Below are 144,179 nucleotides of genomic sequence, written 5' to 3' on the forward strand. Positions count from 1 at the left end.
CTATCGTAGCCTTCTTTAGACTTCGTTTTGCAAAGTCAGCTCTTTCTTCCTCTAGCCTCCTGCGTGTTTCACTCGCACGCAGTTGCATGCCCCCTCTCTAGCTCTGGGCGATACGGTTGAAAATAAAGCAGGCAGCTGCACGCCCTAAGCTCGGGGACAGGTGCACACCCTCATAAGCACGGCTGGGCAGAGCTGGCGGGACTGAGGCCTGGCCTTGCGCCCCTGGCCAATTCACAGCTCCCTCCTGGCCCCCGCCTCCTTGGCTCTGAGGTCCCACCAAATCGCCCATCCGCCTTCACAAGAGTCGTTCCCAGAGGAGGAGACAAGGCTGCAGAGAGCTTTGGAGGTGTCCCCTGCCGGGAGGATCAGCCTGTCGTTTGTCTCCCTTCATCCTCAGTGTCCAAAGCTCAAAATAGCCCTGCTCTTGCAAGACTCCTGTGCGGGGTCATGCCTGCTGGTGTAGATGATACGCTTCCACTAATAGCGCTCGAAGACATTCCTTGGCGGGTAGGTTGCCTTCTATATCTCAGCACAACGTGCTGCCACGTAGGAGCTGGACAACTGTGTTGTGTCCTAAGACGGCAGATGCTATTCTTACCCCAGAGAGACTTGCTCCGACACATCTCCTTTCTCAGCTGAAATGTTAAAAATCAGAAGCAGGCCCGAGTGTGCTCTCCCTGGTCAGGGTCTAAATCAAGAGTGGCCCCTCTGAAGTCCGTGCAATGGCCCTGTGCCAAGCCAGTGCCTGGGTGCTCTCCGTGCCCTCCTGGGACGTGCTGTCCCATGGGGAGGCCAGCATCTGCCCAGGTACTTCCAGCAGTCAGGTGGGGCTCAGTTTGGGGTGGTTGAGGGCATCACTTCTCTTGAGCACCAACAAATGAAAAGGGCAGGGTGGGCTGAAGCTCTGAATGTGCACGATTTTGCAGCTGCCTCCCCCTGTGTCCCTGTCTGGGTGAGGATGAAGACAGAGGCAAGACTTGCTCCAAGGCTGAGCAGCATTGCAGAAAACCGTGTCCCTTTGCTCAGTCTGTGCTTTGACAGCACCCACCGAGGGAAGGTAGCAGGGCTGTACACCAGAGATCCCTCAAGGGCTACTGGAGTAGCAGGGCTGCAAGAGAAAACCCTCTGGCTGGGCTGTTGGCTGCCCCATGATGGTTATGGAGAGCCAGCTCTGCCTGCAGCCTGATGCCACCAGCCCTTTGGAGAAGTCAGTGAAGCCGACGTGGCTGCCTGCTGCAGTCACCACAGGCAATCAGGCAGCAGAAACCCAGGCCCAGAGACATCAGTCGGGACGGTGCCTGGGCCTGCTGCCTTGCCATTTGGGCTGTTGCTATGGGGGCACAGGCCCCCTCGGCTCTCTTCTCGGCTTGGGGCTCCAGCAGGCTCCTGTCGGTCCCAGGGAGCTCAGCCAGGCAGCCGCCGGCCGGGCCCACTGCTCCACGCACCCCCTGCCAGCGGGGGGCAGCATGGAGCCACCAAGGTGGGCCTGGCTCGGGGCGGCTGCTCTGCTGGAGGCCCGCAGCGAGGTCTCCCTGAAAAGTGAGTGCTTTTAAAGCTGCTGAACCTTCCTGACCCACGTGTGGTCACTGAATCACATCAAAGAAGTTCAAACCGACCCAGGTGCGTCAGCCAGTCTCCTGTTTTCACCACTGGGAGAGAACTAAGACAGGGGAAATGCGCTGAAGAGGTGTTATGGTCATCAGCACTTAAACATAAGACCCTGAGCTGACAGAAGCATCCACTGGTGTTGTTTTTTTTTAGGAAGGGGGGCATCCAAGCACTTTGGCAGTGCGTAATGGGATCAGGCTTAGAAGTAGCTGAGGAAAATTGGAGAAAATGTCTTTAATTTTCAGAAGGAAATTTGATTAAGAGAAACAACGTGCTTTCGGAGGATGAAGTCAGAGTAATGCATGTGGTTTGCCACCTGAGGCAGGAAGAAAAGGAATTGTGGGAGAAAGTTTATACACACTCAGCAATGTCAAACAGTTGCAAAAATGATGTACCTAGTTACTGCAAATATTAGTATGAGTACTCTTTGTATGGTGCAGCATATTGCTTTCCTCAGCAATGGGTTATCTTAGCGATAATCTCCAGTTCTTTGAATAGTGCACATTTTGTAGACCTCTTCTGAAATAAGAAAAGATTTTCTGTAGAGTAAGGAGGAGAGGACTCAGAATGACAAGTATAAAAATGTGATTTAGAAAAGATATGGATAGAGCTTCATTTTTTAAGCCATGAGATGAGAAAAGAAAAGACTGGGTGTGGGAGTATGAAAACAATTTTTTCAAATGAAAAAGATTTTCATTATGAGACATAGAGCGTTATGTCACCAGGATTATAACTGTTTAATCTTAAGTAAATTGGGTAAATTTTGAGGAAATATTTGAATGAGAAAAAGTGTATGGTAGAACATACAGAGTATCTATATTGCATGATCTTCTTTAGCCTATGCTTTTAAGGATTTGTTTTAGACAAGCATCTATCAAGGACTGTCTAGATATAGAGAGTATCACATGCACTTTTATAGAAAAATAGCAAGTATATCAATAGCTTTCTTGAAACTGAACCTGTGATGATCATCATGTCTATTTTGATGTTTATGTTTCATAGTCAGCTACTGATCCTGCTTGGAAAAGGTGCTATAATTTCTGAGAAGGTGTGTATATCCCACTTTGCCTTATAATACCCAGCAAAATGGTGTAGATGTGTTAATATCTAAAATATGACGTTTATCTGTTAAAAGCTTCTTTTTCCATTTGGAAAGAGTTAGCATTTTAGGATTCTGTTTATTTGGTTTCCTGAACAAGGTTAGTTTGGGGAATACTTTCTAAGGTATACAAAACCATTGATTTTTCAAAATTGATAAATAAATTATTTGCCTTTAATGTAAGAAACACGTAAACACCCTTTAAAAATAAGAACTTTTGTTATTTTTATGCACCTATTCTGAGACTGTTTTTTTCAGAATACTTCAAGTTGTAAAGTTTACCTCTCTAATGGTTCAATATGAACTATAGCAATGTGCTAGCCTGAACAAGATGCATTACATATAACTAGAACATAAACAAAAAAAAATCACATTCCCAGGTTTTCTTTCATGCTGAACTAACAGAATTATTCAGTTGAGGAGGCTGTAAATCATGATAAATTACCAGGATCCAAATATCATACCAAGGGAGGGAAAACAGAGGTTCCTTTCTCTTGGATATTTAACTGCAAAATGATAGCCTTTTGCATTGAGACGTTGTGGAGTTGGGCTGCCTGTCTGCTGACAAGTGCTAACTGATCATGGGGAAAACGCTGCTCCAAAATGTCCATAAAGGACCATCTCAGAGAGGAAATTCAAAATAGATACAGTGCATGTGTTCCAACAGAACTTCTGTCCCACTGCAAAGACTCTCAGATCTATGAACTCCTGGACTAGAGAGACATCTGTACCTCCTGAGCTAACTATTCCAGTTATAGAACTTTTTGAAAGTATTCTATATTAAAAGAAGAAGAGTTTGAGGAAATAAATAAAGGTGATTTCTCCATGAATTCGTCAAGTATCTGCCATACATCCAGGAAAAGGGCCTACAAAGAGGTCCTTTCTTTCTCCGTTTTATAAATGCAATAATTCTTTTGAATACAGAGTGTCCACATAGATAGGACTGTGGAGAGCATACATACATCGGGGCACTGAGGGGCAAAATCCAGGCTTAGCAAATATATGAGGGAGACACCAGTGCAGTCAAGAGTTGCCTCTGCTCTGAGACCTTGCAACCCTGCAAGATACGAGCCACCTGGAGGCACTTGTCAGGGAGCAGCAGGCACTTTGAGGGACCTGAGGGACTGATTTGGAAGGAAGGCAACACACACCAGTGTTTCTCAGTGAAACAGTGATGGAGTGAAGTTGGCACTGCACCTTGAGCTGCAGCGGATTTGGGATACGTTTTCTCAGTCCTGATTGAGATGCAAAACAACATCCCCTCCTCCTTTAGACTCAGTGTTCACTTCTCTTTTGGGATAAACTCAGATCTTTCCAAGTATTTTGTGACAAGGCACATGGAGAGAAGGGTCTGTCCCTGGTAGACTTAAGTGGGGTGAGTAGGCAATCTCCTCAGGACAGGGGATGCAAGCACTGTTAGAATCCCCAGCTGCTAATCTCCCCCATGGGCCACCAGCAGCCTGAAACCCTGGCTGCTGGCTATCTGGTGACATAATGCCATTGTTGTCTTCTGCTGGAGCTGTTCTACTTTACACAACTGATTTGCCCTTCAGGAGGAGCAGGGACTTGTACACTTGCCTCAGCATCTCAGATGGATGCAGAGGGCAATTAAGGAAACATTTAGGCTGACCACCAAGGAAATCTGTCTGCTAACGTTGCATAGGAGTGTTTTGGAAAAAAATTCCTCTTGAAAATGCTGCAAGAAAAACATCCTGCTACAGTAAAAATATGTACTGTAAACTATAGCATAGTCTACCTTAGCACCTGGGAGATGACCTCTGCTGTTTAATTGCTATTCATCAAATATATGACTTCATATGAAAATTTGGATGAAGTGTAAAGAAGATACGTATTTGTAACACTCTGTCAAAGATATTAATAGAGTGAATAATAACAAAGTGAAAATACATGAATGTTTGCATTCTATGAGTTAGCCTCCGTAGAGGATCACAGTAACATGCTATATATTCAGAGAACACTTTATGGGTTCAAAAAGTGTTTGAACAAATTAATCAGTTAAAAATCTGCCGTGAGCTGTTAAAACACCCAGCATTGTGTCCTGCTCAGGGCTTCAATAGATAAAAATTACTGGGAGTCAGGAGAGTTTTAGAGAAGTGCCCCTCTATGTTGCTGCTCCTTCGTGGACATCACTTCCAAAGACAGAATGTTGGGCTACATGGACATTTGATCTCACACATGGACATTTGATCTCACAAGTAGAGCTTATTTTAGGTTATGCTTACAGATACCTGCAGGGGTTAATAGCATGCTTCTTCCTTACTTTCTTTTCCTTCCCCTTTCTTCCTCCTCTTCCAGCTACTTGCTGTTTCGAGTACATTTTTCTGCCCAGTGGTCTCCCAGCTTGCCCACCACACTCACCTGCTCTGTAACAGGAGCCCCTCAGCTGCTTTGATGGATGATAGAAAGGGCATCCTGAATGTCATCTCCTTGGCCAGAATCTACTGCCCAGATCTCTTCCGTTGATGTTAGCTGTGGAGACAGGAGGAGTTGAGTAATGGTGCACCTGTGGTGCACATTTGAAAGCTGCCCATCCTCTAATCCCAGATGGTGGGGTTTATTTGCCTCTCATGTTTAGTTAACTCATTCTGAGATCTTCCAAGAATATCATTCTGTCAAAGCTACTTAGAAACAAATTTGTCATCAAAGTTCCACCTAAGACAGATGGATTAACTTTCCTTGACAGGTAGTGAAGGTAAATTACAGCTGCATTAAGATATGCAGAAACTAGTTTCTGAACAGAGCAGAAGGGATAGGGGATAGCAAGGCCGTTATAGCCCCTTCATGGCCAGCCTGTGACATCAGCTTGTCTTCGCAAGTGCTCAGAAATACACCCAGAAATTTTTGCTTACATTTGCCATGATAGAGAATGGCTGGCCCACACTGCTTTTCAGCCTACAGGTTTTAAGTCTCATTAGTTATGATCCTCAGTAGTTCTTCCTGGGAAATTATTTATTACTTCCGGCAATTGTCTCAGCCCATTCCTTCTGCCACATTTATCGGAAAAGTTAATTTAATGCCACGTTTCCTAACCAGATGGCACATGAAAAATATGGACTGAGCACATTCTGCTCACAACAACGAAAACATGCACCTTAGCAGATCTACACTGAATTGACAACCTTTTAATATAGAAAATGTTCTCTTACCATCTCCAAGGTTCAGTGTCCAGCCACATCCTAGCAGAAGTGTAGTGATGAACAGTTTTGCTACAGAGCAGTGTTCTGACATTTCTGCTTGTCCTGTGCTAACATTCCTGGGTGATCTCATTTTACACAGAGGACAGCAGAAATGCTGCTACAGCAGAAGCTGGACATTCTCTGTTAGACCGTCCATCACAGGCTGCAAAGCAAGCTGATCTGTCTAGGCAGGCCCTACCATAATGACAGCATGGCCAACAACAGCACTTGCAAGCTGAAAATCCTGCAAAGAGCGAATAGGTGGGCAAAGAGGCGGCCTAAAACCCTCAAGCACTGTTAAATGCGTCCAGTTATTCATTGGTAATCGCTGCAGAACAGACACTTTGTTCCCGTAACTCAGATTGCGCAGTGCTCCCTGTGGCTTCTGTAGAATACAAATAATCTGATCTGCCTCACCACCTGGGTGTCTCACTCTGTCTGATAAGTGAGAGTTAATTGCTCGTCTCACCATAAGCTACAATGTAGAAAATATGGGAAAAATCAGCTAAAAGTTAGCTTCTCAGCTAAAATTCTTGGGATGAAAAAAGCAATCTTCAATATGCTGCTGGAGGTATGATTTAGCAGAAAAGGCTTTTAAAGCTGACCAAAGATCTCATAGCCTACTAGAGAACTATAAATTGCCTAAGGAAAAAAGCGTACTTTCACAAATGTATCCCAGCAAAGCACCTTTTCAACTGTATCTTCTCAACCTACTACGTCTGTTAGTAATGTGTACTGCGTGTGTTTGTAGACAACTGGTGACACACCAAGGGGACTTAACTTAAAAGTGGGTCAGTGTGCCTGCCTGCACAGTGGCCAAGCTTCAAGGCAGTGCTGCACACAGTGCATCCACCCAGAACATGTCCTTACCTATTGGTAAAGGACCAAGATCTCAGAGACAAGGATGCTGAGCACGCACATTGATCCTGTGCTGGGGAGACTGAAGAACACACACATCTCACTTCGTAGTAAAACGGTCTGACCATGGGGCTGCTCAGAAGAAGGTAGCTAATGATGGGACTAGATTTGTTTTGGAGACAAGGTAACTAGGGCTTCTGTGCTCTATTCTGAACAAATTGCTCTTTGAGATGGGCGTCACCCTTCCCACTTTGCAGTCATTCTCAGAAACAGTAGGAGCATGATGCCAAAAAGCTAACCCCAAATTTCAGAATACCATACATCCTGTGAGGCAGACAATCTACTTTTTAGTTGGTGCTGGGGCATTCAAAATCTACTTTGACAACACACCTTCTCAGTCTGTGTGTGGACTCCAGAATCCTTGGGTTTCCTCGCAGCTCAGATGCTGCAGAAGAGGGAACTGCATTTCTTACAAAAATTAGTTACAAGTGCTCAATCTCCACATGTTAATAGAATAAGAATGTATTGTCAGCTGACCAACTGCCCCATTCCTTGTTTCATGATGCAAAGCTCTTAATGACACAATCAATTTCCTGGAACAGTTCTTGAAATCTCCTTGGCAAGGTGGCACAGGGGCTGCAAGATACTGAGGGCGATGACAGCCCTTAAGATGCAGGAGCATCTGGGCAATCACCTGTGAGATACAGGAGGACAGCTGGGTGGTTTCTTGCCTGTGGCACAGTTACTTTGATTCTTTGCATCTCTTCAACCTTCCTTCCACAATCTGGTCCTAATGATGAGATATAGTGGAAGCTGCCAAGGGAGCTTGTGGACTCTTCCTCCTTGGAAGTGCAGATACTTGGCTGAGAAAAACACTCACCCAGCTGTGTGGGACTGGGACAGGCTGGGTGTAGCACTGCAAAAGGCCATTGCTCTGTAGCTACACAGACCTTGCATGTCTTTACCTTCATAAAGGCAGTACTTGGCCAAGCTAGAGCCATGCCTGGACAGTCTTCCACGGTGCAGAAGGAAGCCATCTGCACTTCCAGAAGGGGCTTGTGGCTGCTGGCAGTTGTGTTTCTCTTGTGATAGGGGTGGCCTCTCATGTGGAATATCATAGGGAAAACACTGATCCACAAGAGCAGACCTTCTACCTGAGCAGTACCTGAGCAGTTCTCAGCTCTCTCCAGCCTCCTAAGGCTGACTAATGTGGAGGGGAGATGACAAAGGCATCTCTTTCTAAATGGGCTTAATGGGCCTTTCATAGGAGGCTCACAGATCTCTTGTGGGTGAGAAGACACATGAATTTCATGTCGTGTACCAGAGACAGTACAGTTGGGCTTACCTGGTCACAGCTGCAGGCTGCTACCCTAGGCAGTCTTTGGCTCCCCTGCTTCTTCTGCATCAAGCTTGTATAGAACAAGAGGAAAACTTGTCAAGCCTCCTGCTGTGTAACTGCTGATGACACGGCATTGAGGAAACAGGGTGAGATCAGTGCCATCTTGAGATCTCCTGCTAATTGCTGATATGAATGGATTCTCTTCACTTTTGCAGGGGATGAAAGCTGGTGTCATCTTGTTGGTTGGTAACACCGTTTGCGCCAATCTTCTCGGAAAGTCACGTGAAAGGGTAGGCGAGCTCAGTGCAAAGGAGGAAACTAATATTTTGGAAAGCACTCTCCATTTGATGGGGAAATTCCATGGATCAGGACATTCGGTTTTGATATCCACCAACCTGACTTGAATGCACCACCTCAAAAGGTCTGTGAAATCCATGGTGTGGCTGCTCTAGCGTAGCTACATGGTTAAAGGAATCTAACGAGAGTGACGAAGGTACCCAATCCTGTTGTGAAAGCATGAACTGTGTGAGGGTGACCTCAATGCTGTGCTCCTTCACAGACTTAGAGGGGAACTCACCAACTCAGTTACCTTTCTGTACTGGAATTCACTGCTTCCAAGGTTGAATTTTACACCACATGTACTGACCCCCAAGAAGATGCTTTCTTGAACTTTGCTGGTTAATTCCCACATGGCCCAATTGGGTTCACTTTAGTAATTTGTCTCTGGGCAGAAAGGAAGACCAATAGGCCTAAAATGGAGGTGAGAAGCTTGCAATCATGCTTCTTTTTCTGTTATTGCAACTGGCCAGGAGGTCCTGGTCAGTTTGCTTCAGGGTGGAAGGAGTGGAGGACCTAAGCATGAGGCCTGAAGGTGGTTTTATGACAATGACAGGGAGATGCTGGTCCTGGAATTTCCTTGTATCCAGACAGGTTACAATGCTGGTGATCCTACTCTAAGAAGCAGAGCGGTGAGTGAGGATTGCATTGGGTCACAAATGCAAGACCCTTTGACAGTGCTCCACCTTCACACTTTACCTGTGCTTGTGAGTGCCCCTCTTTCTCCCCAGCTCATGCTCACTGAACACAAGGGAAGGGAAATCACATTGCAGAGTCTTACAGAAGGTGGGATGGGATCTGTTTTCAACATGCCTGGATGTCATCACTCCAGCACTTTGCCCACACTGTATGTCTGCACAGGACCATCTGTATCCAGGGATTTATCTCATTCTGCTCTTCTGACTGTGCTGTGGTTTGCTTCCAGGCCCAGTGGACTCCAGGCTCTGTAGGGATGGAAGCAGAAGTGGCAGAAAGTCAATGTCTGTCAGGATCCATTTCCCACTTTGTTTTGCATCAGAACATTGCTGCCTCTTTCAGCAGATCCCTCTTCCTAAGGGCAGGTGTCGTCTCAGCTCCCCCTGCCTAGACAGAGGAAATTGGCCAGTTTTCTATGGCCTAACTCACTGAGAACTGTGGAGTTAGGTCTGTATGGAGTCTGTATCCAATAATTCAAATTACAGAGTACTCCTTTGTAAGAAGCTGGAAGGCTCAATAGGCCATGTCATAGAAATTTATCACTTGGGTGAGATTGATAAGCTCTATGAATTAAAACAAATCCAAAGAAGATGGTGTGTTTCCCACACCTTTTTACAAAATACATATCTGAGTGTCCATATGACCAGGATTTTTAGATCTGTGAAAGAAAAGTATTCAAGCTAGTTTGCCTGCAAATATGAATTAGTACAATCTTTATCTGCCAGAAAGAACATCTGGAAGAAAGGGTAAAACTTTAGGTCTTGTTTTCCCCTGAAAGTTCCCCTGAACTTCCCACGTTGGCCTCCTAGTCTTTTTCTGTCTATTTTCTCACAGTTTCCTTCTCAGTTTCTAATCCCTCCAAATCTAGTCCAAAAGGTAAGGGTTTTTCCCTTTGAAAACTGCTGATAGCTAACGCTCCATTTTTGTGAACAGCATGCAAGCAGATGTCAGTGCTGCATTATACAATTTTCCCTCCATACCATTGTTTAAAACCACCTGTTAAAAGCTTCAGGGGAGAAGCTATGGCATTATACTTTATTTAGTTGGTAGGAAAGGGAAAGCAGGCATTTGTTAAACAGCAGAGACCCAAACAAGGGTTATGCAGTGCTGATGCAGCCAGACAATTCTGGTGGTCACAAGCATTACAGATGCAGTCTTGATAGTGAAATCTACATGCTTTATCTGGCCTTCAAAGTAGCCAGCAGGTTTGTGAAGTAAGACTTCCCTTTACAAATACACATGAAAGACTGTCACTTTTTCCTGTATCTGTTAATTTTGTTCTATATTATAATTTCTACTGATTTGTCTGCTATAGCCATTAGCCTTACCACACTGCAGTTCCTTTGACTTTGCCATAAAACCTTCTAATACCATGGGATTACATTATCTGGAAGTCCTGTGATATCCAAATGGATTTTTAAGTAGGAGCTTCCACATCATGTTTGGAAGCTTAGCAACATAATCTTTGATTTCTTCTAGATTTTTGGACATCTGTATTTGAGGACTGAGAGGGAAAAAAGTCTTTGCAATGAGACTACTAACCTGCTGACAAGGATGTGAAATGAGCTTCAGCATGGGAAGATGACTTAAGCCCAGAAGTGACACAGGAATAGCTGCAAATGTAGGAATTTTCCAAGAGAGAAGGAAAACATGATCAGAATCATGGAGATATGGTGGGATAGTACGCATTACTAGAACATGGTCACGTGAGGGTACAGACTGTTTAGGAAGAATAGGCAAAGAATATGAGGAGGATTTATGCTTTACATTAAAGTGCTCCATGATTGTGCATGTGAAACTATAGACATCCCGTCAGAGACCAGAGGAAAATGAGAGATATTGTGATGAGGTCTGTTATAGACTACCAGACCAAGACAAAGTAGTGAAGGAGGATTTCTACAACTAGTAGAAAGGCAGAAGTCTCCTCTGCCTTAGGGAGGATTTCAGCCATGTGGACATCTCCTGGGAGGGCAATGGCACTGCGTAAGCAATGCCAGTTCTTAGACTGTGCTAATGACAATACCCTAATGTAAATACTGGGCAGGCAATGCTGAGTGCTGGAAACAGGGATGAACAAGTGATAAATGCAATCCCAGATGGCAGCTCAGGCTGCAGCATCCACATGATGACTGAGTGAAGGATCTAGTGGAAAGCTAGGGAGGTAAGCAACAGAATTAGCACTCTCGACTTCGTAAGGCTGGAATTCACTGTATTCAGGGAACCGTTACAACACATTTGGCAGCAGCTGTGAAAGAGAAGACTGCTCAGGAGAGATGGTTAGGGTTTGAAGGAAAATTATTGAGACCTCAGGAACAAACTTCCTTGTTCTGCAGGAAGACTAGGAACTTCATCTTTGGCTAAGCAGCAAACTTCTTGATGAACTAAAAAGCAAAAGTATCTAAGAGGTGGAAGCAAGGGCTGGCAACAAAACAGGAGTATGAAACATTTCTTGAGCACTTAGGGACATTAAGCACAACAGTTCTGCATGGGTGATGCAGAAGGGAGTTCAGAGAAAATGTGTCTACTGCTGAACATGGGAGACCATTTAGTGAGAGATGATACAGAAAGCACTTAAGTATGCAGGAACTTTTCTGCATCAGTCTTCCTGGGCAAATCTTGTCCCCAGGCATATGCATCTTCAACAGATTTTGAGAAGGAAAGGGATAACCAACAGTGGGGAAGTCCTAACCTACTACTTAGTGAAGCTGGAATTACTAAGAAAAGCTGGATGTATTCATATCCAAGAGGCTGGGTGCCACTCATCAAAAGATGCTGGAAGAGTTCACCCATGTAATTGTAAGGCCTGTGTTTATCATTGGTGAAACATAATGACACACAGGGAAGGTCCTATATAAATGGAAAAAAGCTAGTGTTATGTTCAGCTTTAAAAAAGGCAGGAAGAAAGATCAGTGAAACTGTAAGCTGCTCGGTTTTACTTTAGTTGTTTGAAAGATCACAGAATATGTCTTGGTATTTATTGCAAAGGATATAAAGGACAAGAAGATAACCAAAGAAACCAACATATATTTACTAGGGAAAGTAATCATGCTTGACCAACCTGATTGGCTTCTATGATGAAGTGACTGTTGCCTGTTACCAGTTCTTTTCTCATAGTTAGCATGACCTGAATTCTCTGAATAGCATAAGCACGGAGAAGTATTAACAGAGAACTTCAGTACTGGAAATTACAAGAACAGGTAGGAATTCAGCTTCAAAATTTCCAACTCTCTTGAGTTCAATCTGTTTGGTATGAGTATACTGTTCAACCAAAAAGGAAGACAAGGCCATAGTCAGTACATGTTCCGAATAACTGAATGCCTCATCTTTCTCCAAGGATCTGTGAGGGGCAGCTGAATATACAGGGAAATTTGGCAGGCATCTATTCCTATATGAAGAATTATTTTGTGAAAGTTGTGTGATCAGATCAGATATTAAGTGCCCTCCACATTACTGTGTTGCACTAGACAAGAATGCAAAATTACCGCGCTAATCCTCTGGTAATGGGCAGTTTTCTTCCTAATCCATGTGAAAAGATTAACTTTATGAGATATTCAGCTGATCCTGTAACTTGTGTAGTGAGCTCAGGGTTTGGATTCCAGTCTGGTGCCCAAAATGTGGGTGATGCATTGCCAGAGCACTCTTGGAAGGGGGTCCTACAATACAGGGCATTGTCTGATGCTGTATATTACACTGGACCCCAAACATTATTTTTCTAACCTCTTCCCTGTGTTATTCACTGAGATATTGTAATAATTGAAATGCAAATGATCAGAAGAAGAATGTGTTTAGAGCTGGAGGATCTGAAGGAGTTTAAGTGATTACAGCCCTTCCTAAAACAAGATCGGTTAGTCTCTTGGACTGCCATCAAATCTCCTTTTCCCATACCATCAGCATTACACAAGACTGCTTGCTATCTCTAATGCTCTGGTACAAGCAGTACTGTGTTGTCGGATTTTTCTGGGACTGTGAATGTGTAAATATGCATATTTTGATGGCACAGCAGTGCTAGACAGGATTTGTCAGAATGCATACTATCCGGAACTATATGGTGAGATGATATGTGTGATTGTGTTAAGAGCATGGGTGGGTAAGGCGTGTTGTTTTGGGGAGTTGTAGGTAGAGGGGGCTATGGGAGCCTCTGGAACTTCAGATTTGACACAGGGAACTGGTTATTTATGCAGATGATGACAGGAGCAAGTATATGTCAAATGCAAGTAAAAAGTGCAAGAGAGTGAGCAGTAAGAAAGCAGAATTTCTTGAAGAATCACTATTTAAATGAAATATGTACAAAACTGTATATTATCTATGCATGCACAAGTGTGCGTTTTAGTTTTATACCTCAAAAGTCAGCTCAGGAATCTATTCACACTCCATTTCAAAGTAGAGTCTCCAATTACTTGGGTTCAGGCTTCCAATTCACTGTATTTCAAACCCTCTCAGCTATTGAGAGTCCCATACAGAAACAGCTGTATAAAAAATTTTGACTTTCTGCTTATTAGGAAATATCACTGAAAAGTGTTTCTTAATAACAACCTTTTGTTGTTTTTTGACATACTTTTCCTGTTCCTTTCAATGCATGTGTTCCTAAAGCACCATAGACGTTATCATCCCCATTGCATGACTGAAAATTCATGGTATAAACATATCAAGGAAACTACCATGGGTCAAGGAGCAAATCACTGAGAAAGCCAGCAATAGGAACCATAAGTCCCTGCATCCAAGTTCTCTAAGTGCCTTGAGTAGTCTAGATTCTCCCCTTAACACTCTTGACAAATTATTTATAGATGTATTCACACAGTCAGTAAGATATAAAAATGTTCTAATTATATCATTCAAATCAAATGACAATTATGCCCTTAGTTTGCCAGACAATGCTTTGCCAAAGAAGGTTTGCCAGAAATGTTTTGACCGAAGAAAGGGGGAGCATCTGCAGCATCTGCAGACGACACACTATAAAATCTCCCAGGGACAAGTCTGGCCTGTCTCCACGGAAGGCTTCAAGGTAAGTGCATGCATTTTGTGAGCTTGAAGAAAGAGGACAACATCCTTGCTATATCCCATTCTGTTTCTCCTGCCTCTGGCAACCATTTGCAAGAAGGAGTGCCCATGTGAACAAAACTTTTCAATATAATTTCAATGCATGTCTCTGTCTTTAATCTGTAATTTGTCTCCGGAATTCCATGAAGCACTAAAAAATAACTGCCATTCATGTTTTACAGATTTGGCCAGTTTCCAGGATACAAACCTTTCTCCAAAGGTAACACCCTGAATAATGCAATCCTAGACTACATTCTAATACAGGGCTTTTATATAGCTGCATGAGTTCTCTTAATAAATTCTCTTATATTTCTGCCAACTTTTGCTTAGGCTAGACTGTTGAAAATAGGGAAGATCTAAAAAGTGAAGTAATTTTTCATTTTTAGCACACAAAGTAATGGTTTTAACAAGAAAGTACTCTCTTGAAGAGTTGTCACTCATAATTAAGAACCAGAACAGAGAGTGATTTTCTCTGGGTATAGATTCTTTTCTGTGAAGACCTCAAATCTTGTTAGAACTCATCCAGGAGATCTACAAAACTTTAGTCAATACTCAGAAGATGTTCAGTTTACTGTTAGAAGGCCTATCTTTTAGAAGGCTAGGTCTCGCTTTTGAGTGGGACTAGGGTACTTTTAGGTTCAAATCAAAGTGGCTTTCAGTGGTTGCTTTTAAGAGATTTTCTGGGAGACTAGCAAGCAATTTATTACCTAAAAAGCAAGGAGTTTTCTCACTGATACCATTTATATTCTTCTCAGAACCCTTTTTTTTCCCCACCAGACACCTCTGCTGACGTGATTTCAATAAAGTGCAGACATGGCCTCTGCAGACTCTGAGATGGCTGTTTTCGGGGAGGCAGCTCCTTACCTCCGAAAGTCAGAAAAGGAGAGAATTGAGGCCCAGAACAAGCCTTTTGATGCCAAGACATCTGTCTTTGTGGCCCATCCTAAAGAATCCTTTGTGAAAGGGACAATCCAGAGCAGGGAATCCGGGAAGGTCACTGTCAAGACTGAAGGTGGAGAGGTGGGTGAAAAACAAGGCTGAAGGACACCGTTTGATTCCCACTCTGAGCTTTTAGCTGACATAGAATCACAGAATTGTAGAATGGTTTGGGTTGGAAGTGACCTCAAAGATCATCTGGTTCCAACCCCCCTACCATGGCAGTGACACCTCCCACTAGACCACGTTGCTCAAGGCTCCATCCATCCTGGTCTTGAACACTGCCAGGGATGGAGCATCCACAACTTCCTCAGGCAACCTCTTCCAGTGTCTCACCACCCTCAGGGTGAAGGACTTCTTCCTTGTATCTAGTCTAAACCTGCCCTCTCCCAGCTTCCAACCATTACCCCTTGTCCTATCACTGCAGACCCTTGTAAATACATGGATCTTTTGTTTCCTTGGTAGACCCTCACCGTGAAGGACGATCAGGTCTTTTCCATGAACCCTCCCAAGTACGATAAAATCGAGGACATGGCCATGATGACCCACCTCCATGAACCCGCTGTGCTGTACAACCTCAAAGAGCGTTACGCAGCCTGGATGATCTACGTAAGTACCAGCAGCAGCCTTCCTTTGGGCAGCCAGCAGGAACTGCTCTGCCAGGCTGAGCAGAAGCCAACGTGCTGTCTCCCTTCCCTGCAGACCTACTCGGGTCTCTTCTGCGTCACTGTCAACCCCTACAAGTGGCTGCCGGTGTACAACCCGGAGGTGGTGTTGGCCTACCGAGGCAAGAAGCGCCAGGAGGCCCCTCCACACATCTTCTCCATCTCTGACAACGCCTATCAGTTCATGCTGACTGGTGAGTGCTTGATTTCCTTTGAACTGCTCTTGCAATTAGCTATCTGTAGAGGGAAATGTAAAGTATTCTCTGGAAATATGGCGCAACACTTAAAATATTGTGTGTGTGAAATTAATGGAAGACTAATGCACTTAACTGTAATGACCTGTGCGAGCTAAATGTCTGTGTTCCCATTAGAATCAATAAAGATGTGGACCTAATGAAAATAATGTAGAAGGAGAAAATTTGCTGGAAAGAGAACACCTATTTTCTGATGTAGACTTTACTGACTGTAATGGGATCTTACATCTATGCATAGATTTATGTAACTTTGTCACTAAACTAGTCTCAGCCTGAAAGTACAATAATATCACACGTACGCTATAAGTGATGTGTATACAGTCAATTCAAACTTGCAATCATCAGTGTTAATAAGTAAAACAGAGTATTTCTGCGTTGAACGGGTACATAAGCTTCACTTGCTTATTATGCAAATAGCATTCATGATGGAAAAGATGAGTGAGTGGTCTAAAGTACATACAGCCTTTAATTATCTATGTAACCCCTACACTGATCTCTGCAACATTAAATCAATTGCATGTAATAGTGAAAAATAAACCTCAGAAAACAATGTCAAGGAAAAAATGAATCTTTTAGCATTTAAATTGAATGGCTTTAAAAAAATTCTTTTCGCTTTCTCCTCTTCCCTCCACCTCTTATTTTCTCTTCCCTATGTGCACATTGAAAAAAAAGATGCACAGGATTTTAGATCTTCTTTTCCTGTTCTTTTGCTACTAACTGGAAAATAAATCCAGTGTAGAAAAATGAAAAATTAACCTTGTCTATGTGATCTCAGGAATACATAATTTCTCTATATATAGGGGTTCAAAAAAAAAAAAAAAAGAAATGAAAAATAGTAAAAGAGGTCGGTTAGATGTTTCTGATTTTTATGATGCCTCCAAATTTCCATAACATTACTCAGAAAAATTCTAGCTTCAGAAGAATTTACTTGCTGTGAAAGCCCAGCCTCAATATTTTTGTTACCTGTACTTACCTAATAAAATAGAAATAAGTAGCCTGATGAGAAGATAATATCTTGAAAGGCATAAGACTACAAAACTACCTGGAAGTGATCCGGTTGATAATACCTAAAGTACTGCTGGAAGCATCAAAAGTACCCACTAGAATTCCCAGGGCTTTTCACTGTCATCTGTCCCTGCATCTTCTGGAAGATTCAATTCATACTTTACTCATAGTTTTTGAGTTCCGTGTACTCAACTTTGAAAAAATGTACTTTGTTCATGAATGCTAGGAAAAGCTATCTCCATCTTTTCACAGATCGTGAGAACCAGTCAATCCTGATCACGTATGTACACCCCCTGCTCGCATCCCTGCGGGGCTGCCTGGTGCCAGGGGACCTCCTGCCTGACCACAGCTCTCTGCTTCTCTTGTTGGTTTGACAGCGGAGAATCCGGTGCAGGGAAGACTGTGAACACAAAGCGTGTCATCCAGTACTTTGCAACAATTGCAGCGAGCGGGGAGAAGAAGAAGGAGGAGCAGCAGTCAGGCAAAATGCAGGTGAGTCATGAAGAACATGGTAAACGCTTCCCATGTAATTCCCATGTAACTGAACACTGTAACTGAATAATTATCATCCTGCAGGGAACGCTTGAGGATCAAATCATCAGCGCCAACCCACTGCTGGAGGCCTTCGGCAACGCCAAGACTGTGAGGAATGACAACTCCTCACGTTTTGTAAGTTGTTGCTTCAGACAAAATCTGTCCCTCTCAAGACAAATGATGCCCTAGCAGTATTGCACGTAAAGAAGATGTTGGGAGAACCCATCCAGGCTGAAGTGGTTCTTCTTCTCCTTAACAGGGCAAATTCATCAGAATCCACTTTGGGGCCACAGGCAAACTGGCTTCTGCTGACATTGAAACTTGTAAGGCGCTCTCCTGGCCTGGTCCCATTCCTCCCTATATTGCCGCCACCATGTGCCTTTCTGAGCTTAACTCTTTCTACCTTCCTTGCCAGACTCTCCTGGCCTGATCATATTCCTTGTAACCCTCCCCAGTTCTTGTGCTAACTCTGTCCCACTGTCCTTGTCAGATCTGCTGGAGAAGTCCAGAGTCACTTTCCAGCTCAAGGCAGAAAGAAGCTACCACATATTTTATCAGATCACCTCCAACAAGAAGCCAGAGCTAATCGGTAGGAAGACCACTAACATTTTTGAAGGAAGATCACTGAACAATATCTTGTTGTGTCATCTGGAAAGCTAAAGTAAGCCTGTTTTCCCCCTTTTATTGCTTTCAGACATGCTCCTCATCACCACCAACCCTTATGATTTCCACTTTGTGAGTCAAGGTGAAATCACTGTTCCCAGCATTGATGACAAGGAGGAGCTGATGGCTACAGATGTAAGTCACTTAACAAACAGGCCATCTGGTAGATCGGAGCCCCACTACATATACATTTACTTTACTGTTTCTGTTGCCAGAGTGCCATTGACATCCTGGGCTTCACCGCTGATGAGAAGACAGCCATCTACAAGCTGACAGGGGCTGTCATGCACTATGGAAACCTGAAGTTCAAGCAGAAACAACGAGAGGAGCAGGCAGAGCCAGATGGCACAGAAGGTATCAGCAGATTCAGCAAACTTTCCAAAAGAGATTGTCACCAAAAAGGCTTAGGCACATTTCAGGCTTTAAATATGCAAAAGTGTAAACTAAAAAGATATTTATTCAATGGCTACGTGACAGTTGAGACATGTATCTCATCTAATGATACCTGCAATTTTATTTGTGACTACTTAATAAATAAGAGATCTCATGTACACTGTCAGGAAGCCTGGAGGCATGGGTGAATTCCTGTAACATTACTGGTCATCCTTTAGTTGGAATGCATCTCGCAAGCTCTGCTGCATTGTGGAGTAGTGAAGTCATTCAGCCCTAACAAGATGGGAGACTGTGCTCTTATTCACCCTCATCTGTTGAGGGGAACTCTGATGTGAGATGTGCTTGATTAGTCTCTGTGACAGCAGGAAGTACAATCCAGCCCTCTGAGTGATGAATCCACTAACAAGAAAGAAAGTGAGAAGTCGCATAGTCATGCCTGAAAAGAGGAAAGCAATGAGTTCTCTTGAAGAACATTTAGAGAAACTGAAGCTCAGAACGTGCTGTGGACTCTGAATCCTGAAGACAACAAACAAATTATCTTTGTAGCTTTGCATCAGATATTTTTCTGCAACTCTGTAACAGTGAACATTGCTGTTACTTTTTAGACAGTCCCTCAGGGGTCAAATTTTAGGAATTGTCCAATATTTATTTCTCTCTCACACTTTTCTGGTATTTAGTGGCTGACAAGGCTGCCTATCTGATGGGACTGAACTCAGCTGATATGCTTAAAGCCCTGTGCTATCCCCGAGTCAAGGTTGGGAATGAATTTGTGACCAAAGGTCAAACTGTGTCACAGGTAAAATTTGGAGGCTGAAAATACATGGCTTGAAAGAGTATGTGAGCATTCTTCTTGGACCCTAGGTGGTAACTCTGGTCCTTTCTTCTCTGCTTTAGGTGAACAATGCAGTTGGTGCCCTGGCAAAGGCTGTCTATGAGAAGATGTTCTTGTGGATGGTTGTTCGCATCAACCAACAGCTGGATACCAAGCAACCGAGACAGTACTTCATTGGTGTGCTGGACATTGCTGGCTTTGAGATCTTTGATGTAAGGAACACGGTTTTCCTAGCATTTTCATACAAGGACAACTGAGAATAAACACAAATTTGAGACACATTTTTAATAGAAATTAGTATCTTCCTACACTTATTTGCAAGGCTTTTGGAATAACTTTTTTTTTTTTTTTTAATCCTGAAAAAAAACAAACAAAAAACCTAATCTCCTAATTACATTGTGTTTGAAACCTTCTCACTTTTCTAAATTCAAAGCCTATCCTAGAGAGACACCACAGGAAAACTACACAGGAAGAGGCCTTGTATTTAAAGTATCACCATGGTGAATTACGATTGCCCAAGAAAACACCTTCTTACTATTGCTGAATCTTGAAAACATTGCACGTCTTTTTATGTCTGGCAGTTCAACAGCTTTGAGCAGCTGTGCATCAACTTCACCAATGAGAAACTGCAACAGTTCTTCAACCACCACATGTTCGTGCTGGAGCAGGAGGAGTACAAGAAGGAAGGAATTGAATGGACGTTCATTGACTTTGGGATGGACCTGGCTGCCTGCATTGAGCTCATTGAGAAGGTATCCTTCCTGTTCAAGTCTATCATGTGTTGGATCTTCCATACTTGCCAAGAGACATACTTAAGAAACGTGAGAATATTCTGGCTTTTTCAAGTATATATACTGTGAAAATGGCAACAGGGTGGAAGTGTTTTTGGAGATCATACTCAGATATCAGGACTTTCCGTGAGACTATTCATTTTCAGATTAAAAAGTGAAGTTGCATAAAAGATGTCATGTTCTGTAAGTACCCATCAGTAAAGAAGTTTCATGGCGATGATAGTGTTTCACAATATCGTATTTGTAATTTTTTCATTAGGAAAGCATTTGCATGACCTCAAATGAAACAGCAACACTGAAAAATATTGAGCCTTAGTTAATTTTCTCTGACTTATTTTTATGAAATTCATGGGAACAGCTTTCTCTTCTGACTCCAGCAACTTTCCAACCAAGGGACATCTCTTTTCTAATTTGTTTCTCCCTCTGGTCTGTTGTAATATCTCCCAGCCCATGGGCATCTTCTCCATCCTGGAAGAGGAGTGCATGTTCCCCAAGGCAACTGACACCTCTTTCAAGAACAAGCTCTATGACCAGCACCTGGGCAAGTCCAGCAACTTCCAGAAGCCCAAGCCTGCCAAAGGCAAGGCTGAGGCCCACTTCTCCCTGGTGCACTATGCTGGCACGGTGGACTACAACATCTCTGGCTGGCTTGAGAAGAACAAAGACCCTCTGAATGAAACTGTCATTGGGTTGTACCAGAAGTCATCCGTGAAGACACTGGCCTTACTCTTTGCCAACTATGGTGGAGCAGATGCAGGTCAGCTCTCTGAAAATTGTATTTTTAATGTAGGACAATGTTGACACAGAATGAAAGCAGTAAACACTGGACATTTAAAGTTGTTTTGTGTTCTGTAGTCGCCAATTTACAACATCCTTGTTTTAATTTTTTTTTTTTTTTTTTTTTCCATTTGCAGAGGGTGGTGGTGGCAAAAAGGGTGGCAAGAAGAAGGGTTCTTCTTTCCAGACTGTCTCAGCTCTGTTCCGGGTACAGTAATGCCTTTTTTATCTCTTTGTAATATGAAGAAAGGGGGTGAGCTAATATTAGATTTGAAAGGACTGTTTTGGATTGCTGTAACAGTGTTAAAATCCTTTGGAAATTCCACATCAAGTTTTCCAGGGTCAATTTCAGTATGCTAATATGTCGTGTTCAAAAACAAGCATTCAGTCTTCAAAGATCATGAAAATCTAACACTTTTTCTTGTTTGTTTTGTTTAGAGAGGATATTATTCAGATCTTCATATTTTTATGTCTTTGGGTCAGACTAGTTTTTCTGCGAGGTTGATATGTTGGGGAACTGAAACTCGCTTTTTAAACTTAAGTAGATTTACTTTAGAAGACAGAATATATAAAATATAAAAGTTATTTGTGTGAAAGTGTGAAATTGTATATTAAGTTTCCAGTGGATCAGTAGCAACATAGTAGTATTTTAGTCTTTAAAAATGGTGTTCAATATCTTCAAATATAATAAATATTTGTTTCTGTGGTTTTAAATTGTCTCATTTTACTAACTGGTCCCTCTAGGAGAATTTAAACAAGCTGATGACGAATCTACGGAGCACTCACCCCCATTTTGTCCGTTGCATTATCCCCAATGAAACAAAAACACCTGGTAAGACGCTCAAGCTGAAAGGGAACTTCCTCTGGTACAACCATTGCCCTCTGCACTGGAAACTGTGGCATTCATTTGTGCTCTGAATTGTTAGGTGCCATGGAGCATGAACTGGTACTTCACCAGCTGCGGTGTAATGGTGTGCTGGAAGGCATCAGAATCTGCAGGAAAGGTTTCCCCAGCAGAGTCCTCTATGCTGACTTCAAACAGAGGTAAGAGCACTGCACTTCTCAGTGTCATTAAAAGCAATGGTATTGCATTCATATAGATTCATTCAGGCTGGACTGTTATATATATATAGCTATATATGAACTGGTGGTGTTGAGTTGCTGCTGTCTGTTGGTTGGGAAAAAAGAGCCTTATCTTCCTCTTGCTCTTTTCACAGATACAAGGTGCTTAATGCCAGTGCCATCCCAGAGGGACAGTTCATTGATAGCAAGAAGGCTTCTGAGAAGCTTCTCGGGTCAATCGATGTGGACCACACCCAGTACAAATTTGGTCACACCAAGGTACAAGCCCTCCTTGACTCACTCACTGCATGTCTCTGCTTTGCTCTACCTGACAGTGATGTGCGGCAACATTCCCTTTCTCAAGGTGTTCTTCAAAGCTGGGCTGCTGGGACTGCTGGAGGAGATGAGGGATGAGAAGCTGGCGCAGCTCATCACTCGCACACAGGCCAGATGCAGGGGCTTCCTGATGAGAGTGGAGTACCAGAGAATGGTGGAGAGGAGGTAGACATTTCTTCAAATAAGGTTCACTGTATCTGGCTTATGTGTCATTATGGTCTAAATATTTAAAATTACTATGACTTACCTTTCAGAGAGTCCATTTTCTGCATCCAGTACAATATTCGTGCATTCATGAACGTCAAGCACTGGCCCTGGATGAAGCTGTTCTTCAAAATCAAGCCCTTGCTGAAGAGTGCAGAATCTGAGAAGGAGATGGCCAACATGAAACAAGAGTTTGAGAAAACCAAGGAAGAGCTTGCAAAGTCTGAGGCAAAGAGGAAGGAGCTGGAGGAGAAAATGGTGGTCCTGCTGCAGGAGAAAAATGACCTGCAGCTCCAAGTGCAGGCTGTGAGTTTATTACCATTCATTTATGACTCAGAAAATGAGTCTATACCTTCAGGTTATTTAGGAAGCAGAAAGTCAGATTACAGAAGACCAGAAGTCTGATATCAGATATGAATTATCCATAATATGCATGTGAAGTTGAGGAAACAAGTGTGTGTCAGTGGGGTGGTGAGCACTCTGACAGCCAGTGCAAAGAAGCGGGGAGCTCCAAGTGTAAGTCAGTGCTCTTGCCTTCAGAGGAAGAAGGCAGATATAGCTAGTTAACATGAAATTCTCAGGGCAGATTTTGTCTGAAACCCCAATTCCCTCTGAAACAGGTAAATCCTGCAGGGGATATCTCCATCTCATGTAGAATAACAAATTAATTTTGGAGTGCAAATGCAAGCCAGAGTTGCAAGCGGTACTTGTGAACTAAGGTGCAGGCAAAGTCATCCACTCTTTGCTTAGTAACTAGTGGTTAATCATTCACTCAGTAATTGGGAAATACAGCTTCAAATTTCTCCTTAGACTAAGAATATACAGACACAGAGTTCTTGTTTCTAAGACAAAGTTACACCATCTGAGGGGGGTTTTCTTCTTCCCTCAGTTGTTAATTACACAAAAGAGTTCTCTATGTTTTAGACTTAACTGGTATTAATCATGGTCATAAATGAAATTTATAATGAAGAAGAAGGTTTAATTTTTTTTTAACATTGCAGTTTTTTGCATCTCTAATCTGAATTTTCTATGGTAGATCCACTATAAACAACATTTTGTGGTGGTAAAATTATTAATATTTAAGGTTGAGAGGTCTGGCTAAATAACATGACAATATGAGAGACTGGCTGTTGGTGGAGCTTATAGGAGTGGCACACCTGTTATTATCTTAGCTCAGAAGTTGGGAGCTGTAAACATTTATGGACTGTTAGCTTTTAGTTGAAAGGAATATTCTTTTAGAAAAGATAGCTTCATAGCCAGACCTCTCAACCTTATATATTAATAATTTTACCACCATGATCCTTCGAACCTTGTAGACACACAGCACTTCACAAAATAAGGTATTGCTTAAAAATATATAAAAAGTATTTAATACTCAAATGTCACCTTACAAAGTAATCTTAATCTACTCATTAAATTACTTAAACTGAAATTGGAACACTGTAATTAATTACCCAGTTATTTGAACATTCCCATAGAAAATGGGAACCCTGTGTTACCTGTTTTCCCTAGTATATGCAGAAAAATAAATATCACATTGGATGTTCTTATGAGATATTTTCCTTTCATATTCACATGGGAAAAAACAAATTCATTATACCGAAAGCCCACCAAAGAGTAAGAAAATGTGATGATCAGCTGAAACAAACATATGCCACTCCAGACAGTGTGGAAGGAAGACATGCAGGTAGCTGATTTACAATTGTAAGACCCCACTTCCACAAGTAGCAGTCTTACTATATTTACAGAGAGTAAGCTTTTTTTTTCTGTTAAATTATTGCTAAGAATACAAAAGCCTTTACTCCCAATGTAATAATAGATTCAGAAGGATTCAGTTACAAGAGGAAAGTTATTGAATACTGTGTTTTTGAAGGGAAATGTCTCCAAGTCTTTTCTCCTCTAGGTAAATGAGAAATTCTTACACCTACCACATCTGTAAGACATTTCTAGCAGAGAGAAAAAAGATTAGGAATCAATACTGTTTCCAATCGAGAAGTTCTATAATGTATCACAGAAAAAAAAAAAAAAAAAGGCAAGATAAAAGTTACTTGAGGAGAGGCCAACTTCAGGCCACATTTTAACACATGCTTTCAGAAAACAAACTAAGAAAATCTGTGTTCCTGCACCAGGAAGCAGATAGCTTGGCTGATGCTGAGGAAAGATGTGACCAGCTCATCAAAACCAAAATCCAGCTGGAAGCTAAAGTTAAAGAGGTGACTGAAAGGGCTGAGGACGAGGAGGAAATTAATGCTGAGCTGACAGCCAAGAAGAGGAAGCTGGAGGATGAATGTTCAGAGCTGAAGAAAGATATTGACGACCTTGAGTTAACACTGGCCAAGGTTGAGAAGGAAAAACATGCCACTGAAAACAAGGTATAAGGCAGATGATGTCACTCTCTCTCAAGGAAAGACCTCTGTTTTGTTACACAGCATAAAATTTTAAAGAAAATTTTTTATCTGCATTTGTTCCCTTCTTCTCAAAGGTGAAAAACCTCACAGAGGAGATGGCAGCCCTGGATGAGACGATTGTGAAGCTGACAAAAGAGAAGAAAGCCCTCCAAGAGGCCCACCAGCAGACACTGGATGACCTGCAGGCAGAAGAGGACAAAGTCAACACGCTGACCAAAGCTAAGACCAAGCTGGAGCAGCAAGTGGACGACGTAAGCAGACAGGCAGACAGCAAGGACAGGACAGGTATGGAGTTAAACTGGGCTGGCCCAGCACTGATGGTCTTGTTTGTTTCAGCTGGAAGGGTCCTTGGAGCAGGAGAAGAAACTGCGCATGGACCTTGAGAGAGCTAAGAGGAAACTGGAAGGAGACCTGAAGCTGGCCCACGACAGCATAATGGATTTGGAGAATGATAAGCAGCAGCTGGATGAGAAACTGAAGAAGTAAGAGTGGCTGCAGGGCACCTGAGTGCTGGGCTGGTGCACTTGTCTTTTTCCTTTGAGCTCTGACGTGCTTTGCTTTGCCCAAAGGAAAGACTTTGAAATCAGCCAGATCCAGAGCAAAATCGAGGACGAGCAACTTCTGGGCATGCAATTACAGAAGAAGATCAAGGAGCTGCAGGCAAGTCTCTGTTCCTTCCCCTCTCCCACCCAGACTCAGGTCAGGTAGGAGGAGGACATGGCTGTGAAGGGTCCCTAATGTTCCCCAGGCTCGTATTGAGGAACTGGAGGAGGAAATTGAGGCAGAGCGAACCTCTCGGGCAAAAGCCGAGAAGCATCGGGCCGATCTCTCGAGGGAGCTAGAGGAGATCAGTGAGCGCCTGGAAGAAGCAGGAGGAGCTACCGCAGCTCAGATTGAGATGAACAAGAAGCGCGAGGCGGAATTTCAGAAGATGCGCCGTGACCTCGAAGAGGCCACGCTGCAGCACGAAGCCACGGCTGCCGCCCTGCGGAAGAAGCATGCGGACAGCACAGCGGAGCTGGGGGAGCAGATCGACAACCTGCAACGCGTGAAGCAGAAGCTGGAGAAGGAGAAGAGCGAGCTGAAGATGGAGATTGATGACTTGGCCAGTAACATGGACTCTGTCTCCAAAGCCAAGGTACAGAGTTTATGTCAGGTTGCTGCCTTATGATACATGGCCTGGTGATTTTGAACCTTCTGATTACATTTTTCATCAATCAAACAATTTTTCATCATGAGAACAGCCTATTGTGATAATTCTCTTCCCTGACATATATTTTACACATAGGCAAACCTGGAAAAAATGTGTCGCACACTGGAAGATCAGCTAAGTGAGATCAAGACAAAAGAAGAGGAACATCAGCGCATGATCAATGACCTCAATACTCAAAGAGCTCGTCTGCAGACAGAAGCAGGTAACACACCCCCACACCCCTCTGGAATGGGAGAACCTGTAACCAATGGTGACAAGAAAAAGAGTTATGTTTTACTCAACTTTCTCTATATTCTGTAAGCTGCTATGCAGTGCTTTAAAGACACATTGGGTTAGTATCGCTTTTTAAATTGCAGTCTATCTGTAATATTTCTCAGGTGAATATTCGCGCCAGGTGGAAGAAAAAGATGCTTTGATATCTCAGCTGTCCAGAGGCAAGCAGGCATTTACTCAACAGATTGAGGAACTAAAGAGACATTTAGAGGAAGAAATAAAGGTAAAGGTAGTTCCTGTAGGGCATTTGACTTCGGATTCAGTTTCCATTTCCTTTCAGGATATTTCCTACTCTCAAAAAAATTCAGAATACGTTAGCCATGTCATTTTAATTTGGGAGCTCTCAAACTAGACGGGAAATTTTGCCATCTCCTTCTCTAGTGTGGGAAGAAAAGTTGAGGAGGGCATCGCTTCAAGCAGGATAATGAGACAGGGAAGGACAACTTTAGGTCTTTATTTGGGTTACTGATGGCATATAAAAAAGTTTGAGATATAGCTAAAAACCTGCATTTCTTATTCTTTTTATGTAAGGGAAACTGAATCTTTAGAACATATTGAAAAGGATTCAATGTTTCCCAGCTTTATAGTTGTCATTTAGAGTTTACCCATCATCTCTGCTGAGGTAACACTCTACATTCTGATGAATGAAGTGATAAGAAGCTTCTCAGAACATGGAAGCAATGTACCTTTTTTCGTTGGTCTGACTTCGAATGTCAGGTTCAAAGAATTTTCAACAACTTTCCCTAAGTTACCATTCTGTTGTCTTACAGGCAATTCATTGTTCCAATCCCAATGTCCCCATAGGCCAAGAGCGCCCTAGCCCACGCCTTGCAGTCTGCTCGCCACGACTGTGACTTGCTCCGGGAGCAATACGAGGAGGAGCAGGAAGCCAAGGGGGAGCTGCAGCGTGCCCTGTCCAAGGCCAACAGCGAAGTGGCCCAGTGGAGAACCAAATATGAGACGGACGCTATTCAGCGCACGGAGGAGCTGGAGGAGGCCAAGTAAGTGGTGAGAGGATGCAAAGAAGACAAGGGGAACTGAAAATTGAAAGTTGACATTGGAAGTGACAAACCTAGATGTTCTGAGGAATAAGTCAAACATTTGTTTTGGGGAAATGTACAGAAAGAGGAAATATTTAACTTACAGAAGGTTTAGTGTTTCAGTAAAGGCAAAGGCTAAGAATCACATAAAGGAAGCCCTTAACTCTGTATGACTGCAGACTGCAAAATGATTAAGCAAGCTCTTGTAAAAAGCACACTGCTTCTTCTGTTCAAACGGTGAGCTCTGTTTACATCTCCCAGGAAGAAGCTGGCACAACGCCTGCAGGATGCAGAGGAACACGTTGAAGCTGTGAATGCCAAATGTGCCTCCCTGGAAAAGACAAAGCAGAGGCTGCAGAACGAAGTGGAGGACCTGATGATTGATGTGGAGCGATCAAACGCCGCCTGTGCAGCTCTGGATAAGAAGCAGAAGAACTTTGACAAGGTCTTCTGGGCTCCAGCCTTGGGGCTCCTGGGCAGAGCATGCCCTCCTGATTGCCACGTCCATACTGAGGTCCTGTTTCTCTTCAGATCCTGGCAGAATGGAAGCAGAAGTATGAGGAAACGCAGGCCGAGCTGGAAGCCTCCCAGAAGGAATCTCGCTCTCTCAGCACGGAGCTGTTTAAGATGAAGAATGCCTATGAGGAGTCCTTGGACCACCTGGAAACGCTGAAGCGTGAGAACAAGAACTTGCAGCGTAAGTCCCTGGCCCTCGGCCCCTGGCTGGGCTTTCTCACTATCCACCACTACCCACCGCTGCACATGGGTCTGGGCCTGTGGGTCGGCAAAGATGCCCGTCACCTGGGTGTGACATGGCCCTTCCCATTCTGCTCTGTGCCTGACCATGCCACTGGTCTGTGTTCCCCCAGAGGAGATTTCCGACCTCACGGAGCAGATTGCAGAGGGAGGAAAGGCCATTCATGAGCTGGAGAAAGTCAAGAAGCAGATTGAGCAGGAGAAGTCTGAAATCCAGGCTGCTCTGGAGGAAGCTGAGGTATATACCCATAATCAGTGGTGTCTGCACTAAAAAACATGAATAATGGGGAAATATGGCTAAAAACTGCTTGGTTCCGCTCTGTTCAGCTGGGGAGCACAACCAGTTTAGATTTCCTGAAATATTCTGTAATTAACCAGAAAACATGCAGTAGCTTTATCGATGTTACAAACGTTTTGTCCATTTGTCCAGGCCTCCCTTGAACATGAGGAGGGGAAGATCCTGCGCCTCCAGCTTGAGCTCAACCAGGTGAAGTCTGAGATTGACAGGAAGATAGCAGAGAAAGATGAGGAGATCGACCAGATGAAGAGAAACCACCTCAGAATTGTGGAGTCCTTGCAGAGCAGCCTGGACGCTGAGATCAGGAGCAGGAATGAAGCCCTGCGGCTGAAGAAGAAGATGGAGGGAGACCTGAATGAAATGGAGATCCAGCTGAGCCATGCCAACCGCGTGGCTGCTGAGGCACAAAAGAACCTGAGAAACACTCAGGCAGTGCTCAAGGTCTGTTCAGTAAAGCTACAGAAAGAGAAAAGTCTTCCCTGACATTTTTGGCACCCAAGTGCCCGCTACCGCCTTTTAATTTCCCCGGTCTCTTTTTCAGGACACCCAGATACACTTGGACGATGCTCTCAGGACACAGGAGGACCTGAAGGAGCAGGTGGCCATGGTGGAGCGCAGAGCAAACCTGCTGCAGGCTGAAATTGAGGAGCTACGGGCAGCCCTGGAGCAGACGGAGCGGTCAAGGAAAGTGGCTGAGCAGGAGCTTCTGGACGCCACGGAACGTGTGCAGCTCCTCCATACCCAGGTAAGGGCATGGTGCAAAAGCAGTTGTGTGGACACTTCACGAACACAGAGGGCTGCTACATACCAGAGGATGGGGTGTATTGGAATGGCTTCTTTGCTGCTGTCCACAAGGAAAGGCACGTTCAGCGCCCATCACCTGAGCTCACGACTGACATTTTGTAAACAACCGTTTAAAAAAGAAATTCAGATTCTGAATTGCAATCTTGAAGAGCAAAGACTTGGCTCCGGCTGTAGGTTTGGAATTGCAGCCCTCAGAATACAAGTCTTGCAATCTCTCTTTGCACAGAACACCAGCCTGATCAACACCAAGAAGAAGCTGGAAACAGACATTGCCCAAATTCAGAGTGAAATGGAGGACACAATCCAGGAAGCCCGCAATGCTGAAGAGAAGGCCAAGAAGGCCATCACAGATGTGAGTTGGGGGCTCCTGGGTGGTGGATGTATTCTCCTCAAAATATCCCCACCCCCAGCAAAATGGCTTTGACCTTTTGCTTTTCAGGCAGCCATGATGGCAGAAGAGCTGAAGAAGGAGCAGGACACCAGCGCTCACCTGGAGAGGATGAAGAAGAACCTGGACCAGACGGTGAAGGACCTGCAGCTTCGTCTGGATGAGGCTGAGCAGTTGGCGCTGAAGGGAGGCAAGAAGCAAATCCAGAAGCTGGAGGCCAGAGTGCGTAGGGCTGGTATTTGTGCACGAGTGAGCATGTCCCTTGGAGAGACACCAGGGAAGCTGCAAAGATGGGCTTCTCGCTGCAGGTGCGGGAGCTGGAAGGGGAGGTTGATGCTGAGCAGAAGCGCAGCGCTGAAGCCGTGAAGGGTGTGCGCAAGTACGAGAGGAGGGTGAAGGAGCTGACCTACCAGGTAAGGCAGGAGGCCTCCTTGGGCTGACACAGCCTCTTGGAGGAAGTAAAAATTTTTGCACTTGATTGCCAAGGGAAAGTGCTAACTCACACGTTGGGGAAACAAATTCCCTCTCTTTCCTGTTTGCCAACCACTGTAGTCTGAGGAAGACCGTAAGAATATTCTCAGGCTGCAGGATCTGGTGGACAAGCTGCAAATGAAGGTGAAATCCTACAAGAGGCAAGCTGAGGAGGCTGTAAGTATTGCTTGTAGTGGTAACAAACATTACTTTCTGAGGAGGAATAGAAGTCATATGGGATATGACTACAAGTTTTTTGGAAAGTGTAAAAACTGGTGAACAATGATGGACTTCAAGTGCAGAGAAAGGAAGGTCAGTCATCTTGGAATAGTTTAGTGTATGCCTAGTAGAAACTCCTCCTTGCAAATCTTGCAACAATGGTTTACCCATAAGTAATTTAATTACCCTAGGAATATAATCCTGAGAGTATGGCTGACATTGCTTCATTTTGGTCATGCTCCTGTCAGGGATAAACTAAGGGATATCCTGCAATCTTTTGTATACAGGAGGACAGACTGACAGACACAGCTCACTACCAGTCTCTCAGCTGATAAATTTTTGAGTCAGGTTCCTTCCTTCATAGTCCAGTATAGACACGTTTTGCTGTACTATGAGGAGTAAATGATTTGTGAGAGGGAGATGTACAGGTGCTGACTGACTCCTCTCCTTAAAGTTCTTCACCTTATATCAGAGAGTGCAGATCTGGGACACTGAGCCAAAACAGGAGACAGAAATGCTTAGCTCATCTACTGAAGTGGAAATAGTTTCACTTTCTTCTGCAAAGCAACTTTATTCATAAGACAGTAATGACATATATGCAGACAGTGACTGGAAGAGGAGGGTGGATTTTGGGGAGTGTTGTACAGCTACAGAAGAAGAAGAAGGATATAGGCAGCTACCTGACAGTGCTGGATAAAAAAGAGAAGCTATGCTCACCCAGTGGGGAGTGGCAGGAGGGCACAACTATGTCCTCCCTGAGGATACCATATAAATTCACCTTTGGGGAGGGGAAAGGTTCTTTCTTGATGCTACTGCTCTTTCTTAGCCCTTACCTTTTGGTGTAAAGGATAACAAACTGCAGCCCAAACAGCATTTTCTTGACAGCTAATAACAGAAAATGCTGCACTGTCCATCCCTCTTTGCACATTCCAGGGGGCAGAACTGAGATAACAATCCAAAATCTGTTTTAGTTGGTTTGGATGGGATACTCTAATAAGGGAGGATAAGAAGATCTGTGTGAGGTTTCTGGGTCAGTGGTGGCAGGTGGAAGATAAAAGGTCTGTGCTTTCCCCTGGGGAACAGCTACAACTGAGTAAGGCTGAGGCACAGGAGGAGTGAAACCCCTGCCCTGGGCTCCTCATCACCGACTCCCTCTCCCCACACAGGAGGAGCTGTCCAATGTCAACCTCTCCAAGTTCCGCAAGATCCAGCACGAGCTGGAGGAAGCCGAGGAGCGGGCTGACATTGCAGAGTCGCAGGTCAACAAGCTCCGAGTGAAGAGCCGGGAGTTTCACAGCAAGAAGATAGGAGAGGAAGAGTGAGGATGTCATGAGGCAGCAAAGTGACCTGAGGGCTGCACAAAATGTGAACCTCTCAATCACTTTCTCCTATAGTTAGTCTTTGTACCCACCTCAATGTCTAGAGAATAAAGACCATAGATTCCTCTGCATATGCACTCCGAACAGTGCCTTCTTTGTGTTTGGTTTTGGTTGGGTGTGGGGTTTTTTTTTGTTTGTTTTTTGTTCTTTTTTCTGATCAAGCTTGGGATATTGCATTGCAGAACAAGTTTTTTTACTTTTCCTTCCTGGGTGAAGGGAGAAGCTCATGCAAACTCTGGATGGAGGACCCACAAACTTAGAGGCTGGCCATTCCTGTGGAGACTACTGGTAGTCCAGCCTATGCTCTCTTCTGTCTCCAGCAGTTCCTTGCCCTGCTCCTGCCCTCACATACTCTTAACTCTTGTCCTTTCAGCACAGCTTACTTCCCATGGGACAGGCAAGAGAGGGTGATCCCTTTCCTTTTTCCTTTCCCTGCTTTTGTTTGTGATCCTGGCAGTCACAAACACTAAACATCAGCCTCTGAGTAAGTTCTCACAAGTCACAGCACACCGCACCATGAAGGAGCGACAGCTCCTCGGCCGAGATGACTTTCGGCACACAGAACACTGTTACGGCACATCGCCAGTGCCCCAAGCTGTGCCGTCTCTCTTACCCTAGATGCCCTCAGCTGCTCCCACCACCTGCTCCTAGTTTCTCTGCAGTGGACAAAATGCTGAGCCCTGCCTGGGGCCACATGCTGGCAGGAGAGCCCCTTAGGGCCCACCTCTTTCACACCTCATGGCACCAACACACCTCCTCAACACACCGCCTCAAAGGTCAGCCTTGTCACCTCTGCACAACAGGCTGCTTGTGGCATTGCCTCAGGCGAGAGAAAGGAAGAAAGCTGATGGGTATACCCGTCCGTTCCTTCCTCGCATACCTGTACCTTGCTCTTGGCCTACCTACAGGCAAAATGGACAATACATTTGGGGGAGGAAAGGAAGGGGATGAGGGCGGAAGGGATGGGAGAAATTGTCAAACACTTTTTCCTTCATTCAGACCCTGATCTGAAGAGCAGAGGCACAGTGGGCACGTACAGCTGCGAAGTCTCACGTGCTCTATCAGCCGTCTCAGCTGGAGTATTCCGACACATTAAGCCTTGCCTCTAGTTTGGGTGCAAGGCACACAGACAGCCCAAGATGTGTTAAAGACAAGCCCACAGATGTCTGCCTAAGCTGATGTTTTCATAGAACCGACAGCTCTTGGCTTCCAGGTAACTTCTGTCCCTTATTTTCAGGGAGACCACACAGCTTTGGGGGATTTTCTCAGAAACCTCAAAGACTGCAGGGCTGTGTATACAGCAAATCAAACACAGGTTAGCGGTAACTGAGGGCTATTAAGTTAATCTGGAAATCCTTTCAGCAGCATCCACTTACACAACTGCACCCACTGTTTCAGCTCTTCTCCTGTCGGAAGCATTCGCTGCCAGTCGCCCCGGCTGACTGCAGGCTGCAGGAGCCCTCGATGCAGACCAATATGTGAAGTGCGTGAGAAACGCATTAGCAGCAGCTGAGGAGGGAAGTGCAGCTGGCACTAAAAGGAGAGAAGCAGCAGACCCAGGAGCTGAGGCCAGGATATGTATGGACGTTGAAAGCTTGTGGCAGTCCAGAGCTTTCCACCTCTGTCTACTCTACAAGCGCTAGTATTCAAAGGCAGAGGTGGGTCCTCCATGGAGCACTGAGCCTAGCAGGGCCGCAAGGATGGGAGTGGGGCTGGTATTGTGGGCTGAAGGGACGCAGGCTGTGCAGAAAATGATTGTGCCCAAGCCTGAGGCAGGTAGTCCCTGCGTGCTTTCCACTTTGATTTGCTTACCATGTTTCCAAGGGAGAGCTTGCCAGCGGAATTCCTTGCGGTGATGGGAAGTGGTAAGGACTGAAAGGAGGTTGTAGCGAGGTGGGAGTCAGCCTCTTCTCCCAAGTAACAAGTGACAGGACGAGAGGAAATGGCCTCAAGTTGCACCAGGGGAGGTTTGGATTGGATATTAGGAAAAGTTCCTTCACTGAAAGGGTTATCAAGGACTGGAACAGCCTTCCCAGGGAAGTGGTTGAGTCACCACCCCTAGAGGTATTTAAAAGACATGTAGTGCTTTGGGACATGGTTTAGTGGTGGATTTGGCAGTGCTGGGTTAACGGTTGGACTCGAAGGTCTTTTCCAACCTAAACGGTTCTGTGATTCCGTGGTACTGTCTGCTTGGTCTAAGCTTGCAGAAGTCAATGCCAGTGGCTCAGTCTCCAAAAAGAGGCTCACACTTCTGGCAAGTTGCAAACAACAGCTCCACGGCTGTACGCCTCTGACAGCAATAGCCACAGGGTTCTCAGCTTACCTGGCTCCCAAGTGCAGCCTCACCAGCACAGCAGCTCTCACAAGGAAGGCTGGCCTGCCTTCCAGTGTCACTAGTGGGCACTGGCAAGCAGAACCTCTGTCAGTGCTGTCTGAGGAGAGCAACAGGAGACGGTTCTTTAGGAGCAGACCTCAGCTTTTAATCACAAGGACCTTAAGAAAGCTACCCAACACCTTGCAGAGATGCCAGACTAGTCCTCCCTTCTCATGGCACTGCACAACTTTTGCCCGTGGCTCCCTAGCAGACTCCCAACCTTGTTCAACCCTCCTCATCCCCTGTAGTCTTTCTCCTTGCCTGACAGCGTGCATTGGTCTACCACCACAGTCAGGGTCTCTCGTGGTGAGCCTTGCCCACCCAAACCCACCTATGAGCTGACTGCTCCTCTTGCGGGGCTTAAGAATCTCTAGCCATACCTGCAGGCATCTCCAAAGCTTCAGGTGGGGCTGGGTAGAGTCTAGGTGAAACACAACGTCCATGAGTATCCCTGTGAGCAGTAACGGCTTGTACAAGCACAAACTTCTGAGACTCTCCGAAATCCTGCTTTACAGAGCCTGCACCCACCCTTGCCTCACACTGCCTCCGCTGTGGAAGCTTGAGGATGTGTCATCAGAATGAAGGAATACAGCCCACAAAGCCAGGCACAGGGAAGAGAGAAGGTGGCGGGCGTGAAGAGGAGTGAGCAAGCCAAAGGCTCCTGGCCACTCTGGTACGTGTAACACCTGGAGGTAGTTTCTTTGATGACTTGTACAAAAGAACTGTCACAAAGGCCATAGGTGGGAAAGGGCAGGCAAGTCGCTGAAGAAGAGCTCTCACATCACAGGTGTAACGGTGTCTGCTCTGACCTATCGTAGCCTTCTTTAGACTTCGTTTTGCAAAGTCAGCTCTTTCTTCCTCTAGCCTCCTGCGTGTTTCACTCGCACGCAGTTGCATGCCCCCTCTCTAGCTCTGGGCGATACGGTTGAAAATAAAGCAGGCAGCTGCACGCCCTAAGCTCGGGGACAGGTGCACACCCTCATAAGCACGGCTGGGCAGAGCTGGCGGGACTGAGGCCTGGCCTTGCGCCCCTGGCCAATTCACAGCTCCCTCCTGGCCCCCGCCTCCTTGGCTCTGAGGTCCCACCAAATCGCCCATCCGCCTTCACAAGAGTCGTTCCCAGAGGAGGAGACAAGGCTGCAGAGAGCTTTGGAGGTGTCCCCTGCCGGGAGGATCAGCCTGTCGTTTGTCTCCCTTCATCCTCAGTGTCCAAAGCTCAAAATAGCCCTGCTCTTGCAAGACTCCTGTGCGGGGTCATGCCTGCTGGTGTAGATGATACGCTTCCACTAATAGCGCTCGAAGACATTCCTTGGCGGGTAGGTTGCCTTCTATATCTCAGCACAACGTGCTGCCACGTAGGAGCTGGACAACTGTGTTGTGTCCTAAGACGGCAGATGCTATTCTTACCCCAGAGAGACTTGCTCCGACACATCTCCTTTCTCAGCTGAAATGTTAAAAATCAGAAGCAGGCCCGAGTGTGCTCTCCCTGGTCAGGGTCTAAATCAAGAGTGGCCCCTCTGAAGTCCGTGCAATGGCCCTGTGCCAAGCCAGTGCCTGGGTGCTCTCCGTGCCCTCCTGGGACGTGCTGTCCCATGGGGAGGCCAGCATCTGCCCAGGTACTTCCAGCAGTCAGGTGGGGCTCAGTTTGGGGTGGTTGAGGGCATCACTTCTCTTGAGCACCAACAAATGAAAAGGGCAGGGTGGGCTGAAGCTCTGAATGTGCACGATTTTGCAGCTGCCTCCCCCTGTGTCCCTGTCTGGGTGAAGATGAAGACAGAGGCAAGACTTGCTCCAAGGCTGAGCAGCATTGCAGAAAACCGTGTCCCTTTGCTCAGTCTGTGCTTTGACAGCACCCACCGAGGGAAGGTAGCAGGGCTGTACACCAGAGATCCCTCAAGGGCTACTGGAGTAGCAGGGCTGCAAGAGAAAACCCTCTGGCTGGGCTGTTGGCTGCCCCATGATGGTTATGGAGAGCCAGCTCTGCCTGCAGCCTGATGCCACCAGCCCTTTGGAGAAGTCAGTGAAGCCGACGTGGCTGCCTGCTGCAGTCACCACAGGCAATCAGGCAGCAGAAACCCAGGCCCAGAGACATCAGTCGGGACGGTGCCTGGGCCTGCTGCCTTGCCATTTGGGCTGTTGCTATGGGGGCACAGGCCCCCTCGGCTCTCTTCTCGGCTTGGGGCTCCAGCAGGCTCCTGTCGGTCCCAGGGAGCTCAGCCAGGCAGCCGCCGGCCGGGCCCACTGCTCCACGCACCCCCTGCCAGCGGGGGGCAGCATGGAGCCACCAAGGTGGGCCTGGCTCGGGGCGGCTGCTCTGCTGGAGGCCCGCAGCGAGGTCTCCCTGAAAAGTGAGTGCTTTTAAAGCTGCTGAACCTTCCTGACCCACGTGTGGTCACTGAATCACATCAAAGTTCAATTTGAACCAGGTGCGTCAGCAGCGCTTTTGACAGCTGTGATCTGGCTGGAGCTTCACAGCGCAGGTATAAGGAGAGGTCGGGGGCTCCAGGTCACCCTCACTCATCTCAGGGTGACTGCGAGATCCGGCCTCCGCAGACAATGACCTCCTAGTGTCTTAGGCCAGCAAGGGCAACAGACAAAACCTTTGCAGCCTAAAGCGTAGGTGAGTCATTCCCATAGTCTACATTTATGCTACCTCAAAGCACACAAGTAATCACAATAGTCTTCCCCATAAAGTGGATTTGAAAACGGCACCATGAATCCAACAAAGTCCAGCCAGACCCTCACTGTTCAAACACAAAAGCAGAGAAGGGCTCCAGTGGGAAGAAGAAATCCTGCCCCTCACCTCCCTTGTCTGCCTCTCCTGTCCTGAGGTTTCCTCTTGCAGAGGAAGCCTGGGCTGGGGCAAGATCAATCCCCTTTCTCTCTGTGGCATGTCAGCAGGACCAGCTCCCTGGGAGACAGGGTTGCTGTGAGAGGCAGGGTCAGCCACTAACACACACTTGAAACACAGGCTGTCTCTTCCTTAGCAAGTAGAGCAGCATGATGGGAGATCAGTGGGGCAGAACAGCAAGGGCTGAGGACCTGGCACCTAGACTAAATGAGTTTCAGGGGGAAAGGGTGGGAGTTCCGTGAGCTGAAGGCCAGTCTGAGGTGGGAGCACATTGGATGTGCCCCTGGAGCACACCTGTCATGCAAACCAAAGTGTGGGACAACAGGGAGGTTTACTTCAACAGCATTTTCCTGTTTGACATTAAGCATTCAGGAAGACATGCTCAAAGACTCCCCATGCAATGAATGCTGATTGCACCACGGCAACATGTGTGGACCCCAGGTGAGGCAGGAGCTGAGCGACATCCACCCTCAAAGATGCTGTCCCTGTCCCAAAGGGGACGGTCCATTCTGGGAGTTCCTGTGCAGCCGAGGCTGCAGGCACACAAGTGCCCTTCAGCTGCAGTGCCCTAAAATCGTCTCCTTCCTCTTGCTGACAGGGGGGAAATCTTTCCTCTACTTCATGCCCTGGCCTGTGGCAGTGAGCTAGCCATGACTGCAGGAGAGGGCTTTGGAAGGCCAAGATCAGATACTTGCCTTATTTAGGTGAGTTGCACTTCATGCCCTTGGCTCTGCAGAACCCCTTTCCAAGGAGGAGTCTGTGGCCAGAACGTGACATTTCCTTCATGATACAGCTACTGAGGTGGTTAACAGGCTGTCCCAGCATAAGCCTGCCAGACCTCCAGATCTCCAGGGGCAGAAGGGTCTGGGATAAAATACACAGTGACCAATAAAGAGCACTTGGGCATCCCATCCTGCTATTTCTGTTGGCTTTTAAAGCAGGGGTGTTCAGTGCCACTCTTTGGAACCACACCATAGAGCTGTCACATGAGCTGCTGTTGTAACCACACTGTGATGATGATGCTTACCTGCTGTGATTACCTTGTATGGTTGTTACATTGCAGACTTTGTGTAGGGCCTGAGAGCTTGTGGGAGACGAGCATCCAAGCACTTTGGCAGGGCAAAATGGCATCAGAATTAAAAGTATCTCTGTGAAATTGGAGAAATTGTCTCAAGTTTTCAGAAGGAAGTTTAATGAAGAGAAACAAGGTACTTTTGGGAAGATTAGATGAGATAGAGAAATGTATGGTTTATAGCTGTTGAACTAAGAAGGAAAGGAAGTGGGGATTGTAACATCAGAATTCAACATTAAAAAAAGGACATTTTGGTATTTGTGAAAATTTCTAGGCATTTTTTTTTTTCTGTATTGGTGTTATTGTTGCAGACCTAGAAATTTTCTGTTGTAGGAAGTGATTCACATTTCAGTGGGTTGGACTGGTAATTACATGAATAAGAAAAACGGTACCTTTACTTTGGAAAATATATTTTGAACAAAATAAAATCATAAAAAAATTTACTGTAAATTAGAAATACCTTCAATATATGATCTGCCTTACTTGAAAATTATCATATTCTTTAGGATTTTAAACTCACATCACTCTTACAGGAGGTTTTATTGTGCTGATTTTTTTTAGAATCCTTGCAACTTGCTGTAATTTTCAATCTGACCTAATAATCTCAGTCAAGTTGTGCTCTTCCTGAAGCCATCTTTAGACAGATTATTCTAGTCCTACATATTATCCTGTGCTTGAATTTCAGTGCAGCTTTATTGAGGATCCAATAGGTTACACTGTCAGGACATGTGTAGAACACCAGTGAGAAACTGAAGATTTCTTTTTCTTGAGTTATGCTTATCTGCTATGTGTGGTGGTCAGGGGTTGCTTTGCACTGATGCACTAATTTTAGAGTGAAGCTGTCTGTCATCTGATCAGTACTAGTGCAAAGGTCCTAAAAAAAATGTTGGTCCATAATGGCCATAAAGATTTCTCAGACAAAGGTTTAAAATAGATGCAGTTAATGAGTTAATGGGCTTAAATAGTACTTCTGTCCTATATGGACAGCAGGAGATTGGCAGGGGATCTCTGGAGCACAAAAGCAGTATTCCAGTAATAGTAGCACAAATGGTTGGAAATATTTCCTGTCAGACACTCTTTGTCAATAAAGTAAAATTCAACGTTCACACTGTGAGCTCCCCATCACACCTCAGGCAAGGAGGAAATCACCTAGCACCTGAGCTTTGCTGCTCAGGTCCCGTGACAGTGCTCTTACACCTCCCACAGAACAGGTACCCATCTGGGCCCAGCATGCCAGCAGCACAGCCCCAACATCAGCACAGTACTACGGGGAGAAATACAGTTCAATACACAAGAAGGCTTTAGAATCGGATCCCAAAGACCAAAGGGCTCTGAGAACTTATGAGGCACCCTGCTTCAGAAATACATGGCCAACTGGAAGGATTTGTCAGGGAACTGAAGAGACTGATCTGTGCTGCCTGGCATGGCATTGACCAAAAGAAGTGGTCATCACACATTTAGCTGGTTAGGCTAATATTAAACTAGGCTAATTTTGCATGAACAGCAATATATCCTGTCCTCCAGTGAAAGGTGTTATCCTATTATTCTCCAAACTGAAAGAAAGTTTTAAAAATCTTTTTTTCAATGTAAGTAATGAATATGGGAATTGCCAATAGAAAACATCTCACATGGTATCAATACTGCAAACTGTTTCTGCACTTGAGAATGCCTTGTGTAATTTAAATAGTTTTGATATTCAGAAGTCTTTCTTGTTTTGTGAAGAAAGCAGGTAAAAAAATTTTGGATGTAATTGTAACATCCACTTACAGCAACAAAAAGCTAGTTGTGAAAATATTACGCCTGAACATTCTTTACTTTGAGCCTGGAACAAGCTGCCCAGAGAGGTTGTGGAGTCTCCTTCTCTGGAGATATTAAAAATCTGCCTGGACGTGATCCTGCGTGACCTGTTCTAGGCCAACCGGCTTTAGCAGGGGAGTTGGACTAAGTGATCTCCAGAGGTCCCTTCCAACCCCTACCATTCTGTGATTCTGTGAAAATCAAAACAGATCTGTCTCCATAGTGTAGCCTCTCTCTACTTCTCTCATGTGTGTACTGTCAACAGAGAAACAAGCCAATTAATCAAGTGTCTGGTAATTTTAGTTTTTATTGCTGTCCTCAATTTTTCTCCTTTCATGCCATTCTCCAACTCTTTTTGCCTTTTCCTTTCCCTTCCATTGCCATCAGAGCCTGTCCATCCCACTCACCTGTTCTGTAACTGAAGCTATTCTGCTGCTTTGGCATGTGATGGAAAGGGCATCCTGAATGTCACCTCCTCGGCCAGGACCTGCTGCTTACATATCTTTCTCTGACATTTGCTGTGGAGATAGGAGGAATTTGATTAGCCATAAAAATCTCATGCACACTCAAGAACTGTTCCTCTTTAAACCTAAAAGTGCTCTGTGTTAGCTGTCTCTAATCTCGAGCTGATTTTGCCCTCCCTTTTCACTTTTCTTTGCGAGACTGTAACTTTTACTCAGTGGGCAGCTATTTAAGTATGATCAGAGCAAAGTACAGACATTCCCGAGTTCAAAATCCAGTGTTGAAACTTCCCAAGTAGAAGTAATTTCTTTTTGCTCTGCTGTGAGTCAAATAATAACTGTATCAAGCATTGCAAAAATTAGTCTCCAAACAAAAGGACAGGATCAGAAGACAGCAAGGCCATCTCAGCCATTCATAGATAGCCTGAGATACAAGGAGATTCTGAACAGCAACAGACACGAAGGTTGACTCACTTCTGTTTCGCCTTTGCAAGAGCCAACCGGTAATTGGCCCAATGTACCTTACATATTAGCAGGTTATTTAGTCTTTTATTTGTTAGGCTTATCATTGGCTTTTCCCTAGAAATAATCCCCAGCTCATTTCCTACTCTACCATTTTTAGCACTTCTCATCTGGAGTGATAGCTGAAATCCCTGAAAGACACATCTTACCCAGATAAACCACAATTACCCAGACTAGGTATGCTATGCCAGGAACAGAGAAAGCGCTCATCGTATTCCGTTTAATTCAATGCAATGCCCACCTTTCAGCAGAATAAAAAGATATTTTTATGTGAAAAGTGTCCTTACCATCTCCAGGATCCAGTGCCCAGCCACATCTTAGCAGAAGTGTCAGAACAAGAAGCCTTGCACCAGAGAATTAGTATTCTGGCATTTCTCCTCGTCTCATGCCAGCATGCCTGAGAGGTCTTATTTTACCCAGGGATCTTCAGCATGAGGCTACACATTCCTTATCAGTCTGTTCATTAAGGATCCACAGTCACAAAGATCGCTCTTGGCATGTTTTATAAATACTAACAGCATAGCTGAGAACAGAGTTTGCAAGCTGCAAATCCTATCAGGAATTTTCTTCAAGATTAGTGTAAGAACTAACACTAAGCAGTAAAAAACACTGAACATCTTTCATTTTTAACAAGAAACTTGAGGGCTTATCTTTGCGTTTTGTGAGCAATTCAGCATTATGAGACAATCTGTTTTGTTGCATGTCAGTAATTCATTTCCTTGAGCTAAAGACTTGTGATATCCTAGCACTCTCATTCCAAAGATAAATTATTCTAGTAATCCTGTGGGTGTTAAGTCCATTTGCTAAATCCATGTATTAAATAATCTATTTTGGCAATGAGGAGAAATATGTATGTATTCCAGCCGTAGCATTTGGATTAGTTTTTTTTTTTCTGGGTTCAGTTACTCAAACTAAGTTATTTCTATAATCAGAATGGAGAGAATGATTTAAAACGTTCAAACCTTGAGCATTTTTGCTTTACTTACATAGAGAAACTTTAGATCTGAAAGTGCTTGGGACACAAAGAAATTGTATAGAAAGTTTGGAGAGAGGGTATTTTGTGCTATGAAGTATGGATTTCTCAAGGAAGCATATCATACATCTCATCTCAATCTATTCACACATCACCTGGAAATAACTTGATTTACTGAACAGATGACCAGTATTTTGTCAAGAGCCGGTGACCGAACCCCGTGTTTTATCCACTTCAAAGAAGAGAATGGAACAACAGTTGGTCTGTGGAGAACACCTGGATTATCCACTTTTAGCGGAAGTGTGATCCAGAGTAGAGCAACAGGGATATGAAAAATTTAATTCCAGAATCTCTGGTCATAACGGAAGCTGATCATCCCTCTGTGTAGACCAGGACAGTACTGTATGCTTTTGTATCGCTATTTATTCAGAGCATTCTGTGGTTAATGTCTTACACTGAATCCTAGGCCTCTTGTTTCGTTCAATGGAAATCAAATAACCTTCTCGAGTGGCAAGTTCCTGCTTAACAGAACTGCAGTGCAGGATGGCCACTTTGAAGTCTAAAAATAATCATAGGATGTGATGGAGGAAGAACAACAGATGAACGTTTCAGTTAGATGACTTTGAAAGATCTCACAGAGACTGAGTAGCCTACAGATTTTACTTAGAAAGCCTGATTGTAATGCCCACTTTTGTGTTTGATTTCTGGAGGCTACAGGCTGCATGTGACTGCAATGTAATGCCAAAAACCTGGAATGGATGAAATATCAGGATGCCCATTGAAAAGCTGATCTATTGGTATCCTCAGCTTAACAATAGGTTTTGATTAGTTCTCTTCAACCCTGTAATCAATGGAGTGGTACTGTGTGAAAAGGTTGTGACTGGGGAGGAGATGGGAAAGCCTTGTCCTGCCTGCTTCACTGTGGGGCAGGTGAAGTCTTCTGAAGGGAAGATTGGACCTTACCTGACAGCAGTTAAACAGGACAGGAAGATGAGAGGTAACTTCCAGAGTGAAAGGAAGAACAGTGGTACAAGAAAGAGATCTGAACACGGAGGCCTGCAGCAGTCTGCTCAGAATAGCCATCAGGTCTCGAAAGTATCAGCCAGAAGGATGTCCACCAGACTGGAAAGGTTTGCAGAGCTTGCTGAACCCAGACAATTAAAAATTCCACAGCTGAAACCGATACTGGAGAAAAAGACATGCTCCAGAAAGACACAAAGGACAGGGAGAAATTTTTATTATATGCTTTCTTTGTTATTTTTTTTTTTTAGTGAAAGGCCTAAGCCTCTCATCTGTAACTGTTGGCCTAACCAAGTTCTCCCCTTCCAGCTCCCCAGACCCGTTCTCCTCTGCTGTTAGCAGAGGTTCTGTCAGACATACTATGACAGCTCAGCAAAATTCAAAAGTTATTAATTTATTATACTGTTTTAGTAAAAGGGACAAGACACAAAATCAGTGACATAAATTTATGCTGCTGTGTCTAAAGAAGAACTGCAGTTAGCCTGTGAAAAGAAGCAGCATCCTAACACGAGAGGCATCAGTTATAATTTTTTATTGATAAATCTTCCAGTGTTGTTTTCCATAAGCATATATTAGAACACTAAAATGTTTTGAGCACTCTCAGCAGAGGAATTTAACAGTGTTAGACACAGAGCTTATGCTTACTGTGTATGTCTGCTATGGAAGCCTATCTCTTTCCTTCAACGGGCACATCTTAATAGTATGAGCATGAGATATGGGGGTCCAGTAACACCACAGGCAGTCCAGACACAGGGCCTTCTCTAACATAGTTCTCAAGAGGAGAAGTGGGGAGGGAATGAGTTGTGAGCTGCCAGTTGACAGTGCCCTGTGCTTGCTATTCAGAAGTCAGAGCTGTTCTGGTGTTGCTTCCCTCAGATCTGCCATTCAAGCCCACTGTGAGAAGATGAAAGGATGCAGGATTTCTGTCGTGTGTCTGTAGGAACCAGGCCTAAACTAAACTGTTTGGAGTGGGATGAGAGGAGGATACGCCTCAGGAGCAAAAAGCTAGGCAGGCAAAATGCCTTTTTTCCTTCATTATGCTCTACCTCAGCTTTTTCTTTCCTTCCTTTTGCTAGATATGATGCCTTCCTACCCAGCCAGGCAGATCTGTGGTCCCTAGGGACAGCTGTCACCTGCAATGAACATCTGCAGGGTAGATCTTCTTTGATATAGATGTTCCAACATCACACTTGAAGACAGCTTGGAGCCCAAAAGCTGTGCCTGAATAGCCCATGCAGAAAGCAGCCACTTGCACCTTCAGCAGGATTTTCTGGAAGTTGTGGTATTCTGATAGCAGTATGAGATGACATCAAACCATGTGATGAGATATTTCTTGCCAACTTGTTCTTGACATTTCTAACCATGTGAAGCCTTACACACACACAGTCTGAATATGATTCTGTTTGTATACGTACAGGACAATGAATGTAGTTATGACCCAGTAGGAAAGCACTGTGCGCTGCATTTGCTCTTCAGAAAGCTCTTGGGGTCCAGCCTCTCAGTGAGTGTGTCACAAAGAAACGTTGAAATGAGAAAAAGTTAAGCAGAAAGCCAGTGGAAAAATGACATTTCACAGAAAGACAGACTGAGTTTCAGCAAGGTTTTCTCATTTCCCTGAACTGCATTTTGACTTTGATGCAACTAAGATAGGTGCCAGGACAAGTTCTCAAAGGTGGGACTGCACAAACTGCACTGGACTCCCATGTCATTAATACAGAACGCACTGCACTCCAAGGCGTTGTGTGTAAAAAGTGTGCAACTACAGAAGGCTCGCAAATACACATGAAAAGGGTAGGATTTTGTCACAATTCTCAACTTTCATCTCTGAAGGACACAACTCCTCTTGGGTTTTTTGCTCTTTGAGACTGAAAAAGACATGTTAAAGAGTCTTAATCAGCAATTAAAGAACACTCCACTCCATTCTGAGATGAATGATGCTATAATGAGTTTTCCTCTTGGATTCCTGTAGGTGCGACAGCTGACATTAGCTCAAGTCCTTTCCATTCCAGCACAAGTTTTGCTGCGTCACCTTCTCATATACAATACAACCACATTACTGCATTTGCTCTCTCCACTGCCTGTCCCTCCATAGAGGCTCCTCACTCATTTCTTCTTCCTCTCTTTACATCCCCTATCCTGCATTACCCCATCTCTGTTTCTCCACCGGTCAGTGTGTCTCATCTCACTCTCACTCACCTGACCACAACCTGTCCTTGGTGGGATGTCCCTCACACTGCACACCAGCCCTTTCCCTGCCCTTGCACAGAGTGGGACAGGCACACGTGCACTTCACCTGTGCTCTCCCAGCTGCACCTGTGTTTAATTCATGCACACATGACACAGGCCCGTGGTCTGTCAGAGAGAAACACATCCACTCAGACATTCCTGGTCCCTCCTGTGGCCCTGAGCACCTCTCAGATCCTGGTGGGGGCATCAGGGACCTCGATCACCTGTGGAGGAGCAGCTGAAGTGACCTGTCCCCAGGAAGAGGAGACACTGCTATCTGTGTAGGCACCTGAACCTGCTGCCTAGCCCATTGACCCACAGGAGGAGGTGTCCTACCGCAGCAGAAGCTGAGCAGGTCTGAGCTCTCTCCGGACTCCCAGAGCTCACTAGCAAGGGTTGGTTTCTTTATCCTGTGAACTTCATGCTGAGAGGGAGATAGGAAGGTCACTTGGAGTCATGCTTTTAATCTTCATCTAGTGGCAGTAGTGATGTACTTACCTATACTCAATTTCACTCTGCAATGCATTTTGTTATCCCCCTAAATGTCTTTCTACCTGCATTTTTCCCATGCCATGTCACTGTGTAAGCAGTAAAAACTTGCAAGGCATGGATCAGAGGACATGTTCATCATATAAGTTCAATCAGTGTTATGTTGGAATCTACTAATGCTTATTGACTTGAATGAATTCTCTCCGAAGATACAGTCAGTAAGAAATAAATGGCATAACAGCCAATTGTCAGGAAAAGTTGCATGACAGCACTCAGGAGTCACAATTTCTCAGTACAAGACACAATGCTACCTAACTTTTGGAGGTTCTTTTATGACTGGAATGAATCTATACACTAAGACTTCCTAATCTACTGCCCACTGAGCGGATGCTCTAGTGAATAAACAAATCGCCGTAAGACATGCCTGAAATTGGTGGGACTGTACTGGGAAGCCTGGTGAAAGAGTGGAAGTTAATGAGACTGCCAAAGGTATTTGGTAAGCATATAAAAATTATAGTTTGCACAGAATTTCACTGCTGCACCGTAATGAAAGAAGAAATGGGACCTCACACTTTATTCTCTATGGTACTGGAATTTGCCAGCTGCCACGGGGCAACCTGTTTATAGTAAGATTTAACCTAGAGAAAATGCAAAGATCTTCCTAGCTGAATGTAAGAAAACAGCAGTGTTCCTCTTCAACCACTTCTTTCAAGTTGTAAAACAGAATGGATGAGTATATAAAATCTGGGGCCCGTGATCACTCTTTTCCTAGGTTTATTTTTAACAGGACGGTTCTGACACCTGAACAAAGGTTATGAGGTTTCTCCCACTAATGATCACATTGAAACTCATGGATAAAAGTGATGAAGAAGGTATCGTATTTCCAGGCTGTGAAATATCCTTCGACATTGGAATATTATAAACTCAAGTCTCCAGTCCACAGTTCGAATCTAAAAGTGAGATTTTGCCTGGCCGTAAGCTGGAAATCTGTATCTAAGTACATATTTTCACTTTGACTGTGATGTATTGCTAAGTATTCTCTTTCTCTCTGTCTGACAACACAAAGCCTGATGGAGGAGAAGTCATATCTTAAGGGCTGGCAAAGGATAAGGCAGCTGCCTGATCTCTTTTTCAAGGTGGTTCTATTTTCAGCACGCCTGAGTCTCTTCTTCATGGGAAATGTCAGCACTACAGCACCTTGCCCACTCTGCATTGCTGAGCAGGACATTCTGTATTCAGGGACTGCTCTCACTCTGTCTCTTCTCTTTTTGATTTTGCTGTGCTTTGCTTTCAGCTGTGGTGGAGTCCAGCCCTGCACAGACAGTAACAGGACTGGAGAAAGTTAGTGGTAGGCAGGATCTGTTTAATTTTTGGTTTTGCATTAAGGCATTGTTGCTTCTTTCAGCAGATCCTTTACCAAGAGCTTGCGTTCAAATAGCTACCCTTCATGATACTCTCTAAATATTTCAGAAAGACTGTAAAGCAAACGCTGCGTAATCCACAAGCTTTTTGCAAACATTCATATGAGTGGCTAGATGTTTAAACACTAAAATTTTCTTTACAGGTGTTTACTGTCCTGTGGAACGTGGGCTTTCAAGGACAGGCTGCCTACAACTTTCATTAATATTATTATTAGCCTCTAGAAAGAACTATTAGATGATATGGTTACAAATGATGATCATACACAGACATTCTCATTGGCAAAGCAGCAATGAACTTTCTTCCTCTTAGTCTCTTTTACAAGTGTTGTCTTTTGATATCTTTTCCTTTTGCAACATCTTCAAATCTAATCCAAGTGGCAAACTTCTTTCCTTTCCAAACCTGTACTGGGAATTCATGTCTATCTTGTGATCAACATCACATGCTCTGTCACAGCTGCTATTGCTATCAATCATTTTTTCTTGCTTAAAAGATATGCATTTTAATAGTGCCTGTGGAAAAGCAGGGAATTTTTTGGTTGATGGGAACTGGAAAAAGAAAATTTTGATATCATGGTTTTCAAATGAAATGTTAAACATGCATATTTCTCTTCCCCAGTAATACTTCTTAGATATTTTAGAGCGAGAACTCAAGTGTTAAAACCCTCCAAACTAATTCAATTGAGTTTTCCTCCTCTGTTACGCATATATCCATTTTCAATTATAGTTCTTTTGGTGATTATCGCCTATCTAGGCAAAACATGGACAGTCTTGATGCCTTCATTTTACTTAAGTAAAAAATGCATAGTGAAGTCGTCACGGACATACTTTATAGACAGTAAGATTCAGCTCACTCATGAAGAAGAAACACTACTTCTTCTTTTCAGGAAACTTGGAAACCAAACTGTATGTCTGCAAATTCCTAATTGTCTGTTTGGGAACTCTGATGTATTACTTTATTTTAAGGCTAGCCTTTCTGAAGGTCTTCTGCAAGCTAAAGCATGATGTGACAGTAACAACATTAATTGTTCCAAGTTGTATTATTGTCAGTAACTGAGTTAATGTGTCCAAGAGGCTACTGAAGGTTTTGGATCTGCTTATGCACAGCTCCTTGAGAGTGAAACATGCAGTCCCAGCACACCCAGCCTGAAAGCCTGGATTTTAAAACATGTGTGTTCATTCTTTGTGGGTTACTCTGCTTAACCAAGTAGACCACATTACTTATCTTATACTCACTCTGGTACTTCATAGCCCTATTGACTAGCTGATGTAAAACACCCGTTTGTTGACCTACTGCGTTGTTCAGGCAATGGGAGAGGAGTTATGGATATGAGCAAGTGAGGAACAATTCCTTTTCTTCCATTTTACGGGCTGTCCCACATAGGAAATATTACCATTGTCTGAGCCTAAGAGTACTGTCGAAAAATGTTAGTTTCTAACCCTGGCTTGTGTGGGCAAAGCACACGTTATACCCAAGCCCACCATTCTAAAAGCACTGCTGAGTGACTGTCCACATCTGGAAACACCTCAACTCACTGGCTGCTTCTCTTTCGAACTAGACCTTCCCCTTGCTAACTGCATGCCCAGAGCTGCCTGGCCATGTGCCTCACTCCTGCCTGTTACACAGCTGGGTCTGCACCCTGAGCAACACAACAGCAAAACCCAGCAGAGCTCTACTGAGAAGACTGGCTTGGCCACTGATCGCTGGAAAGTCAAAGATTTTCAGTCCCCAACCTGAGGGGAGAAAACCCTCAGCTCTCACGGCCTTGGAGAAGCCTCAGATATCCCTTGCTCTTCTTGCATGGTCTTCCAAATCCTGGGCTCTGAAAAGCCAAGACCTTTCTGTCCCCTTGTTGGCCAGGACTGATAGCCACTGGGCTGCTGGACACCCTGTAACACCCCAGCACCCCAGGGACTCAGCTGCCAGAGCCCCTCAGAGCAATGCCTGCTGGCCCCACGCTGGGGAGCTCAGTTGTGCTCTGGGTCCTGCTGGAGGGCGATGCCCCCACCAGCACCTCTCAGTGCCTTCTCCCCAGAGAGGCAGGACTTCAGATGCACCCCTGCACTCACCATTTCCCACCAGCTCGCTTTGGGCTCCTGGGCTGGGTGCTGGGTGTTTCCATCAGCCCCCCCCATTCCCTGAGGATGGAGGCCAGTGGTGAGCTCTGGATTTGGGCTCCAACAAAGAGGGTACTGCAGTGCTGCAGCTCTTCTTGGAATGGGCTTTACAAGCACAGGTGCCTGGTGCTGTGTATAACGTCAGATCCATGCACTGCCCATACATGTGTTATCCACTGAGCTCTTTTGATAAACAAAATGGCAGTGACCAGGAGAAGCATATGTTTAGATCTGACACAATTTAAAGCAGCTCAAGTTAGAGTTGTTACATGTTTCCTTTGGCTGAACTCTGTAAATCAGGAAATTATTCTTTTTGTTCAACTGAAGACAGTTCCATTTTTACAGATGTGGGAATGCTGTGATTTTTAGCTGTTAAAATCAGACCTTTTTATCTGTTGTTCTCATATTTTACACAGTAGATGCCACAAAATTTGCAACTACTTGTTAGGGACATGTAGAATGTCTTTAGACACCACACCTTTCTGTGAAATGTAATATCTTTTAAATATAATATACCTTTATCTTTATAATATCTTTATATCCATCAGCATCTGTATCTATCTCAAGACCCTGGAAATCACCTCAAGTGCTGTATACATGAACTGCATTTCAAGAATTGATATATTGTTCCTGCAGGAATCGGAGCTACAACGGGTTTCTAATTTCCTGTTTTCAAGAGAAACACTTCGGTTTTAGTCACAATGAGTTGTAGGGCTTGGTACACTGCTATTTTTCAAGTATTTCTTTATAAACCTCACAGTATCATGTGAAGAAGATAAAAGCATTGTATAGTTTGAATTATTGCAGCACTGTGTACCAAACAATCTATCTTGGATAGATCAGAAAGTCACCCAGAAATATGTCAGCATCCAAGTTCTGTAAGTGCCTTGACTGATAGAGATTCTCTCCTTAATTCTCTTGTCAAAATATTTATAGTAAATATAACCACATAGTTGGTGACAAATATAAAAATTTCGAATTATATTTAGTCAAATCAAATGACAATTATGTCTTTAGGTGAGTCTGCCAAACAATGCTTTGCCAAAGAAGGTTGGCAAAGTTATCAACATGTTAATATATTAGTGACTGACTCAGAACATCTGATGTCATGACAGGAAACACTCTAAGTTATTAACTGTTAGTCCAATCACCTTGAGGTAGTTTTACTATGTTAATTCCCCGTCTTTCATATTCATACCCATTGCAGAAAAGATTGGACTGAGCCTGATAAGATGTATGCAGTGTGAAAGTAAGTCAATTCACTTTCCACAGATCACGGGCAATGAAAGGACTTCTTGGAAACTCATCATTGGAGACACATTGCTGATAATTAAGGGCAACAGAAGAGAGAGATTTATTTTTAGTTCTTCAGTGTACCAATAGTGAAATGGCAAAACAAACACCAGTATGACAATACTGCAAAATTATAATTAATATTAAAAATTCTGTTGATAGTTAGGCAGGTAAAGTTATTGAGAATGCTGTCTCGTTCTCAGGTGGGATGTAAATAATTGTGTTCAAATCAAAACTATCTTTCAAAAGGTGTTATTGAAAATGACATACTAGTTTAAATACTGGAAAGACAGAAACGATAAGAGATTTCATCACCAGAACAGAAAACTATTGTCTAACTAATAGAAAGTTTTTTCGCCCTCAGAGTCTTTTGCTGACATGTCTTCAGTAAAGTGCAGACATGACTACTCTGGACTCTGAGATGGCCATCTTTGGGGAGGTGGCTCCTTATCTCCGAAAATCAGAAAAGGAGAGAATTGAGGCCCAGAACAAGCCTTTTGATGCCAAGACATCAGTCTTCATTGCCCGTCCTAAGGAATCCTTTGTGAAAGGGACAATCCAGAGTAGAGAACCAGTGAAGGTCACTGTCAAATCTGAAGCAGGAGAAGTGAGTAAAAATCAAGTCCCGAAAACTGTATGTAATTCCCAGTCTCAGCTCTTAGCTGACACACAGGCATCTCTTTCTTGATCTGACAGACCCTGACTGTGAAGGAAGATCAAATCTTCCCCATGAACCCTCCCAAGTACGATAAAATCGAGGACATGGCCATGATGACCCACCTCCATGAACCCGCTGTGCTGTACAACCTCAAAGAGCGTTACGCAGCCTGGATGATCTACGTAAGTACCAGCAGCAGCCTTCCTTTGGGCAGCCAGCAGGAACTGCTCTGCCAGGCTGAGCGGAAGCCAACGTGCTGTCTCCCTTCCCTGCAGACCTACTCGGGTCTCTTCTGCGTCACTGTCAACCCCTACAAGTGGCTGCCGGTGTACAACCCGGAGGTGGTGTTGGCCTACCGAGGCAAGAAGCGCCAGGAGGCCCCTCCACACATCTTCTCCATCTCTGACAACGCCTATCAGTTCATGCTGACTGGTGAGTTACTTGATATCCCTTCAAATGATATTGTAGTTTGATCTTCAGGAAAAATCTTCCTTTTCTCTGCAGATAATCTTTGAACAAATGGAGTTATGTTTGCATCACATATGTCATCTAAGTAAACTAGAATGCCTATCTTTAAATGAGATAAATAGAACAGAAAGCATACTGGGAATGTTTTAGAGGGAAGTCTAGAAATTATGTGTTGTAATTGCAGAGTAAAAAGTCTGTTGGAAAGCAGAATTAGCAATGCTACAGAAGTATTGATTCTCTTTAGTAACAAAAAGCATAGAATCAAACATTGCTAACATGATATCCATATAGAAAGAAAGAACCGCTATAAATTGAAGTTCCAAACCCAAATAAGTGCACAATCAGAGATTTTTTACTGTCTTAGTACCCCAAATGACAAGGCACTGTCAGATGAAGGAGAGAGAGCCTAAAAGGCAGGAGATACAATGGAAAATGGAAGTCTGGCAGAATGGTTGGCTACGGAATGGCTGTCACCTCTCAAGAATAAGATCTCAAACTTACAATGAATAATGCTACAGAAATTTTGGCTCACTGCTCATTAGCGCAGAAGAAAACAAAATGAACTTTAGTATTTACTTGGTAAAAAAAAAAAAAAAAAGAGAACAAAAAGAGTGATAGTTCCATGATATCATATCCCACTAAAAGGTGGAATATTGACATCTGGAATAATGCAGTCAGCTCTAGGTTTCTCATGTTAAAAAAGGAGATAGTCGACCTCAAAAAGTTCAGTGAGGGACAAAACAGTATTCACAGAGATAATTTAGTGAAAAATTAGAGGATATATGACAGAAATTTGTAAAATCAAGAGTTGTATAGAAATCAAAGGTTGTATAGGAAGCAGAATCAGAATTCATTCTTTCCTTCCATCTAACATTTGAACAGCTAGGAAGCACTAAAACAATTATAATTTGAAACATTTTTAACAAAGCAAAGTGGGTCACAAATTGCATGCAACACACTTAAGTCCTTGATATTCTTTATCAAAGAAAATCATACATCCTAAAAGTCTATTTCGATGACTGAAGTATGGAGATGAATTCATGCAAAATATACCCAAACCGTTACATACTGGCTCAAATAATGCTTGAACTCAGGAGGGCCTGTGGTCTGATCTCAGAACAATCTTAAGTCACCAGAAAGTGTCAATTCATTTTACATTACATGTTTTAGTCACTTTAATCATATTTACACTACCAAAACATATTTGGTTTTGTTCTTTCTCGTATACAGAAATATCGATCTTGATTTAAAGAGAATGATCTTAAAAAGAGCCTAGCATGTTTTATCTTATATTCATATCCGAGTAAAACTTTAATTTTTTACTGGGAGAACTTAAAAAAACCTGAAAGGAATTAAGTGCTACATTTTCTGGGCCTTTTAACTGGGAATTGGCTATCTAGGGTTCCTGCATTCTTAATGAAACTTCAGTTCACAGTTAGTTTCTCTCATAGATTTTGATTTCTATGCAATTGAGGAGCACTAAGAAAACTCTTTTGTCTTTTCAGATTGCGAGAACCAGTCAATCCTGATCACGTATGTACATCCCCTGCTCGGGTCCCTGCAGGGCTGCCTGGTGCCAGGGGACCTCCTGCCTGACACACGCTCTCTGTTTCTCTTGTTCATTTGACAGCAGAGAATCTGGTGAAGGGAAGACTGTGAACACAAAGCGTGTCATCCAGTACTTTGCAACGATTGCAGTAAGTGGGAAGAAGAAGAAGGAGGAGCAACAGGCAGGCAAAATGCAGGTAAATGAACAGATAGGGTCTGGAATCAATGCTTTCCTCTCTTCCTGACATGATTTTTGGAAAGGATAACCAGCAATAATTATCATCCTGCAGGGAATGCTTGAGGATCAAATCATCAGCGCCAACCCACTGCTGGAGGCCTTCGGCAACGCCAAGACTGTGAGGAATGACAACTCCTCACGTTTTGTAAGTTGTTGCTTCGGACAAAATCTGTCCCTCTCATTACAAGACAAATGATGCCCTAGCAGCATTCCATGTAAAGAAGATGTTGAAAGAACCCATCCAGGCTGAAGTGGTTCTTCTTCTCCTTAACAGGGCAAGTTCATCAGAATCCACTTTGGGGCCACAGGCAAACTGGCTTCTGCTGACATTGAAACTTGTAAGGCGCTCTCCTGGCCTGGTCCCATTCCTTCCTAAAATCCCACCTCCATGTGTTTTCCTGTGCCTAATTCTTTTGACCTTCCTTGCCAGATCTGCTGGAGAAGTCCAGAGTCACTTTCCAGCTCAAGGCAGAAAGAAGCTACCACGTATTTTATCAGGTCACCTCCAACAAGAAGCCAGAGCTAATTGGTAGGAAGGATCATCATGTCTTTTTGAGGGTGATCACTGAGCAACAGTTCCCTGTGTTACCTGGTTGACAAAACTAAGCCTGTGCCTTGCCTCTTCCTGCTTTCAGACATGCTCCTCATCAGCACCAACCCTTATGATTTCCACTATGTGAGTCAAGGTGAGGTCACTGTTCCCAGCATTGATGACCAGGAGGAGCTGATGGCTACAGATGTAAGTACTACAAAGAAAATATTTTTAATGAGATTATGATGGTCGTTAGGCAACGATTTGACTTTCTTGTTTTGACTGCAGAGTGCCATTGACATCCTGGGCTTCACTGCTGATGAGAAGACAGCCATCTACAAGCTGACAGGGGCTGTCATGCACTATGGGAACCTGAAGTTCAAGCAGAAACAACGAGAGGAGCAGGCAGAGCCAGATGGCACAGAAGGTCCTTAGCAACAGACCTTTTAATAAAGAAACCAGTTTTGGGAAATAGTTTTTTTTTAGACAGGACAAAAGCTATAGCTTATTGAAGCAAAAAGTAAATAATATTTCTTTTAGCGTCCATTACGCTATGAACATTATTGTCTGATCCATGGCCTATCTTACCAAATGGTACTCCTTCAACTAGGTTTTTGATGGGCTAGATTGATGCATTTTTCCATTTAGCATATCGAAGGTTTCGACACACTTTTTTGAAGAGGAAGCTTCCCTAGTTTTATACATAGGGTCTAGAATCAGTTCTAGCATGTAAATATAGTGCAGTGCAGACGGTGGCCTATTTAAATATAAGACCTTTCTTAGATCTTTACTAAGATGGCAAGTTGAAATCTTCATGTATTTTTAAAGTGAAAGTTATTCAAAGCTTTGTTTCAGTTTATAAATTCAGTTAAATTATTCAAGAAGAAGTTTCTTACTGATAACTACTTTCAAAAAAATACCAATATTGGCTTTCACAGCTTTCCTGTATTCAATATGCTTTCTATGATTCTATATTAAAAGATTTGCAGTCAAGGGTTTTTAACATTGTTGTAATTTTTGAGACACAGACCCATTGATCAAATTCCAGTCCCGTCCAATGATCATTTTTTCCTTTTTCTTCCTTGTCTTTCAGTTGCTGACAAGGCTGCCTACCTCATGGATCGAAACTCAGCTGACCTGCTGAAAGCCCTGTGTTATCCTTGAGTCAAAGTTGGGAATGAATTTGTGAAAAAAGGTCAAACTGTGGAGCAGGTAAAATAATTGGTTACTAGGAATACACGGTTATACCTCAAAATTTCTTTTCAGACAGTCAAAATTCCTTAAAATTTCTCTGTGCAGTAACTTTTGAGCATTTCCCCTTTGCTTTAGGTGCACAATTCAGTAGGTGCTCTAGCAAAGGCTGTCTATGAGAGGATGTTCTTGTGGATGGTTGTTTGTATCAACCAACAGCTGGATAACAAGCAACCGAGACAGTACTTCATTGGTGTGCTGGACATTGCTGTCTTTGAGATCTTTGGTGTAAGGAACAGGGATTTCACAACAGCGTCATGGAAGGGACGATGGGTGTTAAGAAAATTCTAAGATTTCTTTCATGAAGAGTCAGAATTTTTGGAAAAGCTAGAGTGATCAAGAGATCTTATTAAAGAGATCTGCCTTTTCAACAGTTAGATCTTGACAGGAAAGAAACTAATATCACAGCATACAAGAATATTAAGCTTGGTTAAGAAACAAAAGAAAAAAAAAGAAGAAATCTGTGACAAATTGTATGGGCCAAAGGTGTGTAAAGTATTAAAAGAGACTAGAAATGTTCATGCTGTTTGTGGAAACTAATGAAAGAGATTAGGAAATGCTCATGCTTTTGGTAAAAGAACCCCAAAAGCTTCCATACTAGTGCATGGAAATATCTAGAATGACTCACTTAACAACAGAAGATTTTTTAAGTAGCAAATGGAGGCAGTTTTCATGATGGGGTACTGGGAGAGGCAGAGTCTAGCAATAAATTAATTTTGATAGGAGAGTGTGCTGAAGTTATTTACTAAATTTGCTTTAGAATTAAGGGATTCCAAAAGGATAAAGGATAATTATCTTAATTAAAGTATCCATATTATATGGAATGATAACAAACAAAATATCTTTGCATTAGAATGAATTAGAGATCTTTTCTCTCTTCAGAATGCAAGTACAGTCCCACTGAAGGATTTCTGGGAGAACAGACAGGGAAGGGGCCTTGTATTTGTCTGAAGAGACACATGACGGATCAGAACCACTCAGGGAAGAGCCTTGTGGTGATGGCTGAAACTTGAAAATATTTTTTACATTTGGCAGTTCAACAGCCTGGAGCAGCTGTGCATCAACTTCACCAATGAGAAACTACAATGGTTCTTCAACCATCACATGTTCGTGCTGGAGCAGGAGGAGTACAAGAAGGAAGGAATTGAATGGGAGTTCATTGACTTTGGGATGGACCTGGCTGCCTGAATTGAGCTCATTGAGAAGGTATCCTTCCTGTTCAGGTGCATTTATGTTGGAACTCTCTAGTTATTGAGGAATACAAAAGAAATTTTATATGTCTGGATTAAAATGATAAATTTCAGTTATTAAAGTGCTCTGTATTTCTGCAATTTATAATGTTGCCAGCAATGGTTAAAAGTAGTTTCACAAATAAAGGTGAAACCCAAAGGATGAAAAATGGTGAATCTCAGTTAATTTTCTGTGACACAATGTCCAGAAAAGAACAGAAGCAACCTTATATTCTCATTTGTTTCACAGCTTTCTGTCCTAACACTAACCTCTTTCCAACTAAGGAATCTGATTCTCCCTCTTGTCTGTTGTAATATCTCCCAGCCCATGGACATCTTCTCCATCCTGGAAGAGGAGTGCATGTTCCCCAAGGCAACTGACACCTCTTTCAAGAACAAGCTCTATGGCCAGCATCTGGGCAAGTCCAACAACTTCCAGAAGCCCAAGCCTGGCAAAGGCAAGGCTGAGGCCCACTTCTCCCTGGTGCACTATGCTGGCACGGTGGACTACAACATCTCTGGCTGGCTGGAGAAGAACAAAGACCCCCTGAATGAAACTGTCATTGCGTTGTACCAGAAATCATCTGTGAAGACACTGGCCTTACTCTTTGCCAACTTTGGTGGAGCAGATGCAGGTCAGCTTTGTGAATTTTCAGTGTGGGACAAAATTGACAGAAAATAAACCAGGAAAACCTAAATGTTTAAAAATTTTCTCTTCTGTAGTTCGATGTTTAAAATCAATGTTTTAATATTTTTTTCCCCTTCTTTCATTTACAGAGGGTGGTGGTGGCAAAAAGGGTGGCAAAAAGAAGGATTCTTCTTTCCAGGCTGTTTCAGCTCTTTTCAGGGTATGTACCGTTTTCCTCACTTTGCTCTTTTTACTTGAAGAAAGGGAATTTGAAATGTGAAAAATAATGTTATAACGCTTCAAGTCCTACAGCAAGAGCATGAAAAAGATTATGTACTATATGTAAATTTTCTTTCCATTTAAATGATAGACTAGTTTCTTTTCCTTTTCAACATGGAATGATATGCTTTCATTAATATATCAAAATGAAAACCCTTTCAAATGGTTGAGGATGTTGTCATTCATATTTTTTTTCATACACTTCTATTTTTTAAGCTAAATACGACATTGAAATAGGTCAATTTCTTTCAGCTGTTGCACAGAGTTCATAATGTTTTACCAAAGAGAGATTTTAGACTTCTGAATCTTTTCAGCACTGTTACCATGCATGATTCCTAAGTAATGGATCAGTTCTGAAAAACAAAGAGGCTGGTTTTAAGGTTATCACTATAAAAGCCTAACTAGGATATTGATTCAGGAGGGCAAACATAGGGAATAGTTCATGACTTTCAAACCCGTGAGACTCAAGGTATCACATGAGTTATATCCTAGTTTTTATAAGTAATTATAAAAATTTTATAAGTAATTATGATACAGTAACCAAATGATATTATCTTTTTAATAGTAATGTTCAACAGTGAAAGATGGATAAAGGCACAAGCTTTTGTACATTAACATGGAAATTTTGCAATCTAGGTTAAATGTTACAAATTATTAACTCCTTTCCGTGGATGAAGTACATGGAGCTGCAGAGATACAGATCTTTCATTTATTGGTCTAAACTTTATCTTGTAATCTCACAGGAGAATTTAAACAAGCTGATGACAAATCTACACAGCACACACCCCCATTTTGTATGATGCATTATCCCAAATGAAACAAAAACTCTTGGTAAGGGGATCCAATGGGAGGAAAACTTAAGCCACAGAAGCTCTTGTCCTGAGTATCAAACAATGGGGTAATCACTAATGGTGGTGTTTATTAGGTGCCATGGAGCATATGAGCTGGTGCTGCATCAGCTGCGCTGCAATGGTGTGCTGGAAGGGATCAGAATTTGTCGGAAAGGATTCCCCAGCAGAGTCTTGTACGCTGACTTCAAACAAAGGTAAGATTACTCCACCACTCTCCCCATTCTTTTCCTATTCCACACCTTCTATGTACTAAATTACTTGAATATCTTATTTACTACACAGTTTAGTGTTTACACTCTGTAATCAAATCACATTCCAGTAGTCTACTTCTGAAAAATGATGAGGTAACGTAAAAGTTTCCTTCACATATCCAATTCACATTTGAACAATAAGACATGTTTCCACATGAAGTCCTAAATATGCCTATGAACTATATTTATGGAGGTCTGTCCCTATCAACGACATAGTCAGTTGCTGAAAACAACAAGCTGAGAGCTGTTGCTGAGAACACACTGAGTATCCTAACACAAATATTTTAAAAAGGAACTGAGCAGTAATAGAAAAAAATTCACTCCCAGCTTATGATGATATGACATGGCTGATGATCAGGATTCCCTTGGACTCTGAGTTCATAGTATGAAATATCACTTATATTGTCTTGAAAGAATGGACCTATATAGGCATTCTCTTGGAATTCTTTTCATCCTTGGAATTATTCTCTTTGTTCAGATAGAGTAATAAGGAGGACTGTGGGAACTACCAACCAGTCAGCCCCATGTCAGTGACTGGTAAGATCATGGAAGAGACCTTCATGGAAGTTGTGTTGAAGTCCATGGGACAGAGGGAGGTGATTAGAGACAGCCAACACGGCTTCACTGAGAGCAAATTGTGCCTTGTTAATCTGGTGGCCGCCTATGGTGGAGTGACTGCATCAGTGTGCAAGGGAAGAGCAGCTGATGTCATCTACCCGGAATTCTGTAAGGCCTTTGATACGGCCCCCCACAACATTCTTGCCACCAAATTGGAGAGTTATGGTTTTGATGGATGGACTGTTAGATGGGTAAGGAATTGGCAGGATGGCTGCTTCCAAAGAGTTACACTCAAAGGCTCAGTCTCCAAATGGAAACCAGTGGTGTCCCTCAAGGGTTTGTACTGGAATCAATAGTATCTAATATCTGCATTAACGACATACACATTAGGACTGAGTGCACCCTCAGCAAGTTTGCAAACACCAAGGTGAGTGGTGCAGTTGATACACCAGTGGGAAGGGATATCATCCAGAGGGACCTTGATGGGCTTGACGCGTGCGTCCATGTGAACCCGATGAAGTTCAACAGGGCCAAGTGCAAGGTCCTGCACCTGGCTCATGGCGATCCCCTCTACCAGGATATATCGGGGGATGACGACTGAGAGCAGCCCTGCAGAGAGAGGTGATTCTCCCCTTCTACTCTGCTCTCACGAGACCCCACCTGGAGTACCGCATCCAGCTCTGGGGCCCCCAGTACAAGAAAGACATGGACCTACTCGAGCAGGTGCAGAGGAGGGCCACAAAAGTGATCTGAGGACTGGAACACTTCTCCTCTGAAGAAAGGCTGAGAGAGTTGGGCCTGCTCAGCCTGTAGGTCAGAAGGCTCTGAGAAGAACAGGTTGCGGCCTTTCAATGTACAAAGGAGGCTTCTAAGAAAAACGCAGAGAGACTTTTTACCACGGCCTGTAGCGACAGGACAAGGGTCAAAGGTTTTAAACTGAGGAGGGTAGATTCTGCTTGGATATCAGGGAGACATTTTTTTAAGATGAGGCTGGTGAGACACCGGAACAGACTGGCCCCAGAATTTGGGAATGCCCCATCACTGGAAGTACATAAGCTGAGGTTGGATGGGGCCTTGAGCAACCCGATCTAGTCAAAGATATCCCTGCCCACAGCAGGCGTGCTGCCCTAGATGATCTTTCTAAGGTCCCTTCCAACCCAAACCATTCCTTGATTCTATGATTCTGTCCCCTAACTTCTGTATGTCTGCGGGAGTCGGAGATTGCCCAGAGAGGCGAGACTTCAGATGCACCCCTGCACTCAGCATTTCCCAGTGATTGTTTCTGGGTTCCTCCTGGGCAGGGTACAAGGTGTTTCCATCAGCCTCCCCGTGTCCTCCTTGGGACCAGACCTTCATGCACAGGCCAGTGCTTGATGCTGGATATTACCTTGGATCACAGGCATCATTTTTCTGACCTTCCCCTGTGCTATTCACCAAGCTTTATCCACTGAGCTCTTTTAATATCCCAAATGCCAATGACCAAGGGAAGAACATGCTTAGATCTCTCCGTGTTTAAAGCAGCTCAAATGACAGTGTCACTTTCCAGGACTACCAGGAAATTCCCCCTTTCTCAGAGTATCAGCATTGTACAGGACTGCCTACCACCTCTAATGCTCTGATACAGGCAGTGCTGTGTTGACAGCTTTTGTTGGTGGAACTGTATGAATGTGTAAGCATGCAAGATACTTGGGATGGGATGGGAGTGCTGGTCTGAGGATGTATCAGAGGGCAGAGGATCTTGGACTGTGTGCCACGTGTGTGATTGTGTGTACAGTTGTGTTTGGGTGGAGGGATGGGGTTTTTTGGAGTGGTAGGTAGTGAAGGGCTACAGGGACCTCCCCTGCTTTCTGACTTGTCTGAGGACACTGCTTGATTTATGTTAATGGTGGTTACATATGTGAGGAACTGGCTTAAATTGTTAAGAAGATTACTTTTCATTTTTGCCTCTATCAGGTTCTTAAAAGTCTTTAATAAAGGTTGACGTGCAGTAAAAAATTTGTTAATTACTTTACCGCTTGTCACTAAATATTACACATTTAGGTTTATTTAGCTCTCTACTGAATGCATTTTTGTGTGTACCTTATCTTTCAACAGGAATGTTTAGAAAATAAATGTAATTTTTTCTTTGTCTTGAACTGCATCTCATTTCCCAAGAACGTCCCATGTAGGAATTTGGACTATAACATATTTTGTTTCTTTGTTAGATGAACAGAGGAGTTAAATTCATTTAGTAAGAACATTTTAGCTTTTTTCACATATTTTATCTACTGCCCTTAATGCATTTCTTCATTAACCTCAGAACATCATGTGGAAAACTTTAATGTTATTCACACAACGCAACTGGAAGTATTGCAGCACAGACATGCAGTAAAAGTCTGCCTTGAGTCCAGGAGGAAATCACTGGAAATGCAGCAACAGAATCCGTGTCCTGCATCTACGTTCTCCAAGTGCCTTGACTAATTGAGATTCTCTCCTTAAGTCTCTTGTCAAATTATTTATAGTCGATACATTCACATCATTGGTAATACACAAAATATTTCTAAATATATCTGATCAAATCAAATGACAATTATGCCCTTAGTTAAGTTTGCCAGACAATGCTTTGCCAAAGAATGTTTGCCAAAAAATGTTTTGACCGAAGAAAGAGGAGGAATCCAGGGCATCTGCCAACCAGACTCTATAAAAGTGTCTTTGCAGCACTCTGCCCTGTCTCCAAGAAAAGTTTCAAGGTAAGTGTGCTGGGTGTAGTGCAATTAGACATCCCCTTTTATTGCATAGTATACAGTATATTCTTCCCTCTGAAACTGGTTTCCAAATAAGTTTTTTCATCTGCTTTCAAGGCATCTGAATATTTTCTATTTGTATTTTTTTTTAATTTTACATAGGAGCAAAAATGTTCCTTTAACATAATTAATATTCTCAAATATGACACTGTACAATCTGAAAAGTCAAAGTACAACCTGAACAGTGTCACAGGACACAAATAACAGCAATTTTTATAAGGTTATTCTGTATTATTCAAGGATGAGAACAAGTTTTTTTCTCTTCTGAGTTTATATCATTAAACAGGAGGAAGGCTAGTTTTGCTAGTTTTAGCAATTCTAGTATATGTTTAATTTTAAAACATTGGAAAATGTCTCCTTGCAATCAAGGTACCTTAATGATCTATTGATGGTATATTTCTTTTGTCCCACAGGGTTCTCTGCTGACGTACTTTCAATAGAGTGCAGACATGACTACTCCAGACTCTGAGATGGCCGCCTTTGGGGAGGCGGCTCCTTACCTCCGAAAGTCAGAAAAGGAGAGAATTGAGGCCCAGAACAAGCCTTTTGATGCCAAGACATCGGTCTTCGCCGCCCATCCTAAGGAATCCTTTGTGAAAGGGACAATCCAGAGTCGAGAATCAGGGAAGGTCACTGTCAAATCTGAAGCAGGAGAAGTGAGTAAAAATCAAGTCCCGAAAACTGTATGTAATTCCCAGTCTCAGCTCTTAGCTGACACACAGGCATCTCTTTCTTGATCTGACAGACCCTGACTGTGAAGGAAGATCAAATCTTCCCCATGAACCCTCCCAAGTACGATAAAATCGAGGACATGGCCATGATGACCCACCTCCATGAACCCGCTGTGCTGTACAACCTCAAAGAGCGTTACGCAGCCTGGATGATCTACGTAAGTACCAGCAGCAGCCTTCCTTTGGGCAGCCAGCAGGAACTGCTCTGCCAGGCTGAGCGGAAGCCAATGTGCTGTCTCCCTTCCCTGCAGACCTACTCGGGTCTCTTCTGCGTCACTGTCAACCCCTACAAGTGGCTGCCGGTGTACAACCCGGAGGTGGTGTTGGCCTACCGAGGCAAGAAGCGCCAGGAGGCCCCTCCACACATCTTCTCCATCTCTGACAACGCCTATCAGTTCATGCTGACTGGTGAGTTTTTTGGTTTTCTTTAAAACTATTTGTCTGTGAACACTTGCAGAGGAGACAAAAAGTCTTTTCACTGTAAAATAGTTCAGTTTAATGGTGTTGGGAAGGTGGATGTCCTATCATTATTGGAAATATTTTCTTTACTGAACACTATCATTGAGATCATGTTTCTAACAATCAATATCAGAAATTACTGCCCAAAAGATGGGCTTATTGCTGACAATTACTGCTTCTGTTAGAGATATCTTTTAATACAGCTTCAAATATTTTGGCTCAATGACCAGAAATCTACAAGATAACAAGTCGAAAGGTGGAGATCACTGAGCAAGAAACAGAGACCAAAACAGAAAACATCATTATAGCATGGTGGTTACCCAAGGAATGTCTGTACTATATGCTTTTCTGCCCTTCCTTTTTAAAAAAGAATATAGTAGAAATGGAACAGGTCAAAACAAAGATTAAAAAATTTCCCAAAGGTGTGGCAGGACATCTGTTCAGGTAACTCTATAGAAATAATTTCTGCTATTTTATAAAGTTGTGCATGGCATAGAGAAGATTAATAGACAAGGAAAGAGTACCTGAAGAACCAAGCTCAGCACCAACCATATTTTATCCCACAGTAAGTGCTTCAAAAATGTATCAGACTAGATGATAAAAATTGAAGAAACGCAAAAAGAACTAAGCATGAGTTTAAAAAGCAACCAGACAAAATTGCAGAAAGCAAAGTCAGGCCAAGCTATTACACATAAAACCATCAAATCTAGCTTTGGAAGTACACAATTTTCAATATTCTAGAGTATGGGAGAATATTCTGGTAAAAGGTTACTACATGCTTGTGATGTTTCTGTCGTTTTCTTTGGGCAACAATCATTTGGCCACTGACAGAAAAATGATCTAGGGGAGCCTATGGACTGATCAGGAGTGTTTGTTCCTATGTTACACAGTTTACGAGAAGCATCTGCTCCAGTTCACTTCAGCCTACAGATAATTCCACTATTCACTAACTCAACAAAAACACTTCTTAGTTGGAATCCTTTTCAGAAAGAAAATGAACAGCTTGATGTGAAGAGAATATCCAAAAAAGAAGCGTGTACACTAAAATTGATATCCACATCAGTGTTGACATGTCAGCTTCCTAGCTACAGCTGGGAACTTTAAAAAGTTCAAAAGGATTTAGGGGTGAAGGCACATAGTATTATGAAAGGAATTAACTGCCTAATGTTAGTGCGTCTAAAAGTCCCAGCAATATTTTTATCTGAGATATTCGTGATATGGATTAATAATCTTTCTGTTTCTGCCTCTTTCACAGATCGTGAGAACCAGTCAATCCTGATCACGTATGTACACCCCCTGCTCGCATCCCCGCGGGGCTGCCCGGTGCCAGGGGACCTCCTGCCTGACCACAGCTCTCTGCTTCTCTTGTTGGTTTGACAGCGGAGAATCCGGTGCAGGGAAGACTGTGAACACAAAGCGTGTCATCCAGTACTTTGCAACAATTGCAGCGAGCGGGGAGAAGAAGAAGGAGGAGCAGCAGTCAGGCAAAATGCAGGTGAGTCAGGAGGAACACATGGCATGTAACTGCCATGTCAGCCAAACACTGTAACTGAATAATTATCATCCTGTAGGAAATGCTTGAGGATGAAATAATTAACTAATAGATACTAGCTTGAGTCAATGCTTTCCTCCGTTCCTGACGTGATTTTTGGAAATGATAACCAGCAATGATTAATAATGTGCAGACAAAACTAACACTAGAGGCAATGCAGGCCCACTGTTGAATGAGGTGGGTACCCTGGTGACAGAGGATGTAAAGAAGGCAGAGTTACTGAATGCCTTCTTTGCCTCTGTCTATACTGCTGGAGACTGTCCTCAGGAGCCCCAGACCTCTGAGGCCCCAGAGGAAGTCAGGATAAAGGAGTAGTTTGCCTTGGTTGATGAGGACTTGGTTAGGGATCAGCTAAGCAATCTGGACATACATAAATCCATCGGTCTTGATGGGATGCAGGTGCTGAGGGAGCTGGTGGAAGTCATTGCTAGACTACTCTCCATCATCTTTGGTAAGTTGTAGGGAATAAGAGAGGTGCCTGAGGACTGGAAGAAAGCAAATGTCTCTCCGGTCATCAAAAAGGGCAAGAAGGAGGACTCAAGTAACTACAGACTGGGTAGCCTCATCTCCATCCCTAGAAAAGTGATGGAACAACTTGTCCTTGGCCCTGTCTCTAGGCATATCAAGGATAAGAGGGTCATTAGAAGCAGTCAACATGGCTTCACCGAGGGGAAGTCATGTTTGACCAACCTGATAGCCTTTTATGAAGACATACCCAGGTGGACAGATGATGGCAGTGCAGTGGATGTCGTTTCTCTTGATTTCAGTAAAGCATTTGACACCATCTCCCACAGCATCCTTGCAGCTAAACTGAGGAAGTGTGGTCTGGATGATGGGGTAGTGAGGTGGATTGTGAATTGGTTGAAGGAAAGAAGTCAGAGAGTTGTGGTCAATGGGACAGAGTCCACTTGGAGGCCTGTATCTAGTGGAGTCCCTCAGGGATCAGTACTGGGACCAGGACTATTCAACATATTCATCAATGACCTGGACGAGGGAACAGAGTGCACTGTCAGCAAGTTTGCTGATGGCACAAAACTGGGAGGGGTGGCTGCCACCCCAGGGGGCTGTGCTGCCATTCAGCGAGACCTGGACAGGCTGGAGAGCCGGGGGGGAGACATTGAATGAACTGCAACAAGGGCCAGGGTCGAGTCTTGCCTCTGGGAAAGGACAACCCCATGTCCCAGTCTAGGCTGGAGACTGAGCTGTTGGAGAGCAGCGTAGGGCAAAGGGACCTGGGGGTCCTGGTGGGCAGCAGGGTGACCATGAGCCAGCAATGTGCCCTGGTGGCCAAGAAGGCCAGTGGCATCCTGGGGTGTATCAGAAGGGCTGTGGTCAGTAGGTCAAGGGAGGTTCTCCTCCCCCTCTGCTCTGCCCTGGTGAGACCCCATCTGGAATAGTGTGTCCAATGCTGAGCCCCTCCGTTCAGGAAGCACAGGGAACTGCTGGGAAGAGTCCAGCGCAGAGCCACAAAGGTGATGGAGGGGGTGGAACATCTCTCTTCGGATGAAAGGCTGATGGAGCTGGATCTCTTGAGCTTGGAGAAGAGGAGACTGAGGGGCGACCTCATGAATAGTTATAAATACATAAAGGGCGAGTGTCAGGAGGACGGAGCCGGGCTCTTCTCGGTGATGTCCAATGACAGGATGAAGGGCAACGGATGCAAGCTGGAGAATCAGAGGTTCCACATGAACATAAGGAAAAACTTTTTTCCCTGTGAGAGTGACAGAGCACTGGAACAGGCTGCCCAGAGAGGCTGTGGGGTCTCCTTCTCTGGAGACATTTAAAACCCACCTGGACGTGTTCCTGTGTGACCTATTCTGGGTGGTCCTGCTCTGGCAGGGGGGTTGGACTGGATGATCTTTCAAGATCCCTTCCAACCCCTGAAATTCTGTGATTCTGTGATTCTGTGATCCCGCAGGGAACGCTTGAGGATCAAATCATCAGCGCCAACCCACTGCTGGAGGCCTTCGGCAACGCCAAGACTGTGAGGAATGACAACTCCTCACGTTTTGTAAGTTGTTGCTTCAGACAAAATCTGTCCCTCTCATTACAAGACAAATGATGCCCTAGCAGCATTCCATGTAAAGAAGATGTTGAAAGAACCCATCCAGGCTGAAGTGGTTCTTCTCCTTAACAGGGCAAGTTCATCAGAATCCACTTTGGGGCCACAGGCAAACTGGCTTCTGCTGACATTGAAACTTGTAAGGCGCTCTCCTGGCCTGGTCCCATTCCTTCCTAAAATCCCACCTCCATGTGTTTTCCTGTGCCTAATTCTTTTGACCTTCCTTGCCAGATCTGCTGGAGAAGTCCAGAGTCACTTTCCAGCTCAAGGCAGAAAGAAGCTACCACATATTTTATCAGGTCACCTCCAACAAGAAGCCAGAGCTAATTGGTAGGAAGGATCATCATGTCTTTTTGAGGGTGATCACTGAGCAACAGTTCCCTGTGTTACCTGGTTGACAAAACTAAGCCTGTGCCTTGCCTCTTCCTGCTTTCAGACATGCTCCTCATCAGCACCAACCCTTATGATTTCCACTATGTGAGTCAAGGTGAGGTCACTGTTCCCAGCATTGATGACCAGGAGGAGCTGATGGCTACAGATGTAAGTACTACAAAGAAAATATTTTTAATGAGATTGTGATGGTCGTTAGGCAACAATTTGACTTTCTTGGTTTGACTGCAGAGTGCCATTGACATCCTGGGCTTCACTGCTGATGAGAAGACAGCCATCTACAAGCTGACAGGGGCTGTCATGCACTATGGGAACCTGAAGTTCAAGCAGAAACAACGAGAGGAACAGGCAGAGCCAGATGGCACAGAAGGTATCAGCAGATTCAGCAGCTGACTTGTTCAAAGAACTACTCTATCTGCAGAGATGATATGTTAGCCTACAGAGACAGGCCTTTGTTGGCCTGAGTCACCACCTAAAACACTAAGGAAAAGCATCTTTGTTCATTGCCTGCCTAACTGCAGAGGTGCTTCCCTCATCACGGGGAATACCATTATTATAACCAATGGATACTCCAGAAACACACATAGCCTGAAAAGTGGAACTCCAACTTCGACACAGAACATCACTTGCTCTCTAAAACCTTCAGCCACTGAGGAACCATGGCGTGCAATTATATTTTTTGTGAAATAAATCCTGCATTCTTGGCTACACAGAAATCAACTTTCCACGGAAAACTAACATGTTGCATGCTTGCCTCATGTAAGGCCAGAGGCTTTTGTGGGTCTCCTGGGAACTTCCAGATTCAAGCTATTGACATCCAAGCAATACCTCTTCTAGCTTTCCAAGGCGGCCATCATTAGCTTCCAGAATTTACATTGCTTCCCAGACCTTTTCTATGAGACCAGACCAATGCATTTCCATTTCCAGGACATGAACAGCAGTGTTGTTCACACTGACCGAACTCTAGCTATTTTCTCAAAATAAATGATTCTCTCTCTCTCTCTCCCTCCTTCTTTAGTGGCTGACAAGGCTGCCTATCTGATGGGCCTGAACTCAGCTGACCTGCTTAAAGCCCTGTGTTATCCCAGAGTCAAGGTTGGGAATGAATTTGTAACCAAAGGTCAAACTGTGGAACAGGTAAACAGAAGATTGAAAGAGTATGTGAGCATTCTTCTTGGACCCTAGGTGGTAACTCTGGTCCTTTCTTCTCTGCTTTAGGTGAACAATGCAGTTGGTGCCCTGGCAAAGGCTGTCTATGAGAAGATGTTCTTGTGGATGGTTATTCGCATCAACCAACAGCTGGATACGAAGCAGCCCAGACAGTACTTCATTGGTGTGCTGGACATTGCTGGCTTTGAGATCTTTGATGTAAGGAACAAGGATTTGGCACGGATAGTCAAGGGAGGGGCAGGCAGGGGTCATGAGGACTCAGAAACACACTTCTTTTTAAGAAGATTCAGAAGTTTATCCTCCTCATCTGCAGCTTTGTAGAAACCCCTCCATCTCCTCTGTCACAGTAGCACCCTCAAATGGCTTTGCTAACAAACACTTTGATTCTAACGTTATCAACAGATAGAAAAAAGCTCTGTCTTCTTACAAATGGTCTTAGAGGCCCTTGAGCTTGCAAAGGTCTTAGGCTTTGCAAAGAAAGAGGCAGCTCTAGGGCTAAGGCTCACACAGATGTGGGCCAAAAGTGTGGATGGTCTTGGAAGAGTCAAGGAAAGAGTAGTACTATGGGAAAGTTCACAGCGTGTTTGCCGTGTTGTGAATGCAGTGATGATGCTAGGACTTCTGTGTCAGAGCACAGAAACCCCCAGATTGTTGATCTGAGGGCAGAGAAATTCTTGGGTGGGACACTGAGGAGGTTTCTACTCTCTGGAAGGTCAGAGAGCTGAGGCACCTACACAATGCTGCAGCTGAGGAGGATTTGCTTTTGAGTAGCACAGTAAAAAAGCACTGTTACTTTGAGCTTGATTTCAAAAGTAATAATAATACAATCCTTTGAGGACAGTATCTTTTAGAGCAGAAGTCCTGCTCAGGAAACACGTGCTGTTGAGAGTATGGTTAGGAGTGGTGTTTCAGCTGGGGAATTTCAAACATCATCAGGAGATTTTTAACAAAACCTCGTGGTGTTTGACACACCTTGAGAACCTGCGCACCTCTCCTTGCTTTGGGCAGTTCAACAGCTTTGAGCAGCTGTGCATCAACTTCACCAACGAGAAACTGCAACAGTTCTTCAACCACCACATGTTCGTGCTGGAGCAGGAGGAGTACAAGAAGGAAGGAATTGAATGGGAGTTCATTGACTTTGGGATGGACCTGGCTGCCTGCATTGAGCTCATTGAGAAGGTACTTTTTCCGTACAATTGTACGATGTATTTTGGCATTCTGTGATGGAATTCTGGCCTCCCAAAACAACTAGCCGCTTGTAGCTATTTTCCCAATTATTTTTCTGTTTACCACTTCTCCCTCCAATTTTACTCCCAATTCCAACCTGAACCAGACAAACGTTCTTACCAGTTCCATGAAAGCAGGCTGCAGAAAGGCAAGGGAAGGCAGAAATAAGCTCCCTGGCTGAGAACAACTCCTGACAAACTTAGGGCCTTATCCAGGCAGAGATGCCCCCAGCAACACACTGGTATCTTTGATGTTCATAGCACATGCTTCACACCGTGATCCTTTTTCTCTGTCACTTCTTGTGGCACCTTCCAGCCCATGGGCATCTTCTCCATCCTGGAAGAGGAGTGCATGTTCCCCAAGGCAACTGACACCTCTTTCAAGAACAAGCTCTATGACCAGCACCTGGGCAAGTCCAGCAACTTCCAGAAGCCCAAGCCTACCAAAGGCAAGGCTGAGGCCCACTTCTCCCTAATACACTACGCTGGCACGGTGGACTACAACATCACTGGTTGGCTGGAGAAGAACAAAGACCCCCTGAATGAAACTGTCATTGGGTTGTACCAGAAATCATCTGTGAAGACACTGGCCTTACTCTTTGCCAACTATGGTGGAGCAGATGCAGGTCAGCTCTCTGAAAATTGTATTTTCAATATGGGACAACGTTGACACAGAATGAAAGCAGTAAACACTGGACATTTAAAGTTGTTTTGTGTTCTGCAGTGACCACCATGCAACTTCCCTGTTTCAATACTTTTTGCTTTTTTTTCCATTTGCAGAGGGTGGTGGTGGCAAAAAGGGTGGCAAGAAGAAGGGTTCTTCTTTCCAGACTGTCTCAGCTCTTTTCCGGGTAAGGGCAGAATTCATTACCTCATTACTAAAATTAATTACTCACTGAAATAACACAGATGTTCAGTAGAATTCCTGTGAGAAGATAGCCCTAAAATTCCCTGAGCAGATTCTGATCCTTATTTATTGAAGGAGGTTTATACCAATGTAACAATATATTTCTGATAGGTCAAGACACTGATACGTTCAGTTTATATATGCACACCATATATAAGCATGCAGTACTTTAATCTAAACTTCACATTGTAATCTCACAGGAGAATTTAAACAAGCTGATGACAAATCTACGCAGCACACACCCCCATTTTGTACGATGCATCATTCCAAATGAAACAAAAACTCCTGGTAAGGGCATCCAATGAGAGGAAAACTTAAGCCACTTGTCCTGAGTATCAAACAATGGGCTAATCACTAATGGTGGTGTTTATTAGGTGCCATGGAGCATGAGCTGGTGCTGCATCAGCTGCGCTGCAATGGTGTGCTGGAAGGGATCAGAATTTGTCGGAAAGGATTCCCCAGCAGAGTCTTGTACGCTGACTTCAAACAAAGGTAAGAGTGCTCCACCACTCTCCCCATTCAAACCACGCTGAGTAGTCTGAGTATCTTAACAAACTTGAAACGTTATACTTCAAAAATGACCTATGTAGTAATACAGACATGTTTTATTGTGTGTTCATGTTGATGGTGAGAATTTTCTTGGACTCCGAGTTAGGAGTGTGAAATCTTCCCATACACTGATTGAAAGAATGGGCTGTCTCTAAAACATGACTTTAGTCAGTCAGACAGGCAGCTGTTGCTGGGAAGGCTGTGGGGTTCAGTCAGTGGTGGTTTCAGTAATTTCTTCACGTTCTGCTTCCTCCTACAGATACAGAGTGCTTAATGCAAGTGCTATTCCAGAAGGTCAGTTCATGGATAGCAAGAAGGCTTCAGAGAAGCTTCTTGGGTCCATTGATGTGGACCATACCCAGTACAGATTTGGTCACACCAAGGTAGAAACAAGTCCTGCGTTCAAACACTATGTGCCTCTGTTATAAACTGCATGAGATTGATGTGCTACAATGTTCCCTTTATTAAGGTGTTCTTCAAAGCTGGGCTGATAGGTCTTCTGGAGGAGATGAGAGATGAGAAACTAACAGAGATTATGACCATGACACAAGCGAGGTGCAGGGGCTTCCTGATGAGAGTGGAGTACCGGAAAATGGTGGAGAGAAGGTAGACGTTCCTTACCCACATACCATGTTCTCACAGGTCTTAGCTAATTGATCCTGAATTCACCACCCACAGGGCATGCAATAGCCATATGAATTTTATTTCAGGGACTCCATTTTCTGCATCCAGTACAATGTTCGTGCATTCATGAACGTCAAGCACTGGCCCTGGATGAAGCTGTTCTTCAAAATCAAGCCCTTGCTGAAGAGTGCAGAATCTGAGAAGGAGATGGCCAACATGAAACAAGAGTTTGAGAAAACCAAGGAAGAGCTTGCAAAGTCTGAGGCAAAGAGGAAGGAGCTGGAGGAGAAAATGGTGGTCCTGCTGCAGGAGAAAAATGACCTGCAGCTCCAAGTGCAGGCTGTGAGTATCACCGTTCATTTGTCCCTGGGAAAAGAAAGTTATACAGCCAGAATGCTTCTCACCCTAAGCTGAAACTTGCAGGAAGCTGACTAACATGCAGTAGAAAACAGTCTAAATGACACACTCTAAGGCACGGTAATGCTGAGTAAACAGGCACTGGCAGGGGCATGGCAAGTCTCACGGCAGCCCCACATGAGACTCGGCGTTCCTGCTGTCTGAGGAAAGAGCCATGTAACACTAGCCAACATGTAATCCAGAGCAGAGAGCTCTGATCTGGAAGGGAAGTATCTCAACTCTCAAAGCAGGGTGTATCTGTCTAACAGAGTAAAGGCAAACCTGAGAAGCACACACTTTTCCTGCTTACTCTAGCTACATGAGAAGGCCTTGATTCCTTTCAGAAACATGGATACTTGCCATTCAGACTCCATCAGGAAAAGGCAGTTTCTTCACACCAAATGAAGCAATCAGCTGTTTAGCACTGGAAATACTAGGTGTGGCTTGGAACACGCACAGATGTAGCCGATAGCAAAGGCAAGAACTCTATTGGTCTTGCAGCTATTTTAAGGCGTGTAAAAAAGCGATCAACTTCTTTCTCAACTAAATCATCCTGAAAAATGGAAAAGCCTTTGCTTCCCAAATATTATAAGGTTCTCGGTGAGACAGTTAAACCAAAGAAGCTACTAAATACTTTTTCTGCCACGAAAAAAGGCTCCAAGCCCTTGCTCCCACTGAAACTAGGAACTGAAGTGCCCGCTGTTCTGTCATGCTTGTGGGTGCATGAGCTATTCTCATAGCTGCCCTCTCTGTAAGGTATTTTTAAGGGACACAAAAACTTTGGAATCAACGTTGATTCCAGACGACAAGGTTTCCCAGTAAACACCAGGCAAGATCTTCCAGTTGCTGGAGGGGCAGGCCAGGTTCAGCCACCATTCTAACACATGCCTACCCAGTGATACAAAAGACAGACTGGAGAAACTCCAAAACGTGACAACTCGCAAAAATCTGTGTCTCCCCACTAGGAAGCAGATAGCTTGGCTGATGCTGAGGAAAGATGTGACCAGCTCATCAAAACCAAAATCCAGCTGGAAGCCAAAATTAAGGAGGTGACTGAAAGGGCTGAGGACGAGGAGGAAATTAATGCTGAGCTGACAGCCAAGAAAAGGAAACTGGAGGATGAATGTTCAGAGCTGAAGAAAGATATTGATGACCTTGAGTTAACGTTGGCCAAAGTGGAGAAGGAAAAGCATGCCACTGAAAACAAGGTACACACACAGGGAGTCACATGAAGGGTGAAGGGACAGATGCTTCTCACATCAGCCTGGTGTCCTGAGAACAAAGCTAGGTTTGGAAGACACCAGGAGCATCACAGCGGGGTAGCCAGGTAGCCCACATGGAAAACAAGCTCCTGGCTATGCACTGCAAAGTGAAAAGGTCACTGCACTGGTAGTCAAGTCTTCTACAGACTTTTGGTTCTTTCTTGCAATCAACAGGTGAAAAACCTCACAGAGGAGATGGCAGCCCTGGACGAGACCATCGCCAAGCTGACAAAAGAGAAGAAAGCCCTCCAAGAGGCCCACCAGCAGACACTGGATGACCTGCAGGCAGAAGAGGACAAAGTCAACACGCTGACCAAAGCTAAGACCAAGCTGGAGCAGCAAGTGGACGACGTAAGCAGACAGGCAGACAGCAAGGACAGGACAGGTATGGAGTTAAACTGGGCTGGCCCAGCACTGATGGTCTTGTTTGTTTTAGCTGGAAGGGTCCCTGGAGCAGGAGAAGAAACTGCGCATGGACCTTGAGAGAGCTAAGAGGAAACTGGAAGGAGACCTGAAGCTGGCCAATGACAGCATAATGGATTTGGAGAATGATAAGCAGCAGCTGGATGAGAAACTGAAGAAGTAAGAGTGGCTGCAGGGCACCTGAGTGCTGGGCTGGTGCACTTGTCTTTTTCCTTTGAGCTCTGACATGCTTTGCTTTGCCCAAAGGAAAGACTTTGAAATCAGCCAGATCCAGAGCAAAATCGAGGATGAGCAAGCCCTGGGCATGCAATTACAGAAGAAGATCAAAGAGCTGCAGGCAAGTCTCTGTTCCTTCCCCTCTCCCACCCAGACTCAGGTCAGGTAGGAGGAGGACATGGCTGTGAAGGGTCCCTAATGTTCCCCAGGCTCGTATTGAGGAACTGGAGGAGGAAATTGAGGCAGAGCGAACCTCTCGGGCAAAAGCCGAGAAGCATCGGGCCGATCTCTCGAGGGAGCTAGAGGAGATCAGCGAGCGCCTGGAAGAAGCAGGAGGAGCTACCGCAGCTCAGATTGAGATGAACAAGAAGCGCGAGGCGGAATTTCAGAAGATGCGCCGTGACCTCGAAGAGGCCACGCTGCAGCACGAAGCCACGGCTGCCGCCCTGCGGAAGAAGCATGCGGACAGCACAGCGGAGCTGGGGGAGCAGATCGACAACCTGCAACGCGTGAAGCAGAAGCTGGAGAAGGAGAAGAGCGAGCTGAAGATGGAGATTGATGACTTGGCCAGTAACATGGAGACTGTCTCCAAAGCCAAGGTATGGAATTGCAGGAGAACATACTCACAGGGCCGAGGTATGGCACATAGGCTACATTCACCAGCCACAGTCTCACAACTAAATCCCATTCTGCTGTGAGGGTAAGGCAGAGTCCAGCTGTTCATTTCCTTTCCCTCCTTGCGTTCGCTATTTAGGCAAATCTGGAGAAGATGTGCCGGACTCTGGAAGACCAGCTGAGTGAGATTAAAACTAAGGAGGAGCAGAATCAGCGCATGATCAACGACCTCAATACTCAAAGAGCTCGTCTGCAGACAGAGTCAGGTGAGACATCGTCATTACTGAGGTGCAAGCTCTGCACACCATGAGCATACAGCGGGGTGCAACGTGATACCCTGTATCTCAGAGCTGCTGATCAGAGGTGTTTACAGGAACCAATATGGTTAATAATGAAGTTACTTTTTTTCACTTTACCCTTCCCAGGTGAATATTCACGCCAAGTGGAGGAAAAAGATGCTCTGATTTCTCAGCTGTCTAGGGGCAAGCAAGGATTTACCCAACAGATTGAGGAACTTAAGAGACATCTAGAAGAAGAATCAAAGGTGAGGATGTTTAGTATGAAATGTAATATTTCTGGGGATGAAAGTATTCTTTCAACAGGTGACATCACCCCTATATGAATCTGGAAAAAAACTTGTCTACAGTATTTTATATTTCAAACTAAAAATGGTTCAACATTCTTTACCCAAACATATAAAGTACTTAGAGGGAGCACCATTAATGCACATACCCCCACTCATTAGCTAGAGAGGGAAGGAAACATACCGGTTTTGGTGCTGGAGGAAGTCATCCAGAAGGGTTTCATGAGAGTCTAATGATACTCTCTAAGACAAGACTGAGAAACATATGTCAAAACATTTAGAGAAAACACAGATTTCTGTCCCCAGAGCACCTGTCACTAACACATCTGGTCCCCCAGAACACACTCATGGTAGCTTCATCAGCTCTCAGCTTTGCATTTGCCTTGTTAGAGTTTCATTCTAATTTCACTGTCAGTTTCACTGTCAAGAGGCACCCCAAGACAAGTGTTCAGGTTACCGATCCCAATGTCCCCACAGGCCAAGAACGCCCTGGCCCACGCCTTGCAGTCTGCTCGCCACGACTGTGACTTGCTCCGGGAGCAATACGAGGAGGAGCAGGAAGCCAAGGGGGAGCTGCAGCGTGCCCTGTCCAAGGCCAACAGCGAAGTGGCCCAGTGGAGAACCAAATATGAGACGGACGCTATTCAGCGCACGGAGGAGCTGGAGGAGGCCAAGTACGTGGGAAATGGGATGTCGTACAGCTGGAGAAGGCTGAGACTGTCAAGGGGAACTGGAGTCTCCAAGAGTGGTTTAGCACTGGGGTGGGGTGAAAGCAGGGAGAAAGTGTGTTTGTGGTAGAGAGGAGAGAGGGAGGGAGAGGAAAAGTGTAGGTTGGAAGGACAAACATAACTTCAGGGCTAGAAAGGCTAAGACAGGCCGCATACGCAGTAGGAGCTAGGATACAGAGGTGACAGACTCTTTAGGCTGAATACAGTCTTGGAACAGAAAAAAATCTGCAAAAAGTGCTAGGCTCGATGGCCCCAAAGCAGACAACTGCCCTCTGGTGAACAGTACAGAACTGGGTCCCCTCTGAGCTCCAACCTGGAGCTGCTGCTTACCCCCTCCCAGGAAGAAGCTGGCACAGCGCTTGCAGGATGCAGAGGAACACGTTGAAGCTGTGAATGCCAAATGCGCCTCCCTGGAAAAGACAAAGCAGAGGCTGCAGAACGAAGTGGAGGACCTGATGATTGATGTGGAGCGATCAAACGCTGCCTGTGCAGCTCTGGATAAGAAGCAGAAGAACTTTGACAAGGTCTTCTGGGCTCCAGCCTTGGGGGTCCTGGGCAGAGCATGCCCTCCTGATTGCCACGTCCATACTGAGGTCCTGTTTCTCTTCAGATCCTGGCAGAATGGAAGCAGAAGTATGAGGAAACGCAGGCCGAGCTGGAAGCCTCCCAGAAGGAGTCTCGCTCTCTCAGCACGGAGCTGTTTAAGATGAAGAATGCCTATGAGGAGTCCTTGGACCACCTGGAAACGCTGAAGCGTGAGAACAAGAACTTGCAGCGTAAGTCCCTGGCCCTCGGCTCCTGGCTGGGCTTTCTCACTATCCACCACTACCCACCGCTGCACATGGGTCTGGGCCTGCGGGTCGGCAAAGATGCCCGTCACCTGGGTGTGACATGGCCCTTCCCATTCTGCTCTGTGCCTGACCATGCCATTGGTCTGTGTTCCCCCAGAGGAGATTTCCGACCTCACGGAGCAGATTGCAGAGGGAGGAAAGGCCATTCATGAGCTGGAGAAAGTCAAGAAGCAGATTGAGCAGGAGAAGTCTGAACTCCAGGCTTCCCTGGAGGAAGCTGAGGTACACACGGTGCAAATAAATGGTGTCCAGACTGAAAGTATGGGAGGAGTTACCTGCAGAGATGGCAGGAAAGCAAGCGTAGATTTTGTGAAGTCCTGCATAAGAGATTACTTGGAAAGGTAGCGGTAGTTTAAGTCACTGTTCCTGCTGACTTGTCCAGGCCTCCCTTGAACATGAGGAGGGGAAGATCCTGCGCCTCCAGCTTGAGCTCAACCAGGTGAAGTCTGAGATTGACAGGAAGATAGCAGAGAAAGATGAGGAGATCGACCAGATGAAGAGAAACCACCTCAGAATTGTGGAGTCCATGCAGAGCACCCTGGATGCTGAGATCAGGAGCAGGAATGAAGCCCTGCGGCTGAAGAAGAAGATGGAGGGAGACCTGAATGAAATGGAGATCCAGCTGAGCCATGCCAACCGCATGGCTGCTGAGGCACAAAAGAACCTGAGAAACACTCAGGCAGTGCTCAAGGTATGAAGGCCAATATGAGCATGCAGGTAGCTATCTTGCCTAGTAGTATGCTGACATCTTAATCAAGCACAGAGATTAGTAAACAAGACATACATGTCACTGTCTAACACTGCTCCAGTGCTATGCCGTTTTATAATTTCCCTTTCTTCTCTTAAAGGATACCCAGCTACACTTGGACGATGCTGTCAGGACGCAGGAGGACCTGAAGGAGCAGGTGGCCATGGTGGAGCGCAGAGCCAACCTGCTGCAGGCAGAAGTTGAGGAGCTACGGGCAGCCCTGGAACAGACGGAGCGGTCGAGGAAAGTGGCTGAGCAGGAGCTTCTGGACGCCACGGAACGTGTGCAGCTCCTCCATACCCAGGTTGGGCACTCTGCTGGAAACCAATCCCATCAACAAGGGATAACACAGAATGCGATTGCTGTGCATCTCGTAAGCAATTGCTGTGTAGACACTTGAAGAGCCATGCCGTGACAGGGCCAACCCAGCCAGCCACGCCTGTCTGGTTTGCTGCTATGACTCTAAAGAGGACTCTTGCATTAAAGAGTCTGATAAACAATATTCACACTTTCAACTTGATGGAAGCTTTAGGTCTAACAGTAGAAATCGTGTCTTTCCTGTTGCACAGAACACCAGCTTGATCAACACCAAGAAGAAGCTGGAAACAGACATCGTGCAAATTCAAAGTGAAATGGAGGATATGATCCAGGAAGCCCGCAATGCTGAAGAGAAGGCCAAGAAGGCCATCACAGATGTGAGTTGGGGGCTCCTCTCGCTGCTGATGACGGATATGTTCTCCCCCAAACTGTCTCCATCCCCAAAACTGCTTTGACCCTTTGGTCTCGTCAGGCGGCCATGATGGCAGAAGAGCTGAAGAAGGAGCAGGACACCAGCGCCCACCTGGAGAGGATGAAGAAGAACCTGGACCAGACGGTGAAGGACCTGCAGCACCGTCTGGATGAGGCTGAGCAGTTGGCGCTGAAGGGAGGCAAGAAGCAAATCCAGAAGCTGGAGGCCAGAGTGCGTAGGGCTGGTATTTGTGCACGAGTGAGCACGTCCCTTGGAGAGACACCAGGGAAGCTGCAAAGATGGGCTTCTCGCTGCAGGTGCGGGAGCTGGAAGGGGAGGTTGATGCTGAGCAGAAGCGCAGCGCTGAAGCCGTGAAGGGTGTGCGCAAGTACGAGAGGAGGGTGAAGGAGCTGACCTACCAGGTAAGGCAGAAGGCCTCCTTGGGCTGACAGAGTTTTCTGACAGCAATTCAGATTTTGCACGCACCACGCCCAAGGGGAGTTGTTAACCTCACATGATGCCGAACCTATAATTCCCTCTCTTTCCTGTTTGCCCACCACTCCAGTCTGAGGAAGACCGTAAGAATATTCTCAGGCTGCAGGATCTGGTGGACAAGCTGCAAATGAAGGTGAAATCCTACAAGAGACAAGCTGAGGAGGCTGTAAGTATTGCGCAAAGAACAGGCAAGAGCCATCTTCCCTCGGGGCGGCAGGCTCATTGAGACGAGTTTGGATACCAGGAAAGGGGCGTGAAAGAAACTCCTAAGACACGACAGTCTTGGCCACACCATCTCACTATGGTGTCATGAGGCTTTGCTGGGTTCTGGGCACCCGGCAGTCAGGGATGAACTGAGGGAAGTTCTGCAGCCTCCTTCACACAGGAGGTCAGACTAAACAAACCCAGGGGCCACATCCACTGACTGACGTTAAGTGGAGTTCATGAACCTCTGCTAGTAAGAAACAGCAGAACGTTTCAGGGTCTTCTTAATCTAACAAATCACACTGATAGCTGAACAGCGGTAGTGGGAAAATAAATACACAAGTGACAAATCCAAGTGACAGTATTGCTCCTCAAGAGCACAGACACAGCACTGGTGAACCTTGTTGCAGTGGGGTCCTGAACAAGGGAGGCTCAGGAGGTCTGTGTGAGGCTTATGGGTGAGCAGTGGTGAGTGGGGGCTGGAGAGTCGTGCCTTCCCCCGGGAATAGCCACCGCCCTGCATGGCCAAGGGGCAGGAGGAGTGAAACCCCTGCCCTGGGCTCCTCACCACCGACTCCCTCTCCCCACACAGGAGGAGCTGTCCAATGTCAACCTCTCCAAGTTCCGCAAGATCCAGCACGAGCTGGAGGAAGCCGAGGAGCGGGCTGACATTGCAGAGTCGCAGGTCAACAAGCTCCGAGTGAAGAGCCGGGAGTTTCATGGCAAGAAGATAGAAGAGGAAGAGTGAGGATGTCATGAGGCAGCAAAGTGACCTGAGGGCTGCACAAAATGTGAAATACTTAGTCACTTTCTTCCATAATTTATAATCATCACCACCTCAGTATTTAGTGAATAAAGAGTAGATTCCTTCGCATACACACCATGAAGTGTAATTTTAATTTATTTCACTTTTTACTGGTTAGAGCTGTGTCATCATAAGCCTTATGGCACAGTTTTGGCTTATAACCTTTGTCTTCTTATGCCATCGTACAGGTTTTTGTCACCTAGTTCCTAACTATCATGCATTCCTTATTACTTTAGTGAGTGATACAAAGGATGCTTCTCACTCAGATACATAACCCCCAAAGACACAGAATGAAAGAGAAAAGTTACTTGTTCTGGGGCCTGTGTTGTTCAAGATATTGACAAAACAAGATGAAGAGGTGTTGAACAGGAAGGAATACAGTGTTTCCCAATGAAATAACACTATTCCAGGGAGTAAGGACAATGACTGATACCTAAGAAACGCAGAAGGCTTTCATGACACCGAGCAAACAGGGCCATTAGACACCATACAAAATTCCATACCATTAAACCCACAAAACTATATGCGTGGGGAAACATAATGCAGTGTCACATTCAAAACAATGGATTCTGAGCTGACAGTTACCCATCAGGAGCAAGGTCTTCCACACGTGCTGCATAACTGTAGGAAAATATCCACTCATTTCTCAGCACTGGTGGCAGAAAAGTGAAAATAAAAAGAGACAGTCTGAAACTGAATTTGCCAGGAATTATGATTCCAAAGGCAATAAAAACAATCAGACGCATGGACGGGCTCCTGTAGAAGGACCAGTTAAACAAACCCAGAGAATTAAGATGCGAAGGAGAGAACTGAGTGGGCATACAAAGCAGCATTCTAAAATCAGCCCAGTGTGGAGAGGCTTGATGGGCATCAATGTTCTAACTGGCTCTGGCATTGAAAGAAACACGAGAGGGCAGATGGCAGAAGGTGGGGCACATTGTTTGTGTGTGTGTTTGTGAGTGTGTGTGTGTGAATCAAATGAAACTACCTGAAGGCAAGGTATTCAAAACCGCAAAGATGCATGGGTTCTTCACAAGGTGTGCAATTAAGATGTGGAACAACATGTCACTGTGAACTAGAGGATTGCCTGGATTCAAAAGAAGCTTGGACATGTTGATGAAGCGAATATCTACTGGAAGTAACTACACAGAACCTCTGTCCGTGGTGCAAAATCTCAGAGGTTCAGAGAGCTCTTGAGGGTAACAGCAGGATTGGTTTCTCTTTTCTTATAGGCTTATCTACTGCCAGCAGAGCACAAACCCTTTGGGGGGATGTGAGGGCATACTCTCATCCATGTCTGTCTGAGGGTTGAAAATGAGGCTGCCAGTCAGGGGCAAAGGGGTGAATATATGGTTTGGGAAGGATATGGAGGTTTCTGAGTTACTCCTATGAGTTTTCAGTCAATGTTATCCATATCTTGCTCTCTACATATTAATGGAGAAGAAATCTACTAGAATTTACCAACTGCTCAGAAACCCTGTTCATAGTGCAAAAGCTCAGAGCTAGGTAGAAAGACAGCGGTTCAGAGAGCACTTGAGGTAATAGCTGTTATCATTTGGGAGAATGGAGGGCATCCTCCACTCCACATCCCTATTTTGGGTAGAGAATGAGTCTGCCAGTCCTAACACACACACCAAATGAGTTACCCCAAGGGGACACAGGTATAAAGACATGTTTGTTGAATCCCGCTGTGCAAGAGATGTTTGGATTGACACAGAGAGCACTACTGGTCCTCCGTATGAAAGCTGGGAGAAATATAACGTAAGGTACATGAAAGCTTTGGAACAGAGCCCAGAAACGTAAAGTCCAAACTTAGCTAACATGTGAGGCCAAGAGCAGTGTGGTGTCATGGCATGGCTCTGCTCTAAGACCCTGTGAGTCACCCTGCAAGTTACTGGTTAACTGGAGGCACTTCTCAGGGAGTTGAAGAGACTGATCTGGAAGGAAGGCAATATACACCTGGCAAAGCAGTGACCAAGTGCCTGGCCATTGCAGGTTGAGCTGGAGAGGATATGAGATACATTTTCCCAAATCTATTTGCTTAGAGCTCAAACAGTGCCCCCATCTCTCCAGCTAAACTCAGATCAAGTACAAGCCTGGTGGAGAGAAAAGTGTGTCCCCAGCCCCCTCAGGACAGGTGGATGCAAGTGGTGGTAGAGCACCCTGACACTATGGCTGCTGGCTATCTGGTGGCACGTTGCCACCACTGCTTCAGTTCTGGCCCATTTCCTTCCCTGTTCTTACCCGAGAGGCCAGTTCCCCTTCTCCCATGCCCCGTAGTGGGGGCCCTCCATTTGCTTTGATAGGTGAGGGAAAGGGCATTCAGAAGGTTACCTTCTTACCCAGGACCTACTGCCTCCAGAGTCATTGCCTGAGAACTCATTAAAGTGCAGCGTGACTTCAAATGACAGGTCTGTCCTACCAGCCGCTCTGCTTACCTTTCCACTTAGGAAATCTGGTCCTCCTCCACTGAGAGGCTTGGTCTTTTTCAGACTACCAGAAGCCATGTAAGAATGCCATCACTGGAAAGAGAAGACATGACCTATAGAAAAAACTGTGAATCAAACTCCCTAAAGGAAAGATGCATTCACTTCCCTTTTCCCTGCTGTGAGGTCAGGGAAGACCTGCAGATGTTGGTCCCTGAGTGGAGAAGCAGCATGAGGAGACGGTGAAAGGCCATGCCAATCTCTTCATGGCTATCCTGAGATAGGATATATCTTAACCAGACAACCCACAAACACCTGCGTAGAGTAGACATGGTATGCTGAGCGTGGAGAAAGCACTCCTCATATTTAATTCCACATGATCAATGCCCATCAGCAGAACAAACAGGCTTCTTAATGAGGAAAATGTATCCGTACCATATGCAGGCTTCAGCACAGAGCCATGTCTTAGCAGAAAGGCAGGGAAGAGGAGTTTTCCTCCAAAGGATCAGGGTGCCAGCATTTCTGTTCAGCTTGGGTTAGCATTCCTGGGAGTTCTCCTTTTACACAGAGGACTGCTGCCTGAAGAAACGCCGCTGAAGTGGAGGCTGGGTATTCCCTGTCAGACTGCCCATCAGGTCTGGTGATGTCTCTCTCAGTACACCTAACCAACACTTGCAGCATAACTGACAACCCCATTTGAAAGCTGCAATTCTTACAGTGGATGTTTTTGAGCATCACTTGCCTCTGCTCATGCTGGAAACGCTTTTGTTTCACCTCTAAGCACCTTGGGTCCAGTCTGAACAAATGCAACCCCTATCTGTTAATGAATAGAGGTTTACGTCTTTATTTTTTCACTTAAGAAGTGCCATATAACATCACCTGCGAGAGTCTCCACCCCATTAACCCTGTGAGTACGAAATCCACTCTGTGAAACAAACTAAATATCTGGAAGGAATCAGGCAGGCATGCAGGCACAGACTTTGTGTTTTCTGGTTGCTGCATGGGGTCTTGTTAAAGGCAGAATATTTGGAAGAAGTTTCTCAGTTGTCAGTGCTGAAGAAAATCCCTTTAGTTAGCAGCTATTTAGAAGGGTCAGCAACATACAAGCAGCTGTGGGGTGGGAGTGTAAAGAAGGAAGGCCTGGCTGGAGTGTTTGGTGGAGGAAGGAGTAACTAGCTGGAGGAACTACTGGGAAAGGAGCAGCTAAAGATAATGGCCAGGGTAGCAGGACCAGCTATCTGGAAAAATGGTCAGTTCTGTTTAGGCCATGCCATTCGTTGCAGCTCATGAAAGTTATGGCACTTCCCCTGCTGAGATGTTTTCAGGGAGGAGGAACAGCCGGCTGGCTGGTACTTAGTGGCCTGACCAAAAATTCAGAGAAGAAGATGACTTTACATGATCACTGGGGCACTTCAGGATGGCTTGCGAAAAGACAGATGGCTTATCCTATTATGTCGTCATGAACACCCCTCCTCAAAATGTCCCTGAAATCCGTGGTGCATCTGTTTTGGGATGGCTGCATGGTCAAAGGAATCTAATGAGAGTAACAAAGGTACCCAATGCTGTTGTGAAGGCATGAACTGTGTGAGGGTGACCTCGATGCTGTGCTCTTTCACAGACTTAGATGGCAGCTCATCAACTCAGCTACTTTTCTGTACTGGATTTCACTGCTCCCAAAGGTAAATGTTACACCACATGTGTAAAGACCATGAGGAAGATGCCTTTCTGAACTTTGCTGGTTGATTCCCACATGGTCCAACTGGGTTTGCTTTAGTTTAGCTCCTAATAGCTTCTCTCTGGGCAGAAAAGAAGAACAATGGACCTGAAATGGAGGCCAGTGGTTTGCAACCATGCCTCTTTCCCTGTTATTGCAACTTGCCAGGAGGTCCTGGTCAGCTTGGTCCAGGGTGGAAGGAGTGGAGGACCTAAGCAGGAGGCCTTAAGGTGGTTCTGTAACAATGACATGGAGATACTGATCCTGGAATTTCCTTGTATCTAGACAGATTACAAGGCTGCTGCTGCTGCTCTAAGAGTTAATAATCATTAATTTCCGAAAGGAAAAGTTACAGCTTATGGTTATGAATGGTGGGCATGATGAACAGGCAGCATGACTGGGAACAGGACTTTTGCAGTGCTCATTGCTGTTCCTGTTTACTTTGTATTACAGTGAAATGTTTAAAGCTAAGCCTGGAATAGTGGAATGCTCAACTCTGTCACCAGCACGGCTAGACCTGACCTACCGAGCTTGTACCGTATTTATGCTACATGACAACTCACAGAATGATAAGACGACATACCCAGTGCCACTTGCAGAAGTCACACAACAGTGGGGACATCACTGTTTAATGGAAAGTTTTTGTGGTTTTTTAGCTGAACTCACTAGCAGAAGTATTCGCAGTGCAAAGAGTGAACCTCGCCGTGCAATAGTTTGGAGAACCTCACTTGCTTTCAATAACCCCTCTGAATATTACTTGATTAGTAGCAATCCCATTTAAAGATATGTTTTACTCCATCACACCAAACACAGCCTACACTACTATAACTGCTTTATGTTAACTTCCATTGTGTGTACCTGAGGACTAAAGTATCAGTGCAGAGCTATCAATAGACAGAGGTCAAGTTCATGATGAGCACAGAAATTCCAGATAGGACTTGATTGCAACTACAGTTTCTTCTTCAACAGGTAGACAGCACATACATTCATGCTGTGGATTTGGATCTGCTGCTAGCATTTGACCAGAGGAATGGTCTGTCAAAGGACGACCTCCTTCACACCTTCCAGCTACAAGCAGGGTTAGGTGGAACGGTGTACTGTGTGCTACAATTCTTCTGCACCTTGAGCAGTCAGGCAGCCTTCCGCATCTTCCTTTCAAGAAGCTGCTCTCTGCAGTTTTCTGTATTCTCCTTTACAGATCTCCTAGTCTTCTTCTCATGTACAAATGGCCTTCAACTGGAATACTTTTCATTCTAAATCTGAATGCAATGCAAGTTGGCTCATTACCTCTTCTTGATTCTGCCCACAGTCAGTTAGGCTCACATTACCTATATAGGCATTCTCTTGGAATTCTTTTCATCCTTGGAATTATTCTCTTTGTTCAGATAGAGTAATAAGGAGGACTGTGGGAACTACCAACCAGTCAGCCCCATGTCAGTGACTGGTAAGATCATGGAAGAGACCTTCATGGAAGTTGTGTTGAAGTCCATGGGACAGAGGGAGGTGATTAGAGACAGCCAACACGGCTTCACTGAGAGCAAATTGTGCCTTGTTAATCTGGTGGCCGCCTACGGTGGAGTGACTGCATCAGTGTGCAAGGGAAGAGCAGCTGATGTCATCTACCCGGAATTCTGTAAGGCCTTTGATACGGCCCCCCACAACATTCTTGCCACCAAATTGGAGAGTTATGGTTTTGATGGATGGACTGTTAGATGGGTAAGGAATTGGCAGGATGGCTGCTTCCAAAGAGTTACACTCAAAGGCTCAGTCTCCAAATGGAAACCAGTGGTGTCCCTCAAGGGTTTGTACTGGAATCAATAGTATCTAATATCTGCATTAACGACATACACATTAGGACTGAGTGCACCCTCAGCAAGTTTGCAAACACCAAGGTGAGTGGTGCAGTTGATACACCAGTGGGAAGGGATATCATCCAGAGGGACCTTGATGGGCTTGACGCGTGCGTCCATGTGAACCCGATGAAGTTCAACAGGGCCAAGTGCAAGGTCCTGCACCTGGCTCATGGCGATCCCCTCTACCAGGATATATCGGGGGATGACGACTGAGAGCAGCCCTGCAGAGAGAGGTGATTCTCCCCTTCTACTCTGCTCTCACGAGACCCCACCTGGAGTACCGCATCCAGCTCTGGGGCCCCCAGTACAAGAAAGACATGGACCTACTCGAGCAGGTGCAGAGGAGGGCCACAAAAGTGATCTGAGGACTGGAACACTTCTCCTCTGAAGAAAGGCTGAGAGAGTTGGGCCTGCTCAGCCTGTAGGTCAGAAGGCTCTGAGAAGAACAGGTTGCGGCCTTTCAATGTACAAAGGAGGCTTCTAAGAAAAACGCAGAGAGACTTTTTACCACGGCCTGTAGCGACAGGACAAGGGTCAAAGGTTTTAAACTGAGGAGGGTAGATTCTGCTTGGATATCAGGGAGACATTTTTTTAAGATGAGGCTGGTGAGACACCGGAACAGACTGGCCCCAGAATTTGGGAATGCCCCATCACTGGAAGTACATAAGCTGAGGTTGGATGGGGCCTTGAGCAACCCGATCTAGTCAAAGATATCCCTGCCCACAGCAGGCGTGCTGCCCTAGATGATCTTTCTAAGGTCCCTTCCAACCCAAACCATTCCTTGATTCTATGATTCTGTCCCCTAACTTCTGTATGTCTGCGGGAGTCGGAGATTGCCCAGAGAGGCGAGACTTCAGATGCACCCCTGCACTCAGCATTTCCCAGTGATTGTTTCTGGGTTCCTCCTGGGCAGGGTACAAGGTGTTTCCATCAGCCTCCCCGTGTCCTCTTTGGGACCAGACCTTCATGCGCAGGCCAGTGCTTGATGCTGGATATTACCTTGGATCACAGGCATCATTTTTCTGACCTTCCCCTGTGCTATTCACCAAGCTTTATCCACTGAGCTCTTTTAATATCCCAAATGCCAATGACCAAGGGAAGAACATGCTTAGATCTCTCCGTGTTTAAAGCAGCTCAAATGACAGTGTCACTTTCCAGGACTACCAGGAAATTCCCCCTTTCTCAGAGTATCAGCATTGTACAGGACTGCCTACCACCTCTAATGCTCTGATACAGGCAGTGCTGTGTTGACAGCTTTTGTTGGTGGAACTGTATGAATGTGTAAGCATGCAAGATACTTGGGATGGGATGGGAGTGCTGGTCTGAGGATGTATCAGAGGGCAGAGGATCTTGGACTGTGTGCCACGCGTGTGATTGTGTGTACAGTTGTGTTTGGGTGGAGGGATGGGGTTTTTTGGAGTGGTAGGTAGTGAAGGGCTACAGGGACCTCCCCTGCTTTCTGACTTGTCTGAGGACACTGCTTGATTTATGTTGACAATGAACACATGCATATTTGAGACACAGGCTTAAGATCTTTAAAGCATGTTAACACTCTTTTTTTGTGTGAAGGGAAATGGGAAGTGTCATACTGCATTTATTGAGTACGAATATATTTGGGGTTGAATGTGTTTCCTGGTCAAGGTTAGTTTTTCATGTTTGTCTCTCTTAACCTTTAGAGTATCTTTAATAAAGTTCCAGAAGCAGAAATAACTTTGACTGTGAATAACTTCCCTATTAATTAATGTGCTAATCGTTAACTATTACAGGTTCCTTCTAGATCAGCTCTGTAAAAATAAGGACTGGATCTTTTAAAACCAGAAATGTTTTGAAAAAAAACCAGTATAGTTTTCTTTTTTTTCAGATATGAGGTGCCATGTGTAATTTGTTTGTAAAAAGTAAGACTTTTTTCGTAAAAAGTAAGACTTTTTTATAATTTCAATTATGACTGAGTACATCACCAGTAAGCATTCTTCTAGTATGCACATCTTGAATTTCTTAATTTCTGCAAAATACGAAGTATAGATTTGCTTGCATAGATATTTATTTCTTTTTATAGCTAAGGAGTCACCTTTCACACTGTAGGCACGAATTGCATGTCCAAACTTGAACATGTATTCTGACTTGCTGTCTCTTGGATTCGCTCTGTATCTACTGCTATTTCAGTAAACGTCCTGGCCCATAATATGTGTCTGGTTTTCCCCCTTTCAATATAACGTATAGTGAATTTCTGAATGACAGTCATGATTTATCTTTCGTAGAATTGTATTTTCTAATGCTGTAAAGGCAATTCCTACATTCACAGGACCATGTGCACAAGATACATTGTATTATTCTCATTTTACATCTGGAATAGTTGCAGTACAGAAATGCCAAATAATCTCATCTAGATCAAAGATCAAGTTATCAGTAAACACAGTAGAGGAACCTATAAATTCTACATCCAAATTCTTTAAGTGCATTGACTAGTCAAGCTTCCTTTAGTAATAGCCCTCTCAGACTATTTATAGGAAATGTATCCACAGGAATGGTAAGATGTAAAACATTTCTAAATATATCCAGTCAAATCAAATGACAATTATGCCATTAGTTAAGTTCGCCAGACAGTTTTGCCAAAGATGGTTTGCCAAAATATATTTTGACTGAAGGAAAAGGAAACATCCAAAGCATCTGCATACCAGGCTCTATAAAAGTCTCTTTGGAGTGCTGTGCCCAGTCTTGACAGAAAATTTCAAGGTAAGTGTATGGCTCCTGTGAACTTCTGGGCAAAGCATATACCTTTTTATTCCATTTCCTGTAAGCCTTGGATATCCATTTCTATCTTTATCACCAGTGATTTTATTCTAGGTTTGAAGGCAGCATTTTTTCTTTCAGCTTATATATTAGCTTTGGTAATGTGTGCAACACAAAATGAGTTGCCGTGTTTTCATAGAGCAGTGACTGATTTTCAGCCTCTGCCAACAGAACTAATACCAAAATTTACCAACTTTTAAGGAAGAAATCCAACAGTTTAAGATTTCTAGAAAGCAGAACAGGCAATAGTGACATTTATATCTGTCATAATGCAAGATGAGTTGCCCACAGCAAGTAAATTTTCCAGTGAAAAGCCAATATTTTCTATCAGACAAGGAAGTCCCTCAGAGACTCATGGACAGTATTTTTTAAAAAATCAGAGACTTTTTTGATATGAAGTATCTGTTATGACAACATCCAAATTCACTAGAGTTGACAAAATGAAGTAATACTGCTAAACTGTGCTACAATACTGCAGCACTAAAGAACTGTTCTATACTTTGTTACATAGCTAGATTTCTAAGTATTAATTTCAGAAAAGTATACAAGTATATTCAGCCAAGACTGGGAAGTTTAAATCCAACTTTTGCCTTGTTTATACCTGCTTAAATATTTGAAGACATTGAAGTGCAAGAGTTTTGCTCTCTTCCGCATAAACCTGTTCACTCACCAACTCAGTTTATCTTCTTTCCTACAGAGTGCTCTACTGACTGTGCCTCCTATATAAGCGTAGACATGGCCTCTGCAGACTCTGAGATGGCCGCCTTTGGGGAGGCGGCTCCTTACCTCCGAAAGTCAGAAAAGGAGAGAATTGAGGCCCAGAACAAGCCTTTCGATGCCAAGACATCGGTCTTCGTTGCCCATCCTAAGGAATCCTTTGTGAAAGGGTCAATCCAGAGCAAAGAATCAGGGAAGGTCACCGTCAAGACTGAAGGTGGAGAGGTGAGTAAGAAACAAGGTTTAAAAACTGTATGTAATTCGGAGTCTCAGCTCTTAGGCATCTCTTTCTTGATCTGACAGACCCTGACTGTGAAGGAAGATCAAATCTTCTCCATGAACCCTCCCAAGTACGATAAAATCGAGGACATGGCCATGATGACCCACCTCCATGAACCCGCTGTGCTGTACAACCTCAAAGAGCGTTATGCAGCCTGGATGATCTACGTAAGTACCAGCAGCAGCCTTCCTTTGGGCAGCCAGCAGGAACTGCTCTGCCAGGCTGAGCGGAAGCCAACGTGCTGTCTCCCTTCCCTGCAGACCTACTCGGGTCTCTTCTGCGTCACTGTCAACCCCTACAAGTGGCTGCCGGTGTACAACCCGGAGGTGGTGTTGGCCTACCGAGGCAAGAAGCGCCAGGAGGCCCCTCCACACATCTTCTCCATCTCTGACAACGCCTATCAGTTCATGTTGACTGGTGAGACAATGTCAGCATCTTCATGGCAATATAACATGTGTTTATTTAAAGAAGTTTCTGTGTGTAAATCTCAGCATGAGCCATTAATTAATATTTTTTAACAGTTGCTGATATTATTATGCATGAGACACAGTTCAGTCCTAGCGATTTTTAAAACTTTGATAGCATCCAGACAAGAGCACTGAAAAAGTTACAGTGAAGAATAATTAATAGGATGAATTCAGTCAAGTGAAACAGGAATTCTCACCTACCTATCATTGACATCTGATTTGCTCAAAATGTGACAGAAAATATTAATAGAGCTCTGAACTCTTTAATTAATCTTCCACAGAACTGTATTGTAGGTTAATTTCTAGCTGTTTTGGCTTCATGAAGACATTATTTGAAAAAAGCAAATGATCTGATTTCAAGTGTTATTCTGACATTTACAACTTCGTGGGAATGAACAAGTGCTAGAATCCCGGTGAATTTGCACCTTCTGGAAGTAATGACAAATGCCTCCATTGCAAATTAGCTGTTAGTTAATACCCCTGTATTATGGATTTGCTTAGGCATGAAAGTTACTTGACCAGAAAGGATTAGAATTCTGTGCACCAAAACTGCAATATGGAGAAGGGAATCAATAATTTAATGGTCATGCACCTACAGTAGTTTCATGATTCCACAAGGACATTACTGAACACCACAGAGTAATAATGCTGAGAGTTAAGAAAAGTCCCTGAGTACTGAATAAAAACAGAATGATAATTTGAATGGTTCCTTTTTCTCCTTTTCCACTTCCACTTTTAACACCAGAGCAGGTTCATGAAAAACAAGTAGTTTAGCTTTTTTTTTTCACATTTGCTATCTTCTTTCTTCCTCCTCTTAGTGCCCTTAAAAACAGACTTATAAAGACAGAAATAAACAAAAAATTAGCAGAAATAATCTGAAACAAAAACAAGCCAAACCAACAGACCCCCATATTCTTTCCCACCTCAGAAAAAAATCATTCCTTTGAATTCACTAATGAAAAAGAAAAATAAGAGAAGGAGAAAAAAAATCTTGTCTATACATTTCAAATATTGATTAAATCTCTACACTTCTACAAAGAAAGATCAGAAAGGGGAAGATCAGAATTCTTTTGACTCATGCAGTTAGTACCTACAACCCCTTGCTACTTAGAGATAAGACCTAATTAATCAGATTTTGCAAAGGGTTATTTTTTTTTTAAAGAAAAACTGGTATCAACTGATCTCAGATTCTTAAATTGTTTGAGGATTCACTGGTATATAAGAAGTTAGATATACTTGCTGAGACCTCAAAAAGGCACACAAGAAATGTGATATTAATCTCTGTGGAAGATAATCCTCCAGACTTCTGTTAGTGGAAAGTAACAGGCATTCTTGCATCAGGACTCATTTCATACAGAGACTAATATGAGAAATAGGTTAAATTAAGAAGAAATGCCTATTTCAATGACCAAAAACCAAGTTCAAATTAATACGTCAGAGCAGGAAAAAAAATTAAAGAAATCCAAACTTTCATAACTCAAGCCCTCTCCATATAATATACAGGCTCTCTAAAAGCACTACTTGTATTTATCACACACATTGTGTTCTATATTACTCAAAAATGTCATTAACACTATCTTTGTTTCTGCCTCTTTCACAGATCGCGAGAACCAGTCAATCCTGATCACGTATGTACACCCCCTGCTCGCATCCCTGTGGGGCTGCCCGGTGCCAGGGGACCTCCTGTCTGACCACAGCTCTCTGCTTCTCTCGTTGGTTTGACAGCGGAGAATCCGGTGCAGGGAAGACTGTGAACACAAAGCGTGTCATCCAGTACTTTGCAACAATTGCAGCGAGCGGGGAGAAGAAGAAGGAGGAGCAGCAGGCAGGCAAAATGCAGGTGGGTCATGAAGAACATGGTAAATGCTCGGGATGTAATTCCCATGTCAACTGAACACTGCAACTGAATAATTATCATCCTGTAGGAAATGCTTGAGGATGAAATCGTTAACTAATAGATACTAGCTTGAATCAATGCTTTCCTCTGTTCCTGACATGATTTTTGGAAAGGATAACCAGCAATGATTATCATCCTGCAGGGAACGCTTGAGGATCAAATCATCAGCGCCAACCCACTGCTGGAGGCCTTCGGCAACGCCAAGACTGTGAGGAATGACAACTCCTCACGTTTTGTAAGTTGCTGCTTCAGACAAAATCTGTCCCTCTCATTACAAGACAATGATGCCCTAGCAGCATTCCATGTAAAGAAGATGTTGAAAGAACCCATCCAGGCTGAAGTGGTTCTTCTTCTCCTTAACAGGGCAAATTCATCAGAATCCACTTTGGGGCCACAGGCAAACTGGCTTCTGCTGACATTGAAACTTGTAAGGCGCTCTCCTGGCCTGGTCCCATTCCTTCCTAAAATTCCACCTCCATGTGTCTTCCTGTGCCTAATTCTTTTGACCTTCCTTGCCAGATCTGCTGGAGAAGTCCAGAGTCACTTTCCAGCTCAAGGCAGAAAGAAGCTACCACATATTTTACCAGATCATGTCCAACAAGAAACCAGAGTTAATTGGTAGGAAGGATCATCATGTCTTTTTGAGGGTGATCACTGAGCAACAGTTCCCTGTGTTACCTGGTTGACAAAACTAAGCCTGTGCCTTGCCTCTTCCTGTTTTCAGACATGCTCCTCATCACCACCAACCCTTATGATTTCCACTATGTGAGTCAAGGTGAGGTCACTGTTCCCAGCATTGATGACCAGGAGGAGCTGATGGCTACAGATGTAAGTACTACAAAGAAAATATTTTTAATGAGATTGTGATGGTCGTTAGGCAACAATTTGACTTTCTTGGTTTGACTGCAGAGTGCCATTGACATCCTGGGCTTCACTGCTGATGAGAAGACAGCCATCTACAAGCTGACAGGGGCTGTCATGCACTATGGGAACCTGAAGTTCAAGCAGAAACAACGAGAGGAACAGGCAGAGCCAGATGGCACAGAAGGTATCAGCAGATTCAGCAGCTGACTTGTTCAAAGAACTACTCTATCTGCAGAGATGATATGTTAGCCTACAGAGACAGGCCTTTGTTGGCCTGAGTCACCACCTAAAACACTAAGGAAAAGCATCTTTGTTCATTGCCTGCCTAACTGCAGAGGTGCTTCCCTCATCACGGGGAATACCATTATTATAACCAATGGATACTCCAGAAACACACATAGCCTGAAAAGTGGAACTCCAACTTCGACACAGAACATCACTTGCTCTCTAAAACCTTCAGCCACTGAGGAACCATGGCGTGCAATTATATTTTTTGTGAAATAAATCCTGCATTCTTGGCTACACAGAAATCAACTTTCCACGGAAAACTAACATGTTGCATGCTTGCCTCATGTAAGGCCAGAGGCTTTTGTGGGTCTCCTGGGAACTTCCAGATTCAAGCTATTGACATCCAAGCAATACCTCTTCTAGCTTTCCAAGGCGGCCATCATTAGCTTCCAGAATTTACATTGCTTCCCAGACCTTTTCTATGAGACCAGACCAATGCATTTCCATTTCCAGGACATGAACAGCAGTGTTGTTCACACTGACCGAACTCTAGCTATTGTCTCAAAATAAATGATTCTCTCTCTCTCTCCCTCCCTTTTTAGTGGCTGACAAGGCTGCCTATCTGATGGGCCTGAACTCAGCTGATATGCTTAAAGCCCTGTGTTATCCCAGAGTCAAGGTTGGGAATGAATTTGTGACCAAAGGTCAAAATGTATCACAGGTAAAATCTGGAGGCTGAAAAGACATGGCTTGAAAGAGTATGTGAGCATTCTTCTTGGACCCTAGGTGGTAACTCTGGTCCTTTCTTCTCTGCTTTAGGTGAACAATGCAGTTGGTGCCCTGGCAAAGGCTGTCTTTGAGAAGATGTTCTTGTGGATGGTTATTCGCATCAACCAACAGCTGGATACCAAACAACCAAGACAGTACTTCATTGGTGTGCTGGACATTGCTGGCTTTGAGATCTTTGATGTAAGGAACAAGGATTTGGCACGGATAGTCAAGGGAGGGGCAGGCAGGGGTCATGAGGACTCAGAAACACACTTCTTTTTAAGAAGATTCAGAAGTTTATCCTCCTCATCTGCAGCTTTGTAGAAACCCCTCCATCTCCTCTGTTACAGTAGCACCCTCAAATGGCTTTGCTAACAAACACTTTGATTCTAACATTATCAACAGATAGAAAAAAGCTCTGTCTTCTTACAAATGGTCTCAGAGGCCCTTGAGCTTGCAAAGGTCTTAGGCTTTGCAAAGAAAGAGGCAGCTCTAGGTCAGAGAGCTGAGACTCCTACACAATGCTGCAGCTGAGGAGGATTTGCTTTTGAGTAGCACAGTAAAAAAGCACTGTTACTTTGAGCTTGATTTCAAAAGTAATAATAATACAATCCTTTGAGGACAGTATCTTTTAGAGCAGAAGTCCTGCTCAGGAAACACGTGCTGTTGAGAGTATGGTTAGGAGTGGTGTTTCAGCTGGGGAATTTCAAACATCATCAGGAGATTTTTAACAAAACCTCGTGGTGTTTGACACACTTTGAGAACCTGCGCACCTCTCCTTGCTTTGGGCAGTTCAACAGCTTTGAGCAGCTGTGCATCAACTTCACCAACGAGAAACTGCAACAGTTCTTCAACCACCACATGTTCGTGCTGGAGCAGGAGGAGTACAAGAAGGAAGGAATTGAATGGGAGTTCATTGACTTTGGGATGGACCTGGCTGCCTGCATTGAGCTCATTGAGAAGGTACTTTTTCCGTACAATTGTACGATGTATTTTGGCATTCTGTGATGGAATTCTGGCCTCCCAAAACAACTAGCCGCTTGTAGCTATTTTCCCAATTATTTTTCTGTTTACCACTTCTCCCTCTAATTTTACTCCCAATTCCAACCTGAACCAGACAAACGTTCTTACCAGTTCCATGAAAGCAGGCTGCAGAAAGGCAAGGGAAGGCAGAAATAAGCTCCCTGGCTGAGAACAACTCCTGACAAACTTAGGGCCTTATCCAGGCAGAGATGCCCCCAGCAACACACTGGTACCTTTGATGTTCATAGCACATGCTTCACATCGTGATCCTTTTTCTCTGTCACTTCTTGTGGCACCTTCCAGCCCATGGGCATCTTCTCCATCCTGGAAGAGGAGTGCATGTTCCCCAAGGCAACTGACACCTCTTTCAAGAACAAGCTCTATGACCAGCACCTGGGCAAGTCCAACAACTTCCAGAAGCCCAAGCCTGCCAAAGGCAAGGCTGAGGCCCACTTCTCCCTGGTGCACTATGCTGGCACGGTGGACTACAACATCTCTGGTTGGCTGGAGAAGAACAAAGACCCCCTGAATGAAACTGTCATTGGGTTGTACCAGAAATCATCACTGAAAACATTGGCCTTACTCTTTGCCAACTATGGTGGAGCAGATGCAGGTCAGCTCTCTGAAAATTGTATTTTTAATGTAGGACATCGTTGGCACAGAATGAAAGCAGTAAACACCGGAAATTTAAAGTTGTTTTGTGTTCTGTAGTGACCACCATGCAACTTCCCTGTTTCAATACTTTTTTTCTTTTTTTCCATTTGCAGAGGGTGGTGGTGGCAAAAAGGGTGGCAAGAAGAAGGGTTCTTCTTTCCAGACTGTCTCAGCTCTTTTCCGGGTAAGGGCATTATTCTTCATGTCTTTGATGATGCAATGCAATTTTATTCTCAATTTGAATGATCTGTTTCAGTTTTGGTCATAGCTCTTCCCATCCTTGAAAATCATTTCCTTTCCGGTCTTGGAAATTAAAAGATTGCCTTGTTAGGAAACTACAAAAAATCTACCTCAGTGCGTGCATGGTCTTCCCATTTTTTCAGGAGACAGAATGATATTGTCAGTCTCCTGGAACCCCTTGAGAATTGTCTTAGACTTTTTTTCCAACTAACTACTCTAACTACTGTTATTGCATCCTTGTATTTTGGCTTATTTCTTCCACCTGCCTTAGTTTTATTATTACCTTTTCTGAAGATTCTGTAAAAAATCTCCAGACAGTGAAGTTGACCTACTTAGACTGGAAGTGAATAACAACTCATCTGAAATTCCTTAAAAGCTTCCCTGGAGACTTCAGAGATATTTCCCATACCTCTTTTACATATCTATGAAGATTTTCAGTGCGAACACATTGTAGAATTCGAAACAATACATCAAATATGAAAAGCAAAAAAAAGAAAAAATGCCTTGTGATTGTGAGATTTTAAGGCAATGTTTTAATTTCAGTAGGGAAAGAGAGTAAATGTTAATTTATGTCAAATTAATGAATCTTGAGGTCAGTTTTCAGTTATGTTTTCAAGGTTTCTATTTGGCTGATCTGGAGATATTTAGGGACGTTGAATTACTACTGAAAAAGCAAACCTATCTGGGCTGCACAAATATTCCATCCATTTAAAAAGAACTTTAGCCACCAAATCAGATGGTAGTCACACTTAACCAAGTGTACACGTCATCCACTTAAAATATCCAATGAAATTCCATAAGAAATACCAGCTGGAAGGAAAGCTGTGAGATGGCAGCTCTGTATTTATATAAGGAGATCAAGAAAACATAATACTAATCATTATTCTACAAAAGAACTTCAAAACCAAAAATCTGAGACCCCTCACTATCCATGTTTCTCTTTGGGAGTTTTGTAGGATGTTTTAGAGAAGATAGGTCTGCACCCTGAAACTATCAGTTTTGTACATCAACTGTTAAATTTCCAGTGCTTATGCTTAATAGTACAAACTTCATTTCATGATCTCACAGGAGAACCTAAACAAGCTGATGGCTAACCTGAGAAGCACACACCCCCATTTTGTACGATGCATCATTCCAAATGAAACAAAAACTCCTGGTAAGGGGATCCAATAGGAGAAAAACTCAAGCCACAGAAGTTCTCCTCCTGACAATGGGGTAGTCACTAAATGGTGGTGTTTGTTAGGTGCCATGGAGCATGAGCTGGTGCTACATCAGCTGCGCTGCAATGGTGTGCTGGAAGGGATCAGAATTTGTAGGAAAGGATTCCCCAGCAGAGTCCTCTATGCTGACTTCAAGCAGAGGTAAGAGTGCTCCACCTTTCTCCACATTCAGAACAAGCTGAACAGCCTGATTATGCTTTAAATTGGTACTGAGTAGTGACATTGAAATGTTTCACTGTCAGTTCACGATGATATGACATTGCTGAGATCAGGATTCTCTTGCACTTAGAGGTAATAGTAAAAAGCCTCTCCATATCCTGTTCTGAAAGGATGAGCTGTCTCCCAGCATAAGACTGGTACAATGAGACAGTCTGAGAAGGCTGTGGGCTTCAATCACAGTGGGGGTTTTGGTGCTGGGGATTTCTTTATCTTCTGTTTTCTTCTGCAGATACAGAGTGCTTAATGCAAGTGCTATCCCAGAGGGACAGTTCATGGACAGCAAGAAGGCTTCAGAAAAACTCCTTGGGTCCATTGATGTGGACCACACCCAATACAGATTTGGTCACACCAAGGTAGAAACAAGTCCTGTGTTAAAAGTCTGTCAGGGAGCAGTAAGGATGGGCTGCTCCTTCAGGGGCAGTAAGCACAGCACAAAACCAGAGCTGGCAGGGTAGAGGCCTCAATCAGCAAGTGCCCAAACTACTCAAGCAAGGCAAGTGGGAAAGATCTTGGAATGGTAGTCAGGTTCAACCAAGAGTCCAGATCATCAGTCAGGTTTGTGACAATAAGAAGGTCTGAAGTGAAGCCATAAAGTCTTCATTTACAAGATTGGTCAGGGTCAGATATAAGTAGACTAACAAGGCCCAGGCACTAGTCGTTAATTCCTGGACAGATCAAGAGCAATGAGGTTGTTCTAACACTAGGTCAGGAAGTAAGTCTGTAGGTCATGGTAGAGCTCACTGGGGTCTGTGATCAAGCACAGGTGTAGTTGAGACTGAGGCTGAACTGGAAACCAGAACTCATACCACATAGCTCAGACAGGGATGCTTAAGGCTGAGCTCATAGGAAGCTCATAGACACTTAGGCAGAGAGTTTGGGAGGGTGCCCAAGGTGAGGCAGGTCATGGCCATTAAGGTTTATCAGAATCCTGAAAGACTCTGTGTCTCTGTTCTGTACTAACTGACAATTACACGCTTAACAATTTACTTTCTTGAGGTGTTCTTCAAAGCTGGACTGCTGGGACTCCTGGAAGAGATGAGAGATGACAAACTGGCAGAAATCATCACTCGCACACAAGCGAGGTGCAGGGGCTTCCTGATGAGAGTGGAATATCGGAGAATGGTAGAGAGAAGGTAGACATAACTCATATTTAGATTTTTCTCATAGCACTTGACTGACCAAGTTTAAATTCATCAAACTGAAGCTGTGCAATAGCCATATGAATTTTGTTTCAGGGAATCCATTTTCTGCATCCAGTACAATGTTCGTGCATTCATGAATGTCAAGCACTGGCCCTGGATGAAGCTGTTCTTCAAGATTAAGCCCTTGCTAAAGAGTGCAGAATCTGAGAAGGAGATGGCCAACATGAAGGAAGAGTTTGAGAAAACCAAGGAAGAGCTTGCAAAGTCTGAGGCAAAGAGGAAGGAGCTGGAGGAGAAAATGGTGGTCCTGCTGCAGGAGAAAAATGACCTGCAGCTCCAAGTGCAGGCTGTGAGTATCACCGTTCATTTGTCCCTGGGAAAAGAAAGTTATACAGCCAGAATGCTTCTCACCCTAAGCTGAAACTTGCAGGAAGCTGACTAACATGCAGTAGAAAACAGTCTAAATGACACACTCTAAGGCACGGTAATGCTGAGTAAACAGGCACTGGCAGGGGCATGGCAAGTCTCACGGCAGCCCCACATGAGACTCGGCGTTCCTGCTGTCTGAGGAAAGAGCCATGTAACACTAGCCAACATGTAATCCAGAGCAGAGAGCTCTGATCTGGAAGGGAAGTATCTCAACTCTCAAAGCAGGGTGTATCTGTCTAACAGAGTAAAGGCAAACCTGAGAAGCACACACTTTTCCTGCTTACTCTAGCTACATGAGAAGGCCTTGATTCCTTTCAGAAACATGGATACTTGCCATTCAGACTCCATCAGGAAAAGGCAGTTTCTTCACACCAAATGAAGCAATCAGCTGTTTAGCACTGGAAATACTAGGTGTGGCTTGGAACACGCACAGATGTAGCCGATAGCAAAGGCAAGAACTCTATTGGTCTTGCAGCTATTTTAAGGCGTGTAAAAAAGCGATCAACTTCTTTCTCAACTAAATCATCCTGAAAAATGGAAAAGCCTTTGCTTCCCAAATATTATAAGGTTCTCGGTGAGACAGTTAAACCAAAGAAGCTACTAAATACTTTTTCTGCCACGAAAAAAGGCTCCAAGCCCTTGCTCCCACTGAAACTAGGAACTGAAGTGCCCACTGTTCTGTCATGCTTGTGGGTGCATGAGCTATTCTCATAGCTGCCCTCTCTGTAAGGTATTTTTAAGGGACACAAAAACTTTGGAATCAACGTTGATTCCAGACGACAAGGTTTCCCAGTAAACACCAGGCAAGATCTTCCAGTTGCTGGAGGGGCAGGCCAGGTTCAGCCACCATTCTAACACATGCCTACCCAGTGATACAAAAGACAGACTGGAGAAACTCCAAAACGTGACAACTCGCAAAAATCTGTGTCTCCCCACTAGGAAGCAGATAGCTTGGCTGATGCTGAGGAAAGATGTGACCAGCTCATCAAAACCAAAATCCAGCTGGAAGCCAAAATTAAGGAGGTGACTGAAAGGGCTGAGGACGAGGAGGAAATTAATGCTGAGCTGACAGCCAAGAAGAGGAAACTGGAGGATGAATGTTCAGAGCTGAAGAAAGATATTGATGACCTTGAGTTAACGTTGGCCAAAGTGGAGAAGGAAAAGCATGCCACTGAAAACAAGGTACACACACAGGGAGTCACATGAAGGGTGAAGGGACAGATGCTTCTCACATCAGCCTGGTGTCCTGAGAACAAAGCTAGGTTTGGAAGACACCAGGAGCATCACAGCGGGGTAGCCAGGTAGCCCACATGGAAAACAAGCTCCTGGCTAAGCACTCAAAAGTGAAAAGGTCACTGCACTGGTAGTCAAGTCTTCTACAGACTTTTGATTCTTTCTTGCAATCAACAGGTGAAAAACCTCACAGAGGAGATGGCAGCCCTGGACGAGACCATCGCCAAGCTGACAAAAGAGAAGAAAGCCCTCCAAGAGGCCCACCAGCAGACACTGGATGACCTGCAGGCAGAAGAGGACAAAGTCAACACGCTGACCAAAGCTAAGACCAAGCTGGAGCAGCAAGTGGACGACGTAAGCAGACAGGCAGACAGCAAGGACAGGACAGGTATGGAGTTAAACCGGGCTGGTCGAGCACTGATGGTCTTGTTTGTTTCAGCTGGAAGGGTCCCTGGAGCAGGAGAAGAAACTGCGCATGGACCTTGAGAGAGCTAAGAGGAAACTGGAAGGAGACCTGAAGCTGGCCCACGACAGCATAATGGATTTGGAGAATGATAAGCAGCAGCTGGATGAGAAACTGAAGAAGTAAGAGTGGCTGCAGGGCACCTGAGTGCTGGGCTGGTGCACTTGTCTTTTTCCTTTGAGCTCTGACATGCTTTGCTTTGCCCAAAGGAAAGACTTTGAAATCAGCCAGATCCAGAGCAAAATCGAGGATGAGCAAGCCCTGGGCATGCAATTACAGAAGAAGATCAAGGAGCTGCAGGCAAGTCTCTGTTCCTTCCCCTCTCCCACCCAGACTCAGGTCAGGTAGGAGGAGGACATGGCTGTGAAGGGTCCCTAATGTTCCCCAGGCTCGTATTGAGGAACTGGAGGAGGAAATTGAGGCAGAGCGAACCTCTCGGGCAAAAGCCGAGAAGCATCGGGCCGATCTCTCGAGGGAGCTAGAGGAGATCAGCGAGCGCCTGGAAGAAGCAGGAGGAGCTACCGCAGCTCAGATTGAGATGAACAAGAAGCGCGAGGCGGAATTTCAGAAGATGCGCCGTGACCTCGAAGAGGCCACGCTGCAGCACGAAGCCACGGCTGCCGCCCTGCGGAAGAAGCATGCGGACAGCACAGCGGAGCTGGGGGAGCAGATCGACAACCTGCAACGCGTGAAGCAGAAGCTGGAGAAGGAGAAGAGCGAGCTGAAGATGGAGATTGATGACTTGGCCAGTAACATGGAGACTGTCTCCAAAGCCAAGGTATGGAATTGCAGGAGAACATACTCACAGGGCCGAGGTATGGCACATAGGCTACATTCACCAGCCACAGTCTCACAACTAAATCCCATTCTGCTGTGAGGGTAAGGCAGAGTCCAGCTGTTCATTTCCTTTCCCTCCTTGCGTTCGCTATTTAGGCAAATCTGGAGAAGATGTGCCGGACTCTGGAAGACCAGCTGAGTGAGATTAAAACTAAGGAGGAGCAGAATCAGCGCATGATCAACGACCTCAATACTCAAAGAGCTCGTCTGCAGACAGAGTCAGGTGAGACATCGTCATTACTGAGGTGCAAACTCTGCACACCATGAGCATACAGCGGGGTGCAACGTGATACCCTGTATCTCAGAGCTGCTGATCAGAGGTGTTTACAGGAACCAATATGGTTAATAATGAAGTTACTTTTTTTCACTTTACCCTTCCCAGGTGAATATTCACGCCAAGTGGAGGAAAAAGATGCTCTGATTTCTCAGCTGTCTAGGGGCAAGCAAGGATTTACCCAACAGATTGAGGAACTCAAGAGACATCTAGAGGAAGAAATAAAGGTGTGGAAGTGTGTCTTGAAAACACATCACCCTTAAAAGCACATGGAAAATTCTGTTTGATCCAGGATTGGATCAATATTCTTTCTTCAAAGACATGTAGTAGTGGAGGGAACACCAGTAATGCCACTGACTCATTAGCTAGAGAGGGAAGGAAACATACTGGTTTTGGTGCTGGAGGAAGTCATCCGGAAGGGTTTCATGAGATTCTGATGATACTCTCTAAGACAAGACTGAGAAACATATGTCAAAACATTTAGAGAAAACATAGATTTCTGTCCCCAGAGCACCTGTCACTAACACATCTGGTCCCCCAGAACACACTCATGGTAGCTTCATCAGCTCTCAGCTTTGCATTTGCCTCGTTAGAGTTTCATTCTAATTTCACTGTCAGTTTCACTGTCAAGAGGCACCCCAAGACAAGTGTTCAGGTTACCGATCCCAATGTCCCCACAGGCCAAGAGCGCCCTGGCCCACGCCTTGCAGTCTGCTCGCCACGACTGTGACTTGCTCCGGGAGCAATACGAGGAGGAGCAGGAAGCCAAGGGGGAGCTGCAGCGTGCCCTGTCCAAGGCCAACAGCGAAGTGGCCCAGTGGAGAACCAAATATGAGACGGACGCTATTCAGCGCACGGAGGAGCTGGAGGAGGCCAAGTACGTGGGAAATGGGATGTCGTACAGCTGGAGAAGGCTGAGACTGTCAAGGGGAACTGGAGTCTCCAAGAGTGGTTTAGCACTGGGGTGGGGTGAAAGCAGGGAGAAAGTGTGTTTGTGGTAGAGAGGAGAGAGGGAGGGAGAGGAAAAGTGTAGGTTGGAAGGACAAACATAACTTCAGGGCTAGAAAGGCTAAGACAGGCCGCATACGCAGTAGGAGCTAGGATACAGAGGTGACAGACCCTTTAGGCTGAATACAGTCTTGGAACAGAAAAAAATCTGCAAAAAGTGCTAGGCTCGATGGCCCCAAAGCAGACAACTGCCCTCTGGTGAACAGTACAGAACTGGGTCCCCTCTGAGCTCCAACCTGGAGCTGCTGCTTACCCCCTCCCAGGAAGAAGCTGGCACAGCGCTTGCAGGATGCAGAGGAACACGTTGAAGCTGTGAATGCCAAATGCGCCTCCCTGGAAAAGACAAAGCAGAGGCTGCAGAACGAAGTGGAGGACCTGATGATTGATGTGGAGCGATCAAACGCTGCCTGTGCAGCTCTGGATAAGAAGCAGAAGAACTTTGACAAGGTCTTCTGGGCTCCAGCCTTGGGGCTCCTGGGCAGAGCATGCCCTCCTGATTGCCACGTCCATACTGAGGTCCTGTTTCTCTTCAGATCCTGGCAGAATGGAAGCAGAAGTATGAGGAAACGCAGGCCGAGCTGGAAGCCTCCCAGAAGGAGTCTCGCTCTCTCAGCACGGAGCTGTTTAAGATGAAGAATGCCTATGAGGAGTCCTTGGACCACCTGGAAACGCTGAAGCGTGAGAACAAGAACTTGCAGCGTAAGTCCCTGGCCCTCGGCTCCTGGCTGGGCTTTCTCACTATCCACCACTACCCACCGCTGCACATGGGTCTGGGCCTGCGGGTCGGCAAAGATGCCCGTCACCTGGGTGTGACATGGCCCTTCCCATTCTGCTCTGTGCCTGACCATGCCATTGGTCTGTGTTCCCCCAGAGGAGATTTCCGACCTCACGGAGCAGATTGCAGAGGGAGGAAAGGCCATTCATGAGCTGGAGAAAGTCAAGAAGCAGATTGAGCAGGAGAAGTCTGAACTCCAGGCTTCCCTGGAGGAAGCTGAGGTACACACGGTGCAAATAAATGGTGTCCAGACTGAAAGTATGGGAGGAGTTACCTGCAGAGATGGCAGGAAAGCAAGCGTAGATTTTGTGAAGTCCTGCATAAGAGATTACTTGGAAAGGTAGCGGTAGTTTAAGTCACTGTTCCTGCTGACTTGTCCAGGCCTCCCTTGAACATGAGGAGGGGAAGATCCTGCGCCTCCAGCTTGAGCTCAACCAGGTGAAGTCTGAGATTGACAGGAAGATAGCAGAGAAAGATGAGGAGATCGACCAGATGAAGAGAAACCACCTCAGAATTGTGGAGTCCATGCAGAGCACCCTGGATGCTGAGATCAGGAGCAGGAATGAAGCCCTGCGGCTGAAGAAGAAGATGGAGGGAGACCTGAATGAAATGGAGATCCAGCTGAGCCATGCCAACCGCATGGCTGCTGAGGCACAAAAGAACCTGAGAAACACTCAGGCAGTGCTCAAGGTATGAAGGCCAATATGAGCATGCAGGTAGCTATCTTGCCTAGTAGTATGCTGACATCTTAATCAAGCACAGAGATTAGTAAACAAGACATACATGTCACTGTCTAACACTGCTCCAGTGCTATGCCGTTTTATAATTTCCCTTTCTTCTCTTAAAGGATACCCAGCTACACTTGGACGATGCTGTCAGGACGCAGGAGGACCTGAAGGAGCAGGTGGCCATGGTGGAGCGCAGAGCCAACCTGCTGCAGGCAGAAGTTGAGGAGCTACGGGCAGCCCTGGAACAGACGGAGCGGTCGAGGAAAGTGGCTGAGCAGGAGCTTCTGGACGCCACGGAACGTGTGCAGCTCCTCCATACCCAGGTTGGGCACTCTGCTGGAAACCAATCCCATCAACAAGGGATAACACAGAATGCGATTGCTGTGCATCTCGTAAGCAATTGCTGTGTAGACACTTGAAGAGCCATGCCGTGACAGGGCCAACCCAGCCAGCCACGCCTGTCTGGTTTGCTGCTATGACTCTAAAGAGGACTCTTGCATTAAAGAGTCTGATAAACAATATTCACACTTTCAACTTGATGGAAGCTTTAGGTCTAACAGTAGAAATCGTGTCTTTCCTGTTGCACAGAACACCAGCTTGATCAACACCAAGAAGAAGCTGGAAACAGACATCGTGCAAATTCAAAGTGAAATGGAGGATATGATCCAGGAAGCCCGCAATGCTGAAGAGAAGGCCAAGAAGGCCATCACAGATGTGAGTTGGGGGCTCCTCTCGCTGCTGATGACGGATATGTTCTCCCCCAAACTGTCTCCATCCCCAAAACTGCTTTGACCCTTTGGTCTCGTCAGGCGGCCATGATGGCAGAAGAGCTGAAGAAGGAGCAGGACACCAGCGCCCACCTGGAGAGGATGAAGAAGAACCTGGACCAGACGGTGAAGGACCTGCAGCACCGTCTGGATGAGGCTGAGCAGTTGGCGCTGAAGGGAGGCAAGAAGCAAATCCAGAAGCTGGAGGCCAGAGTGCGTAGGGCTGGTATTTGTGCACGAGTGAGCACGTCCCTTGGAGAGACACCAGGGAAGCTGCAAAGATGGGCTTCTCGCTGCAGGTGCGGGAGCTGGAAGGGGAGGTTGATGCTGAGCAGAAGCGCAGCGCTGAAGCCGTGAAGGGTGTGCGCAAGTACGAGAGGAGGGTGAAGGAGCTGACCTACCAGGTAAGGCAGAAGGCCTCCTTGGGCTGACAGAGTTTTCTGACAGCAATTCAGATTTTGCACGCACCACGCCCAAGGGGAGTTGTTAACCTCACATGATGCCGAACCTATAATTCCCTCTCTTTCCTGTTTGCCCACCACTCCAGTCTGAGGAAGACCGTAAGAATATTCTCAGGCTGCAGGATCTGGTGGACAAGCTGCAAATGAAGGTGAAATCCTACAAGAGACAAGCTGAGGAGGCTGTAAGTATTGCGCAAAGAACAGGCAAGAGCCATCTTCCCTCGGGGCGGCAGGCTCATTGAGACGAGTTTGGATACCAGGAAAGGGGCGTGAAAGAAACTCCTAAGACACGACAGTCTTGGCCACACCATCTCACTATGGTGTCATGAGGCTTTGCTGGGTTCTGGGCACCCGGCAGTCAGGGATGAACTGAGGGAAGTTCTGCAGCCTCCTTCACACAGGAGGTCAGACTAAACAAACCCAGGGGCCACATCCACTGACTGACGTTAAGTGGAGTTCATGAACCTCTGCTAGTAAGAAACAGCAGAACGTTTCAGGGTCTTCTTAATCTAACAAATCACACTGATAGCTGAACAGCGGTAGTGGGAAAATAAATACACAAATGACAAATCCAAGTGACAGTATTGCTCCTCAAGAGCACAGACACAGCACTGGTGAACCTTGTTGCAGTGGGGTCCTGAACAAGGGAGGCTCAGGAGGTCTGTGTGAGGCTTATGGGTGAGCAGTGGTGAGTGGGGGCTGGAGAGTCGTGCCTTCCCCTGGGAATAGCCACAGCCCTGCATGGCCAAGGGGCAGGAGGAGTGAAACCCCTGCCCTGGGCTCCTCACCACCGACTCGCTCTCCCCACACAGGAGGAGCTGTCCAATGTCAACCTCTCCAAGTTCCGCAAGATCCAGCACGAGCTGGAGGAAGCCGAGGAGCGGGCTGACATTGCAGAGTCACAGGTCAACAAGCTCCGAGTGAAGAGCCGGGAGTTTCATGGCAAGAAGATAGAAGAGGAAGAGTGAGGATGTCATGAGGCAGCAAAGTGACCTGAGGGCTGCACAAAATGTGAAATACTTAGTCACTTTCTTCCATAATTTATAATCATCACCACCTCAGTATTTAGTGAATAAAGAGTAGATTCCTTCGCATACACACCATGAAGTGTAATTTTAATTTATTTCACTTTTTACTGGTTAGAGCTGTGTCATCATAAGCCTTATGGCACAGTTTTGGCTTATAACCTTTGTCTTCTTATGCCATCGTACAGGTTTTTGTCACCTAGTTCCTAACTATCATGCATTCCTTATTACTTTAGTGAGTGATATAAAGGATGCTTCTCACTCAGATACATAACCCCCAAAGACACAGAATGAAAGAGAAAAGTTACTTGTTCTGGGGCCTGTGTTGTTCAAGATATTGACAAAGCAAGATGAAGAGGTGTTGAACAGGAAGGAATACAGTGTTTCCCAATGAAATAACACTATTCCAGGGAGTAAGGACAATGACTGATACCTAAGAAACGCAGAAGGCTTTCATGACACCGAGCAAACAGGGCCATTAGACACCATACAAAATTCCATACCATTAAACCCACAAAACTGTATGCGTGGGGAAACATAATGCAGTGTTACATTCAAAACAATGGATTCTGAGCTGACAGTTACCCATCAGGAGCAAGGTCTTCCACACGTGCTGCATAACTGTAGGAAAATATCCACTCATTTCTCAGCACTGGTGGCAGAAAAGTGAAAATAAAAAGAGACAGTCTGAAACTGAATTTGCCAGGAATTATGATTCCAAAGGCAATAAAAACAATCAGACGCATGGACGGGCTCCTGTAGAAGGACCAGTTAAACAAACCCAGAGAATTAAGATGCGAAGGAGAGAACTGAGTGGGCATACAAAGCAGCATTCTAAAATCAGCCCAGTGTGGAGAGGCTTGACGGGCATCAATGTTCTAACTGGCTCTGGCATTGAAAGAAACACGAGAGGGCAGATGGCAGAAGGTGGGGCACATTGTTTGTGTGTGTGTTTGTGAGTGTGTGAATCAAATGAAACTACCTGAAGGCAAGGTATTCAAAACCGCAAAGATGCATGGGTTCTTCACAAGGTGTGCAATTAAGATGTGGAACAACATGTCACTGTGAACTAGAGGATTGCCTGGATTCAAAAGAAGCTTGGACATGTTGATGAAGCGAATATCTACTGGAAGTAACTACACAGAACCTCTGTCCGTGGTGCAAAATCTCAGAGGTTCAGAGAGCTCTTGAGGGTAACAGCAGGATTGGTTTCTCTTTTCTTATAGGCTTATCTACTGCCAGCAGAGCACAAACCCTTTGGGGGGATGTGAGGGCATACTCTCATCCATGTCTGTCTGAGGGTTGAAAATGAGGCTGCCAGTCAGGGGCAGAGGGGTGAATATATGGTTTGGGAAGGATATGGAGGTTTCTGAGTTACTCTCATGAGTAATCTTCTCCATAGCTTGCTCGCTAGATGTCTAACGTGAGGATTAGGCTTTGCCTAAAAGGCAAACTAAGAAAAATTTGAGCTCTAGCTATGACTGTTTAGCTTGGTGTTGCATTGTCAATCAGAGAGCAATGCAGGGGAAGCTATCACCTGCTTTGTCAAGCATGGCATGCAGACCATGGCTATGCCTAGGCCTGAGGTCGGTGGTCTCCAAAAACTTTGGCTCTATTAATCTACAAAGCTTTCAAAAGAGACCCTGCCATCAGAGTTATTGAGGTTTTCTGGGAAGTGCTGAGGCTTGACAGTGGTCCCTCAGTCAGTGTGCATAGAAAGCACTGTCATAGCATAGGCTTTGCTTACAAAGAGCAAAGTGAGGTTCCAGTAAGCTTTGGTAACACTGCTGGAAACTTCCAGCCAACAGCTCCATGTCTGTCTGGATAAGACAGAATTATTAAAATAAGTCTTTAATTATCTATCTCCAAGATGCAAACTCATCAACACACCACTAGTTCTGAGGTTGTGCTGCTGTGAGTAGTGAGGATGAGAAAGCAGAAACCCCAGGTGCCTCTGTCATTGCTATCTGAATGGGTGATGAGAGTGAGCTTTTTTGGAGCTGATCAGCTTTCAGCCACAAAGAGCTTATTAAATCTAACACCTAGCAGTGATGCCAACCTAGCTCTTCCTTCCCATGACATGTTAGAAGGCTTCCTATGGTTCCCTAGCAGACTTCAAAATTCTTTCACTCTGTTTTATTCTCTGCACACATGATCCATGACAGAGACCAGCCTGACTCTGCTGGAGTCAGTTGCAGTGCCCTAAAATCGTCTCCTTCCTCTTGCTGACAGGGGGGAAATCTTTCCTCTACTTCATGCCCTGGCCTGTGGCAGTGAGCTAGCCATGACTGCAGGAGAGGGCTTTGGAAGGCCAAGATCAGATACTTGCCTTATTTAGGTGAGTTGCGCTTCATGCCCTTGGCTCTGCAGAACCCCTTTCCATATGAAAAACTGATAGATGTTGGGCTTGGAAGAGTGTGACAGGTAAGTGCAACACCAAAGAGAAAGGAATAGGAGTTAGAGGTGGAAAAAAAGTGACAAGAACATTTGCTGCCTTTTTATTTTAAGAACTGATAATCTTGAGGCTATCTTTAAATGTGTAGATGGTTATGATTATGATTATATGACCAACTACAACCATAGTTATTACCTTATTGTAACTAGATGTATCATTTTGTTTACTAGTAAAAGACAATTTCAGCAAATGACATCACATAAGGAAGATCATATCTTTGTTTTTTTAAACAACATTTAAGGTCACCATAAGCATCTCGGATAAAGGAAAATGTCTATGAAGAGAAATACTGGCAGTTTGAGTCTTCTTTTGTTGATAAAACTTTCCTGGCCAACATATTCCATGCCGGCATTTCTGAAGATGTAAAGAAAAATCTGTATACAATCAGTATAATTTGGGGAAAATTATATGCCTATGTCAGTCCAAAGTTATTTTTTTTAGTAACTGAACTAAAACACTTTTAATTAGTGTTTTTACAAAACTATTTGTTGGAATCCAGTACGCAGACATCATAGCATTTATACACAGAGCCATGGTATTATTTTGCAATGAAATTTTACAAAGACTTTATGTGTTTGATCTGATTATTTCTTTGAATAGAAGATGAGTACATCATAATTAAAATAGAAGTTTTATTTTTTTTTTAAAAAAACCAAACATTAAACTACAGTAGTGATTAACATGCTGAGCATTTACAGTGCTGATGGTGTTTAACAGCAGCAACTCAACCTTGCATATGCCACCAGGTTGCATATGTCCAGAAAAAATAAAGTAATAAACATTATATCTTAAATACTTCTTTAGTCCTTGTGCATCTGGAAGTGTTTCTTATTATTGGGGAAATATCTCTCATTCATTAATATAAATGAAAGTTTATTTCATTTCTTGACTGTTTATAGTTTGATGCCATACCCTGAAGACGAGAATCAGCTTGTATAAATACCCTGTGTAGTCAGACTGCCTACTAGCAGATAAGAAATGCAAAGGTCACTGACCTTAAAAAAAGCATTGGTCCAAAATTACCATAAAGGGACATCTCTGAGAGGGAGGTTTAAATAGGTGCAGCTGATGTACTCCAGTGGAGCTGCATGGATTGCAAAGGCTCTTAGAGCTATAATAATCTGGACATCAGTGTTGTGCCTCCTAAGTAAATAAACAGTTTAATTGACAGAATAACGTTAACTGAAAATTTCCCTGTTCTGCAGAAAGAAACTTCTACTCAGTGAATTCTGACAAACCAAATTTATCAATTCAGTACTTCATGATTTACAAATCTATCCAAACCCCAGAAGAAACTACTAGCTGAAAAAGATCATGTCTTTCTCGATAATGCGAGAAAGGAAGAAGTCTGTTGAAGCGTCTTATTCTACTTACATGGGTAGCCCTTTGGAAGACAAGATAATACTGCTGGGAATATACAATTCAACATACATGAAGACCTAAGACTGGGGGCACTAATAGACCAAGTCCAAGGTTTGCAAATGTGCAAGGCAGAGTGAAGGGCAGAACACTGACATGCTCATTCCATGGCAGCTCTGCCTGGAGGCCCCTAGAGGTCACCCTGCTCCAGGAGGACACAGGCTAGCTGGAGAAATCCCTGAGGGAGCATCAGGGAGTGGACAACGTGGATGCAGAAGTCAAAGGTTAGGCCTGCATGCTTGGAAAAGCAGTGATTGGGTGAAACGGTCTTTACAGCTTAAGATGGGTAGGAAATAGTCACACAAAGTTCAGGCAAAGCATAGTTTAGTTGTACTTTCCATTTATAGTGTCTGAGAGTGACACATTAGCATTATGATAATCTCCTTGCATCATAGCACCTCTCCAATTCTGTGACAGACAGAGGGTCTGCTAAGGAACATGCCACCTAATCTCTTTTTCAAAGCCATTTGCATCCTGATCGTAATATCATGCTAGCAACCCTAATTTCCCTTCCATCCACCTCTCTGTCCTTCTCTGACTCTTTTTGCCACCTGTTGTCCCTGTGCTTTCTGCACTTTACTTAGAGGCTTCTGAGCCTTTTTACCTCACTCACCTGTTCTGTAGTGGAGTCACTCAGCTGCTTAAATGTATGAAGGAAATGACATTCTGAACATCACGTAAGAGTTACTTAATATTTGCTGTGGAAATAGGAATTGAGTGCATTGTTCACCTTGGCTGCACATTCAGTACTGCCATTTTCAATCACAGGTTGCACATTTACCCGCCTTTCCACACTCAGTTGGCTGTTTCAAGATCTTTCCAAGGGACTAAGTTGCTTCAGTCTATGTGTGGAACAGAGAGTTAATGCTGTAAAGAGAAGACTACATGTCTATAAAAGTCCATTTTCCAAATTCCCTATGTGGAGACATGGAATGTTTGCTTCCCTGTTTATGTAGTAAGGCTAAGTTACAAATGCACAGTTCATTGCAGATATTAGTTCTTGAAGGCAAGAGCAGCATTAGGAAAGAGGATGGACATTTATGCCGCTGCCTTGTATGAGCTGTAGCACAAGCCAGTCTTCATCAACAATATTCTCAGGAGATTTACATTTAGCCCCAGACATTGCCTTTGACATAAGTAAATAAATTATTGGTCCCAACTGCCTTTCTTCCTAGAGAATTACTCCACAAATCACACTAGTAATGGTAATTACTGGGTTATCTCAAGAAATCAGTTCAAAATTCCATCTCCCCCTGCCCACCCCAGTACATAAAGTCTTTATCAGGAATGTTCAAACAGATTCTTAGAGGACATTTTAAGAAGGTAACACAGCATGTTAAGCTCTGTATTTAATAGACAAGATACATGAGGGATATAGAAGGTGTTCCCTGTAATTAAATTAGTCTGATCCAATACTTTTCAAATCTAATAAAGAAAATGTGTCCTTACCATCTCCAGGTCCAGTTCACAGCAACATGTTAGTCGAAGTGTAGCAACGGGAAGATTTGCTGTGAAGGATTAGTGTTCTGGCATTTCTGCTTATCATCTGCCAACATTCCTGGGAGCTCTCATTTTACCCAGGGAATGGCAGAATGAGGCTGTTTCCTACATCATACCATGTACACGATGCTTTACAGGCCATACAGGTCTTTCTAAGCATGCTTTTCTAATTCTAATAGCATGGTTGACAACAGTTTTTGCAAGTTGCAGATCACACAAAAAGAGTTTGGGGTTTTTTTTTGTGGTTTTCTGTGTTGTTTTTTTTTTTAAATCAGTGTACCAATCAGCTCAAGAAAATGCAGATTTTGTTCCAGATCTCTTTTTATGAAAAAAACGGTAGGCCGCATTTTGTGGATCAACTACCAGAAGTAGCAAGAACAAGTACTTTACACTCAGCTGACTGATCTCTGAAACGTAATTCTCTTTTTTATCCAGAAAGAATTGTGTTAAACTCAACTCATTGTCCCATGCCAGTGTTAAATGCAGACTAGTTTCCTGAAAATTCTTTTTTCAATGCAATTTGTCAATAGACTTAAGCCTGCATAGAAAAGTATTCTGTTCTGCCTAGAGTGATAAATGAGTCTATTTTATATATGGGATACTGATAGGGCAGAGCCACCACATTAAGTTTTTTGCAGTTTCTGCTCAAAACCTTAGCATCCCATTTTTCTTAGATACCATAATTAGTGAGGAAGCATTGCGGTAAGTTGACCCTGGCTGGATGCTAGGTGCCCATCGAAGTTGCTCTGTCACTCCCCCTCCTCAGCTGGACGGAGGAGAGAAAAATATAACAGCAGGCTCATGGGTCAAGATAAGGACAGGGAGATCACTCAACATCTACCGTCACGGGCAAAACAGACTCGACTTGGGGAAAAAAATGTAATTTATTACCAACCAACTCAGAGAGGAGTAATGAGAAATAAAATGAAATCTTAAAACACCTTCCCCCCACCCCTCCCTTCTTTCCTGGGCTTAACTTTATTCTCAATTTCTCTCCCTTCTCCCCCTGAGCAGTGCAGGGGGATAGGGAATGGGGGTTGGGGTCAGCTCCTCACACTGTTGTTTCTGCAGCTCCTTCCTCCTCAGGAGGAGGACGCCTCACACACTTCCCCTGCTCCAATGTGGGGTCCCTTCTCACGGCAGGCAGTCCTTCATGACTTCTCCAGCGTGAGTCCTTCCCACAGGCTACAGTTCTCCATGAACTGCTCCAGCGTGTGTCTCCTCCATGGGGTGCAGTCCTTCAGGAACCGACTGCTCCAGCGTGAGCCCCCCTCAAGGGGTCACTAGCAGCAAACCTGCTCCAGTGTGGGCTTCTCTCTCTCTCCATGTGTCCACAGGAGCCTGCCAGGAGCCTGCTCCAGTGCAGGCTTCCCATGGGGTCACAGCCTCCTTCAGGTATCCACCTACTCCAGCATGAGGTCCTCCACAGGGTGTAGGAAGTTACTTGCTTCACCGCCAGTGGGCTGCAAGGGCACAGCCTGCCTCACCGTGGTCTTCACCACAGGTTGCAGGGAAATCACTGCTCTAGCACCTGGAGCACCTCCTCCCCACCTTCTTCACTGACCTTGTTGTCTGCAGAGTTGGTTCTCTCACATATACTCCTCTCTCTCACTGCAATTACTGCTGCATATTAACTTTTTTTCCCCTTTCTTAAACAGGTTATATCCGAGGCTCTACCACCATTGCTGATGGGCTCAGCCTTGGCCAGCGGCAGGTCCATCTTAGAGCCGGTGGCACTGGCTGTATCGGACATAGGGGAAACTTCTAGCAGCTTCTCACAGAAGCCACCCCTGTAACCCCCCCTGCTACAAAAACCTTGCCCTGCAAACCCATTACAAGCAGACATAAACTCTAGTTCCAACATTCTTTACAGAGCCACTCTCAAAATCACCTCAACTGGGTACACTTAAGTGTTTAATGGCTGTCTCTGGTGAGAATAATATGAACCTCTGATCAGTTAAACCTGGCTTGATAAAACCTCTTTTCTGATGCTTCTGCAAAAACTTATAATTTCTCTTTCTACTTAATTCTTGCTTTTAAATTATGGTGATTTCTTCTGAACTGTCAATACACCAATCTAGCAGTGTTTATAGCCTGCAATATCTCCCTACTGCCTACTCTGTTTACTCCTGCCACAATAAACTGTTAAGCTACTCATCCATAAAAGCTGAATGACCTAGCTCTGAGGACTGTTAATATCATAGGCAACATTATTATTCATTTCAACCTCCCCCTTCATGTCTCAAACCTTTAAGTTTTCCATGGAAATAGATGCATCCACATTTTTATAATATTTTTGCATTTTCATCTTACAACACTCTTTTGAAACTTACAGGTCTTGGGCACATATTGCTGTACCAGTTTCATTGTGAGTTTTAAGTCATTACGTAGCATTTGAACATACCTAATGACTTGATCCACATGAGACTTAGGACTGCCTTGCCATAAATTGCCAATGGGATCTGTGGATCTCTCTGACCTTGCATCTTTTTGAACATGTGGCTAATCAAATAGCAGAAACTCGCTGGTAAATGAAGAGAGACAAACCTCATACCTATTGGCTGTCATCTTAGCTACAGTGCAGATTATTGGGTTGACTATTTGGGAAGAATAATATAGTTCCCCATCAGTAACTGAATATTCTCTTCTTCCAAAAGGAGTGCTCCAACTTTGGTACTGTTAGGTCCACGGTTAATGGGATTTTTAAACTTCCTTTATTACAACACCTATTACACAGGTTTTTTTGAGAGTATATCCTGCTTTCAGATCTTTGTCTCTGTGCAAAGACTTGGGCTCCTGAACCCTTTTCTAGCAGAGCATCCTGACTTTTACCTGGCTGTCATGTGGATTTCAGGTCATTCTGCTGGAGGATAGATCGAATGTTTTAAGAACCCCTCTTTACCAGTAGACTAGCTAGCTTTATATGACAATCAAAGGCATAGATCTATGGGCCGTGAGCTCGCTTCAAAAACCAGTGTAGAGCCATTATTCCTGTACAATGAAGAAATCCCTGGGCATAATAGCCTGTTATTCTTACTTCAAATATTCATATCTCCTTTGATGATCTTTAAGTGGCTTCCTAATTTCTTCAGTTACTTCTGGTTCCATCCTGTACTTTTCCAGCTTTGTATTTTTTTCAAATATAGCATTTGCTAGCCTGGCTTTATTCTAAAAATTTTGTTCGCATTGTGAGCTGGGCTGAATGCTTTCATCTACATGGACTGCCAGTGACTGGCCAGAATGGGTTCACATGATTTGAACTGGAAGTACTTAACAATTCCAATCTTATTTCCCTTGTGCTGTGTTAACATTGAGCTGTGTCAGTACTGACTCTCAGAATTTTTCTGTCACAATCCTTTTTTTCTCTATGAACAAAAGTGTTCACATTCTGTCCTGCTGCTCTTGGAATGCATACTGAACCTGTTTAGACAATGTCTAGAAGCAGAAGTTTGCTTCCTGGCTAACAAGTCTTGACCAAGCAATCTTTCATCCTGAATATAATTACCTAACATATCTGTAACCACTTTTCTATGCAGCCTCATTACTGAGCAGTGTCTTTCTCTTTCATAGCAACTATGTGTGAAGTTGCACTCCACTTTTGTGCTTGAAATCATCGTACTTCCTGCTATCTTATCGATACAAAAAATGAATAGTACTTGCTCTGTCTTCCCTTTTCCACCATTCCCATTCCAAAATGTTTCCCTTTTACACTCTTTAACACCCCTGACTGTGTCACAAATCAATTGTCTCAGGTTTACTGCCATACAAGTTAATACAGAATCACACAAGTTTACTGCAGCTGCAAATTTGTTGGACATTTTCGGGTTCAGGTCTCCCTCACAATATCTTGCTAAGAAATCACATCTTAGCAGGAAACAGACCCAGGTCTGCTAACTGTATTGTCTTGTCAGCTGTTCTTCTGGCCCACAAATCTTGAAAGTTCTATGTGAAGTGGCCTATATCCTAATGATCACAACATTGTCATAGTATGTTATTTGACGGTCACTCAGACTAATGAGAGCCCACAGCACAGCCATTTCACTATCTCAGCATGTGCAGTAATCACTAGACATTCCTGTACAATACATTTGATTACACATCCTGGAAACTGAAAGAGATTTTTAGGTAAAACTCTGTCTAACTTAGATCCCAAAAGATTTAGGAAGCAAAAAGGCATCTGCCTCCCCAGATTGAGGCTGCTTATGAGTGAATATAACATTTAATATTGAACATCTAAGAACAGTTCCAACTAGCACTTATTTAGGCAACAAGACATTTAACTAGTGCTACAGAGAGAGCAATCGGTGTTGCATTTAATGGAATTTGGGCAGTTGCCATTTTCTTCTATTTGTAATGTCAAGGCTTATAATAACAGAGAGTGAAACTTGCTAACACTTGTTAAGTGTTCCTATGCTGCTCTTCCTCTAGGCTTGTTTTCTTACAATATAGCTAACCTTTTAGCTGGCCTTGGTTAGACTGGAAGAAGTGCGATAACCATTACTAAAGATACTTTGGCAATGTCTTAGATAACTAGTGAATGACAAGCATGTTTGGAAAGCTGCACAGTCTGACTGGCTTGTAAGCCACGATTCTTAACATTTCTCATCTATTTTAAACACACTAATTAACCAGTCAGCGTTGACAGGTAGGAAGCTTGTTGGAAAGTAAATCAGTCAAAGAAGAAGGGAGAAGAACTATTCAAATAGATAGGATTCAGGAAGGCAAATTGTCCTACTTCTGAGTCTTACATCTTCTTGTGGAATAGAGTCTAAATTATTAAGAATTTAGAAATCCTGGAGAAGACATCTAAACAGCATTTGCCTTACAAAAGACACATATAGAGTCAAGAAAAGCCTTTCTATCCAAGAGTTATTTTCAGTTACAGAAAAAACTCAAGCAAAAACTTCATTCAATTCTCAAGCATTTTGTCTTCTGAATAACAGAAATTCCTATAAGCCAGTATGAGGCAATATCTGGCTGATCATGAATGGACTCCATTTCTTTGCCCAAATTAAGTACAAAAGTCTTCTTAGGATGATTATTGTGACATAATTCTAAAAATATCCTATCCTATCCTATACTATCCTAGTGACACAGCATCAGAGAACTTGGACATTTTTTGCCTATGTCATTTATTGCTTTGAGGAGGAAAGAGGCTACCAGAGTTGCTCATATCAATATTACTTCAGAACTTCTAACTTTCACATCAGTTCCTGATCTTTGGTTCTTTTATGTTTTAATTTTGTTTGTCCAGTTTTGTGGCCAATTTGTACATTCCATGTAGAATTCTACACTACTTTCTACGTTCCATGTAGAATTTCAGGATACTTGAGTTTGGAAGGCACCTCTGGAAATCATATAGTCCAACCTCTTTATTCAAGTAGGGTGAAATAAAGCAGTTTGCCCAGTTGAATTTGGGTATTCCCAAGAATGGAGACTAAACAAACTCTCTGGGCACCCAGCTCCAATGTTTGAACACCCTTGCAGAAAAAAGTCTTTTCTTACATTTAGAGGAATTTCCTGTTTTTCGGTTTTTGCCCATAGCCTCTTATCTTGCCCTGCTATGTGGCCAACAGCATCCTGGCCTGTCAGAAATAGTGTGGCCAGAAGGAGTAGGGAAGTGATTATTTCCCATTCCCTGTCCCCCTGTGCTGCTGAAGGGGAAGAGGTAGCAGAGCTGAGCCCGGGAAGACCGGAGGGGTGGGGGGGAGCTGTGATGTTTTTAAGACTTGGTTGTATCTCTGTCCTTGATGGTGGTGGTTGTTTGTGTTAAATGTATGTTTTTATCCCCAAGTTGAGTCTGTCTTTTGCCCGTGACCATAACTGGTGAGTGAGCCCTCCCTGTCCTTTGTCTTGATCCTCAAGGCTCTTGGTTGTATTTTCTCCTCCCCATCCCTCAAGGGACAAGGTAGAGGCAGGCGAGTGGCTGCGTGGTGCTTTGTTGACAGCTGGGTGGGCTCAAACCATGACACTGACCTTGAATGTTTCCAGAGATGGAGCACCTACCACTGCTTTGAGCAGTCTGTTCCGGTGTTTCACCACGCTCATTGTAAAAAATTTCTTCCTTATATCCAGTTTGGATCTACTCTCTTTCAGTGTAAAACCATTATCCCTTGTTCTATAGCTACAGGCCACGTGGTGGTGATTATTTTGGTTTGAACCAACTGTATAGTTCAAGGCAGCAGTTCCTAATAAGCATGCTGATGGAGAGGAAGTACTTTATGAAGCACTTCGGCTGGTGGGATAAGAAGTTCTAGGGTGGCGCTGCACAGCATTTGGGAAGTGAGAAACAACAGGTTAGCAGCAGGGTTGACTGCTTGGGATTTTTTTGGATCCACATACAAGTGCACCAAAGTCTCCTGTCTGAACAGCCCCTGCTTATTTTTCTTCAGGGGCAAGTCAACCTTGTGGCAAAATTAGCCCTGCCAGTCCAGGCACTCCTCAGGCAGCTGTAGACAGGGATGCCCTGCTTCCAGTCAGATGACCTGCATGTCATTGGTTGTATCTGACTGTTATATATGTTTTATAATACTTTTTCACCTCTCTGCTGTTTCCTCTGAAGAATTATGTAGCTCTTTGATATTCTTCTGCTCGGTTACTATTGTGTGGACAAGGGGGTGGCAAAAACTGTTCTGCCCCAGGGATCATTATGGAGCAGGGGTTGTTCTTCCTCACCTGATGCTCCTGTAGGGATGGATAACTTAAATTACAATGGCACTTACAAGATGCTATTACCCATTACTGCTCTTCCAGGTGAGTGGTGATGAAGCTGCAATGCATAGTCCAAGGGCAATTAAAAGAGACTTCAGGACCTTGGGACAGTTGGTGAGAGAATCTGGAGCACACATTATTTTTTCCTCTCTACTTCCAGTCATGGCCAGTGACATTGGAAGAAACAGTCAGACCTAGTCTATTAGTACCTGGCTCTGGGACTAGTGCCACCACCACAATTTTGCATTTTTCAATAATGGGATGGCCTACACATCACCAGCCTTGCAAGCATCAGGTGAGATTCACCTTTCTCAAAGGGGAAAGAGGGTATTTGCTCAGGAGCTTGCAGGGCTCATTGGCAAAGCTTTAAACTAGACTACAAGGTGGACAGGGATAATAGAAAGCTTGCTTGTGACAAGCTGTGGGATGACACGATGTGGTTAGAGGGACGATGTGCTAGCAAGGGTCTTCAGCCTGCAGATCTGAGGTGTTCTGGGTACACTGCAGCATTCCTGAAGTCTTACAGAGGTAAACCAGGGACTCCACGAGCCAACAGAGGAACACCAGTGAAATCCCTCAAAGAAATTAAGGGCTGTTCCTTTAAGAAGGGGACATGGTCAACAGCCCAGATGAAGTGCCTCTACACCAATGCGCACAGCATGGCCAGCAAACAGGAGGAATTGGAAGCCACCATGCTGTTAGAAAACTATGACTTGGTTGCCATTATTGAAACTTGATGGGACGAATCTCATGACTGGAGTGTGGCTATCGATGGCTACAGGCTGTTCAGAAGGGACAAGTGAGGAAGGAGGGGTAGAGGTGTTTCCCTCTACAGCAAGAAATGGATAGAGTGTGAAGAGCTGTCTCTGAAGAATAGCCACGAGCAGGTTGAAAGCTTATGGGTGAGAATTAGAGACTGAGGCAACAAAGGGAACCTTGTGGTAGTGGTCTACTACAGACTGCCTAATCAAGAGGAGCCTATGGATGAAGTCTTCTTACTCCAGCTACAGGAGGCTTCATGCTTGCATCTCATCCTGCTGGGGAACATCAATAGCCTGACATTGACTGGAAAAGTAGTACAGCAAGCTGTAGGCAATCCAGGAGACTCTGGGAGTGCACGAAGGAGAAATCCTTAAGCCAGGTAATAGCCTTACCAGAGGAGATGCCATACTGGACCTGATGATCACCTATGCAATTGAGCTAATTGGTGTTGTCAAGATTGGAAGCAGCCTGGGCTGCAGCGATCACACACTGGTGGAGTTCACAGTCCTGAGGTTATGGGGTGGGCAAGGGGTAAAGTCAGAACCCTGAATTTTAGGAAAGCAAACTTCCAGCTCTTCAAGGACGCTCAATAGGATCCCCTGGGAAACTCCTCTCAGGGACAAGGGCGTAGAACAGAGCTGGCAGATCTTTAAGGATGCTTTCCATAGACCATGAGAACTCCTGATCCCCAGGTGTAAGAAAACAGGAAAGCATGGCAAGAAACCAGCATGGCTGAGTTGAGACCTGCTGGTCAATCTAAACGGCAAAAGGAAATGCACAGGCAGTGGAAGCAGGGACAGGTATCCTGGGAAGAGTATAGGGACACTGCCCAGTTGTGTAGGGATGTGGTCAGGAAGGCCTTGGTGTGGCTGGAGCTGAACTAGGCAAGGGATGCAAAGAATAATAAGAGTTTCTGCAGATATGTCAACCAGGAAAGGAAGGTTAAAGAGATTGTACCCCCGCTGATGAGCAAGATGGGCAAGCTGGTAACGACTGGACGAGGAGAAGGCTGAGGTACTCCATGACTTTTTTGCCTTGGTCTTCACTGACAAACTCTCTTCCCACACCTCTCAAGTGGATGGACCGCAAGATGGGGACAGGGGGAGCAAGATCCCTCCCACTGTAAGAGAAGATCAGGTTCACGACCATCTGAGGAACCTGAACATACATAAGTCTGTGGGACCTGATGAGATGCATCCCAGAGTCCTGAGAGAATTGGCTGACGTAGTCGCCAAGACACTCACCACGATATTTGAAAAGTCGTGGCAGTCAGGTGAAGTCTCAGGTGACTGGAAGAAGGGAAACATTACACTCATTTTTAAAAAAGGTAGAAGGGAGGACCACAGGAACTACCGACCTGTCAGCCTCACCTCTGTGACTGGGAAGATCATGGAACAGATCATCATAGAAGCTATACTAAGGCGCATAGAGGACAGGGAGGTGATTTGGTCCTGCCTGATCAACCTAGTGTCCGTCTGTGTTGAAGTGACTACATCAGCGGACAAAGGAAGAGCTACTGGTGTCATTTATCTGGAGTTCTGTAAGGCCTCTGACACAGTCCCCCGCAGCATCCTTCTCTCTAAATTGGAGCAATACAGATTTGACAGGTGGACTATTTGGTGGATGAGGAATTGGTTGGAAGGTTGCATCCAGAAGGTAGTGGTCAGTGGCTGGGTGTCCAGACAGAGATTGGTGACAACTGGTGTCACTTAGGGGTCTGTACTGGGGCCAGTGCTGTTTAGCATCTTCATCAATGACCTAGATGGTGGGTTTGCAGATGACACCAAGCTGATTGGTGCAGTCGACATGCCAGAGGGATGGGATGCCGTCCGGAGAGACCTGGACAAGCTGGAGAGGTGCACCCATGTGAATCTCACGAGGTTCAGCAAAGCCAAGTGCAAGATCCTGGGTTGGGGCAAGCCCTGGCATCAATACAGGCCAGGGGATGAAGGGATTGAGAGCAGCCCTGCTGAGAAGGACTTGGGGGTGTGGATGAAAAGCTGGACATGAACCAACACCCATAGCTCAGAAGGCCAACTATATCCTGTGCTGCATCAAAACAAGCGTGGCCAGCAGCTTGAGGGAGGTGATTGTCGCCCTCTGCTCTGGTAAGACCACACCTGGAGTACTGTGTTCAGCTCTGGAGTCCTCAGTCCAAGAAAGACATGGACCTGTTGGACTGAGTCCAGAGGAGGGCAACAAAAATGGTCAAGGGGCTGGAGCACCTCCTCTATGAGGAAAGGCTGAGAGTGTTGGCATTGTTCAGCCTGGAGTGGAGAAGGCTCCAGGGAGACCTTACTGAGGCCTTTCGTTACTTAAAGGGGGCCTATGAGAAAGATGGGGGCAAACTTTTTAGCAGGGCCTGTTTTGATAGGAAAAGGAGTAATGGTTTTAAACTAAAGGAGGGTAGAGTTTGACTAGATCACAGAATCACAGAACGTCAGGGGTTGGAAGGGACCTCAAAAGATCATCTAGTCCAACCCCCCTGCCAGAGCAGGACCACCTAGAGTAGGTCACACAGGAACGCGTCCAGGTGGGTTTTGAATGTTCAGGGAAGGAGAATCCACAACCTCCCTGGGCAGCCTGTTCCAGTGCTCTGTCACCCTTAATGGAAAGAAGTTTTTCCTCATGTTGAGGCAGAATTTCCTATGCTCCAGTTTGTGCCCGTTGCCTCTTGTCCTGTCACTGGGCACCACTGAAAAGAGCCGGGCCCCATCCTTTTGACACCCTCTTAGTCTTCTCTTCTCCAGGCTGAAAAGCCCCAGGTCTCTCAGCCTTTCCTCATAAGAGAGATGCTCCGAACCCCTCATCATCTTAGTTGCCCTCTGCTGAGCTCTCTCCAGTAGTTCCCTGTCCCTCTTGAATGGGGGGGCCCAGAACTGGACACAGTACTCCAGATGTGGCCTCACCAGGGCAGAGCAGAGGGGGAGGAGAACCTCCCTCGACCTGCTGGCCACACTCTTCTTAATGCACCTCAGGACATCATTGGCCTTCTTGGCCACAAGGGCACATGGCTGGCTCATGTTTACCTTTCTGTCCACCAGAACTCCCTGGTCCTTCTCCATAGATCTGCTCTCAAGCAGGTCGAGCCCCAGCCTGTACCGGTGCATAGGGTTATTTCTCCCCAGGTGCAGGACCCTACATTTGCCCTTATTGAACCTCATCAGGTTCCTCCCTGCCCAGCTCTCCAGCCTGTCCAGCTCTCGCTGGATGGCAGCACAGCCTTCTGGCGTGTCAGCCACTCCTCCCTATTTAGTATCATCAGCAAACTCGCTGAGGGTGCACTCTGTCCCTTCATCCAGGGCATTGATGAATATGTTGAACAGGACTGGACCCATTACTGACCCCTGGGGAACACCGCTAGTCACAGGCCTCCAACTAGACTCAGCACCACTGACCACAACTCTCTGAGCTCTATCCTTCAGCTAGTTGTCAATCCGCTTCACTGTCCATTCATCTATCCCACACTTCCTAAGCTCACCTATGAGGATGTGATGGGAGACAGTGTCAAAAGCTTTGCTAAAGTCAAGGTCGACAACATTCACTGCCTTCCCCTCGTCCACCCAAGAAGTCATGCCATCATAGGAGGCTATCAGGTTGGTCGGGAGTGATTTCCCTTTGGTGAATCCATGCTGACTACTCCTGATAATCCTCTTTTCCTCCACCTGTTTAGAGGTAACAGAAAGAATGAGATATTCCATCATCTTTCCATGGATGGAGCTGAGGCTGACTGGTCTGTAGTTCCCTAGATCCTCCTTGCCTTTTTTGAAGACTGAGGTGACTTTGGCTTTCCTCCAGTCCTCAGGCACCTCTCCTGTCCTCCATGACCTGTTGAAGATGATGGAGAGCAGCTTAGCAATAACATCTGCCAGCTCCTTCAGCATTCGCAGGTGCAACCCATTGGGGCCCATGGATTTTTGAGTGTCAAGTCCAGCTAAGAGATCCCTGACCCAATCCTCCTTGACCAAGGGGCACTCTTCCTTCCTCCAGACTTCCTCTCCTACTTCCAAGGTCTGGAATTCCTGAGGACCAGTCTTATCAGTAAAGATTGAGGCAAAGAAGGCATTCAGTAACTCTGCCTTCTCCATATCCTCAGTCACCAGGGCACCCACCTCATTTGGTAGGGGGGGGCACATTTTCCCTGGTCTTACTTTGGCTACTGATATATTTGAGGAACCCCTTCTTGTTGTCTTTGAGGTCCCTAGCCAGACTTAATTCCAAATGGGCCTTAGACTTCCTCATTGCGTCCCTGCATAGTCTGACAATATTCCTATATTCCTGCCAAGTGGCCAGACCCTTTTTCCACATGTTGTATACTTCCTTCTTCCCTTTGAGTGTTTCCAGGAGCTCCTTGCTGGAGGCCTTCTGCCTCCTTTGCTCGTTTTCTTCCTCATAGGGATGGCATCGGTTTTGGGCTTGGAGGAAGTGGTGCTTGAATAACAACCAGCTCTCTTGGGCCCCTCTACCTTCTAGAACACTAGCCCATGGGACCCCTCCAAGTAGGTCTCTGAAGTTGCTAAAGTTAGCTCTCTTGAAATCCAGGGTTGCAATCTTACTGATTGCCCTGCTTCTTCCATGCAGAAACCTGAACTCCAACACGTCATAGTCATTACAGCCAAGGCTACCCCCAGCCTTCACATACCCCCAACCAGTGCTTCTTTGTTTGTTAGTACAAGGTCATGCAGTGCACCTCTCCTTGTTGGTTCCTCCACTATCTGAGTCAAAAAGTCATCATCAATGTTTTTCAGGAACCTCTTGGACTGTGAGTGCTTGGCTGTGTTGCTTTCCCAGCAAATATCAGGGTGGTTGAAGTCTCCCATGAGGACCAGGGCCTGTGATTGTGAGGCTGCTTCCAGCTGTCTAGAAGGCTTCACCTACAGGTAAATATGAGAAAAAAATTGCAGTGAGAGTAGTGAAACACTGGAATACATTGCCCGGAGCAGTGGTAGGTGCCCCATCCCTGGAAACATTCAAGGTCAGGTTGGAGGGGGCTCTGAGCAACCTGATCTAGCTAAAGATGTCCCCGCTCACTGCAGGGGTTTTGGACTAGGTGACCTTTAAAGGTTCCTTCCAGCCCAAACTATTCTATGATTCTGTGATAACAGAAGGACAGCAAAGCACTTCTGAGCATGGGCCATGCTGATTTCGGTGAGCTCATAAGTGATATTTTGCATTGTAAAATTCACGCAAATTCCCACATAGTTTTGCTAAGGTAAGGCTTGTAAGACCTTTGGTATTAAAGACTGAAGGGACAAAGAAACTGCTGCAGCCATTTATCAGTAGTACCTGTGCTTTGCCTGCCATATGATGCTGCTGCTTCCCTAGGTAACACTGATGCCACATATGAGATCTCCCTCCAGCAGTACTCAAGAGACAACAAAGTGTGTGTGTGGAAAGTATATCTACCACCTCGATCCTGCTGCCAAAGAAGGAAATCCACAACTCAGGGCAAAATAAGTGGTAGACAAATCTCTCTCCCAGGCACTCTTTTATCTGATCAGCTGAGAGAAGTTTTCATTCTCCTGTACCAAAGAACTTCTTTTCTTACCAAAGAGAGCTTGGGATGTGATGAAATAGGGCAGAAGAGGGTGATCATGATGGTCACATTCAGAAGACTTTGTGGGAACAGTAGCTACTCTGTACATCACATACAGATTTCTTCCCAGGAAGATTTCAGGCTATGCACAGCAACAGTAAGACCAACCCTGAAGGAAAGTGTTGGAGCATCATAAGTGGTGTGTGGCTACCTGCAGGTGTGAGTACGCATGTGTGCAGGGAGAATCATTTCTTAAAATGAACTTACAATGTCTGAAACAAATGTATAAATCCCTCAGTTCTTATATTTGGCTCAGATCATATTCCCTGTGCAGCTGGTAGAGCCAAATGTTCCACTCGCTCCTCAGAGAGCTCAAAGATCTCCTTCATGTCTTAAGATGTCAGCGAAACATTAGCTTCTTTCTGCTGAAACCCAACTCCAAGGATAAATGACACTAGCATCCATAAAAATAACTGTCTGAACAGGGGTCCTTAAAGAAGTGTTTACTATTGGATTCTTGAGCCCACTATAGCACACACATTTTCATAACAAGTCAGACCCTGCTGGGCCCCCCCATTTCAGCTTGGTCCATTTTAAGAAATGATTGCACACTTCATGTGTGGCAGGGAAAGGAGCAACACTATCTTGTGTACCTGTATGCTCCCAACTGAATATTAATGATATTTCATGCATTTCCAGGGCATGTCCTTCCCACATTCTGCCTACAGTAAACACATAACATAAGCCTCCGAGAAATTGTATTTATTTGAAAATTTCTGTTGTCATTATCACTGCTGACCGATGGCTATGGGTTCCAGTTGGGATCAACCAAGAACAGGCTGTGCCACAGAGACCTTGGAGCCTGTGTGCTGCTTTGTATATTTTGGGAGTAGATTCAAGGACCCGTAAGGGTACCAATGAGCGTTTGCTGTAGCAGCGGTGGAGACAGAGGAAATTAAACTGCTGCCTGCCCTGCCCAGTTTATTGGAGGACCCTTCTGCTGTGGGGCTGCTGAGGGTTGAGGAACAAAAGGTGCCCATTGCCACTGAAACAGTGCACCGACAACAGTATCATATGAACAGAGACTCCCTGATCCCCATCCGCGACCTGATCCGTCAACTGGAGAATCAAGGTGTAATCGGCAAGACACGCTCACCCTTTAACAGTCCCATAGGGCCATGCAGAAGTCCAATGGAGATTGGAGACAGACAGTGGACTATTGTGGTCTGAATGAAGTAACGCCACTGTTGAGTGCTGCCATGACAGACATGTTAGAACTTCAGTATGAACTGGAGTCGAAGGCAGCCAAGTGGTATGTCACTGTTGACACTGCTAACATATTTTTCTCTATTCCTATGGCAGTGAAGTGCAGGCCGCAGTTTACTTTCACCTGGAAGGGTGTCCAGTACACCTGGAATTGATTTCCCTGGGGTGGAAGCACAGTCCCATAATTTGCCATGGGCTGATACAGTCTGCACTGGAAAAGGGTGGAGCTCCTGAGCACCTGCAATACATTGATGACACCACTGTTTGGGGTAACACAGCAGAAGAAGTATTGTGAAAGGGGAGAAAATAATTCATATTCTTCTAGAAGCTGGTTGTGCCATAAAAAGAGGCAAGGTCAAGGGACCTGCAAGGGAAATCCAGTTTCTGGGAATCAAGTGGCAAGATGGACGTTGCCAGATCTCAAAGGATGTGATCAACAAAATAACGGCCCTGTCTCCACCAAAGAACAAGGAGACACAAGTGTTCCCGGGCATTGTGGGTTTCTGGAAAATGCATATTCCCAGTTACAGTCAGATTGTGAAACATCTGTATGAAATGACTTGAATGAGAAACAGTTTTGATTGGGACCCTGAACAATAACAAACCTTCGAACGGATCAAACAAGAAATTGCACATGCAGTATCCCTTGGTCCACTCCAAACAGGACAGGACATTAAAAATATACTTTATACTGCAGCTAGGGATAATGGTACTACCTGGAGCTTGTGGCAGAGAGCACCAGGGGATACCCGAGGTCGACCCCTAGGCTTTTGGAGTCGAGGCTACAAAGGGTCTGAGGCCAACTATATGCCCACTGAAAAAGAAATATTGGCAGTGTATAAAGGAGTTAGAGCTGCTTCAGAAGTGATTGGGACTGAAGCACAGCTCCTCCTGGAACCACGACTACCAGTGCTGAGCTGGATGTTCGAGGGCAAGATTCCATCTACTCATCAAGTCATGGATGCTACCTGCAGTAAACGGATTACCTGCTGTGCTGTACAACCTCAAAGAGCGCTACGCAGCCTGGATGATCTACGTAAGTACCAGCAGCAGCCTTCCTTTGGGCAGCCAGCAGGAACTGCTCTGCCAGGCCGAGCAGAAGCCAACACAGAATTATAGAATCATAGACTCATAGAATGCCTGATTGGAAGGGACCTTAAGGATCGGCTGGTCCAATCTTTCTTGGCAAAAACACATTCTAGACAAGATGGCCCAGCACCCTGTCCAGCTGAATCTATATAAGAACTTGCTGGTACTTGCATAGATCATCCAGGCTGTGTAACACTCTTTGAGGTTGTACAGCACAGCGGGTTTGTGGTGGTGGGTCGTCATGGCCATGTCCTCAATTTTACCATAAACTTGTCCAGTGTTGGAGAATCCACTGCTTCCCTGGGGAGATTATTCCAATGGCTGATCATTCTTCTTGTGAAAAATTTTCCTCTTGTGCCCAATCAGAATCTCCCCAGGAGTAACTTGTACCCACTACCCCTAGCTATTTCCATGTGACTCCTTGTGAAAAGGGAGTCTCCACCTTCTTTGTAGATGCCTTTTAAATACTGGAACATGATGATGAGCTGTCCCCTGAGCCTTCTTTCCTCAAGGCCGAACAAAGCCTGTTCTTTCAGCCTTTCCTCATGTGGCAGGCTTCCCAGTCCTTTGATCAACTTTGTGGCCCTTGTCTGGACCCTCTGCAGCCTGCTCACATCTTTTTGGTGGCGGCCAAAACTGAACCCAGTGTTCCAGGCGTATCTTGACAAGTGCTGAGTAGAGTAGGATAATGACCTCTGTCTCTGCTGGTGATGCCCTTGTGGATACAACCCAGCATTCTGTTGGCTTCATTTGCCACTGCAGCACATTGTTCACTCATAGTGAGCTTGCTGTCCACCAGGACCCCCAAGTCTCTTTCCACAGAGCTGTTCTCCAGCCACGTAGATCCCAGTCTGTGCTGCACTGCTGGATTATGTTTTCCCAGGTGTAAGACCTTACACTTGTCATTTAACTTCATAAAGTTCTTGTTAGCCCCAAATGCTGTCTCCCTTCCTCACAGACCTGCTTGTGTCTCTTCTGCGTCACTGTCAACCCCTACAAATGGGTGCCCATGTACAACCTGGAGGTGGTGTTGGCCTACCCCCAGATCACCCATATTGTGTGACTTTAAATGTCACTTTAAACTGAACCTGAGAGAAGCTGTATTTAGCTCTAAGGACTATTACAATAAGTAACATAGAAGTAATTAAGCCTGATTTTTTTTTCCTCCTCTTGTTTAATTCCCCCAGTGGTATCACATCAGGTTTAACACCTTAACATACCATTTCAGAGTTTCAACAGTGCACATCTGAAGTAAGTTGTGGATGTTCTACCCCTGGAAGTGTTCCAAGACCAGGTTGGATGGAGCCTTGAGCAACCTGGTCTAGTGGGAAGTGTCCCTGCCATGGCAAGGGGGTTGGAACTAGATGATCTTTGAGGTCCCTTCCAACCCAAACCATTCTATGAAAAATACTATTTCAGTGTGCAATAAAGCCATTTTCTCCTTCCTTTAGGCATAGTATAAAAAGTCATTAATTCCTAAAGAATAATAATAAAATAATGAGAATACTTCAGGCTAAAAAAGTTGCCTACTCTTGTACCAGTGTGCTGTAGCTGCCCCGGCCTACCAAACATTCGAGGAGCTCCTCAGTGTAGAAGTCTCTGTGGCTGACTATGGGACATGTTGGTGTGGATTGCACGAGTGCAGCTCTGAGCATTCCAGTTGAAATAATGAAAACTAAAAAATGTAAAAAGTTTTGTACGTACCTGCCTAGTCTTGTGGTAAAATGTGTACGATGTGCATAATATGCTGGAAACAAGAAGCTGGGTGTGTGTAAGCCATAGTGTTGTGGACTTGAGTGAGTAAAGAATTAAGACCAGGTATGTCAACATGGCATAGATGTTGATTGGGGGATTATTCCAGATGCTAGTCAATTTCAGGCAGACAGCAATGTATTCTAGAAGGAGCTGTCCATGAATCATATGGATTTGTGTCTCTCTGTGATAATGGCTTGAATGAATAGGAATCGCTGCCTAGATTACATTACGAAGTTAGTTTAGATGTCCAATGTCAATTTCATGAAGTTCTGCGAGATCCATCATGACCTGGAGGAAGCCAAGGAGCAGGCTGACTTTGCAGAGTCACAGGTCAACAGGCTCCAAGTGAAGAGCTGTGAGATTTACAAGAAACATAAAGGAGAAGAACAAGGTTCTAAAAAGTTGTAAAGTGACTAGGGAATGCACAGAATGTGAAGCACCCTCATTTTTTTCTGTAACTGTAGTTTTTTCCTTTAGAAATTTGTTGAAAATAAAGATTGTAGAGATCTTGGCATAGTAAGAATTCTTTTTTTTTTTTTTCTTCTGCAATCTCATTGATGCTTTCTAAATCATTAATTTTCTATTGTCTATTGTATACCTGCATTAAAATGTATCCATATATGTAGTAAAGGAAAATTATTAAATATATAAGTACATATAGAATCATTAGGTTGGAATAGACCTCTGAGAACGTCAAGTCCAACTGTTGACCTAATACCACTAAACCATGTCCTGAAGTGTTATATCTACACTTTTGTGTCTACATTGTGACTGAAGTGCAGGACCTGGCACTTGGCCTTGTTAAACCTCATAGCATTGGCCTCAGCCCATTGATCCAGCCTGTATATAAACAATACACCCTGACCAGGCATGATGTTGCTTGACAGTAGCAGCATCTCACTCCTCCAAGCCTGTTGCTGTCCTTAAAGAAACATAACATATATACTAAGAACAACTGAATTAAACGTAATCCAACAAAAGATGTTTTATAGAGATAGTAACACCACTTTCTGGTATCAGCTGACATATCTGGAAAAACATGAACAGCCTTACTTCGGTCTTTCTTCAGGATGCTGAAGAAAGATTTGTGTAATCATAGAATCATTAGGTTGGAATAGACCTCTAAGATCATCAGGTCCAACCATTGACCTAATATCACCATGCCCACTAAACCATGTCCAGAAGCATTACATCAACATATTTTTTTTAACACCTCAGGGGATGGTGACTCCACTACTTCCCTGGGCAGCCTGTTCCAATGTTTCGCAACCCTTTTGGTAAACAAACCTTTCCTAATGTCCAGTCTGAACCTTCCCTGGAACAACTTGAGTCCAATTACTCTTATCCTATCACTAGTTACTTGAGAGAGGAGACCAACACCCACCTCATTGCAACCTCCTTTTGGGTAGTTATAGAGAGAGATAAGGTCTCCCCTCAGACTCCTCTTCTCAAGGCTGAACGACCCCAGTTCCCTCAGCTGGTCCTCATAAGACCTGTTCTCTAGACCTTTCACCAGCTTCGTTGCCCTTCTCTGGACACACCTCAGCACCTCAATGTCTTGTAGTGAGGTGCCCAAAACTGGGCACAGTACTCGAGGTGCGACCTCACCAGTGTCGAGTACAGGGGCACGATCACCTCCCTGCTCCTGCTGGACACACCATTGCTGACACAGGCCAGGGTGCTGTTTGCCTTCTTGGCCTCCTGGGCACACTGCCGGCTCATGCCCAGCCCGTTGTTGACCAGCACCCCCAGGTCCTTTCCCGACGGGCAGCTCTCCAGCCACTCATCCCAAGCCTGTAGTGCTGCGTGGGGTTGGTGTGACCCAAGGGCAGGACTCTGCACTTGGCCTTGTTGAACCTCATGCAGCTGGCTTCAGTCCATCGATCCAGCCTGTCCAGTTGCTTCTGCAGAGCCTTCCTACACTCAAGAAGATCAACACTCCCACCCAATTTAGTGTCGTCTGCAAACTCAATCCCCTCATCCAGATCATCGATAAAGATGTTGAACAAGACTTTGATGGCTTATCTGTCCCAGGGCAACAGGGAAACTGGTGACATTCTGTTCTGGTGAACAGGTACTGTTCAAGATGGAGGAGACACAAAGCCAGCTCTTTCGTGCTGGGATTTCCTACTAGTTTCTTTAATTAACACATTCATATCGCTGACTTTCAGCAACTCCTGTTGAATGCTGGTGCCCAAGATATGTTTACAGGCTGAAGAAGTGACAAGTTGCCCTGCCAGTCCAGCAAAAGCACAGGAATTTTCGTCCATTCTTCTTCTTCATTGCCTTTTTCATCTTCCTGTATTGCAGATCAGGAAAGATATCTTGACCTGAAATTTTCTCAGCAGGGCAGGACTGTACCTACTACAAGCCTTCACCACTTCTAGTCCAGACAACCCCAGGTAACTGAGCCAGGAATGGGCAGCAATAGGGCTGCCCACACAAGCATCCCTGGCACAGGATGCAAGACTCACACCTGTGTATTGGGGGTTTTCTCAGTGACCTCTCTATCCACCAGCAGCCAGTTTGCAAACACAGAGTCCAGAAGTCTCTTGCACACTCTGCCTCTTCTCCAACATTCCGTCACTCAGGACAGCAGCAGCTGGTTAAAGGCAGGACACTAATAACTCTAGCAATTACAGAAGGCCTGTGCACGTGGGTGTGAACTCAGGGCCTGCTCATGACATGGGGAAAAAGATATTTCTTCTTGGATCCTGGCATCCCTGTGGACTTTTCCATGCCATCCCCATGATGTAAGTTAGTGGGCTGTAGCTCTGGCCTGCTGTCCACCTGCCCTGCTGATGGCTTCAGCAAAAACTATCTCTTTGTGTGTGATATTCTTTTCCTTAAGGTAACTGGCAGACAGCAGCTGACAGGAAAGGTTCCAACAGTGCCCTCATTTTCCCAACGAAATGCAGATATTTACTTTGTTTTTGAATATCCTTTGGATGATTGAGGTTCATGATTCTGCTTGCCACTGAATGGATTGAGGAAAACACTGCATTTGCTCCTGAACCTTTCAGCAACCACCTCAATTTCTCTGAAGTCCCTTGCACAGTCAAACAATGGTATGTCTATCTTCATAATAACTGTGTTCCTGCATGTGCGTGATATATGTGATATATTGTTTTATAATATATAATCAACAGTATTTTAGACCTGCTGAGATTGTTTTACAATAAGACTAGATATGGAATGATAATAATAAATGTGATTTACAACAGGTCATGGTTTTGACCAAAACAAGCACTTAAATTACACTGTGTTTATGTATTTTAAAGGAGGTATGTTGATTACAAGGTATAATTTATATAGCTATGATTTGGACTTTCATTGAGATGATCTGCCCACATATTTCTTTTTAAGTATATAAGAGTTATCAGATGTATTTTTATGTCAGGAGACAAAATTAATGTGGCTAACTTAGTTACTTACTGTTGTAAGTTAAACTGGATCTGACAAGTGGATCTCATGGGACCCTGAGCAGGCTCTAGTAGGAGATATGCTGTTTGCCTTTTCTGCATTTCCTCTCTGGAACTCTGTAGATTTTTCTAGAGCTTGCCTCTGCCAGCTCTCTCAAGCAGAATAACACTATCAGTTTGGCAGCGCTGAAGCTGTGGAGGAATAAGAGAATGGATGTTTCTGCATCCATCTACTCGCAGCAGGGCACCATCCATCAGTGCCACTAAAGAGCTGTTTTCATTCCAGCAGCCAGCCTGTGCTGGTTTTAGAATAATGATCTTGGTTCAAATAGCTTTTGGCTGGCCTTTTCTGCCTTCTCAAAAAGTCAGAAGTGGGAAGTTTGATACTAAATAGCAGTTGACTAGAGAAGTATTTCCTGTGGGGATCCGAAGTTGCCTTCTGTGGAAACGCTGGAGTATTCTCTCTTCATACCATTAGGTTTTTTGTTAATTCCTAAGCAAAAAAGAAAGTATTGCTCAGAGGATGGGAGGCTAGTCATGGAGGCCTTTCATTTTCAGATGTCAAATGAGACAGTCAAAGAAGTAAAGCACAATAAAACAACAATTCATCCATCATTTCTCCTTAGTTCCATTAACTTACTAGATAGTTCCTATTAGTCTAGGAGGTGAAACTAAATATGAGATGTCAAACTCAGGTGATATATTGTAAATGAAATTTTTGAATTAATGTACTGGAATCGGAGTTTTCTCCTTCATTTCCCTTGTGGTTTCAATGGTCTGTGAAGAAAGTTTAACTGGAAAGAATCATTTCCACTAACACCTGATTTATCAGTTCTGTAATGACTCTCAAATTTGCTGTTGACAATTTATTAAAAGAATGGGTTATAAAATGTGGCGGTTCATCTGGTCTTAGATATTATTTCAGGTTTTCTCTCCTTTGACTGTGCAAGGAGGATGTGTTCTGACAGACTCAGAAATCTGAATTTCAGATACTGGAAGCTCAAAGAGAATCCTATACCAAACTCCCTCCAGATTGATCCAAAGACGAGGTTTTGGAACCTGATAACTTGCCAAGATTTAAGTGCATTAACCTTGGACAGTGGTTTCCCAGGAGAGCTAACAGCTTCAAAACTACTCAGGCTGTGGTATAACTTTTCATTCCAACTCATTATACAAAGTATGGAAAAAGAGACACCGGTGTTTTAAAAAACTTTTCAAGAATGATTTTAAGGAACCCAAATCTGAAGAAACTGTAGCCAAGAACATAAGAATGCATAGTAAAATAGCCATCAGCAGTCTTTAGAGGCACCAGGAAGGACAGACTGTAGTTATTCTCACTATAGTATTGTTATTCCCTCTCAGATGATTTGTCTTATTAACAAATGCATACTCAAAGAATACTTTGTCTTCCCTCCTGTGGGTCACTGGTGGATCTGGCTGCTTGTCCTAGGGAATGTCTAGCATGAGAGATTCTGCCCATGGAGCTAAATCAACAGAGAAATGCTAAGGCAAATTACCTTCCCACAAATAGACAGAGCTTAAGGTAGGTGCAAAGACTCCTTTTTGAGCTCCTGTGGCATCTAGCTACTCCCTGGCATCCTCAGCAATCTGTCATGCTGTATGGAAATGGTACACTTGTGAAAGGCTCAGCCACTCACTGCTCCAAACCAAGGCTAAACTGAAAGCAGCTAGATACATCCTAGGAGAAATGGCAGCTAAAATCAGACCTACTTCCTGAACTGCCTGTTAGAAAACGGTTCCTGCAAGCTGTCCTCTGTTCATGCCTGTTGTCTGAGAGCTATGACCTCCATTGTCACCCAGCGGCAGGTCCTTCGGCTTTTCTTCATACTCAGATTCCATTCTGCTCTTTCACAGCACAATTTTACAGGACTACATGGCTTGTTTCTCTGCTCAACTCTACATTCAGACTCTCCATGATCATCCTCATTCCTTGTTTTGTCTTCCCCCTGGTTTTGTTTGCATGTCCTTTGTAAATCAGTGTCCATGCTGAGTAAGAATCTGGTGATGGCAGAGAATAATCTTTCCTTGATAATTAAGTCATCTGGTAACCAAAATCTTCTGGTGTTAAGTGGTGTCTTGACTGGATCTGTCCCTCTGTCTTATGAGAACACATTACATAGTTTTATGCCTCACTTTTGTGTTCAAGACTGAAATGAAGAAGAAATGTCAGATTAGGACTCCTTCAATGCTTTGCCAGCTGCTTTGTCTCAGTTGGTTATGTTCATGACCTCACTCTGAAACTATTAGCATGCCTGATTGTGTATAGAGGTAAAATTTGTTAAAAGAAACATGTTAAAGGGCAACTAAGCTACAGGCCAATCTGAAAAATGCTCAGCTCTGTTTTGCTTGTTGTGAAATGAAATTAAACACTCCTGAAGATTTACCAAAGTCCAAAGACATAGTGTGATGCAGCTGTTCCTCTTTTACTGTCAAATGCAGTGTTGAATGTCTTCTGTGATTTACTAACATGTCATGTCTAATGGACTACTGCTGATCCAGCATGAACTCTTGCTATGGAGCATGAACTGTGCTATTAAGAACCAGTGTTTGTAGGAAATCCTTCTCCAGTGGATTCTTTTACACACACTTCATGTATATCAGATTATCTGACTCCTCTCCAGTGTAATTTTTGTCTTTGTATTTCCTAACTATTTGATGTAGATGGAACATTTTAACTCTCGTAGTATCTTGTGATTATACAAAAAATTGAGAAAATGTTTAGGTCCACATTGCTACATAGTTCAATATAGCTAAAAGCCCAGCAGCATTGTGTGTACAAGGGAAATGGCTGGGATGCTCAACTATGACAGAGAATCTCATAGCTAAAGGAAGATCTGTGTACAGGAAAACATGGCAGGGACTTGATTTTTTCCTGTGGACTGTTGCTGAGAGTTACAGCATTTTCCATTGTCACAGAATTGACAAAGGTTTTTTCTGACAATATACATTAATGTGGGACCTTGCACAGGGTAAGGACTGCTGTGACAGTATATCAGCCTGTTTAGGGTTACTATTTGATATATTGATCATTACAGAATTATAACAGCATGATTATTATAGCATAATTTTCTGCATGTTAGCATCATCAACAACAACAAAAAACCCTGAAAAAACACTGAAATGGACTGACTCCATGGAACTTTAAGATCAGTTTAAGTACTTAATCAAGCAGACGAGTGAAAGACTGTGATTCATATGCTGATCTGTTGGATGCTTCCAGGGGAGAGGCCACCTAACCAACTGCAGTGCTATTGAATATCTTGGCAGTCATGACAGCCAGCAGATTATAACTGCAGCTAAAAGATATGGGATCCAGCTTGTGTGATCCAGGGAGTTGGTTATTGACCATCCTCTCTTGAGGACAAAGTTCTGTAAGAATACGAGTGGATGTCAAATAAGGAATGAGGCATCTGTCCTTCCAGCAAGCTGTAACACCCTCTCAAGATGTCAGATTGATCTGAGTCTTAAATGCTTCAGATAAAAATCCAGCTCTAAATGTTTGTATCAGTCTTTCTGGAGGAAAACTATTAAATGTGCAAGGATACGCAGTCACTGACGTAGAAGCAAAAGCAGACATACCATTTTGCCTTACTGAACTTCTGACAGTTTAAAAAGTCTGGAACAACAGTGTGTCACACTTTTGTGGTCCCTCACAGATGATTTATATTAATGTTCTTCAGGTGTTGAGTTTCTTGGTTGTAAAAAACAAAAGTTTATCAGGAGTTAAAAGAAATGCCAATATTCTTTAACATCTTCGTTAACAACCTAGATGCTGGAACAGACTGCACCCTCAGCAAATTTGCAGATGATACAGAACTAGGAGTAGTGGTTGATACACCACATGGCTGTTCTGCTATTCAGAGGGACCTCAGCAAGCTGGAGAAGCAGGCTGATGTAAGTTCAGCAAGTAGAAACGAATAGTCCTGTACCTGAGTAGGAAGAACCCCATGTACCAGCACAGGTTTGGGGATGACTGGCTGGAAAGCAGAAAAAGACCTCGTAGACACCAAGTTGAATATCAGCTGACAATGTGCTTTTGTGGCAAAGGTGGCCAACAGCATCCTGGGCTTCATTATGAAAAGCATTTCCAGCAGGTTGAGAGCAATGATCCTCTCCCTCTACTCAGCTCTGGTGAGACAACATCTGGAGTGCTCTAGACTCCTCAGTACAAGAAAGGAATGGACATCCTTGAGCAATTCCAGTGAAGGATCACAAAGATGTTTAAGGAATTGGGGCATCTCACTACGGAGGGAGGCTGTGTGAGCTGGGATTGTTTAGCTTCAAAAAAAGCAGCCTTGAGGGGATGATGTCAAGGTGTATTAATATGGGGGGGGGGATGTGTGGGGGTGTGGTGGGCAGTAAAGAAGTCAAAGCCAGACTCTTCTCGGTGCTGTGCAGTGACAGGACAAGAGGCAATAGGCACAAATTGAAATGTAAGAGATTCCACTTAAACATGAGAAAAAAGGTTTTACGTTGTGAAAGTGTTCAAACACTGGAACAGGTTACCCAAAGTGATTGAGTAGTGTCTATCCTTGGAGATACTCAAAACCCAGCTGAGCATCATAGTTGACCCTGCTTTGAGCAGAAGGGTTGGACTAGATAATTCCCTGAGACCTCTTACAACCTCATAATGCTATGACTCCATGATTTTCTATAATTTTGGTTCACCTAAGGTTATAGAGGGTAACAGGTTCAACTCTGTAAAGGGTTACTGGGCACTGATGATAGTATTTGGTATCTGGACACCAGTGTTGTGTAACACTAGAGGGACTGAAAGTGGTTGGATCCATCCCTCACTTTTCCATAACACAGAGTAAAAGAAAGGAGAGAATGTGAAGCCTTTAGTTTGCATTTTGCTCTTGTGAATCTATAAAAAATTTGTATTTGAAGTGTAGAAAAATTTGAAGTCTATGTCTATTTGCTGAAGGGCAAATAGACTTTATAATTAGTCATAATCCATTCTGTTTACTTTGGATAATGTAATGAAGAATATGGAATGGATGCTATACATTTATTTTAAAGCAATCACAAAATCTTTTAAATCAAAGGTTTTTATTTATTAATTAATAAGTTATTGTCTTACAGTGTTTTGCATGAACCATTGTTATAGTGGAAATTTTTGTATAGGAAAACTCTGCAAATTTATAAAAATAAAAATATCAGTTAATTTTTCTGTATAAATGGTACATTCAGAAAACACGAAATTCCCACACATTGCATTGTGTAGAACTCCACTAAACACCCTACAAAGTAAAGAGGATTTTCAGAATCAAAATAGAATATTAATAGAGGTGGAATGGAAAATTAATTTCTTCTCACTGTGTCATTTGCTGCCATACATGGAGCACAGAAGTCACTTTGCACTGATAGACTATTTCTGGACTCAGGCTGCCTGTCAGCTGGTAAGTGCTGATGCAAAGGTAACTGATCTTGAGAAAAACATGGATCCTTAATAGGCACAAATGAACATCTCTGACAGAAAGTTTAAAATAGATGCATCTGATACCCTTGCTTGTATTGCACAAACTTTCAAGTCCATAATAATCTTGATGTGAGAGTGATGTGTATTTCTTAGAATATATGAGCTCCATTCCCTTTCCTACCATCAGAGTTAGATAAACACATCTCAGTTCCACAGAAAGTATTTTTTCTTGAAGGACTATAGCTCTGTAAGACTAACTAGTGAAACTGCTGTAAGCCTAGTAATCTGATGCCCAGGAAGAAACTGTGTCTGACTCCTAAGACGTAATCTAAGGCTTGACAATGGCAGGTTTTTTCACAGTGGGGAGTGTTCACCATTTGCACATGCTGCTAGGCTCCTTCAGGGTATAGTGTGGATATTATTTAAGCAATGATGAGTGAAGGTTTGCAAACTTTGAAGGCTAATGTATCAAGGACCTGGAGGTGCTGATTGACAAGTGTCTGAATATGAGTCAGCAGTGTGCCCAGGTGGCCAAAAAGCCAATGGCATCCTGGCTTGTATTAGGAATGGTGTGGCCAGCAGGAGTAGGGAAGTGATTGTCCCCCTGTGCTCAGCATTGGTGAGGCCACACCTCGAGTACTGTGTTCAGTTCTGGGCACCTCAATACAAGAAGGGCATTAAGGTGCTGGAGAGGGTGCAGAGAAGCGCAATAAAGATGGTGAAACGCCTAGAGAATAAGTCTTATGGAGAGCGGCTGAGGGAACTGAGGCTGTTTAGTCTCAAGAAAAGGAGGCCAAGGGGAGACCTTATTGCTCTCTAGAACCACCTGAGAGGACATTGTGGAGAGGCAGGTGCTGATCTCTTCTCACAGGTAATTAATGATAGAACAAGAGGGAATGGACTCAAGCTGCACCAGGGTAGGTTTAGGCTTCACATTGGGAAAAACTTTTTCACTGAGAGGGTTGTCAGGCATTGAAATAGGCTGCCCAGGGAGGTGGTTGAGTCACCATCCCTGAATGTGTTTAAAGGTCGTTTAGATGTGGTGCTTGGAGATATGATTTAGGAGTGTACTTGGTAGAGTATGTTGATGGTTGGACTTGATGATCTCAGAGGTCTTTTCCAACCTGAATGATTCTATGATCCTATGATTCACCTATGCTGAGACCATCTCCCCTAAACACCCACATAATATCTGTTATCCAATATCTTGTAGGGATACAGGAGCCCAGCTGAGGGATTTCTTGCTTGTGACACAGCTGCATTGATCCTGTGGCTCTCTTTAAAGGCTTCTTTTTAGTGCTATGGATAGGAAATATTGGAAGATGTAAAGATAGGTCGTTGCCCTCTAGTTGAAAGCTTGAATTCCCAGATGAGAATGGCTTTGGGCTTGCTTGCCATCATGAATCAGTTCTACCCTGTCTAGCTGGGACTACAGTAGCTCAAGCACAGTGCTGGGCATGGTGGTAGCCCTGGTTATCATTAGAGTCCACTTTCTCATCACCTGGCTCCAGTTTGCATCAGATAGGAATATCTCTGGCATGTTTTGCACCATGACTCTGTGTTCACTGTGGTACAGGATTGCTAGCACTGCTACGAGTGGAAGAAATCTGGATGCAAGGGCAAGAAAAAGCAAATCTGATGGAGCTAGGAATTATATGGAGCTGAGAATTATATGTCCCTGGATGTGCATAAAAGACCTGTATGTATTTGCAAGGGCTGGAGGGCAGTCTCAATGCATTTTGAATCTACAAAACTGACTTTAGCAAGGAGAATAACTCAATTAACTGCAATAGTTTTTACCTGACAAGACCCATTCTTTGGAAGTTGCAGTTAATAGTTTACCATTTCATTAATGAGTGCATAATTGTGGTGCAGCAGTAAGGAAAACTCTCAAGACTTTGGTCTGTACATTATATAATCTTCAGAGAATGTAGATATAGTCCCATAGGAAAGATGCATGTGATGTATTTTCTCTGCAGAAAGTGCTTGGAGTCCAGCCTTTTAGCAATGGAAGCACAGAGGAATATTTAAGTAAAACATGCAGACAGTCAGTGGAGAAAAGCCATTTTACAGAGAGACAGGCTGAGTTTTGAGGCCAGATCATCATTTCCCTGAACTACTTTTTTTTTTTTTTTTTTTTTTGCCACTGAGTCAGGTGCCAGCACAAGTCCTTAACAGCTGGGATTGCACAGACTGACTGCACTGCACTTTCAAGGATCATTTTTATGTGACTGCTGAGTTCTGGCAACTCTCACATGAAAGGGGATGAGATTTTATCACTGGTCCCAACTTTCAACTCCAAAGGAAACACCCAAATGTTTAACTTGCTGATGTATCCTCACACACAGGCAGCACGGGTCAGCGAGCTCAGGCTTGTCTCCTTGTGCAACAGGAACAGATTGTCACCAACTTGACTCTTCTAGTTAAACACCCAACTGCCATTCTGTGTTCTTGCGAACTATTAACTTGCAAACTTGTAAAGCTGTGTCTTTCTCTGAATCTAGGAGTGTCTGCCTGCTATGTTTAGTAGGTTTTGGATTTGAGGTTTGGGGTTTTTTTCAGGGCAGGAAGAAATCTGGCACCAGGACCTTCCTGTAATCTAGAAGAGAGTGTTTTCAATTATTCTGCTGACTAGATGTGGAATCAAGTTAATGTGCAGAGACATCACCTCTGGAGCTCATTTATAGAAGAAGGGCAAGAGGCTGGGCTAATACAGGCTGAAGAGACTCTAGGAGAAGCTTCCTGTTGGAGCTTATTGAGTGTCTGTCAAGTCTTTAGTGCCATTTGATAAAGAAACAATGTCAGAAAGAGGTGCAATAGGAAACTTGGGTGAAAGAGACAGACCCCAGGGTCCCCAAAGAGGTGAGAGTGCTTCAGCTTACCCACTACATCAAATAAAGTTAATACTTGCTGTTACTTTGAACAAGGAACAGGCACCAAATCTCATAGTGATTGGGAACTACTGACAACATGATCCTCAGATATCAGGTTTGACTATAGTCAATTCAGCTGGTGGGACTGACAGTGGTACCTGCTGAGCCTGAAAACATTATTAATGATTCCACAGGTGGCTTAGATATTCCAATGCTGTAGTACTTTAAAGGAGGAAATGAGACATCATTAGCACCTTCTTTTCTGTACCAATAGTTACTGTCTGCATGTACTGGTTTTAGCTGGGATAGAGTTACATTTCTTCATGGTAGCTTGTAGGGGCTACATTTTGGATTTTTGATGAAAGCAGTATTGATAACACAGGGATGATTAATTTATTGCTCAATAATGCCTACACAGTACCAAGGTCTTTTCTGCTTCTCACGCTGCCCCACCAGCAAATAGGCTCCTGTACACAAGAAGCTGGGAGAGGATACAGCTGGGACAGCTAATCCCAACTGACTAAAGGGATATTCCATACCATACGATGCTGTGTTCAGCAATAAAAGCTGGGGGAAGAAGAAGGGATTGAGGGACATTTAGAGTTATGATGCTTGACCTCCCAAGTCACCATTATGTATCATGGAGCCTGCTTTCCTGGAGATGGCTGCCTGCCAATGGGAAGGAGTGAATGAATCCGTATTTTGCTTTGCTTGTGTGCATGGCTCTTGCTTTACCTATTAAACTGTCTTTATCTCAGCCCATGCAATTTCACACTTTTACCCTTCTAATTCTGTCCCCCATCCCACAGGGGGGAAGTAAGTGAGAAGCAAACTCCTGTGCAAGCTGCTGTAGGTGAACCTACTTTAGCATGGGGGGTTGGACTAGATGATCTCCAGAGGTCCCTTCCAACCCCCACCATTCTGTGATTCTGTGTAGAGCTTAGTGCCCACTGGGGTTAAACCATGACACTGCCATACACTAAAGCCTTTAACTGTGTTTTAGCTCAAAGAAGGTATAGAGACTTTAGTCATTGAATACAATGATAATTTTCTTCAGTCACTCTCACAAAGAAGAAACCATGAATTTGCAGACTTGCCTCTGACACCATGTCTCTTTTCCACTACTTTACGGAGGGATACGTTCTGGGCAAAGAAGCAGAGGGCTCGAGGGAAGTGCAGATAGGAAATAGTGGAAGATGTAAAGGCAAGTCATCGCCTTCTACTTGTTGGGAGCTTGTAGACCAGGTAATGTGTTCTAGGTCATTTGCCATTTTGGTAGCCCTTCACTGGACCCTCTCCAGTTTTTCCACATCCCTCTTGAACTGCAGAGCCCAAAATGCAATACTGTATTCCAGGAGTGACTGCATCACCCCCAAGTACAGGAGGCAAAGTAACTTCTCTCGGTCTGTTTGGCACACTGTTACTAATGTGCCCACTATGGGATTTGCTTTCCTCACAGTGAGAAAGCTCTGCTGGCTTGCCTTCAAACTAGCATCTTCCAAAATCCCCGCATCCTTCCCAGCAGGGCTAGGGCTAAGAGACTTCCCTGTCCATATGACATTATTCTGCCCCAGGTGGAAAACTCTGCACTTCTCCTTGCTAAGCATCATGAGGTTTCTGTTGGCCTCACCCTCAGGTTTATCAAGGTCCCACTGGATTGAATCTCTGCCATTTGTGATGTGCAGTGTTATCTGCAAATTTGTCACAGGTTCATTCTGTGTCATCACTCAGGATAATGATGAAGATTTTGAAAGATAAGGTCCTCATTGTGAACCACAGAGGTACTGTTCTTGTTAACAGCTGTCAGCCAGCTACTCATTAGCTGCTGATTTCTACCCCTTGAACAGTTCCAGACAATTTTCAAATGTCACAACAACCCATTTGCTCAGCCTATACATCCTCAGCTTCCAAATGAGACACCTGCAAGATACACTATGAAAATCCTTACACCTTTACACAGAGTGTAAAGTTGTTTAGCATGGTATTTCACAAGGTGTATTACTTCCACCACTGTCTCCTCATCCACACACTTATTTCAGCTAAATTAAAGTTTCCAGCTCATGAAAGTAATGGCACCAAGAAAAAAATGTGGGGGCGGGGTGTGTGTATGTGTGCAGGGTGGGGTGGGATGTCCTAATACAGACTGGAAGTCTTGAGATGCCTCCACTTTCCCACTTGACCTGTGCTCCTTGCTAAGATGTGACTTCTTGGTCCTGGTCTCACAGACAGCCACAGAACATGGGGGAGGGGAAGCCATGTCTTAAGGAGTGGCAGAGAGACACAGCTGCCTGGCCCCCATCTCAAGAAAGATCTATTTTCAGCACACCCAAATCCTCCCTCTTCCACAGGAATGTCAGCACTGCAGAGCCTTGCCCACGCCGCATTGCTGTGCAGGACAACCTGTATCCAGGGTCTGCTCTCATTCTGCCTGTTTTCTTTTGACTCTGCTGTGCTTTGCATTCAACTGCAGTGGAGTCCAGCCCTGCAGAGATGGAAACATGGACTGAAAGTTAACAGAGGCAAGATCCATTTCCTTTCCCTTTTTCCATCAAGTGTTTGTTCCTTCTTCCAGCAGGTTCTTCCTTTCCCAAGGAGAGGTATCTTTGTGGCTGTTCCAAACCTTTCTACAGGAGCACTACAGCTACATTGGTAAATTAGACATATCCAGGAACTTCAGCCAACTGGCATGGGACTGCTTACGCTTTAGGAGTAAACTATTTCTGTAACAAGGGTGGTGAGGCTGGATGCAGACTGTATTGGGAACGGTCCCAGAAAATGCCAGCTGTCAAGTTACGCCTTTGAAACTGCTTGGGAGATGAGTAGGTGGCAGAGGTCAAAAGCTTGACAGGGAATCTGCTAATATTTAAGCACTATATGTGATTGGCTTCCCATATCTGCAACTGTTCCCTGGCATAGTGCAGTGTACTAGCAAAGACATAGCACAAGATGGAATTTTTTCCAGTGTAATTCACCAATGTCTGTGAATTTAGAGCACACAAGAAATAGAACTGAGGATTTTGGATTATAGACTTCTTTGCAAGAAACTTATAGGCCAACACATACGGAAATTTAAATTATCATTGGTGGGATAAAGATCAGCTTTGTGAAACAAAATAAAGCTGCCACAAAGGATGTGTAGCTCAAATCTTTTCAGGGTATAATGATGTGAGTGGCAAAGTGACCAAACAATTTGCAATTTTTGCTTCTTACAGGAAAAGAACACTCCAGAATAGGCTGCCTACAAACTGGAAATTAAAGAAGTGCTATCCATATTGGCAGTTTCAGTGACACAGAAGCCCTGGATATCCAGTGTTTTTCCTGGACAATCACCCGATGCTCGTCTCCATCTCTGACCTCTATAAACACAATCCAAATTACTTTTCCTTGCCCATTTTGCCTTGAAAACTTGCATCCAATGGTTAGTCTATTTTCCTTGGTAGTAATTGTTGAGATGGCTTCCCGAAATCCTCAGCCTGTCACCAAGAAGAAGAGATAGGCAAAAAAAAAAAAAAAAAAAAAAATCAGTGAAATTTTACCTTTGGTTGAAAGTTGCAGAAAGCAAAAAAAAAAAAAAAATCACTGCTATTCTGGCAAAGACTACCTAAGAATGTTTCAGGCTATTGTTTCCATTTGTTTTAGTTCCCTTTTTCCATCCAAATTACTCTTTAACATTTCTTGCCTGTGTTTCTATTGTCTGTGTGTGTTCTCCCCATTCAAAACATGAATGACAATACCGATTAAATCCCTACTAAGTAAGTTTTTGTGGTGGACACCAAGTGCTTTTACCCAGGACTGTAAATAACCAGCCCATCTCTGTGAAGAGGCTGCTAACATATAGATTTATTTGTGGAAGACTTATGCAGTACTGTGCTAACATCATGGCTTGTAAGTTCTGGCAAACTTCCGGCATGCATCCAAGTTATTCATTTAATCATCCTGTTCTGGAATGATTTTACCAATA

The 144,179-nt window shown here is 44.4% G+C and overlaps 2 protein-coding genes and 1 pseudogene across 2 annotated transcripts; all 3 read left to right on the plus strand.

The window, feature by feature from the left end:
* The first annotated feature begins 14,983 nt into the window (after positions 1-14,983).
* Positions 14,984-31,814, plus strand: LOC104348413 (myosin heavy chain, skeletal muscle, adult). The gene is made up of 38 exons (XM_086473791.1): positions 14,984-15,190; positions 15,572-15,715; positions 15,809-15,965; positions 17,283-17,310; positions 17,408-17,522; positions 17,607-17,699; positions 17,824-17,887; positions 18,055-18,153; positions 18,259-18,362; positions 18,443-18,581; positions 19,298-19,416; positions 19,515-19,664; positions 20,034-20,204; positions 20,691-21,000; positions 21,158-21,228; positions 21,765-21,852; positions 21,947-22,064; positions 22,238-22,361; positions 22,447-22,583; positions 22,673-22,928; positions 24,752-24,994; positions 25,105-25,281; positions 25,367-25,512; positions 25,600-25,690; positions 25,779-26,168; positions 26,319-26,445; positions 26,621-26,739; positions 27,321-27,517; positions 27,818-28,001; positions 28,088-28,253; positions 28,426-28,550; positions 28,743-29,051; positions 29,152-29,355; positions 29,641-29,766; positions 29,854-30,024; positions 30,111-30,215; positions 30,355-30,450; positions 31,659-31,814. The coding sequence occupies exons 1-38, from the start codon at positions 14,984-14,986 to the stop codon at positions 31,812-31,814; spliced, it is 5,826 nt and encodes a 1,941-aa protein (XP_086329917.1).
* Positions 31,815-50,885: 19,071 nt separating this feature from the next.
* LOC104353391 (myosin heavy chain, skeletal muscle, adult-like) lies at positions 50,886-59,577 on the plus strand (annotated as a pseudogene).
* A 2,631-nt stretch (positions 59,578-62,208) lies between these two features.
* LOC104342122 (uncharacterized) lies at positions 62,209-105,930 on the plus strand. The gene is given in 78 exon segments (XM_086473547.1): positions 62,209-62,415; positions 62,505-62,648; positions 62,742-62,898; positions 64,205-64,232; positions 64,330-64,444; positions 66,420-66,512; positions 66,639-66,702; positions 66,795-66,893; positions 67,000-67,103; positions 67,185-67,323; positions 67,972-68,090; positions 68,172-68,321; positions 69,132-69,302; positions 69,666-69,993; positions 70,130-70,200; positions 70,457-70,544; positions 70,631-70,748; positions 71,065-71,188; positions 71,275-71,411; positions 71,516-71,771; positions 72,791-73,033; positions 73,262-73,438; positions 73,524-73,669; positions 73,757-73,847; positions 73,936-74,325; positions 74,481-74,607; positions 74,767-74,885; positions 75,402-75,598; positions 75,993-76,176; positions 76,263-76,428; positions 76,601-76,725; positions 76,886-77,194; positions 77,352-77,555; positions 77,821-77,946; positions 78,042-78,212; positions 78,299-78,403; positions 78,547-78,642; positions 79,273-79,424; positions 83,530-83,590; positions 85,015-85,198; positions 88,966-89,210; positions 89,289-89,432; positions 89,526-89,682; positions 91,333-91,360; positions 91,458-91,572; positions 91,772-91,864; positions 91,993-92,056; positions 92,149-92,247; positions 92,354-92,457; positions 92,539-92,677; positions 93,324-93,442; positions 93,508-93,690; positions 94,282-94,452; positions 94,816-95,125; positions 95,280-95,350; positions 96,475-96,562; positions 96,650-96,767; positions 97,075-97,198; positions 97,842-97,978; positions 98,081-98,336; positions 99,356-99,598; positions 99,827-100,003; positions 100,089-100,234; positions 100,322-100,412; positions 100,501-100,890; positions 101,046-101,172; positions 101,332-101,450; positions 101,904-102,100; positions 102,495-102,678; positions 102,765-102,930; positions 103,103-103,227; positions 103,388-103,696; positions 103,854-104,057; positions 104,323-104,448; positions 104,544-104,714; positions 104,801-104,905; positions 105,049-105,144; positions 105,775-105,930. Coding segments are annotated over 78 exon segments (11,982 nt in total).
* Positions 105,931-144,179: the final 38,249 nt, after the last annotated feature.

Source organism: Leptosomus discolor, chromosome 15 (assembly GCF_034619465.1).
Source record: "Leptosomus discolor isolate bLepDis1 chromosome 15, bLepDis1.hap2, whole genome shotgun sequence".
NCBI classification, from domain to species: domain Eukaryota; kingdom Metazoa; phylum Chordata; class Aves; order Leptosomiformes; family Leptosomidae; genus Leptosomus; species Leptosomus discolor.

Excerpts from the sequence above, each read along its gene's own strand:
- LOC104348413 (XM_086473791.1), top strand. The coding sequence starts at position 14,984 with ATGGCCTCTGCAGACTCTGAGATGGCTGTTTTCGGGGAGGCAGCTCCT. Across the intron at positions 18,582-19,297 it reads AGAGCCAGATGGCACAGAAG|TGGCTGACAAGGCTGCCTAT; the intron begins GTATCAGCAGAT and ends TCTGGTATTTAG. Across the intron at positions 28,254-28,425 it reads TGAGAACAAGAACTTGCAGC|AGGAGATTTCCGACCTCACG; the intron begins GTAAGTCCCTGG and ends GTGTTCCCCCAG.